The following is a 144,179-nucleotide window of genomic DNA, read 5'->3' as shown; positions in this document are numbered from 1 at the left end:
TCAGTGATATCAGAATGTGATTCCTTGAGACTAACTGGGAGAATAATATAAAAAGATGGATCTTTGTGAGGACTAAAATACCAAAAAGCTAACTTGAGTCAAGAAAGACCACAACATTTTTTTTTCTGAGAATAACTCTACTTGTTCTTCTACTCAGGTCTAATGAATTCAACCCTTAATATATTTTGGATGTGGTTGTCTGCCAAGGTCAAACAGTCATCAGCTACCAATGGGTTCATGGTACGCTGAGTTTGGTTGGGAGGTTGACTGATTGCCGTGTCCTCCGTGCCTGACCCCAGCCTGGGCTTCCCACTGTGGCATGCTCTCTGGAGGTCTGGCTGCCTCATCTGGGCTTCCCCCCACAACTGCGCCCTCTGCTGGTGCACCAGGGTAGCAAGTGAGTTGTCTTGAATACACTTAATCTTTTATGTAGTAGAATTCTCAGTTGCTGAAAACGACCGTGTCAGCCTTCAAACCAATCCGTGTACTACAGAAAGCAAAGAGATGTTTTTGAGTAGTTGACGATCTGTTCATGGTTGAGTAGGCTATTTTTATAGAATAGTAATTGCTGATATGTATCTTGCTACATTCAACTCTCATCAATATTTTCAAATAGATTATGATGCCAGTGGGGGGTGGCTGCAAAGCAATAGATGGATATATGAGGAAGCAACTGATTAGAGTAGACAGATTTTAAGGCAGCACCGTTTTGATTGAGCAGATGCATCATCAAGTCCTTAGGTGGGGGAAAATGAGGAAAGCATTATTTACACCCATAGTTGAAGATTGTAACTACCACAATGTCAACACGATGAATCAATTTCTATAAGATAATTGCTCTTTTGTTTACTCTCAGACCATCTGGAATATTTAACGGTTACAAATGGAGAGCAATATGTTCAGGTAGGACTGTCCCTTTGAGTATGGCACTTTTTTTATCACACAGCTATTAGCCTGGATCTTCTCCATCTGTGGTGGCTCTGTCCATCCAAAGCATAAATTATCCGGCACTTCATTTCTTCTTATTAGCTCAAGATGGTGGTGGCAGTGAGGAGGAATTCTCCCAGACAAATTAAATGGAGGACATCTGACACAAACAGAACAGAAAATGGCTGCTGCTTAGATCCCACCACCACTTCTCCCATTTTCCCTTTCTGGCAGGGAAAAAAAAAGAAATGTTGCACTCAAGAGAAGGTTAGAATAAGGAAGCAGAAAATCAAGTAAACACTGAAGAGCACAGCACATATATTGGTACAGGCAAGCTTTAAGATACAGAATGCAAGTTCTTAAAAGAAGAGTGAAATAGTCATTGAAAACACGTTGTGGAGGGAGAAATGGCATTTTCAGCAAAGCATTAATGAATGGAAGAGTTCTTTAATGCAGAACAAAATCCACATAATATCTTTTATTAGAACCAACCAAATGGTTATAATAGTGTGCAAACTTTTGAGTTCTCCAGAAATCTTCATCAACTTGAATGTTTAAACTAAGTTTTTAAAAAGGAAAATGCCCTAGGACATGATGCTCTTTAATCTTTCCTTCCACCCACCAATTCTCCCTTGTAAATGCCAACCTTGGGACAATTGTAAATCTCTTCCCTTCTGTTAAACTAAAAATGGGGCAGGCACAATGATACACAGGCTGGGGGATTTAGGGCAGAAATAAGAACAGGCAGATAACTGGAGAGGCGAAGCACCATGTTGATATTCTGTTAGAAAGGTAATGTTTAGATGTGCTCTAAGGGTGTATCAACAGGAGTATAGTGTCCAGATCATGCAAAGTGATGGTGTGATGGTGATGGTGTTTCTTTACTGTACTCTGGTTAGACCTCACTTGGAGTACTGTGTTCAGTTTTGGGTATCACATTTTAAGAAGCTGGAATGTGTCCAAAGGAGGGCAACAAAGATGGTGTGGGGTCTGCAGTCCAAGTCCTATGAAGAAAAACGGAAGGATCTGGGTATGTTTAGCCTGGAGAGGAGGTGACTGAGAGGTGATATGATAGCCCTCTTCAAGTATGTGAAGGGCTGTCATAGATGGAGTAGAATTGTTTTCTGTTGCTCCAGAGGGTTGGACCAGAAACAATGGGTTAAAACTAAAGCAAAAGAGTTTTTAGCTAAACATTAGGAAAAACTTCCTGACACTTAGAGCAGTTCCTCAGTGGAACAGTCTTCCTTGGGACATGGTGGGCTCTCCTTTCATGGAGGTATTCAAGAAGAGGCTAGATGACCACCTGACAGCTGTAATGATTCTTCGACTCAATATGAATGTACATGTAAATGAAGAGATAAACTGATGTTAGGCTGTTGTTGCCCTTTCTTACATGCCATGGGTAATGTCGATGTCACTTTGGGGTCAGGAAGGAATTTTCCTCCAGACCAGAGATCCTGGAGGAGTTTTTGCCTTCCACTGGACATACCAGGGCTTCAAAAATCAAATCTTGATTATAATCCAGTTTCTCATAATACAAAGTGCACAAGTTCATACTTATGTTCAGTCCGAACTGCTGCACGCCCAGGAGGAAGTGAGGAGTAACACTCACGAAACGGGTTAATGTTATTTGCCTGCAAGTCCCCGTCGGCGCATTTTTCTACATATATATTTTGACTTTATGGACTGTTAATGTATCACTGGCACAAGCTCCCACCTACCGATTCTTCTTTGCTAATTTTGGCATTTGCACTTTAACTGATTGATTTGTTCCGGACAGTGAAGATTTGCAATCATTGTATACCTGCTACTTACCTGAACCCTGTATTGATGCACTTATGATTGAGTTTGTATAATCTGTATTGTATTTATGCATGTATTTATAGCACTTTTGCACTTTGTATTATGAGAAACTGGATTATACTCAAGATTTGATTTTTGAAGCCCTGGTTTGTTGTTCTTGCCAATTTGTACTAGGGTTGCCACTGTCAGTTTTGTATTCCACTGGACATACAGCAGCGGTCACTGGGGGAGCTGAGGGAGGGGGGAGATAGCTGTGAATTTCTTGCATTGTGCAGTGGGCTAGACTAGATGACCCTTGGAAACCCTTCCAGCTTTATGTTTCTGTGTTTCTATGGCACCCCAAAAGGGGGCTGATTGCTTAAAAAAGCAATTCAGGAAGGGATGCCCTATCTGTTGTTAGCCTGCTGCCAACCCTACTCTACCTCAGCCACCAGGCTAGAATACTTATTTTTGCCCAGTAGAGGAGGGCACAGACCGGGGAAAAACCACAAACCATTGGACCATGGTTCATTGCGTTTCATAGACCACGGACCACAAACTTTTCGTGGACCTGCCCTGGTTCGTGGACCAGTTTGTCAGTCTATTGTCCACCATTTCCAGGAGCCCTAGGACCACCCACTACACACTCAGAGATGTCAAATTCACAATCAGCAGGCTCTTCTCCAGCCACCCTCCAAGTTTGGTCAAGATTGCAGTTCAGAGGTCTGCGTTACAGACCCCCAAAGCAGCCACCCCAGGAAACTTCTAGTAGATAGAACAGGAGTCACAAACGCCAATTGACTTGCATTGGCTTGCAGAACCAAAAAAGTTGCTATGAAAACATTGGAATGAGTTACAGAATCTTCCTCTAAGAATGGAATGAAAGCCCCCAGAGTGGAATGATGGTTCCTGGGAGCAGAAAACCTGTTCTGAGGCTGGAATTGGGTGGGAGAGAAGTATTGTTTGAGGGGACAGTCAAGGAAATGTTTTGGGGGAAACAGGAGGAATATTCTTTTAAAGGGCATGAAGACAGAGACAATCTATGAGAGGAGATTAAATTCGGGGGGAGGGAGTGGATGTTCTTTGGGGAAACAGAAATGTTCCTGTACAGGAAAGGATAGAGACAATCCATGAGAGGAGGTTAATGCTGGGGGGAAGGAGATTCTCCTTGGGAGAATAGAAATCTCACCAATTGGCTGGCTGAGGGGAGACTGGAAGTGCCAACTCTGAGGGGGGAGGGAACAATCATCATGAAGAAGCAGACTTGGGCATGGGGAGACTAAAAGACAGGTGGACTCTTGGGGGGCAGATATCTTGAGGGGGCAGATGTGGAAAGGAGGATGAAAGTGAGGAGTTTGTGGGGGACAGACAAAAATTGGGAGGAGGCAGATCTCCATTGCACAATGGGATTGCATTCCATAATGAGGAGCTCCACCAATGGAGGAAGCCAGACCTCTGCGAGGAGATATGGAGGCTGCACTGTTGGGGGAGGTAGCAGCTGTCTCTAGACTTTTAAGAGCGGGGGGCAACAGTGCTCAACAGTGCAGTTCAGTTTACCCTTCCCATCCCAACCCTGCAAGATGCCTACTGGTCCTCATCACCTCACAAGCAAATTACAATTGAAAGAAAAAAATGAAACAGAAGAATGAGCCCTCAAGGAGCCCAATAAGCTTCACCCCGGAGCCTGATCGCAGCCCTGACACTGGGTTGGAGCAGAGCCCTAGGCTAGCCCACCACCCCACAATCAAATAAAAAATGAAAGGGGAAAAAATGAGACAGAAGATTGAGCCCTCAAGGATACCAGTAATCTTGCACCAAGAGCCTGACTGAAGCTCTGAGACTGGGTTGGGGAAGTCTTAGGCTAGCCCACCACCCCATAAGCAAATATGAATTGAAAAGAAAAAAAATGAAACAGAAGAATGAGCCCCCAGCTGAGGAAACCCAATAAGCTTGTCCCTGAGGCTTGCTGCAGCACAAGCCCCAAGCCTCCTCACACAATCAAAAAACCCTCCCACAACAAGCAGTTCCAGCTAGATGTGAAACCACAGCTCAGCGCTGGGTGTTATATATACTGCTTGCTCTCATAGAGAAGAATGAGCTCTCTCTGATTGGCAGCCAGCTGCCTATCAAAGTTTTCAGGGCTAAGATTTGTGTGTTCAAAAGGCGGGAGAAGCTTTGCAGGTGACTCCCTTACGTTGCCTAGGAAATTGATTGCTCAGTGCTGGGATGTCTGGTTCCATGGACTGACGGACCGGCCCAAAAGTCATCATGTCCATGAAAAATGTCAATCCACATCCTGCCAGTTCGCAAATGCTGAACCGGGCTGATCCATGTCAAATTTTGGTCCATTTTTCAGTCAGTGCCCACCTCTGTTGCCCAGGTTTTTTTATTAACGCCTCATCTTTTACCATTGTTTTTATAGCCTGCTTATAATTTTAACTGGTTTAAGACTCTTTTTTAGCTGCTCAGTGCTTTATACCATCTTTATGCTTTGGCTGGTTTTTGCAATGCTGGGTTTTAAAATTACTTCCAGCTTTCATGCCGTTTTGTGTAAGTTTTGCTGCCTTAATTTGTGTTGTTTTTTTCATAGAGATTTGCTACATGTCCCAGTTGAAACTGGGACCATGGGTGGTGATTAGCTCTAGCTTATTGAACCTGTGAAGCCTCTTTAAACTGAGTCAGACCATTGATTCATCCAGCTCATAACTGTCTATTCACCATTTCCCAGTACCTGCTACTTGAGATCTCATAACTGGAAATGCTAAGGACAGAACTTGAGACCTCTTGAGTGCAAAGCACAGTCTTTACAAGAAAGCCATGGCCACTTCTGGTAATTTCCATGGATTTTTGTTCCAACTAATTAATAACCAGGAAGTCTAATGTCCTAGCCAACTCCTCAGGATCACAGCCAGCAACTGTTATAGGTTCTAATCTAACCGGGGATATGAGGTCTCCTTGGATTTCTTTTCTAAAATGAATTATGTCCCTTTTACTTCAGTTTAACTGACATCACTCCCCACAAAGAATCCTGGGAATTGTGGGCAGAGGAGGAAGTAAGGAAGATCCTGCTACCTAGCTGGCAGCAAGCTAGCAGCAACTGAATTCCATCTGGGCAGAGTTTGTTTGCCACTCCTTGCAGGTACTCTGGGTGAGCCCTTGGGCACGAGCCAGAAACAAGAGCTCATGGGTCTCTTGGACCTAGACACTTAGGCCAAACTAGTCTATTGCCAGGTAAAACTAGGGTTGCCAGGTAAAACCCAGAGTGGCATCTTTTGATGCTCTAGCATTTGCAAAAAATCTATGCCTTTTGCCATAGAATTTTGTAAAATTGTAGAGCATCCACATGTCACTTCTGGTTTTTAGCAGAAGTGCTATAAGCATGCCAGCATAATACCAATGCACCCCCTCATTTCTTCCTACCGGTGTCTGAGGTGCAGGTGAATAATGCACTGAGATGCTGGGATCCCTGTTCTTGTTCTAAGGCCTGCAGTAGGCAGCTTAGAAGACCAAACTGGTGCAGACATTTGTGCTTTTTTTTTTTTGGTCTTATCTCTTCCAACAGTTATGAAATATGGAATTTTCTGTAAATTGGGTCCCTTCTGGGAGAAAAAGAGCACGGAAAATGCTCCAATAAATAAATAGTGAGGAACATGAGAATCTGATTAGAAATCTCTTAACCCTGCTAAAAACTATAGTTCTCAAGAGTCCTTTGCGGAAAACCAGTAGAAAACTCTAGCACAAACACACACGTTACCTAATATGGTATTGCACATTTGTGTATGTGTGTGTGTGCTTCTGTAGCCAGTAATAACCAATCTGTGCCTTTGCAAGACTGATCACAGCTAGAAGATCTTGTCAAGGATTCTGACAAGACAAGTGAAAGTTCAAGGGAGGCCTGTTCAATATTAAGTAATAATACAATAAAACAACTTGGATGTTTGTATAATAAAACAGAATTCAATAAAGCCACTCAGCCAGAAATATTCAGACTTTTCCAGATGTTTGGAAAGATCAACAGATTTCAGCTGTGCAATAGTGTGGTGCAAGGTTAAGCTGATCACATTGTGATAAGTTTTATCCTTTGACCACTGAGTGGCACCAGCACCATGACACACGTCCTTGTATAAGGTGAATCATCTGCCTGTGGATGCTTTAGCACTGGAGTCCTTTATATTTCCCAATGTGTTTGTCTCTTTTCATCAGGAAGAAAGCACTTGTTTGCGGTTGCAGTAGATGCACTGGTTTGCATACCCTTCAAAATATTTATTCTCTCTTATACTCACACACAGAAGCCCAAACAGTGTGCTCTGGAGCACAACCTTTTTTGAAAAAAATGTGCAACTGCCCCACCCCATTTGCAGGTCAAAAAGGACATTTGAGCAGTAAAAAAAAAAAAATCACATGTGCAAAAGTGGGAGCCACCAGTTCCTTAAGTCAACATGAGCGAAGGCCATCATGAGAATCAGCTATAAACTTTGACAGTGCAGTCAGTCCTACACAGAATTAACTCTGCCTAGGACTGCAATGTAAGACTTTTAAAAGGTGTTGACTTTTAAAAGACTTAAAAGGTGTTGACTGCAGCCTAAAAGGCTGAAGAAACTAAGACAGAGGTCTCCAACATGGTGCCCATGGGCACCACAGTGCCTGGCAAGTGTTTTTAGAATGGGGAGGGGCCCAATGGGGCTTCTGCCCAGGAGGACTTCTGATTTGCTGGGCAGATTTGTAAAAGGGTTACTTTGGGAGCAGCTGCCAGCAAAGTAGAAAGAACTTTTCTGTGTGATTGAAGGTAAGGTGTATGTACATGTGAGAAAATACTTTAAAACTGCATGTTTGTTTCAAAAGGCATCCTCTTAAACAGAACTTCTGCCTGAAATGTTAAAAAGATACATTATAGTTATTCATAGCCCTGCTCCCTGACATTGTGCGGCCAGCGCTGCCTTCTGTGGCTGACTCCACCTCTTGTGCTGGCTATTTTGGTGTTGTGCCCACAATCCTGTGTCATATAATTCCAAAGGTGTCTGAAGACTCAAAAAGGTTGGCGACCCCTGAACTAAGAGTATGGCTAGTTTACACCTGATCCAGCTAGATGTGTAACAAGCTGTAAACACCTGAAGCCTCTTTACACTACATCTGATCACTGAGTGATCTCACTGACTACCGTCTGCTTGCAATGGCTCACCAAAGGCTCAAGCAGAGATTCTTCCCAAACCTGCTGTTCAAGGTTTTTTATCTGAATAAGCAAGACAGGTATGCTTAGAGCCCCCACAGACTAGTCTTACCAGGTCTTCCACATGGCAGGAGGTCTCCCACCTGTAAGCATTGTTGCCTGGATTGGTGGTTGAATAAAATGTTTTTTTTTAAGTGATGTCACTGATATTGTGTCAGCTATGTTACTTCTGGATACAACCCTGAAGTGACAGAGGGTAGCTCTGAGAATCATGAGAAACTCTATGGTTTTACTTGGATGTGATGTGGCGACATTGGTGACATTACTGATGTCAGACCCACCGATATTCTTACCCCCTCCCCCCAAGTCTTCTTGCAAGTTCTTCCGGTCAACCCTGCAATGGAGCCTGAGACATATTCCTTTGCCTCCCCTGAACACACATAAGCTGCTTGTTTAAAGCAACTGTACTATTACTATCCATCAGAGGCATCGTATTTATTCATTTACTTTATTTATTATCTGCCTTTATCACTGAATCTCAGGGTGGATTACAGAGTAATAAAACAATTTAATAATGACCGGAATAACATATGTTGTGAACAATGTTAAAAAAAAAACTAGAGTACACAATTAAAAACAATATAAAACATCTTATAAACTGGGTTTCATAATTAGAGGACAGTGAAATAAAGGCAATATAATATATTCAATAAACAGTGCAGTGCACAAGGGTAAGGAAAGAAAACTGCCTAATATTGTCACAGGTAATTAAAATTGGAACCCTATTACCTTTACAGAATGTATCTTTCCTGCAGAACTATGTTGTTTCCACATCACTATTCCCTTTATAAAAATACTCTCATTAACAGCTCCATTTTACGCATTCTGCAAGATAACAAAAGTGTGGGAGCCTTTCTGACCATACCACCTGGTGGGGACCACAACAGAGAATGCTCCAATACAAGCAGCTGTTAATCTTACACATTTGCAGAGTGGCACCTTCAGAAGGCTTTGCTCAGATGACTTAAGATGTCCCAGCAGAACTTAATGAGCACATAGCTGTCTTCCAGGGTAATCTAGTCTATAACAACAACATTCAATTTATATACCGCCCTTCAGGACAACTTAATGCCCACTCAGAGCAGTTTACCAAGTATGTTATTATTATCCCCACAACAATCACCCTGTGAGGTAGGTGGGGCTGAGAGAGCTCCTAGAAGCTGTGACTGACCCAAGGTCACCCAGCTGGCTTCAAGCAGAGGAATGGGGAATCAAACCAAGTTCTCCAGATTAGAGTCCCGTGCTCTTAGCCACTACACCAAACTAGTCTACTGCAACTCTATACCCCTAGTTCTCCCCTTTTACCAATTAGGGATGGAACTTGGTATCTTAGACATACAAGACTACAGGACCTTCCTAACAAAAACTGGTTCCGTTCTCCTACCCTAGAACAAGAGATCAACACTGTTGAAACAGACAACATATAGCGTATTCATTGAGGTTGCACGATTCCCAGTCCAGTGGCAGATAATTGCAAAATTGCCAACCTCCAGGTGGGACCCAGAGATCTCCCGGAATTACAACTGAATTACAGACTACAGAGATCAATTCCTTTGGAGAAAATGGCTGCTTTGGAGGGCAGAGTCTATGGCGTTATACCCCACTGAGATGCTGCTCCCTTCCGAACCTCACCCTATTCAAGTTCCACCCCCAATCTCCAAGCATTTCCTGAAGTTGGCATCCCTGGATATACAATCTCAGAAGCTATAGTTGGGCCCAGAACAACAAGACTCACTTCAGATGGACCTAACCAATAGTATATGCCTTGATTTTAGGCGCTTTTATAAGCATTTCCTGGACCTGTTTATTTTATTAATTATTATTTTATTTAAAATATTTATTAGTTGCTTGCCTACATTATGACAGTCAAGGCAGTTTACAACAAACTTACAAATATATAAAAACAAACCTTAATTTAAAATCACAATTTAAAACTTCCAATTAGAAGGAACACTACCTTTACCTTTAAAATACCATTTACTTTTATACAATTACCTGTTCACAAGATGGTATGGTTACAACTTGAGATAAATGATGGGTATCAGTTTATTTCCATTTTGAATAAGTTAAACTTCTGGAATGCCATTCTGGATTATTGCCCTCAATTTACGTATACTGTCCTCTCAGTTCTATATTTTCCAACATTGCTGCAAAGTTAAATATCTTCCAAACAACTGCTCCTTCTCCTCCTACACATAAGAGTTACTTTGGCAATCATCACTTGAAAAAGAAATATCATAATCTCTCAGCAACTGTATTAGGGAGTATGCTCTGCTTGTGAAGTGAATGTTATAAAAGCAGGTCACACTAGTAGAAAATGTAATGGAGCAGAAGTAGGAGGGTTTCTTTCGCTGACATTAAATTGTGTGAAAAAGGAGTCTGTTTTTGCTCTTCAGATAGTTTTCTTTTAATAGACTGGACAAGCATCTTATTACATGGACTCCTGAAATTTACTGTATCGTTACACCATTCACAGGCAACATCAAAAATTGTTAGCAATGTTATTGCCAGTTGTGATGGAATGTACTTTTAAATGAAAGGTGTACTAAGTGCAGCTCTTCGAGAGTGGAAAGGGTCAAAAATACTGCCTGGAGGGAGAATAATTGCTCCCCCTCTCTGTGATTGGCTAGTGAGAAGGTCACAATTGGTGCTGACAGAATTGTTGGAGGAGTTGAACTTTGGAGTCTGACAAGAAGGGTCACACTAGTAACCCTCTCTGTGAAGAAAAAGGAAAAGTTTGCCCTAACTGGGACAGCTTTAGGTTTCTGGAATACTTTTCGTTAAAGAACTAAAGTGTGAAAGCCACTGGGGTTGTGTTGTTGGCAGAGGAAGTGGGCAGTAAAAGGAGATTCCCGTTCAGCCAAGTGATTAGGGTTATTTTTTGTGTGTGGAGAAGAATAATTCCTGCTCAGTGTCTAAAAAGGCATGGTGGTGGCTCTGAGCAGGACCCTAGGTCTAGTGTAAAGGGAAAATAGTGCTATATTGAAGTCAGAACACCTAAGCTATAAAGTGAAAATCTATGAAGAAACTTTGTTAAAGTCTGAAACTACCAACCTCTCACTTTTAAGATCTGTAACTCTTAAAACTGAGCTTTAAGAAGATTATTGTGCCTAATGCTTGTGAAGTATGTCAGCACTCGCCATTGCTGCTGCTGGGCAGGGCACCAGCCGGCCCGGCCCTGATGTTGGAGGGGTGCTAGGGATGCCGCAGGACCCTGCTCAGTGGAAGGAGGGGCGGTATACCTCACCCAGACTCCCTCTCAGTCCACTCGCTGGCCTGCTCAACCTGGGCTGCTCACCCTCTGTGATCTCCACCATCCCTTCCTCCAAGCCTCTGCTCTCGCACTGCCCCACTCCAACTCCACACCATCGCTCCTCCTCAAACCCACCCCCAGTGCTCTGCTGAGCCATTCTTTATAGGGCCTTCTCTCCCCACCCCACCCTCCTTGCAGGCTCCACCTGCCAGGCCACACCCCTCCCTGGCCTCCCAGCATTGTTCTGGGCTGTCTCAAGCTGCTGCAGCTGGGGTAGCTGGCTTGGCTGCACAGGTCTGCAACAGCTGTGTCTTGTTGGCTGGCTGCTTCTCCTCCTTGGTTGGTAAGGGCTCTGGTTGGGCAGCTGCTGGGTCTCTATCCCCCGTCTTTGTCCTCTCCCTTCGTTTCGCTTAGCCCCCTGTCCTCCCCCTGGAGGGTGGGACTGGCTGGCCTCTCCCTGCACCTTCTAGCCCACTGAGGCTTTGGACCTTTGCCCCTTCCCCCTGGGATGGGCAGGTTCTGGCCCTGGCTGCCGGCTGGGGCGGCAGGGCAGCTACCCCCCCCCGGCTGCCTCCCATTGCTTCCTCCCGGCGAGGCCGGGGGCTGTGTCTCAGACCTTCGACACAGTATTTTGTTCTACAATCAAAATTTACCTTAACTTTACTTCCCTGCCTACCTATATACCAATGCTGCCTGTTTAATAAACTTGTTTCCCTGCTTGTTTAATAAACTTGCCATTTCCTTTTTGAACTTTACTCAGTCTCTAGTGCCATTTTACTTAAAGAAGTCATGGGCTATGTATTGTCAAAGGCTTTCACGGCCGGAGAACGATGGTTGTTGTGGGTTTTCCGGGCTGTATTGCCGTGGTCTTGCCATTGTAGTTCCTGACGTTTCGCCAGCAGCTGTGGCTGCCATCTTCAGAGGTGTAGCACCAAAAGACAGAGATCTCTCAGTGAGTACCTAGAGATCTCTGTCTTTTGGTGCTACACTTCTGAAGATGCCAGCTACAGCTGCTGGCGAAACGTCAGGAACTACAATGCCAAGACCACGGCAATACAGCCCGGAAAACCCACAACAACCAAGTCATGGGCTCTTGCTTCTTCCATAGCAAATATTTAGGCTGGGATATAAGCCATAAATATATATGCATTAAAGTGTGGGACAAAAAGACCTTTAAATTATTCTCAGAGACACACTACCAGAGACTGCCCAGCCACAGTAAGCAATCTTGATCATTGGGGAGGAAAAATCTGCCTTCCAGTGGGAGAGTAAGTGGGGCTTACTTCATATCTATATTGAAGGCTTTAATGTCGTTGTTATTTCCCAGACTCCTCTTCGGTGCTATTCATGAGTCTTACACAACCACCAAGTAAGGAATAGAGGCTTTGAACCAGGGATTCTGGGCAATGAGACCTAGGTACATTACTCTTACTTGAAGAGAGTTGCCTCAACACCTCCATTTTGTGCTGGCCTTCTTCTTTCCCCCTCTACCTTGGCAGTACCAGACCAACTTGTCTCTGTTACACAATCCCAAAACTGAGTTTAGGCCATCTCCAAGAACAAACAGAGAATGGCAGGGTCAAGCAAACACATTACTCTCTCAAGGAAACTTAAGGCAATTTCAAAAATAAACCAACCCTTCCCTTAGATAGCCAAAGACTGTTAAGCAGGACCTCACCAAAATTAATCAAGATGTGTTTTGATATAAAGGATCTTGCCACCAAAGATGTCTAGGCTGAGACAGATAGAACAATGAAAATTACCATAGTAACACAGGAGCCAATGGAAATGGGGTCCCAGAACATAGGTTAAGATATGAAAGTTGGGTTTTAACAGTTGGGAGTCAAGGACTGGAAGTGGTGATAGAGAAAGAAGAGTCTGGTGAAGTTTTAAATTTAACAGGTGAATGGGTTAATGATAGCATTGGGGTAACTGTTCTGAAAGTGAGAGCCAGTTTGGTGTAGTGGTTAAGAATGCAGGACTCTAATCTGGACAGTTGGGTTTGATTCCCCACTCCTCCACTTGAAGCTAGCTGGGTGACCTTGGATCAGTCACAGCTTCTAGGAGCTCTCTCAGCCCCATGCACCTCACAGGGTGTTTTGTTGTGGGGATAATAGTAACATACTTTGTAAACTGCTCTGAGTGGGTGTTAAGTCCTGAAGGGTGGTATACAAGTCAAATGTTATTATTATTGTTTATTACAAATTAACTTTTACCTCCATTTATATTTTTCTATTTCATAAATCTTGTTTGTGCTCCATATTTAAAAGAAAACCATTTTGTCACTAAAAGTTTTTCTCTACAACCTTGTGTAGGGGTTTTTATACCCTAGCCCAGAATTTCTATCACCTCAAACAATTAATTCCCCACTGAACCCCCATACAGTGGGAAGGAGGGAAAGGGACAGAAAGAGTGATAGTGTCTAGCCTCAGGAAATAGTAACATAGGGACACATCATCCTTTCTAACTAGAAAGTTTTCCATTCATATGATCGAGCGTTCGCAAGTAAGATTCTCCTCTGAAGGTCCTGGCCCAAAGAGCCTCTTAAGACTACTTCTTACAACTACTGTATGACATTCTAATTTGGGTTAGAGCTTTTGACTGGGTCATCGAATGTGTTCAATCTAAATTTCTGCAGAAAATTCTGGGCCTGCCAAAGCGTATTCCATATGTACTAATCTGCTTAGAAACTGTCTTAATTCTAGTGGAAATGAGGGCCTGGCTCATGATGTTCAAATACTGGCTTTGTATACATTATATCTGTGATCTAGGGAGCTTTATATATCAAATGCTTTCAGAGCCTAATGTGTCAGATTGGTTAGCATATATCAAGGGAAAAAATTAAGTTATGGGTATATCTAGGGACTTGTCAATGTTAACATCAACTGCTGTTTTTCAACAAATTCAGAATAGGATGTTAGATATTGAGCTACAGAAGTTATATAGCCTGGTTACCAAAACTTGCTCCCTTCTGAGCTTTGGCTCAATATCTATCCTCCCTGCAGGTTCCACACCAACGCAGAGCATTCTCCCTGGCCAGGTGTAATGCTATGCCTTCAGCCATATTATGTGGCAGATTGAATAGGACAGACACCCTACCTTACCAGATATTGCCTATGTAAACAAAATGTGTCAAGTAAATTACAGATATTCTCCTGGATTGTCATTTGTATTCTGATATACATCACACATATTTAAAATCTGTCCTAGCTAATATGATGGATTGTCCTCCTGACTTGCTCAAAGTTTATAGACAGTTGAATGATTCCTTTCCTGATGTCACCAAGATGGTGGCTAAGTTTCTCCATGCTGCTTTGAAGTTGCATCAAAATTTATTGCAGAAATAAGTTACGATTTTATTTATGTATTCAGGGCTGGCACCATCATTGAGAAGGTGAGGCGGGTGCCGCGGGTGCTGGGGCACCGGAGGGGGTGCTGGGGGTGGAGGTGCACACCCTGGAGCTGGCATGCCTGGCCTGCAGCTGCTGCAGCCAGGCAGCCCCACGCCGCCACCAGCCACCTACCAGCCAATGGCCCCGACTTTGCTGCATGATGATGTCATCATGTGATGATGTCATCATGCAGTCTGGGGCTGTGTGCGTGCACATGTGGGGGTGCCCACAGGTGGCAGAAACTCTGGCGCCAGAGGTGTATGTATTTGTAATGCAGTATCTTATTAATTTGTCTATCCCATAATAACTTGAATTGCTGATATATGCCAACTTGACTTGACTTGACTTACTTAGAATCATAGAATCATAGAAACAGAATCATAGAGTTGGAAGGGGTCATACAGACCATCTAGTCCAACCCCCTGCCCAGTGCAGGATCAGCCTAAAGCATCTCTGACAAGTATCCATCCAGCCTCTTCTTGAAAACTGCCAGCGAGGGGGAGCTCAGCACCTCCTTAGGCAGTTGATTCCACTTTTGAACTACTCTGACTGTGAAAAAGTTTTTCCTAATGTCCAGCCGGTACCTTTGTGCATGTAATTTAAGCCCATTGCTTCAGGTCCTACCCTCTGCTGCCAACTGGAACAGCCCCTTGCCCTTCTCCAAATGGCAGCCTTACAAATATTTAAAGAGAGCAATCATGTTCCCCCTCAACCTCCTCTTCTCCAAACTAAACATTCCCAAGGCCCTCAGCCTTTCCTCGTAGGGCTCAGTCTCCAGATCCCTGATCCTCCTCCTCACTCTCATCTGCACCCTCTCGATTTTGTCCACATCCTCTTTGAAGTGAGGCCTCCAGAACTGCACATAATACTCCAGGTGCGGCCTGACCAAGGCAGTATAGAGAGGGGCTATGACCTCCTGCGATTTTGACGCTATGGCCCCTTTGATACAACCCAAGATTGAATTAGCCTTTTTTGCTACCGCATCACACTGACTGCTCCTATTTAGTTGACAGTCCACTCTTACCCCAAGATCCCTTTCACATATACTATTGCCCAGAAGTGTACCCCCCATCCAGTATTTGTGCTTCCCATTTTTGTGGCCCAGATGTAATACAGTGCACTTGTCTTTGTTGAATTGCATCCTATTCACAGCTGCCCACTTCTCCAGAGAATTCAGGTCTTGTTGAATTTTAATTCTATTTTCTTGGGTGTTTGCTACTCCTCCCAATTTGTTATCATCAGCAAATTTAATGAGCAGTCCTTCCACGCCTTCATCCAGATCATTGATAAAAATATTGAAAAGTACCGGGCCCAAAACCGAGCCCTGCGGCACCCCACTGGACACCTCCCTCCAATCTGACGAAACGCCATTGACCACCACTCTTTGAGTGCGGTCCTCTAACCAGTTCCCTATCAACTGAACTGTCCTATAGTCCAGTCCACAGTCTTCCAGTTTGCCCATCAGAATGTCATGGGGGACCTTATCAAAAGCTTTACTGAAATCCAGATAAATCACATAAACAGAGTTCCCCCGATCCAGTAAGCTGGTCACTCGATCAAAGAAGGAAACCAGGTTGGGCTGGCAAGATCTTTTAGGAACAAAACTATGCTGACTTCCCCGGATCACTGAGCGGTCCTTCAGATGCTTACAGACTGATCCCTTTAAAATCTATTCTAATATCTTCCCAGCACTTCCAACATACTTGATCCTTACTCCCATCTTCCCCTTCTTTCCTTATTTGGAAATGTTCCCAGAAAGTGGGAATTATTGCTTGGGGGAAATCCTACTGTCTTCCTTTCTGCCAATCAGAGAACATATCAATAAGCTCACTCAGGTTCGATGCCCCTTCTCTTAGCCTGGGAAAAAAATTAATATTTTTTCCCCATTCATGTACCAACCCCAAACTAGAGCCGAAATTTGTCTGCAGTTTGGGAATCTATTCCAAATGTGGATGTTTGTGCAGTGGACAAAAGGTAAAGGTCTTCTTTAGCTTTTTGGACTGTTATCTATAGAGGTATTTGGAAGTCTATTTGAGATATTTGAGAGTCCTGCCTGAGAATTTGGATCTGTGTGGGAATGTAGTTGAAAAGACAGCCGATGTAACCCCTTGCTCTATTTCTTTTTTTTTTATAATATTTTTATTTTTTAATTACTAAACTCAAAAAACTACAAAAGGGAAAAAGGGAGAACAAGGGGAAAGGAAAGGAACAACATATAAAAAGCACACACTACAACGACAACTACAAGTCTTGCATTCCCTTCATAATACAGTTATTTAAAGTTAAACTTTCTAATATGCCATTAGATTGGTAGACCTTATAAAATACAAACTACAGTCAGGATCAGGTCTTCTCCCCCCCCCCCCTGCGTCTCGGTCGCAGCTCTCTCTGAACAGCTATAGTAGCTGCGCTCACTGCCTCCTCCCCCCTCCCCCCTTCAGATTCTGGATCTTCTCCTTGCTGAAACTCTTGATGATTAAATACAAAGTCCCTCAGTTGTGCATCTGATGTTATCTTGTAGGCTTGATCTTTATAACTGAACCAGACGCCTTCCGGAAATAACCATTTGTATTTTATTTCACGCTTCCTCAGAAGAGCTGCAAACCTTTTGTATTTGAATCTTCTTTTCCAAGCTAGAAATGGAATGTCCTTCAATATCTTAACCTTGTTACCCAGAAAGTCCAAGTCCACATTATACAAATTATATAAGATGGTGTCCCGAGTCTTCTTAGATGAAAAGTCAATAATAATCTCACGAGGCAGCTGACGCTTCGTTGCATATTTTGAAGATGTCCGGCGGACTTCCAAAATATCACTTTTTAACTCTTCTTTAGTTGCCTTTGTGGATGACGCCAAAAGTTCCAACACCAAATCCTTTAAATTTTCATTTTCCACCTCCTTTACATTCTGAAGACGCAATACCGTCTGAGCACGCTCCACTTGTAGCCCTATCAGTTGATTCTCCAAAAGCTCTACTTCTTTGTTTGTAGTTTTCATGAGTGCTGCGTTTTCCCAAGCAGACTGCTCTGTCCCAGACGCTACGTCTTTAATGGTTTTCACTTCATTCTCAATTGTGTCAACCCTTTGACCGATTTCATTTACCTTATGAACAAAGGGCTTCATAGCTTCAACAATCGACCATTTAACCACCTCTTCAAGAGACTCTCCTTTCCCCTGCAATGCAACCGAGACAGATTTGCCCACAGCCGGGCTCTGCTTTTTAGTCACCATCTTAGGGGGGGGGGGGGAGTCCGCCAACTAAGTTTCAAAACTCAATGAAGGGGAAGATATCCGAGCCTTCTTAGCTTCAACTCCCACCAATCCTTCGCATATGCTTGAAATAACAGAAGAGATTCACTTACTTACAGGTTTTCACCTTAAATCTGCTTGTTGCCGTTCTCCATGGCCCGGCAGCACGCGATGTGCTGCGCAAGTCTGCCAGCCTCCGTTGGAGCAAACGGGCAATTTACCCCCTGCATCGACTTCAGGGGGTTCTTCCCGCAGCACTCCAGACCCTGGCCCCCTCACTGGGAGTCCTGGGGTTTAACCCTCGCAGGTCAACCACCCGGTCAGGCTGCTCAGGCGCTTCCTCCTGGACCTGTGGAGAGGAGCGTCCGACATGGCCGGGAAAATGAAACCAAATCACCCTTTGCTCTATTTCATTGGTTGTTTCACCTCCCTTTCTTGAGTGATACACATGGCATGGTGTTTATGTGTGGGAATTTGGAATATTTGCATCTCTGCATGGGATTCTAGCACTGAACATTATATAGCCTCGATAATATCATACATTGATTACTCTCAATAAAGCCATCTCTTTTTTATCATACTCCTATTTTCTGTGCTTCTCCCAAGCGTTCACTTTGTCAAAAATCATTTGCATACCACTCACGGTGGTCTTTGTTTGACCAATCTTGGTTTATTGCACTGCTTGTTATATGAATCATTATCATTTTTGTTTTGATCTCTAATTTTGTAATCTATTTTAATGATTGTATGTATTATACTGGCTATTTTACATTATTTTTAAATTATATAATCTTTCACGTATCAGTGAGAAAAGTGGACTATGTATGAAGTAAGTAAATAAATGAATTTGCTCAGATTGGCTTTGTTCATTAAGGTGAGTGTAGAACTTAAGCCAACAGCTTTTTTGAACTGAGAAGCAATTGAAGGTACACACAGTTTGACCACACACAGTAACAAGAAGGAGCTGCTGTCCAGAGCTCTGTTATTGATCATGGCCAACTGGACAGAAGGTGGAACTGCTAGTTCAGTAGCTTCTAGATGACACCAATGGGTCAATAGTATTCCACTTGGCCTTATAAAGTGTCAGAGTATGCCAGCTTCCTCAGTCTAATTTTGTTGTTTGAATGATAGTAAAGCTGTGTTCAGCATATGCATAAATATGCATCCCCTTTGCAGCACCTATAGATTATCTGCCCTAACATCTCCATACTGTTTCCTATGGAACCTGTCCTAAGTATTGCTAGCTTCAGTACCTTTCATTTCTCCCATTTTACTACAAGACTCCTCTTTCTATTCTATTCTGCTGCTGATGTTGAGAATTGTGTAATATTGTATCCCCAGTGGCTGGAAAATAACAATGTTCTCTTTTGTCCTGCACAGAATGACTAATTGATCCAATGAACTGACTATGTTGCATTGTGAGATACTTATTTATTTTCTACTTCCCTTCAAGGGCGGCCTTGTCTCCTTTGTTGTACTTCACAGTTGTGATTGTGTTTTGCAGCATATTTTATGGAATATATCATGAGGACATGCTGGAGGCTAAGAAGAAGCTGAGAGAAAGGAACAGAAGGAAAGCTCAGGTCAGAGCTTACTTTTCCTCCAGTTTCCCTACTAAAAAGATATTGTCATGGCCCAGCCTGGGCTCAGTGAGAGCGAGGACTCCTCCTCAGGAGGAGAGGGGCTTCGTGTAGCCAGCCAGGACTCCTCAGGAGAAGAGGAGCTCCATGCAGCCAGCCCTGACTCAGCAGAGGCTGGTAATCAGGAGCCACAGCTGTTGGCTAATTGGAGCCTACAGCCAGCAGCTGAAGCAGAGCCATCAGTACTCTCCAGCCCCGGCACCACAGGGGAAGTGCAGCCAGGGACTTCCACAGGAGAAGCTCAGTCAGGGACTGCCAGCACCACAGGGGAAGCCCAGCCAGAGGCTTCCACCCCCCCCCCCCCAGGTTCACCCACACCCATAGAACGCCGCAGACAGCGCCAGAGACTGGAGCTGCAGGAGAGACGGCACAGTGCTCGTCTCCTGAGCCAACGCCAGCTGCTGGAGAGTGAGGATGAGTAGCTTCAGGATGGAGCCCCAGCAGCTGGCTGAAAACCATGCCTGGCTATAAAAGCCAGTCAGGAGCAACAGCCAGGCATGGAAGCAATGTCTCTACTGCCTGCAACCACTCCATGCTCCGTGAACCTTGCCTGTGCCTACTGTTGGACCTGATGCTACTGGTAACTGACCTTGGACTGTGCCTGACCTTGCTCTTGGACTCTGGACTCAACTCTGGCATTAGCTTGTGCTCTGACCACTGCTTTGACTTGGCTTTTGGCTCCTGAAACTCCCTCTGGACTTGGTATCAAGGTTTGGACCTGCACCACCCTGCTTGGTCTGGCCCAGCCTGTGACAGATATGATATTCAGAACATCCACAATGCGGCCCCCACCCAGCCAGCAGCCAAAAGTTTGAGGCCAGGGCCACATTTGCAACCATGGAGGATAAGCAGCAGAGTTCCCCCAGCCTCATAGGGTCACATGGGTGGGGGCAGGGCTAGGTGCCTTAAGAGACTGCCTTGCCCCCAGTCTTAGCACTTGCTGCCTCATGCTTGGTTGAAGCGGAGTTCATCTCCTTTTCTTCCAAATACTTTGAGGCCTTTGAAGGCTGCCCAAAGAGCAGCTGTTGGGTGGTGAGGCAGCAAGATGGCAGAGGCGAAGAGAGTGGAGTGGTTGGACGTGGCGTGGAGCATAGCTGTTGGAGCCTCCAGCTCCATTCCATGGCCCGAGGAACAGCTGAGGCAGCTAGAAATGGCACAGTGAGGAACTGAGCTTTGGAGAGGCTGGCTCCATTCCACGGGCTGTGCAGTGCCTGCCTTTTCTGCCCAGAGTTCTTGCTGGTTGCGGAGCGAGCCTGCTGTTACTGGCTGAGTAGGCAGGGGAGCATTGTGCCACCTATCCTCCATTGGAGCATCACATGGGAGGTGGTTCTCAATTCCCAGCGTAGGAGGATGTGCTGCCTTCTGCCTCTATCAGGTGGCATTTGAAAGACTTTTTATTAGCAACCCCCTTCAGTGGGTGATTACAAAGGGTGTGGGTGCAGGGGTAGCATATTTGGGCAGGCTTACTTGCAAGTAGGCAGCCTGCATCTATCCCATTCCTTTCTTTGGGTATTAATTATTTGGCTGGCAACTACTGTTATCTCTACCCCTTCTTAATTGAATTGCTAGGTAAGAGGTTTGCCCTATAAAGGGTGGGCAGTTCTCTGTTAAAATCTTTACAAAAGGAAAGGGCGGCCATTTTAGAGGGCTTGTTGCTGCCTCTCTGTAGGCTTAGTTGGTGGCCATTTGGGGGTATTGAGCATAAGGCATAAGCAGTGACCATTTTACACAAAAGAAAGAAAGCTGTTGGTGTCCATTTTAGGGCTTTCTGATGAATTTACATTGTGGCCTGATAGGCCTGTTTGAAGGCTTTATTTGTTATGATTGGGTGACATTAGCAGCAACAACAACAACAACTGTTATTAATATTATTAATAAAAGAGAATAAATAGAGAACCCTACCACCCAAAAAATGGTCTAGCCCATACAAGAGGGAAAAAACGGCCAAGAAGTTCCTGCATAAGAGGCTCCCTCCCACTTTGTCATTCTCAGATGAGTGAATGCTCTGGTAGGCAGGCCATTTAAAGCCATATAGCAGCCCTTTAGAGAGTGAGGGGTGTGATGGGGATGGAAAGGGGTGAAGCGCAGTAGGTCTGTTAGGCTGGCATCAGCGGCTGCTTTTCAGGCCGAGGTGCTTAACAGACTTTTTGCTCTTGAGGGGTCTTCTACTTTACCAGGTACACAGGCAACAGGGAGCCAACCCAAGGAAAGCACATCAGGTAGCACTGAACCCCCAGGTGTTGATCCAGGCTGGATGACAGATACTGAACCTGTGGCGGTGGTCATGGACCCGGTGGTGGATGGTAAGTCTCCTCTGATTCAACAGGGTGGTGGATGGTCATGGGAGCCCTTGGGGTCAGGCCACTGCCCCAGTGCTCTCAGCTCTGACACATCTGACGGGCATGCAGCAAAACATCATGCAAGGTCAAACTGCCTATGAGGCTGGGCCTGCTTGGAGTAATCAGGGATGAGGTGGACAGTATGATAGTGGAGACATGGGTGCACTGGCACAGATGGGCACAGCCTCTTGGCAAGGCTTTGATGGCCAGACATTGCTGGGTCCATCTACCACTTGGCCAGGTTACACTCCTCCTTGGAGCTCCCCCTTTGCAGGAATGACCCCTTATGGTTTGGTTCCTTTTCAGGCCCTTCCATTCAGGGACACAGCCCTCCCCTTGGGTCATCTTACTCAAGCTACTAGAGACAAGGTTTTAAAAGGAGAGTAAGTCAATGTCTTCAACCTTCTCTACAGGAAACTGGAGAAGGACAAAGAGGGCCTCAATGACAGAGACATGGAGTGTCTGAAAAGGCACCGGGTCAATCGCACCTGAGCCAATTGGCTCCCTGGGTTTTTGATGTATTCAGGAGTAATTGCAAGGGCGCAGCTGTGGAAGGCAGCATCTCTTTTCCAGTACCTTGACATAATATATAAAGGGTACATGGGCTTCATCGGTGCAGCATGGATGCAATACGATGAAGAATTCTGTATGAGGGCTGCATTGAACCCTACTTTGCCATGGGATAATATTCACCAGCAGCTTCGGCTGCAGGTGATGTCCCTGGCAAAGCCTAATCTTGGAGACTATTCAGACAGTGGTAATTTAGTTCAATGCTCCTCTGTTACTACCAGTGCCCACAGGTCTGCAGGTCAGCCAGTTCACGCACGGCTGTTGTGCTGGGATTTTGTGTATCAGGGAACGTGTGTGAGGAAGCCATGCAGGTTCAGCATGAATGCCCAACGTGCAGGGGCTCCCACTCCTTTAACTACTGCACTAGGTACTACAGAGGCAGGGGCAGGCGGGGGTAACTCACAACAGCAAGATGGTAAAGGGTCCCAGCCCAATAAAACTGAGGGAACTTAAGCGCCTTTTGGCTATTTATCCTAAGCGCGAAGACATTTTGTTCTTGTTAAATGGGTTTAAGCTTGCTTTCAGGATTCCATTCCAGGGCCCCAGGGCCCCTTTCATGTTGGCTAACCTATGATCTGTGGCTGGGATGGAAGGGGTAGGTAGGGAAAAGATTGCCAAGGAGTGTGACGAAGGTCGGGTGTGAGACCCCTTTGTGGCCCCAGTGGTCCCATGTTTACGGGTCTCCCCCTTGGGAGTGGTACCAAAAAAGGCAGAGGGTGAGTTCCAGTTTATACACCACCTTTCTTACCCCGGGGGGGATTGGTAAACAATGCTGTCCCTGAGCACCTTTGCTCAGTGAGCTACACGTCCTTTGACCAGATGGTCAAGGTTGTTAGGCATTGTGGTCAGGGCACCTAGAGGGCCAAATGTGACATTAAGTCAGCATTTCGCCTTCTCTCGGTTCATCCAGAGGACTTCGAACTGTTGGGTTTCTCTTTTGAAGGCCGAGTCAACATAGACAGAGTGTTGTCCATGGGGTGCTCTATTTCCTGTGCGGTCTTCGAATGCTTCAGCTCCTTCCTTGAATGGGCATTATGTCACTGGCTTCATTGTTGGGACACGGTGCAATATCTGGATGATTTCCTTTTTGTGGGGCCTGCTGGGACCAGCCAATGTGCCTGGCTCTTGGAAGGCTTCATTAATCTAGCAGCATAATTGGGGTCCCCTTGGCCCAATTTGTACTTCATTTTTATCTGTGACTAGGGGGTGTGGGGCAACAATGGTTGAACTGTGGGTAGCTGCTGTGGTTCGCTGTTACTGCTGTGTGTTAATATGTGAGGAGAGGTTTGCAGAAGGTGGTGGATATGAAGGGGGAGACTGGGATGGAGCTGGGGATCCCAGTACTCCAGGGTCGAGGGAGGTATGGTGGTGGGACATGGGGTGGAAATGGAAGGTCATGGAGACGTGGTAGAGCTCTGTGTCCTTCCAACTTGTGTCCCATCCCAAGGCATGCTGGTTGTGGGGCTAGGAGATATAGCCTCCCTCTGACTCTAGAGTTGTGCAATGCCAGGTCCACCAATAATAAGACCAAAACACTGCAGGATTTCCTTGCAGCAGACAGTATGGACCTGGCGTGTGTGACCGAGACCTGGCCGAGGGAAGGTGAAACAGTGACCTTGGGAGAACTGGCCACACCAGGTTTCTCAGTCCTTACCAGTCCAAGACGGATGGCTGGGGGGTGGCAATACTAATTTGAGAGTCTTTTTCCTTCAGGACACTCCCCACACCAAAGATTGCTGGCATTGACTGTTTTGGTCTGGTGTGGGATGCAGAGGAGAGTTTGGCTATGTACTTGTTGTACCGACTCCCTAGCGCACCAGTAGGTACCCTGTCAAGTCTGTTGGAGGTGGTGTTGGGATGGGCGTTGGAGTACCCTGGACTGTTGGCCTTGGGTGACTTCAGTGTCTATGTCGATGATGCCACCTCTTCTCAGGCTGCAGACCTTGTGTCATCCATGGCAGCACTGGAACTCCCAATTTGTTTCTGCTCCTACACATCAAGTGGACCACATGCTGGATCTGATATTTGGGGTAGGGGTTCAGGTGGACCTAGGTGCTATTAAAGCTGTACCTGGTCAGACCGCCATGTCCTGAAGTCTCGTCTGGGAGTGCCAATCCCCTTCTGCATAGGCAGTGAGCGGATTTATGCTCACCCATGGAGTCTCATGGATCCAATTCGTTTCTAGACTGCTCTGCGGGATCCAATGCCTTCTGGTGGTTCGTTGCATGAGCTGGTGGGAGATTAGCAGGACTGTCTCTCAAAAGCCATCAATGAGATCACTCCCTGTCGCCCTCTCCATCCCCATGTCAGACTGGATCCCTGGTATACAGAAGAGCTACATCAGATGAAACAGGAATTGAGACGGCTAGAGCAAGTGTGGTGACAGAATCGTGGTAAAGAGGCAAGATCATCTTATAGAGCATTTATGAAGGCCTATGAGGTGGCTGTGAAGGCAACAAAGAGGGAGTACTTTGCTGCCTCCATAGTGTCTGCAAGCTCACGCCCAGCGAAATTGTTTCAAGTTGTTCAGTCTTTGGTCTCCCTCTTGCAGAGAGACTGGCAAATTAGAAATTCAGACATTAACTGCGAGGCTTTTGGGAACTTTTTTGCAGATAAAATCTTGTCTCTCCACCATTACCTGCCAGCCATGGTTGATACAGTGAGGGAACTGGAGGCCCCTTGGCTGTCTTCTGGTCCAACTTTAGATCACTTCAGCCTGGTCTCCCAGGAGGAAGCGGACAGGATTCTGTGGCTGGTTAGGCACACTACATGTTCCCTGGACCCCTGCCCATCATGGCTAGTGATAGCCAGCATTGATAGGCTGGGGGACCAATTGGAGAATATTATTAATTCATCGTTAAGCTCTGGGTTTTTTCCCAGGGCATTGAAGGAAGCTGTGGTGAAGCTTCTCTTTTAAAAGCCATCTTTGGACCCCACCAACCCATCCAGTTACCAACCCAGTATCGAACCTCCCATTCCTGGGAAAGGTGATTTAGCAGGTGGTGGTGGAACAGCTGCAGACACCCAGGCCCGCCATGATCTTGTATCATTTCAGCAGGCCTGCAAGTCAGACATGTTCCACCAGGCATATGGTTGAGGCTGACACCAGGACCATCATCGAGCCTCCCACCAGCCTCCAGTATCCAATTGCATCTTGTCTGTCTGTCTCCCTCCTTCTTTGTATGCTGGGGGCAGGAATGTGTAACCAACCATCTGAGGTTTCTTTGTATATATGATTTTAATTTTATTGCAAAATCGACTGTGTAATTGTATTTTATGATTGTTGTACCCTGTCCTGAGCCCGCTTGCGGGGAGGGCAGGTTAAACACTGAATAAACTAAACTAAACTAAATGAAAAGACTGAGGGCCCTGCCCCTGCCCTAACTTTTCTGGGCATTGAGCTGGACACCATCCATCAAATCTTGCAGAGTTGTGGCACATGGACAGGTTTTCTTAAGGCATCTCTGCAACACCATGGGCAAATTAAGGCTTCCCCATCATAGGCTTAAGATAGATGCAGGGATAAGGGAGAACATTATGGTTTGGGATGAATTTTTATGGGCATTTAATAGCATCTCCTTTTGCAGGGATGATCTATTGCTGGAAGTGGAGTTGAACATGTACTCCGCTGCTTCAGACTCTCTTGGCTTCAGGGTGTTCTTTCGAGGGCACTGGTGTGCCATGTGGTGGCCTTCAGATTGGGTTGAGCAGGGCCTTAGCAGAGATCACTTTTCTTGATTTTTTTTCCTATCCTAGTTGCAGTATCCTAGTTGCCAATCACACTGTACATTTCTGGTATGACAATCTGGCAGTAGTTCATGTTGTGAACTCCCTAATATCTAAATCACGAAGGGTCATGAGGCTGGTTAGAGCTTTCACTCTTCACTGCTTGAAACTGAACATTGTGTTCATAGCCAAGCATGTCCCAGGGTTGGATAATGGTGTGGCAGATGCTTTGTCTCACCTACAGATGGAGCAATTTCATCAGCTTGCCCCAGAGGCTGACTTGATTCCTGCCCAAATGCCCCAGGAACTATGGCAGCTTGGAGGTTTGAAACCTACAGGGCCACCAAGCTAGCCATTGCCCCCACACAGAGAAGTCATATGATCGTGCGATGAGGCAGTTTTCGAGGTTTAGGAATAAGCAACAGTTATGGTCAATCCGGGTTGATCACCTTATGCAATTTTGTGTTCAACTGAGGGCTAGGGGCTTAGCGATAAAGTTAATTATGGGATAGCTGGCAGCATTAGCATTTACTAGTAAAGCTCACGATTTTGCAGAAACCACAGGGGATTTTCACTTGATGAAGACGTTAGAGAGTTGGTCCTGAGAGGCAGCCAGACCAAGGGATGATAGGGAGCCTATGTTTCCAGCCATCCTCAGTGGCCTTAGTTCGGTATGGGGTTCAGTGTGCTGCTCTGGTTACGAAGCAACTCTATTTCATGCAGCCACATTAACGGCCTTTTGGGGGGGCACTTAGAATAAATGAATTGGTGGCTCATTCTATTAAGGATGAGTCACATAGGACCTTGACAAAGAGCCCCGTGGCGCAGAGTGGTAAGCTGCAGTAATGCAGCCCAAGCTCTGCTCATGACCTGAGTTTGATCCTGGCAGAAGCCTGGTTCAAGTAGCTAGCTCAAGGTTGACTCAGCCTTCCATCCTTCCGAGGTCAGTAAAATGAGTACCCAGTTTCCTGGGGGTAAAGTGTAGATGATTGGGTAAGGCAATGGCAAACCACCCCGTAACAAAAGTCTACCAAGAAATTGTCATGATGTGACGTCTCCCCTTGGATCAATAATGATTTGGTGCTTGCACAGGGGACTACCTCTACCTTTACCACATAGGACCTTAATGGCCATGGATTTAAAGTTTGTTAGGGATAATGTTACCTTAAAGATTAGGCTTTCTAAGATGGATCAGTTACAGCAGGGGTCTGTTATCCAGTTGGGTCCTTGTGAAGACAGGCAGTTGTGCCCAGTCTTGGCTCTGAAGCAATATGTTGCACTTAGGAGAAATGACTGGGGGTTATTAGTTCATCACAGTGATGGACCCCCTTGACTAAGTACCAATTCTGAACAGTTACTGGCTGAACTCTGACTAGATTGGGTCTGCAAAATGTTAAATTAGGCACCTATCCCTTCCGGATTGGGGCAGCTTCGACAGCTGCAGCCATGGGTTACCCTGGTCAGGTTATCCAGAGGGTGACCTGGTGGAAGTCCAAGGCTTATCATTCGTACATTCGCCCACTAGGCGTTGGGAACCTCAACTGACTTGTTTTTTCCTTAGGTGCTGTGTTTTGCCATGGAAAGTTGTAGTTTCTTATATGCAGACACAGCATGTTTTTTTGGGTGGCCCACCATTCCAGGAGGATGGCGATCAGTTCCCAGCTTGGGTTAAGTGAGTGGGCCACCATTGAGTGGCAGGGCCACCAGGGCCTAAGGTGGCCAGGGCTGCTGCCATTGTTGTTTGAGGGGAGGAGTGGTCTTTCACCTGACATATTGGTCATTCACCTGGGAGGTAATGACCTTGTAGGTGCAGGCTGACTTGCAGTGGATTAGCAAGTGGTGGCCTGGCGTCTTAATTATATCGTCTGTTATCCTTCCACACTTGATGTGGCGTGAGGTTTTGGATCCCAAAAGGATAGAAGAGGCCAGGCACAAGGCAAATAGGGCCCTTCAGGTAGCTTTGAGGAACAGGTTAGGCATTTATCTTCCCCATCCTAGGATTAAGGCCCGTTTGGCTGACCTCTACTGAGGTGATGGGGTCCACCTTTTGGTGGTGGGCAACAACATATTTTTAGATGGCCTGAGGCAAGGGCTGTGGCTGACATTAAGCCACCTGTGTGGTGCAAAGGCCTAAGCTGAGGCTTGGCCTTAGTGTTGGCAGCATTTAGTTGGAGGGATGTGAGTGGGACGGTGAGTATCCTTGGCACATCCCCATTGGTGGGGATATAGGGGTCTGTCAGGATTGGTTGGCAGGCTTTATGGTGGCCAGTTGAGAGGGCAGGCTGCCTGGTGGGATCCCCTGGAAAAGTCCTGCCCTCATGCTCTATGGCAGGGGTGTTTGAAGCTTTAAGGGGGAAACCATCCACCAGGCTGGCCAGATCCCAGCCATGCATTGGATGGCTCTCATCTGGGGCAGTGGATCTTGCCCAGACAGGTCAAGGCGGGGTCCAGGAGTGACCCCAGGGCTTGACCTGTACTGCTGGTTAGGCCCTTGCCATGTTTTAGTTATTGCAGCTAATGTTGTTGCCAAAATAAACAGTGGCCCTTTATTCCAAAGCCGTGTGTCTGCCTCTTTATTCCGACGGGGGGGGGGAGGGCAATTAACAAAGCTTAATTTCATTGTTGTAGTAGGAACAGCAAAGACACTGCGCTCCATACAAGGTAAATTACTCTCATTATTGGGTTAATTTCAAGGTAGCATTCTCCTCCAGGGGAATAGCTTTGGAATGAAGAGTTCCATAGAGGTTAATAAATAAACATAAATATGAAGGAGTGTAGTTTTTGCTGTAATCAACATTTTGTTGTTCATACTAAAATTGATCCTGCATGGTTAAAGGTTATTCAAACAAAAATATATATATATTCCTTGACGATCAGGAGATAGAACTTAAATCCCCATGCAAGTATCTATTTTTTGTACCGGTTTGCAGATTCAGTGAAGAGTGAGTTGTATAAAATTACATTTGATACAATGTATTCTTATAGTATGACAATTGGGAACAGATCCCTGATGGAAAATTCTTAGGCAGAACTTATATTTAAAAAGGGCTACATTTTGTGATAGCCCCCATCTACAGTTTCTAAAAACCTACAGGGGGAAGAGAAGTCAAACAGAATATGGGCTTCTGGTATCATCAAACGCTCCCTTTTCCTTTCCTTTTCTTCCATAACTCAGATGATAACCCTCAGATCATAACTCTTATGATTCAACCTGAAGAAACAGGCATACAGAGAAACTAAGAAGCTAAAAGACTGAATGGCTGGTATTCTTGGTGCTATGATTTGGATTGAAAGAAGCATATCAAAAGTGCCACTCACAGAATGAATCTTTCCCACTTCTCCTCATCATCTTCTCTTCCAAACCACCCGACATCATGAGATAAAACACGGAGGCTGCAAACTGAAGGAATCATCTATGGGAATTATGGACTCTCCTTGCACAGAGGCTACATTGGTTCAAACTAATGATGCAAAAGAACCACCGTTTATTACCAAGGTGTGACATCATAAGTAGAGAAGCTAAGGAACCCCAAAGTTCTAAGTGGATTGTGTGTATATCTTGGCAGATATGTACAGGAGCTTCATTTACTGAGCTGACAGGAGGTAAGCAAATATCTCTTTTTCACAAGTAAATATAAATTTATGAGCATCTCCATCTGTTTAGCAAAGATATTTACTTCCTCCCTTGGTGAATAGCTTTTAGAACCAAGATTAACTTGTGGGCTTTGGGAATAGTTCTTCTACTTGTCTGCTTTCTATCGGCATTTTTTTTACAGTTGTGAAGTCATTTTATTTCAGTCCTCATGTACCTTAAATTATCATGATTTTCAAGTGAAGGTGCTGTCATCATAAGTGGTGTCAGAGCACCCCCTTATTTTTTTTTATTTTTGCACATGCTTATAGAGATAAGGACTTTTTAAAAAACAGGAAAGATCAGGCCAAACAAGCCAAAGGGAGGGAAATCTCCTGATTTCCCCTCTCTTGCCACCTCCAGGACAAGATATACTCTAAAATGGTGAACAGAGACTGGAACAGGATGAGCTGTTGAAGAAGGAAGAGGACTGAAACTGGGAATTCTCTGGCAGCTCCATGCCAAGCTTGGAGGTGGGTGGGAGTGGACAGGAAAAGCAAAACTGAAAAAAACAATATGCACATGGAAAAAAATGACTCAAAACTGGCTTCTTGAAAAAGATTGGGGTAAAAGTGGTCTCAAAAGAAGGGGAAACAAACTGGGGGGAACTCAAAAATGTGAAAACTGATAGTGAAAACTGAATGCACAAAAATGCATGCATGTGGAGATCAGGGGAAACACCAAAGCTGTATAGGGCCAAAACTAATAGAAAAACCTTATGTAGAAAAGCCCTGCTACAGAATGCCAACAACTGGATTAACATATACAATTCTGATTGGTTTTAGTCCATTTGAACTCTAGGGGAAGTTGTAATGAATGCTTTTCACTATTCAGAATTTGTTGAGCATTTCCCTTGTGTTCCTTTCTCCCTTTGCCTGTAAGTTAGATATAGCTTGATGGTTCCCTCTGCTATTAGAAGGCACACCGTTAGTTCACATTCCTTGCAATCCTGTTGTTGTAGTAAACTTTACAGAATGCATGGGGGGATTTGGTTTATTTCCTCAGGTCTGCTAACTCTATAATCATACTTAAGAGTTTTTCCGTGCTAAAAGTTGCCAGTATTTGGCTGGCCATTTTTAAAGGTTTGGGGGTGGAAAGTGCTGTCAAGTCATAGAAGACTTATGGCGACACCTGTTGGGGTTTTCAAGGCAAGAAACGAACAGAGGTAATTTACCATTGCCTGCCACTGCAACCCTGTTCCAGTGCTATTGTCTGCCACTGCAACTCTGCCAATTATTAACCAAGGCTGACCCTGCTTTAGCTTTCGAGATCTGATGAGATCATGCTTGCCTGTCTATCCAGGTCAGGGCTTTAGGAGTTTAGAAAAGACCAAACTAGAAAGCCCATTTAAGAAGAAGCAAATGGTCTTTCTAGAGAAAAGGTCTAGCTCAGTGTTTCTCAACCTTTTTCTGACCATGGCCCCCTTCCAACCTTGTTTCCTTCCTGTGGCCCTCCTGTCCTACCGGTATAAAGGTAGCTATTTTATATGCCAATAAAGGTGTTGTACTTGAAGGTAGCTATTTCAATGTCTTGTTTGTAAATTGTGCTTTTTATTCCTTATATGGAATACCCCTGCTCTTTAGCTCCCCCTAGTGGACTCAGGGTTACACTTGCATGAAGAAACAGTACCCCACACACTGTCTTTTCTGTTTTCTTTTCTCAGTCACTTCTCTGTTTTCTTCACTTCTCACTTCCCTCTGTGGCCTCCTAGTCTCGTGCCGTGGCCCCCCATTTATGCAATTTTTACCTGTAGCCCCCTTGGAATATCCTGGGCCCCCCATATGGCCCCAGGTTGAGAACCACTGGTCTAGCTTATTAAAACAGATATACAGAAGTTATGCTATTAGTAAGCATAAACTAGGATAAGCATGCTAACTCATTATTGTTTTCTACTAGGCTGCCAATGTCATTAAACTTTCTTAGTTCAGGTTAGAAAATTGGCCTATAAATATATAACTTATATTTTAAAACAAAACAAAAAAATCTATCTTAGAGACAGACTATCCTGGAACAATCACATAGTCCTTCTAAAAAATCAACTTCTTAACCTTTTGAAATGTTCATTATAAAACATTTTTTAAAAAAAAACATTCTTAACACTAAGGAGCAATTCTGTGTTCTTAAAAAGCTCAAGCACCATATTATGATGGTTGTTGTGGGTTTTCTGGGCTGTATTGCCGTGGTCTTGGCATTGTAGTTCCTGACATTTCGCCAGCAGCTGTGGCTGGCATCTTCAGAGGTGTAGCACCAAAAGACAGAGATCTCTCAGTGTCACAGTGTGGAAAAGATGTAGGCAGGTCATTTGTATCTACTCAGGAGGGGTGGGGTTGAGCTGAGTCATCCTGTAAGAGTTTCCCAGGGTGTGGAATGCTAATGGCGGGAGGCTTCACTGTATCCTGTTCTTTTGCATATGGATTGGTGCTTGATGTGCTAATCTTCTCTGCAGGGCTATTGTTGAGTATAGAGTGTTTTGTTAGCCTGGTGTTTTTCAGGACTGGAAACCATGCTCTGTTCATTCTTAAGATTTCTTCTTTCCTGTTGAAGTTTTGCTTATGCTTGTGAATTTCAATGGCTTCCCTGTGCAGTCTGACAAAGTAGTTGGAAGTGTTGTCCAGTATTTTGGTGTCCTGGAATAAGATACTGTGCCCTGTTTGAATTAGGCTATGTTCAGCCACTGCTGATTTTTCAGGTTGTCCAAGTCTGCAGTGTCTTTCATGTTCTTTTATTCTTGTCTGGATGCTACACTTTGTGGTCCCGATGTAAACTTGTCCACAGCTGCAGGGTATACGGTATACTCCTGCAGAGGTGAGGGGGTCTCTACTGTCTTTTGCTGATCGTAGCATCTGTTGTATTTTTCGGGTGGGTCTGAATACTGCTTGAAGGTTATGCTTTTTCATAAGCTTTCCCATCTGATCAGTAATTCCTTTGATATATGGCAAAAACACTTTTCCTGTAGGAGACTGTTTTTCCTTGGTTGTTTGATTCATCCTGGGTTTGATTGCTCTTCAGATTTCATTTCTGGAGTAGCCATTTGCCTGAAGTGCGTGGTTTAGATGATTAATTTCCTCATTGAGAAAGTGCGGCTCACATATCCGTCTTGCGCGATCCACTAATGTTTTCATTATGCCTCTTTTCTGTCGGGGGTGGTGATCTTTTCCACACTGTGACATCTTTTCCACACTGTGACACTGAGAGATCTCTGTCTTTTGGTGCTACACCTCTGAAGATGCCAGCCACAGCTGCTGGCGAAACGTCAGGAACTACAATGCCAAGACCACGGCAATACAGCCCGGAAAACCCACAACAACCATCGTTCTCCGGCCGTGAAAGCCTTCGACAATACACCATATTATGGGTTGGATAGAGCCAACTTTTCCTTTCTGACTTGCTCAATTATTTTTTTACTCCAGCTCTTGATCCACATGGTTTTTGTCTACGCAAGTCCTGTAATCCCCATCACTTAAAAAATATATATTATTATTAACCCAACAAAGACTTTTTGGAGACCCTCTACCTATTTTTCACTAGTGTACAAGGGATCCAGCCCCAATAATTATTTTTCCTAATGCAGGTGTTGTTTTTTACTGTACCTGTATGAATTAATATCACATGAATCAATATTGCCATTATTCTCTCTCTCTCTCTCTCTCTCTCTGTGTATGTGTTGGGGACTTTTTTCAATTAGAAAACAGTAGCAATTTAAAGTATTTAACTGGATCCAGTTCAGGTTGTAGCTGGAGTTGCTTAACAGGGCCAATTTTATCTAACTAGACATTTGATTTAAAGCAACTGTGAATTATTCTGATTGCCAATGTGGTGAAAAACTGCACTAGCAGTAGCTGAGTTCATACAGTAGGATTTAATTTAACAACAAACATGATTTTTGCATTCAATTTCAGGTTTATGTGTTCCATTTTCAATAAAAATGAGATCTGATAGCTTGCTAGCATTGCAGTGAATTCTATTTTACAGAGAAATTTATATTACCATTTTGGACAAAAAGGAAAAAAAAACACATTGAAAAAGGGTTCCACCAAGTGCCACAAAACCAAACTCTTATGATTAGGGAGTTGCGAGATGGGATGACTTACTGGTTGTGGAACAGAGCTTGCCAGTGATGTCATCACATTGTTAGTGATGCACAGATATCACTCCTATTTGCCTGGAAGTGATGTCAGCACACTGCTGGGGGATCCCAGGGATGCTCTGGAAGTTGGGTAAAACTCTATGGCTTAACCCTTGGAGACAGGCAGATATCATTTCTGGGTGCACAGGGAGTGATGTCAGTGCGCCAGTACACTGCTGGTGGCCCCCCTCCCATTCCCCCCTATCAGCCAGTTGAGTTGCAGCGGGAAATGCCTGCTGGCAGTGGGGGAACCTTCACCCAATTGAGGGGGGGCGTTGATAATCCTGTTTGTTATTACAATTAGCTCTGTCTTCACACACATCACGATATGCAAAACTAAGCTATATTGGCATACATTTGTCGGTTTAAAACACCCCTCCCCCATTTCTGTCTCTAAACACGGCAGGGGATTTTCCTTTGTATTAGAAAATAAAACTCATCCAAGTTAATGCCAGGGATAAATTTCAGGAAATCGCTCCATTTAAGTTAGTAAACATATTTTATTTTATTCCCACCAAGGGGCCATTTTAACCTTTCAGCAATCTCTTTTTCCAGAAGCCATCAATAAATAATTGAATCTACACAGTATTTAATAGCTCAGCAAAAAATAGTTAACAAAATGTATATTATTCTAGACCAGCAAGATTAAATTCTATTGAAACACTTCTTTCTGTAATTTTCAAACAGCGTGCTAGGGCACACTAGAGTGCTGCAAAAGACCCCTAGCATGCTATGGCAAATAAAATTAACAAGAGGACAAACTGCAGGGCCTTTTAGAGGGGGTCCTTTTATTTCCTCCTGTGTCCCCCACCCTCACTGTTTCCTTTTTCCCTTGTAGTCCTCATAGGGCTAAGATACAAGAGATAAATTACATGAGGACATGAATGTGAAGGGAGTCGCAATGTTAGCTGGGAAGCGGAGTTTTAAAAGAGATCAGAAGAGATTGGAAGGCTTCGTCAATTTCCACTCTCAACAGAGCCGGCAAAGGTCACTCCTCAGAGGGCTTGTTAATTTCCTCTTTGCCTCCTGAAGGCTCTGTCAGTTTCACCTCCCCTTCTAAGAGGCGAAGAGGAAATAAACAAACCCTCTGAGGAGTGATCTTTGCGGCTCTGTAGAGAAGGGAAATTGACAGAACCTTCTGACTCCACATGTGCATCCTCATGTAACTTGTCTCTTGCAGTTTAGCTCATAGTCTCTCCCCTTTTCCTGCTTCCTTTCTTCCTCCCACTCACCAGCCAACCTATCTTTATCTGCCCCTTTGTCTTCTGCTTTCCCTCCTTCCCTCCTCCAGCATCCTCTCCCCAGCAAAATCAAGCCCAGTTGTCTGATGGCCTTTGGACCTGGACCAGTTGCAAGGCAGCTTCCTGGCCTGGCCAAGTGGTGTGGATAGTGAGTCTCTGATGGTCACTGCCAGGTCTGAACCCAGTAAGCCCTTCTCCATCATGGCACATGATGGGAGGGGGGAACACCTTCCAAGACTGTTTTGGCCTCTAAGCCCCCCCTCCTCTGCTGATTTGACTTACAGAAACCAAGCCTTGGAAAGTTCAGCAATATTGTTGTAGTTGCCTAGTGACTTATACCAATGAAGAAAATTTGATTTAATTTATTGGATTTATATGCCACCTTCCCCACATCAGTGGGCTCAACTTTTTGCTGAGGACAGGTCATTTTTATTATTACACACTATGAAAGAACATCTTCTACAAGTGATAGTGGCTTTCATACTTCTTTCTGGGGATTGTGGTGCAGCTCAACAGACTAGCAGGTGTTCTTGTGCAGGAAGATCAGCAATCGTAGCGAAGATTCCTTTCAAGAATGCTTGCATACTACTACCAATCTTCACCTGTAATGTCAGAGGATGCTGGGTATTCATGTAGTTTACATAGGGCTATACCGAGGCCCAAGAATCCTGATCAGTACACTACATGTACCAAGTACACAGCCAAAACGTGTCTCGTAACTAGAGATGGGCATGACCTGGAAAAAACCTGAACCACATGGTTTGTGGTTCATCAAATTTCATGAACCGTGAACCACGAACTTTCACAAACCTGCCCCTGGTTCACGAACCAGTTCGTTTGGTTCGTGAAAACATCACATCTGGGGCAGAAAATCATCACTTCTGGGTCAGCAGAAGGTCTGCAGGAAGTCCATCCCCTGTTGCCTAGGAAACTGATTGATTGGCACCAGGCTGTCTGCAGTCACAAACCAAAAAACGAACCAAATGAACCAGCCTAAAGTTCATGGCAGTTCCTCAGAAATGGGATCTGACGAACCATGGTTCGTGAACCATGAACCAGCCTTGTTCGTGCTTAATTTTGGTTCGTATTTCGGTTTGTGCCCATCTCTACTCATAACCTGTTGCAATGTGATAAAGTTTCATGAGAAGCATATCAGGGTTCTTCAGCAGAAGTGTTGATATGGAAAAGGTATACAGTTTAGGAATATCTGTCATAAGAACTGAATGCACAATTTTAGAACCAGAAATGGTTCTGGTGACTTCTTTCCATGAACCAGCCTATATTCAAGGTTTTAAGGCAAACTGGGAAGTTTGCACCCTTATGAGTTGCCTATTATTAACTGGCAATTGGGCTGTCATAAACTGGCTTCACGTTTTTTTCTGACTTTCTCAGTGTTTTCACTATTCTCACAGAACCCCCTTTCTTGCCTTATTAGGCAGCATACGGTAAATATTAATGATGTCAGTTTTTAAAAGTTAACAGGCTCCTAATGCAGATTTTCCCTGCCTATAATATTCTTTTTTGAGTTTTCAGAAAGGGCTAGCCTAAAATTTATAATACCAAGAAGCTATTTGTAGCTCTGTACTTGTAGTGGCTTCTACAGACTCTTAAGGGCAGCCACTGTGGATGTGAATGAACCTCAAGTATTTGGGGATGTAATGAATGATAAAGTAAATGGTAGGTCTCTTGGAGAATGAGTGTTTCCCTCAAAGAATTGGAGAGATGAATTTGTAAAAGTTCAAAATCTTAAGGGTGTTTTATTTGCTGCTTTTGAGCTAAAGGACTAAAAACATCCCCAGAAAAACAGAGAAAGATTTGACATCTTATGACTCTTCAAGGAACACCATCAAAGGATCTCCTAAAGGATATTAAGTTCAATAGGCATGGGAGCCATTATGGTGGGGAAAATACTAGGGGATAAAATGACTGAAAACCAAAGCAAAGGAATTATTGCATAAAGAGCATGATGGCTAAACTACAATATTTCCTAAAGGCCCTTTCACAGTGAAAGGAATTTTTGAAAGGAAATGTAATTCATTCTGCAGCAATGAGTTACAAAAATATGTTTTGTGCTTGCTTAGAGCTGATTTCTGAGAACAGCCAGAATGGTTAATACTCGATTCACAGTTTATTGTTTAACCAAAGGACCTTCCAATAATAAAACTGATTTTAAAACAAAATCACTACAGGGCTTAACAAAGAAGCTTGGAAACTACGTCATAAATTCCAATAAAAATTTGTCACTTCAAATCAAAACAATATCCCAGCTCCCCCTGTTATTGTCTGCAAAGGCATTTTTCAACTTTTGTGCAATCACAATGAACTGAGCTACCTTACAAATAAGAATCTTGCCCCAGTCATTATCATTCATATTTGATAAGCAGTCATGAAGATAACAGTCATGAAAACTATTCTCTAAAGTCTAAAGACTGGACTGTAGTCCCTAAAAGTCTATGGCTTGGATCCTAAAAAAAGTTCTCTCTGTGTTAGACAGTCTCTACTCTTCCACTAAAACTTCTGTTTGTGTAAGGGCTCATTGAAAACCATTGATCTTGGACAAACGGAACTTTTAGCAGAAGAGGAAGTATGCTCTGTAGCGGAATTGACCAGCACTTTTGGAACTTATTCATACTGTGCCTATGTCACAGTAAATGTGTTGGTCTTTAAGATTCTGCAAGACTCCTTTTTAGTTTTGCTACAACAAAACTACAACTTGGTTGGAGATCTCCTGGAATTACTACTGATCTTCAAGCTACAGAGATCACTTTTCCAGGAGAAAATGGCTGCTTTGGAGGATGGATTCTATGACATTATACCCCACTGAGGTCCCTCCCCTTCTCAAACCCTGCCCTCTCCAGGCTCTATTCCCCAAATCTCCAGGAATTTCCCAAGCAGGAGCTGGCAACCCTAACGGTAGGGCTGGAGCAGAGTGCACTACAGTTTTCCTAGGGCCAATTTACAGTGCAATCCTAAACAGAGTTACACCTTTATAAGCCCTGTGATTTCAGTGGATTTAGAGTCTTCTTTGTACTTCACCACAAGTGTGTTCATATTTATGCCATAGGACAGAATAATCCAGTCTTAGTCTGAATTAGTAAGAATATGTAAATATGCCAAAACCAGAGTGACTTGCCATATTTGATATCTGGCAGAAAAGTGAAGATACTAAACATATACAACAACAAATTCGTCTTTTTTTGTTGTAAGTTTCTATCTAGTCATTCATGTAGTTGCCCATAGGAACTGAAAATCAACCCCAAAAAACTGAGGGCCAAGCTACACATGACGAATGACACTTGAATGGCAAGTGTATTTCTCCCTGTTCACTTGCCCTCCACTCAGTCCACTTGCAGTTCAAGTGTCATTCGTCATGTGTAGCTTGGCCCACAGGAAGAGACTTGCACTACAAAAGACTAACATAAATTGTTCAATAAGAAGGGCCAGTAAAACATTTTGTTGGCCAGAAGACTTTACGATCTTGTATGCAAAGCTGTTTTTGAAATGAATTGCAACAATTAAAACAAGGATCAAGAAATAATATGACCATATATAACCTCGGAGTGTAAATGTTATGAACTGTTACACTACTAACGTTGCTAATGTCTAGGTGCAGCCTGGAGTTCTCCTTGAATTACAACTCATCTCAGACTGTGGAAATCTGTTTCCCTGGAGGTAATGGCAGCCTCAAAGGCTAGACTTTATGACATTACAACCCTGCAGAGGTCTTTCCCCATGCAAAATCTGCCCTCCCCGGGCACCATCCCCAAATCTCCAGAAGTTCCCAAGCTGGAGATGTCAACCCAAAGTAACCTAGGTGAAAGTTAAGTGGGTGTACAAACCTGTCATGTGTTGTAAAACAATAAACATGAGACCAATATAAGTGAATGAACTTGAGATAAGATAATTAGAGAGAAGGAATAATTGTTGAGCAGAATGTTCAAAGAGTGGTTCATCTGACAAGAAAGAAAAATCTGAGTGCGAGTGCCAAATTTTTGTGAAGCTTTTTTGGTGATTCCTAAAGCTTTGTAACCCCTACCCTACCACCTGCTTTTTTTACATTTTTTTTACACCTGTTGGTAGCCTTTATTTCCTCAGCCACAGTTACAGAGCAGTTAAAGAGACACACTTTTGTGTTGGGATGTGCACTCTAGTGTTATACTTTCACAGTGAGTTATAAAATTAAAACTAAAGGATCTCGATTACAGCAGTACTCTCCAGAGAGCCAGGCGTACATGTTCGGGCTTATCCCTGGGACTTTCACCCCCAGAGGCTATTCCATCTTATTGCTATTCTTTAAAGATTCCAGCTCAACGCAGAGCCTTCACATTGGCTAGACTTAACTCCTTCCCCTCTAAAGTGCTTTCTGGTCGTTTCTCTGGACTCCCTTATTCTGAACGAGTTTGTGACTGTGGACAAGGAAAGTTAGAGACCTTGGATCATATAATAGTTTTTTGCCCTAAGTGGAGTAAGGAAAGAGAGAGATTTATTATTCCTATTATGTTAAAAGAAAAGCTTCCCTTCCTTCCTTGGGCAATCTCAGTGTTACTGTCTGATAACTTTCCTGACAATCAAACCTCTGCTATAGTGGCTTCCTTTTTAGCCACGGTGATAAAGAAACAAGATTTTCATGAGTTTAGATAGTTTAAAGAGATAATAACGAGTTATGTCTATGTGAATTGGGTATGTTCAAGTGTACAGTTCATATTTTGTTGGTGTTTGTATGGCTTATGGCTTCGGCCGGAAAAGCAATAAACAATAAACAAAAAAAACTTTCACAGTGATGCACACCCAAGAGCAAGGACATGTTGGTCCAATTGCCTCAGCAACGTAGAGACTTTCAGCTTCAGAACACTGTTTTGCCCTTTTTCTAAGTGGGGTGTACAATTGCTGAAAGAAAGAGCACTCTTTTGGTAATCATCCAACCTCAAGTTTACAGCACCCCCTGGGTGTAAGTAAAAAACAAATGTTCCCACTGTGGTTTACTTCAATTACCTGCACCGTGTTTTGGAAGCTCAATCTTTCCAAAATATAAGTTCCCTTCTTGATCTCACAGGTTAAGTCCAGAGGAGTAGCAGCCACCAAAATGTGTTGGGTCTGGCTCAGTTGCAATAGGTTGCTGTAAGATGATCACTCACTGCCCGTGGAATGCCACTCCAGTTTTATCAGAGTAAACTAAATTCTGTTCACTTTCATTTCAGTCAGATTCAGTCGCAAAGAAGCTGGGGTTTTAAATGGTCACCTTCATTCGCCATGTCACAGCACCATCATGAGATCACATAACCAGTGCCACGGATCAGGTTTTTTAAGCACCAAAGACTATGAGTTCAATCCCAGGGATTTCAAGAAGAATTTTAGAGAACAATGAGTGGACTGCAGCAGAACAATTCTTTAGGCATCAACACAAAAAACCTTAATGAAAATAAGTTATCAGACATCTGTTCAAAAGCTTAGGGACCGAAGAGAAACAGAACGAAAACTCTCCATCCTAATTTTCAAAGTACTTGAAGCCACAGTCTGTTCAACTATTGGGAGTATTAAACTAGCCAAACATCTGTTAAGGAACAAAAGCAGCCGAATATTTGTCATCAGCAAGGTGTCCAAGTTACCACTGAGATCATCTTTATGATGCAGAAAGTTTAAAATCTATTACTGACTTGACCCAAAAGCCCAGACTAGCTGGATCTTCTCAGAGTTTGGAAGCTGAGCATTGTCGGTACCTGGAAGACTGAGAGCCAAGCTACAAGTGATGCCTGACACAGGTTGGACACTTGTCAGCTTCCCTCAAGTTTTATGGGAACTGTAGGCACCCTGGTCTTGCAGCTGTAATGAAGAGCCAAGCTGTAAAACCAGGGCGCCTACATTTCCCATCAAAACTTGAGGGAAGCTGACAAGTGTCCAACCTGTGTCAGGCATCACTTGTAGCTTGGCTCTTAGGCAGCAAAGGAAGGCAATGGCAAACCCCCTCTGCTCATCTCTTGCCTTGAAAACTCCATGAGGTGCAACTTCACGGGGTTGCCATGAGACAGTTGTGACTCCATGGTGCACTTTGCCTTGATCTACCTGCCAGAAGCTGACTGGCAGACAAAAAATCATGTGGGAGTAACCAAACAGAACTGTAGTCGTCTGAGTAGCAGCAACAGAAAGGCTTGAGTGACAGGAGAATGAATAGATGGATCGCCTGGTAGAACCCTGACAAAGATCGTCACACTGAGAGTCAAGCTACAAGTGATGAAGTTCACGTGAAGCGCACTCGATTGGCACTGCAAGTTTAAATGGGAAGTGTAGTCGGAGACTCCCTCCTTCCTGTAGCAGCTGCCGCAGCAGCGAAACTTCAGCCATCCTTTATATGACTGGTGCCTGTGTGTGCAGCCTGGCTGGGGGGTGGGGGCGTGGTGGCAGCGGCAGGAGCACAGTAGCACCTTCTGGATAGGCAATGGTGAGGGAGAAGCAGCAGAAGGTGGTGCGTGCCCTTCCTTCTGTGGCCCGCTGGAGCTCCGCATGGATGGAGCACAGTTGCAGAGTGCCTCCTGACATGGGAGTGGAGTGCAGCATTGTGCCCACCCAGCTCCGTCCACTCCTGTGGTGCCGCTCTCCCCTCCTGGCAGCAGGTGCATTTGTCCACTTGTGTGCCGGGGAGCCCCAGCTCTTTCAAGTGAGGAGGGAGGCAGGCAGGCAGGAAGGAAGAAGCAGCCCCATCGCTGCTGCAGTCTGGCCACCAGCCAGCCAGGCTTCTGTGCTAGGGCTCAGCCTCCTCACAGAACCCCTCCCCAGTGCTCAGGAGCAGGCGGAGGAAGAGGAGAGGAGCTTTGCTGTTGTTGCTGCTGTTGCTATGGGAAGGAGTCTTCAACTACACTTCCCAAGTAAACTTGCGCAGACATGCCACGTGAACTTTGTCACTTGTAGCTTGACTCTCAGTGAAGAAAAGTTTTGAGATTCTTTGGGGATGTATTGTCGAAGGCTTTCACGGCCAGAGAACGATGGTTGTTGTGGGTTTTCTGGGCTGTATTGCCATGGTCTTGGCATTGTAGTTCCTGACACACTGTGACACTGAGAGATCTCTGTCTTTTGGTGCTACACCTCTGAAGATGCCAGCCACAGCTGCTGGTGAAACGTCAGGAACTACAATGCCAAGACCACAGCAATACAGCCCGGAAAACCCACAACAACCATTCTTTGGGGATGTGCCTGTTTTCTGTATCCCCAGGTCTCACAATAGCTAACAAAAGTTATTGCAAAGTCACAGACAGTTTTGGTTTATTACGCTAGAAGAGACAGAAACTAAACAAAGAGGTCCTGTAGCCACTGTGAAAGCTATTTTTGTCATTCTCTAATTTCTTCAGATAAGTGAGGAGAAAGAAAATCTTGACCAGCCTGAAAGACAATATGCTTGAGGAAGAGCTTCAGAGCTCGAAACACATTGAATCCTTCAAGAACAAAAAGTAGCATTTGAACACAGTGTTAGATTTATTTCCTCCTCATACAGGTAACTCTCTTTTCTCTGAATTAAAAAGAAGAATCATGGCAACATTGTGGTAACCCTGGTCTGCAGCTAGGTTGTAGGGGTGTTATTGAATGTTGTGAACTTGCTTTTGTTGAATGGGGAAAAAATCTTAGAGTCTGTCATGGTTTTTCCCTGCCCAAGGCAAAGCTGCAATCCTCTCTCTTTTTTTCCCTGGCTATGGCAATGGGATTGGGTAGAAATATTCATGTTAAAACTGATGGGGGGAAAGAATCTGAAGTCTTGAGAATGACAGCAGTGAAAATAGCTGAAATTAAATGGCTGACCTTGACTACATATAGAAGAAGAAGAAGAAGAAGAAAGGTAAGATATATTCTGTTAATCATATCACTCACTTACACAATGTTGAGTTCATGATGAAGTATATTCTAAACAGTAATAAACACAGTAAGTAAAATTAGTGCATACAGCTGAAGAACAAATTCAATATAATCAACTACTATGTGATTGCAGGTTCACTTGGGGGCCAGCTAAATGTGGAAGAGTTCTCTTGGCCACCACAAGGATACTGCCACCATTTTAAGATGATTTTAAAAATGCCATGAGGACTTATCCTGATTGGGCCCACCATGTGGTACTTGTTTTCCCCCACATGTTTTCAAGTGCTGAAAAAGCCACCGGGGGGGGGGGGGGTGTCAGGTGTTTCAGCACTTGATAATGCATGTGCACAGGTGAGGGGGGAACAAGAGTGCCTCAGCCTGCTGGGCTGAAGGTAGGACTGCCAGTGTGCAAACTCCTAGGCCAGCATGCAATGAACACACTTCCACTGGACATGATGACATCACTTCCTTAATTGACATCACACTAGTGGAGAGCATGCTCCCACACTCCACAGGGACCCAATCCTGCCCTTGTGAAACACGACAGCATGCCCGCCTCCGGGCGTGATGACGCCACTTTCGGAAGTGATGTCATCAAACCCTCCAGGAATATGTGCATTAGAACATCTTCTCAGTAAGTACTAGGTTCCTATCCCCCCCCCGGCCTGGCAACCCTATCTGCAGGCCTCACTGCTTTTTAAAATCATCTTAAAATGGCAGCAGCATCCCTATGGTAGCCACAAGGACACTGTCACATTTAATTGGGCACTCTGAAACATTTAAATATATAACAGGTATATTCATACATTCCAAATAGTTTGGAAAGAGGGATGCAGTTTGAGCTGAGCAAGGCCTAGGGGCCTTCTGAATTGGTTCTACCGATTGTGTCCTTAACCTGCCAATTACTTAATCCTTGTTTAGGATCATCTATCATTACAGCCAGGATATTTTTATTAGGTACAAATATTATGCTTTGATTCTTGTTTTCAACTTTGAGTATATTAGCAGGGAGGCTTGTGACTAGTGTGTCCCTGAATGAAATATGGTCCTCTCTCAAAGACTCTCCCCCACTGTTACTCATCTCCACATGAGGGAAGTTTTTCAACAAATGCCAGCCCAGAAAATGGACTGATCTTGGGAAGGAACATGAAACTGAAACAGACTGTGCTTGAAATGGAGCAGCTGCCTCTCTTCCAGGTAACATACTTCTTCCTTTCTCCCATGCCAGCTTGGCATGAAGAGACCCACATTAAAAAGCTAGCTACTGTTTCTCACAGGAGAAATGCATTTCAAAGAAGTAACTGTTCTTCAGTCAGCTTCAGCAATCAGATTCTCATGCTCATTCTAGTCAGAAAGTCAGCTGCAGGTAAGTTTTATCTGTTATTTTCATGACGGATTATGATTCTGAAGGTTTCTTCGCTTGGTGAGATAACAAATTGAGGGGATCATTTCAAAGAAATACCCACCAGGGCAGCTATGAGGTAAATGTCAACTTGTGGTTCATCATGTGAGAAACCAATGTACTGAATGGATCCAGCTGGAGTCTTTCTGTAGATTGGGGTCCCGTGATGAAGAGGAGCAAGGAACAAAAATAGATGCTTAAAGCATAACAGAAAGTAGGATAATTGGATTAGAACTGCCATCAAAATTCACACATCTGACAAGGATTTGGAAGCTGTTGTTGTCAGTCTATGGAAAGCAAGATACTCTGATTTCATCTCCCACCCCTTGCAGCAAGAAATCCAAGGTCTCTTGAGTCAAAGGTTATTTATTGAGAGAATATATATTCAGAAGGTACAAGTGTCCATAGATAATCCAAAGGCTAAAAGAAGCTTTGGCTGTACACAGAACTCTTGTTGAGAATGACGTGTTAACGGCTGGTTACAGTATATCAAACCCTCCAGTCTATCCCCCCCTTGCCTGCCCATTTAGTATAGAAGCTGGGAATGTGAAAGTAACTGCTCCAAGGTCTCTGCGGTGAGCCATCTCAGATAAGGCTGTCTTGGGAACCAAAGCTGCTCCTGTGAACCTGCACAGAAAAACAATACTGGAAAAGTACAGCAAGGGAGAAAGCAAGATGGAAGTGCTGTGGGTCACAGTCCTGACAGTTGTTTGGGTAAAAAAATCTAAGCAGTTCTGAGAGAAGTCAGAAGAGCTGCAATAAGATTAGTACGGTTTTCTTCTGACTGATTCACATAACCTCAGTCCAGATGCATGGGAAGGCAGGAAGAGGAATTTCATTGGTGCAAATTGTCATAGTGACAGTTGCACCTGCTAAGATCCTGTTCCAGTTGTCAGAGTTTGAAAACTGGATGAAGTGGTACCTACACCTTGGCATCAGAAAGCTCAAGCAATCAGGTGATCAAAATGGCCTGAATTAATGATGGGGAAAGAACTCCCTATAGAATTGAAAAACAAGCCAGGGCTAAAACTCTTTAGAGGCATCTTTAATCAAAGGCCAGGGAGTCTCATACAACTGGAAGATAAAACTTCCACACCTCAAATTTTCTGGTGGAACTTATGATTGTTCCATTCCTTGAGGCTTGAAGTACTTTACCTTTGAAGTAATGGCAGCAGATGGTTGGAACCTGTAAACATAGACCGATACTGCAATACACACTCCAGAAATTCACTCTTTGGAGATGGTCCAAGCATTATATTAAGGCATACAATATGCATCAAAAATGGACGTCATTGCTGGCACCATCAGATTCCATTACCTCATTTTTATAAAGCCAGCATTCCTAATGGGCAAAGCATCATGAAGACTGAAGCTTTTACAGTGCCTCAGTCTCTGCTGAGGACTGCACTGTTTTTCTTTCCAGATATGAACTAGTGCGGCCATCACAACAGGCAGCATAATCCTAAGAAGAATTACACCAGTTTAAGCCCATTGACTTCAATGGACTTGGAATGGTGTAAAGTCTGCTTAGGAGGATTGCACTGATGCTCCACAAACTCACTCTCACAAATATGAATTGCTATGGCTAGATCTTTTCTATTGTTGCCCTGCTGCGCAATGGAGCTAGTTAGGAGAGCTTATGAGGCAGCTTTATAGATGAAGGGTTTAGTTTCAATTTCAGGTAGGTAACCATGTTGGTCTGCAATGGAACTTGATTTGAGTCCAGTGGCACCTTAGAGACTTAGAGTGGGACCACAAGTGACGCCTGACACAGGTTGGACACTTGCCAGCTTCCCTCAAGTTTTGATGGGAAATGTAGGCAGCTTGGCAGAATGTTGGACAAGTGACAGTTGAAAAGTCCATTGGACAGCAGTCAGAGAGTCAAGCTGCAAGACCAGGATGCCTACATTTCCCATCAAAACTTGAGGGAAGCTGACTAGTGTCCAACCTGTGTCAGGCGTCACTTGTGGTCCCACTCTTAGATGATTTTTCAAGGGAATCAAAGCTCCCTTCTTCAGATATGCATTTCAAGCTAAAATTTAAAGGGACGAGCCCCAACTAACAGCCAATCATCTCCTAGCCTCTGGCAACTAAGTTTATGTGCAATGACACACAGACTTCCATTTTTAAAAAATGGAAGTGGGAAGTAGAAGTGCTGGCAGACTCCAAAAAAGTTAAGTACCAGTTCCCCGCTCCTGGTGGGAGACCTAGCAAGTTGCAACCCTAGAGGTAAGCCTGATCTCCCCCCTCACCATAGGCCTTTAAATTGAATAGCCATTTAAATTCCTGCAGTAGCGAAAATTTATGTGGTCAGGGGAGCCTGCTTGCTGGCCTAACAGCCTGGTAGCCTTTTCCCAGTTGTTATGGCTCTGCAAGCCAGAGAAGGCCCAGCACCTGCCATGTGGCCCTGGAGAGCTCCCAGTTGGGTGATGCTGGCTGGCACTGTGAGTTCTGGATCGTTTTCCATTTAAAAAATTTAAAAGACCTCCAGGAGGGAAAAAACCTGGAATCCCTTTTCAATTTCAAAAGATTAAAGGAGGAAAGCCGGGAAGTAAGTGGAAAGGAGTGAGTGCCAGTAAAAAACATGGAAGATAACATGGTGTCCAAGGGCACCATATAGGGAATCTCTGAAAGATTTGTTTTCCACGTACATGCAAGTACATGACAAGGCTGATGCTCAGTGGTAGAATGTCTGCTTGGTGAGCAGGTTCAGTCCCCAGCATCTCCAGCCCACAGGTTCAGATGTGAAAGATGTCTAGTTGACGGAAAGAGAGCGGTTTCGAATCTGGGTAGGCAATGCTGACCCTAATACACAAATGGTCTAATTCGGTAGAAGGCAGCTACGTGTGTTGAAGAGAAAGGTTTTATTCTGGAAAAAAATCTGAAAACAGCTCATGCTGGTGGTATACGAAAGTCAACATAGTGAAAGTTATTTGTCCCCATTTAAATGAGCTGAACAGCTGTTCGCCTCTGCAGGAACTGATGAGTGAAAGAACGTTGCATTTAGTAGAGTAAACAAGCAGCAGATCAGAAGGGCTCTAACCTTGAATGGAAATAATGATGAAAGTAGAGCTAGAAACAACCAGAGATTCTTTTGTTTACTCACACTGCTGTCCGGGGTTGTTTGTTTCTTCCCTTCCCCTTTCAACAAGCAAAACAACACAGTTTCCTGGTGGTTTGAATGACAATTGGCAACCTCCAATTCATCCTAATTACGCTAATTGCTAACAATTTACCAGTTAACCAGCAGACCCCCCTTTTTTTTAACCTTCCTTTTGAACTCCCGTTTGTTTTGGACTTTCAACTCTCAAAGAGACCAAATGCTAATGAGAAAGTGGCTGTGCTGCACAAACAACCAATTGTTATTGCTCTCTTATTGCTTTCCAACACTTACTGCCCAGTGCTGCTCATCAAAGGATGTAATATTGTAAAGTCCCTGAAATTGTAATTTGTAACTGAAGGATCACCATATTATAACCCTCTGCTTCCAAGCTGGTTACTCCAACTCACTTGAGGGCTTCTGGGTGTCAGTGCCTAGAAATAGAGCCAAGCTACAAGTGACGCCTGACACAGGTTGGACACTTGTCAGCTTCCCTCAAGTTTTGATGGGAAATGTAGGCACCCTGGTCTTGCAACTGTAATGGAGAGCCAAGCTGTAAAACTAGGATGCCTACATTTCCCATCAAAACTTGAGGGAAGCTGACAAGTGTCCAACCTGGGTAAGGCGTCACTTGTAGCTTGGCTCATAGTTTAAGTCACGAATTCTCAGTCCCTTCCTCTTCTCCTCTGTGAAGGAAAAGGCTTCACTTTTATTTTTATATATTTACTTCATTTATATCCTGTCTTTCTCCCCAGTGGGGTCCCAAAGCTGCCTACAGGCTTCTCATCTCTTCCATTTTATCCTCATCTCAACCCTGTGAGGCAGATTAGGCTAAGAGAGGGAGTCACCCTATGAGTTTTCATGGCAGAGCAAGGATTTGATCCTGGGTCTTCCAGATCCTAGTCTGACATTCTCACTGCTACACCACCCTGGCTCTCTGCACACACATGGTGCCTGTTGCATTGATTTATACATTTATGTTCCACCCTTCCTCCAGGGAGCGCAGGATGCCGTATGTGGCTCTCCTCTCTCCATTTTATGAAGAATCTTGTGAGTTGGGTTAGCTAGAGAGAGGATGGCAAGCCCAAGGTTAAGGCAGGGATTTCTATCTGGGTTTTCCTAATGTACAGCACACTGTCTGCCATACCACACTGGCTGGCAGGGAACTTTCCTTTGTCCATGAACCTTTTATGTCTTGAATGTCTTGAATGTATGATCTGGCCTCCAAGAGGTGAACGAAACTCCTTTCTTACTCAAAGCTATATTTGCCTAGAGAGAAATTTTTTAAAAAAATTAGCAACAAGCGGGGCTAGCTCTACCACACAAGCAACCAACACCACTTCTTGCCCGGCCTTGCCAGGGTTACCGGTAGAGGAAGCAGAGAATTTTATTTCAACAAGCTCAGCAATGTTGCAAGGTAATCTGGCACTGTTTGGGTGGCTAATCAACTGTTAAAAAATCTGGCCTCCTCCTGTGCCTTTAGCATTTGCTGTGCAGAAATCAGCAGACATGGCTTTCCATACGTATAGATTCACATAGGGATCCCGTTCTCCTGGTGGGGGTGAGGATCACTCTCCATCCCCCACCTCCATTTGCCTGGCTGGCAGCGTCATCACTAATGTCATCACACCGCCCCGAGAGCACTCCTGTGCTTTGCTGCAGGCCGATTTGGGCTCCAAATGGGCTGAATTGGGCCCTTTTGAGGCCCAAATTGAGGCCTATGTGATGACGTCACCAGAAGTGCCATCACTGGAAGTGATGTCATTGCACAGTCAAATTAAGAGAGGAAGGAAGAGGTAAGAGCCAGGGATGGTAAGGAACTTGGTCACCCTTGATTCACACAATATGAAATACAAACATTTGGTCTGGGATCCCCACCCTATGTAACAGTTAAATGTGAACTATGAATTCTCCTCAGTTCCCACATGCAGGGTATCCAATTTAAATTGGGCAGTGGGGCACATGGAGTCTTCACGGCACACCATTTTCCTAATCTGAAGCAGCCCTGGCATTGCTGTTTGGCTCATATGGGGACAAATAGACTTTCCAGGGACAGATTATCATATCATCCCTTTTTCATTCAAATCTTTTTCCTTTTATGTAATAAAGTCTGTCAGGACAAATTGTGGTGTTACCTTTCCCCATCCACACCCTTCCCTGCTCCTCTATCAGCTTGTTCAAATGCGAGAAGTTATATTTGTTGAACATAACAATTTTCACAGGACAGATTTATTATGAACCAGGGCAGTTTATCCTTTACTTATCTGTTATTGTTGACATTTATTTTACTACTTATATTATGCACTGGTGACACAGAAAATGAAACAATAAGTTTATTTAACTGTGAGCTGGGTCTGAAGGATGCACAAATTTACAGTTTCAGATTTGGTGTAATGGTTAAGAGCATGGGACTCTAATCTGGAGAACCGGGTCTGATTCCTCACTCCTCCACTTGAAGCCAGCTGGGTGACCTTGGGTCAGTCACAGCTTCTAGCTCTCTCAGCCCCACCCACCTCACAGGGTGTTTTGTTGTGGGGAGAATAATAGCATACTTTGTAAACTGCTCTGAGTGGGTGTTAAGTCATCCTGAAGGGTGGTACATAAATCAAATGTCATCATCATCATCATCATCTGAGTCCATGGGCTCCTTTAGAATTCGGATACAGGATGGTGGATGCAACTGCAAAATGTCCATTGCAGGACACAGAGCCAGCCACAAAATATCAGGGAATGAGAGTATGCAAAACTCTGATAGCACCTCTTCAACATCCCATGCAGAAGTTCTGTTTAACAGGATGCTTTTTAAAATGAACATACTGATTTAAAATATTAAAATATACATTGCTGACCTTCAGTCACTCAGTGAAGAGCCTTGTACTGTGATTGCAGCTGCTCCCAAAGCAACATTTTTAAAAAATCTGCTCAGCTGATCAGTAGCCCTTCTGGGCAAATGACCAATCTGACCCAGTCTACTTTCTAAAAACACTTGAGGGCAACTAGGGAAGATGCCAGTAGGTACCATGGTGCCCACAGGCACCATGTTGGGGATCTCTGGCTTATTGTCATGAGTACCACACTATCTATCTATCTATCTATCTATCTATCTATCTATCTATCTATCTATCTATCTATCTATCTATCTATCTATCTATCTATCTATCTATCTATCTATCTATCTATCTATCTATCTATCTATCTATCTATCTATCTATCTATCTATCTATCTATCTATCTATCTATCTATCTATCTATCTATCTATCACGTTTTTGAGAAGAACAGCAGAGAAATCCTCCCTATCTACAAATTCATTAAAATCCCTACTGGACTCCCTGCCTATTCAGTTTACCTCCCAACCTCTTCCCCTCAAAATCCATTCCTTTCCCAACTGATCAGTTACTCAGCAGTTAAACGGCTTTTTAAAAAAAACATTCCACTCTTCCTCCCTTACAGGAGGAGGCATTCTCTTCCTGGTCAATCACACAGATAGCTTGCCACAAAGGGGAAAAAGGACCCACCAGTGGTCGGAAAACAAGCACTGGTGGAGAGAAGGCTGAACTGAAGCCACTTCCCTATGCATGCTGTGATTTCAATCTAAATCAGGTATCTCACACATGGGAATTGAGGACAACCTGCAACTCACATTTACTGCGGACACCGGAAGCAGTCTGTGTACTCCATAATATGTGAATGAGCTTCATCGTCTGTGGATCAAACCCTACAGTGTTTGTAAAAAAATTCACATTCCAAGCGGATCAACACAAAACAAAATGTTATGGACCAGCCCTTCTCACAATTGTGATGTACAGTGCACTACAATGATCATTCTATATATCATCCTAAAGGGGGGGGGGATCCTTCCCTTCAGTCTGGGCCATCTTTTGGTTTCCCAAGCACCAATCCATACCATCCACACAGAAGTTGAATTTACTTCTGTAACTAAGCCTCTTATGTCAGCATTTTTGTGAAATTAAGTTGTAAATGTCAACGACTATAAAATTCATTTTTAAAAGTGAAGGTTATAATCCTGTTTTAAAGAGGCTTCTTAGCATTCAAATACCATGCACGGTTTCTGGCAAACCCTGAATAACAAGGTGTGAAGTAATAGCAATCTTTGTGCCTAAAAAGAATTGTATCAAATAATTTGGGGGAACAAACACAGAGAAGAGCGGGTATCATCATGTCTCAATTTACTGTGAAATGCTCCTTTATACAACATGTGGCGCTTTTATTATAAAGCTTAATTCTGCAGCTCTGAGCTGCGGAAATTTGAGGGAGAGTGAACTTAACTCCCCACTTAATTTAAATCAATTTTATTGCACATGGAAGCATAAGGATCTGCTGGGTTCTTTTAATCCTAACAATGCTAAATATTTAGGACATTTGCCTGGTGTGTGTGATATTTTCATTAATCTCTGTTAGAAGCTTTTATGCTATTATTTGGCTACCAGCCAGTGCACAACTGCCAAGACCTAACACTAAAGCTGGAACTAGATGGCATTGTCTTGTGTTTTTACTTTCTGGAATTATTCACGTCTATAAACACCACATCGTGTGCGAGAGAGTCTCATATTGTTTCAGGCAAGTTCTACATATCCTACTAATGAAATACCAATCTTTAGTTTGCTCAGATTTATAAAATTACACACACACACAAAAGCAGCAGCTGCTACTTGCCATTCCTTATCAAGAAGTTCCCTCCATATTTCCTCATGCTTTCCAAAACAGTTGTCAGACTCTGGTGAAAAGAAAATGTAGCGCTTTATAGTAATTTTGTTGCAGTTTTGCTGCTCAACCAGTCAACAAAATACGCATGGCTCTCCTGAGAAGCCAAGGCAAAAGGACAGGGGGAACGGTCCCAAACTCCAAGGCAAAAGGCACACTAAGGACACGCCAAGAGACCGCTGCTGCAATCCAAAGCTTTATTCACAAGTGCCGAGGGTCAAATCAAGAAGACAAGGGAGCACCCACACTCTCCGGCTGCTCCCGGCGGGAGATTGGCAACGGGTTTGCCTGGCTAAATTGTCCTGTTTCGCAAGGCTCACAGCTTCATCAAAAGCCACAAATAAATTCTTAGTGTAAAGCGTATTTCTTTTACTGAAAAATAACCTGCTAGACAAGAATCAAGTTTCTTCTTAATTTTAGTTGAACAGAATTTCCTCTCTTGTCATTGGCTCCTGAGAAGCCAACTTCTTCTTTGTCAACAAAATGAATTTGGAAGAGTTGTGGCCAAAAGGCAAGGAGAAATAAGGTGAATCTTTTATTGTTTAAGTTGGCTATCCCTGACAGCTTTTTAAAAATGTCTTTGTGAAACTCAAGGGTTTCAGCTTGTGTGCACTGTTGCAGCAACTCAAAGTTAAGTTCCCGTGCCCCTTCAGAAATTTCCGGAAATGTTTATGCCAGAATATCTCCAACCTTGTTACGCCTTGTTAAGCTTTAGAATTTTGAGAACAGTTAAGTGCCATGATCTAGGTCCAATCGCAAAATGGTGATTTTTCAGAAGTTCTACAGAAGGATTTTTTAAGCTGAGGATCCGCTTATGATGGAGGCAGCTCTTTCCAAATGGGCATTCTTTAAAGATAAAAAAGTGATTCTCACAGGAACCTCAAACCCACTTAATAACTACACTGAACTTCACTATGAAAAATAACCTAGATGATGGAGCATGTTCTGTCCAATGTTCAACACTTTAGGGCCTCTCTTACCTCTACCCCAACTGTCTGGCGGTAAAATTAGGTCATCCTCTGGCTTTTCTACTGGTCCTTTGAGGACTTGTTTGACAGGCAGAACAGTTAATTGCAAATAGTTATCACAAAGTTTTGAGGTTATCAGTCAGGTAGTGAGAGTAATTATTCTCAAAGATTGAATCTCTAGCTGCTTCCCTGGTTCCAGTTCAATTCTGTTCAACAACCTTTTATTGTTCACTTCTTCATGGTGGAAAGTATAGCAAGTTTCTAAGTTTCATTTTTTATGTCATTGTTGTGGATTGAGAGTGGGCTTGGGTCACTTTGTGTTAAAAAACTGGGAATTCTTTCTATAAAATTTGATATCTAAATATTTTGTGTGTTTTATTTTTTTTTCAGTCTAATGTGAGATTTTGAATGTATGTTTGCTAAGGTTGAAAATTCAGGCCTCTAAGGTAGAGGTTCCCAACCTTTTTGAACCTGTGGGCACCTTCAAAAGTCTGACACAGAATGGTGTACATAACTACAAAATGGCTGCCACAGGAAGTCAGCCAGAAAATGGCCACTGCAGGATGTGGAGGCACACACACTGAGGAAGCTCAAGTGTAAGGGAGAAGAGGGGTAATTATAAAAATACACTGGGAAAGAGGAGTGAGAGATAATAAAACCAACACTATATTAGCAGATGCAGCTGAAACAATGTTGTTTTAATTTACACAGCCATCAGATCTTGCAGAGCAAGCCACTTTCCAAAACACTTGGTGGGAACCATAAAAAAGGTGTATGAAGACTTGATGGTACCCACAGGCACCATATTGGGGACCTCTGGTCTAAGGTAAGACAGAGGGTGGCTGGATAGCGTGTTATGATTGTATGGTAGCAGTATCTAAGAGGGTGGAGTGAGGCACTGGGTTGAAGGGTGTGTGTGTGGCAGAGACTGAGCGAAGAAGTTTGTATTCATTATATGGAAGGTATTAGCCTGAGGGCCAAAATACAAGTGACAAATGACACAGGTTGGACACTTGCCAGCTTCCCTCAAGTTTTGATGGGAAATGTAGGCAGCTTGGCGGAATGTTGGACAAGTGACAGTTGAAAAGTCCATTGGACAGCAGTCGGAGAGACAAGCTACAAGACCAGGGCCGATTCCACACCACTTTACCTCCCACGTTTTTTTCGGAATGATTGCGTCATGTGTGAGGGCGCAATATCCAGCTGCCTGTCCACATCACCTTCTGACTCCCATTTCTCTTGCGCGATGCCACGATCACATCCCCTCAATAAAACCCGCAATGAAAGGGAGGGGGGCGTGGTTGGGCTGTGAAAAGTCTTGTGATCTTTTTTTTTTTAAAAATCTTCAATTGGTCGGTATATCGACAAGATACTATCCTGTCCTGTCAAAATGACACCCCGTTAATTGGCTGCGATTGGCTCATTATCCTCCCACCATCGACAGTTTACAGTGATTGGTCCCCTGTTTAGGTGGGCAAATTTGAACTGATTTTTAATAGTAGATCAGCGGAATTTTTCTCTCTGTTGGTAGTAGGAAGATTGTTGGATTTCTCATCATGGTTCCTCGTGAAACCATCCTGTTCCCTTTTTTTTTTTAAGTGCAGGGGGAACCTTGGAGACGAGAGGTGGGGCTTGGTGATGCTTTAGGGGCTGGATGATGGAATGAGCTCATAACGCGATGAAATCGTGGTGGTCTGCTGCGACGCCATAGCAATACCATTACGATTTTTTTTAAAAAAATGTGTGAACAGAGGAATGTGTAGCGTTGCGGCAGTGAAAAACTGGTGCTAAAACAAGGTGGTGTGGAATCGGCCCAGGATGCCTACATTTCCCATCAAAACTTGAGGGAAGCTGACAAGTGTCCAACCTGTGTCAGGCGTCACTTGTAACTTGGCCCTTATGGCAAATGAAGAAAATAAACCTTTGTGACTGAGTATATCTAAGAGAATAAAAAGGGAGAAGAAGACCTGCATGGCTGCATCTATATTGCAACCAAGACGCTAGTAGGCTAAATGAAACCATTTCATTTTTGAGCTACACTGAAACCTTTAAACTTTTATACTCACTATTAAACTATATTTCTTTTCAAGAAAAAAAGAGCAGTTGTTTTATTCAGAACAAAGATCCTCATTATCTCACAGCCACCATAACCCCTCCCACATGCTGACTGTTCTGTTATTTTACCAGATGTAACTAAGGGCCAAGCTACAAGTGACAAATGACACTTGAACAGCAAGTGGATTGAGTGGAGGGCAAGTGAACAGGGAGAAATACACTTGCCGTTCAAGTGTCATTCATCACTTGTAGCTTGGCCCTAAGCCATCCTGTACTTTGAGAGGTCAAAGACCAGAGCTTCTGGTGGCAGCAAAAATCATTTGGGAACACTACAGAAGTCAGGGAGGCAGCATAATGCAGGTCATTTCAGAGAAATATAAGGAGGCACCATTACTGATGTTACACACCAGAGGATGAATAAAAGGGGCACAATGTTATACTTGCCAACTTTGTCTTACTGAGATAATAATTAGACATGGGCACGAAGAGCATTATGAATGGAAAAATCCCATGAACAGCCCATTCTTCTGTTCATGAACAAGCCGTTCGTGAGGCCCCATTCTAAACAAAGTGGTCATTGCAAGCCTCGTTCGTTGCCTTTGTCAGCCATTCATCAAGCCAGACAATCTGGGGTCATTCAATCAATTCCCCTGGCAATGGCAGGGACTGAACTCTTTCTGAACTCCTGGCTTTCCTTCTGGCTTTACCCCTTCAAAGTACTTCCAGCAGAGAGTCCCGTTTTTGCCACTGTGAAGGGAAAATGACAACAAAGGGAGAGGGAGACCCATGCATTATGCCTTTCCCAGGGTGCAATCTCTCTGAAACTTGGGGGGTCTTCGGAGGACAGTGAGGACTATGTCCCCTGCAAATTTGGTTGGTATAGGACATTGGGAAGGTCAGTTTGTAACCCCTCAAAGTAGCTTCCAGCAGAGAGTCCCATTTTTGCCACTGTGAAGAGTAAATGACAACAAAGGGAAGGACCCATGGAAAATGCTTTTCCGGGGATGCAACCTATCTGAAACTTGGGTGGGGGGGGGTCTTCGGAAGACAGTGAGGACTATATCCCCTGCAAATTTGGTGGGTATTGGACATTGAGAAGGTCAGTTTGTGGGGTGTTTAAAGGGCCCTGCCCCTTGCACGTGGCAGGAAAGGGCCCTTTAAACGATGAAGCTGGCAGGCTGCAGGTGGGAATTTCCTCTGCCTGCTGATAGTTTAAAGGGATCTTTAAGGGGCCACGAACAACGAACAATGAACATGTTTGTGAACAGGGTCATGTTCATTACTGTTCATTGTTCGTTGTTCGTGGTTGTGGCAATGAACAATGAACAGCTTGTTTGGGGTTTTTTTTTGTTCATGCCCATGTCTAGTAATAATCAGGGTATTGTTTCTCTGCCCTTCATACAGCGCTAAAAATGCTACTCCTCCTCCACAATTGCAGCGTTGCAGAGAAAGAAAAACAATCTTGATCATGGACTCTTAAAAGAATTTGTTCCTCTTCCGATAAGATTTTTTTTAAAAGCTTGTCTGGTTTTTACACTCCAGTTTTGTTTGTTTGTTTTTGCAATGCTCAAGAGAATTTTTTTTACTTTTTATCATGAAACCCTGCATGAGCTCATGTAAAATGATGCCACTAAGTGTCTTTTGTGATTAATATGCCAGGCAGAAAAATGAGCATTCGCACAAAGATGGCAGTTCTTCAGGTTCCCTTATTTAACTCATGAACAAGAGCCTGAAGGCTTTCTGTAGCTTCCTATGGCTACCAGGCAATAGCCAAAGTTTGTGCTGGCAATCATTGGACAAATGATTCAATGTCAGAAATGAAGTATTTTGGAACGGCATTCAGACAGAATCAAATGTCTTTCTGACACCAGAAAAGTGAAGATCTAGTTGCATAGGGAGATGTAAAAGGTTCCTAAAATTTATATTCTTGGATTTAATATTGAGTATGCTTTAACGTAATAAATGTCAGGTTTTAAGACTCAAAGGACTTCTCAGCCTTGGATGGAATTAACTATGTGTCGGTGAGCCATGAGTGAAGAACGGCAGGCTGCTATATGGGAACAAGATATAAATGGCTGCCAGGAAATCTCAGGTCCCAAAGCATAGAAGAGCAGTGTTAAGTTGTGTGATTCTGTCATGCCTGTCTGTGATTAGATTGACTATTCTTATTTAACATTTATTTAGTCTGCTAGGTGCCACGCAATATGTTAAAGTGACACCATCTCTGGGAAAATGTTTTACAATTTGCATTAGACGGGGTAAGACAGGAATGAGGGCAGTGGAGCTCAGGGATCCATTGTTGTTAGCAGACAATTGGATGGTTGTGAGAAAGCAGATCATGTGTAGTAAATTTTGTTTAGGAATAGCTTTGTTGAACTCTTGGGATTACTTCATACATGAGATGACCTCTACATGCATGAAAAGCTAACCCCAAATTCATAACTTGGCCAGTATCTCACAAATAGCGTATCTGCAGGTGCCTCCAACTCCTGCTACTGTAGCTCAAAAAGATATTGTCACTGCTAATTTTATTAGGTATTTGGTAGATCAGTGAATTTGAGATGCTCTCAGTCATAGATGACTACATTGTTTGGTGAGTCATAAAACTGTTGGCTGACAAGAGTTTTTCGAAAATTGACTTTCATAATACATCATTAGGAAATATTCTGAGCTTTGTTACCATTGCTATGTCCTTTTTGTGTGTGGGTTTTACTGGATGACATGACTTGTTCTTTAATTTATGTCAATTGTGGTGTTCAGGAAATTGAGACACAAAATAAGGGGGGAAAGTGCAACCTCCAGACTCAGTCCTACATACAGTTCCTCATCTACAGTATCTTTCTCAATGTATATGAAACTGTGCTCTGTGATCTTTGGACTTGATCTCCTAGTCTTCTTGCTCTGATAAGCTGTCAGCTCTGCAGAATCTCACTCCATCATTTTCTCCAACAGTTACCCTGGAGTTGACAAACAGAACATGCTGTAACTTTGACCTTGATGTATACTCATATATGGCATAGCTAGAGGAGAGCAAGCATGCAAAATATAATATGTAGGGCCAAGGAATTTTGGTTCAAATTTCTTCTTAACCATGAATCGTATCTGGTGACTTCTGCAAGTCACTTTCTTGCATAGTGGTTGTCAGGGTAAAATGAACACACGATAATGCCTTGGACTGAAATCAGACACTTGCAATGTGCCTGATTTCAATCGGCTTAGAGTGGAGTAGCTCTGTTTAGGATTTCACTGTTTTTTTTGGAGGGGGTCACTGTTGGTCTATCAGGGTCAGTAGTACTTCTGCCCAGACTGGCAGAGGACTCCAGGGTCTCACATCTCCTGCTATCTGACTCTTCTAACTGGAGATGCCAGAGATTGAACCTGGGACCGTCTGCATACAAGATAGATGCTCTGCCACTGAGCTATGACCCCTCCCTGTTAAAAGGGAAGATGAGATACTGCTTAGCTGGTCATTAGAAAACAACAAGGGTCCCCTCTGTTTTTTAATGGTTTACACTAGAGATGGGCATGAACCGGGGGGGGGGGGGACTATGCAGTTCATGGTTCATTGCATTTCATGAACCACAAACTTTCACAAACTTGCCCTGGTTCATGAACCAGTTTGTTTGGTTCATGAAAACGTCACCTCCAGGTCAGCAAAACATCACTTCCGGGTCAGCAGAAGGTCACTTCTGGGTCAGCAGAAGGTCTGCAGAAACTCCATCCCTCATTGCCTAGGAAACTGATTGATCAGCACCAGGCTGTCTGCAGTGACAAACCAAAAAATGAACCAAAAGAACCAGTCTAAAGTTCATGGTGGTTTGTCAGAAATGGGCTCTGATGAACTGCCGGTTTGCAAACCTTGAACAGGTTCGGTTCATTACGAACTTTGGTTCATATTTTGATTCATGCCCATCTTTAGTTTACACATTTGGAAAATAGTTTTCTGTACACAAGTGAATGTGGTCAGTACATGTATAAATTAATTTTTCCTTATGAAAATTTAATTTAATAATCATGAGATTTCTTTTACTTACACCTCATAAATGCATGGTTGGATCACACCGATTCAAACGACTGAGCAGGGCATAAGACAAGTCGGCATGACAGGATTGCCATGGATTTTTTAAACACTCTTCATGATAGTTAAGAATGATGCCTCACAGAAGATATGCTAATAAGGGTGGTACAGTGGTTAGAAAGCCAGACTAGGATCTGGGAGTCCTAGGTTCAAATCCCCACTCTACCACAGAAGCTTGCTGGGTGACCTGAGGCCAGTCACACATTCTCAGATTACTTGCCTCCTCTCGGAAGAGAGAAGAACATTACAAGCCACTTTGGGTCGCCATTGGGGAGAAGGAAGGTATGGTATAAATCAAGTAAGTAAGTAAGTAAGTAAGTAAGTAAGTAAGTAAGTAAGTAAGTAAGTAATGAAGTTACACTCAGCTGCTTCATTGTCCTGTGCCATAATTTATAAACAAATTCATTAACTATTATGCCAATTAGAAGCTAAAATGTCTAGCTTTAGCTGTCTAAATCGAGACTATTGTAGTTCAGTCACATTCCACAAAGACAAGACTCACTGGAAAAGACAATAATGCTAGGAAAAGTTGAAGGCAGTAGGAAAAGAGGAAAACCCCAAATGAAATGGTTTGACTCAATGAAGGAAGCCACGGCCTCCAATTTACAAGATCTGTATAAGGCTATTAATGATAGGACATCTTGGAGGTCATTAATTCATAGGGTCAGCATAAGATAGAAGCAACTTGACAGCACATACCCCCCCCTGCTGCTGCTGCCCCCCATACACATACGTTATTCTAGTGCTAGGCACTTTTGCTGGTTTATCTAATTAAAATGGCAGAGTGCAGTGGGGCATTTGAGCTCGTCTTATTGGCTACTGTGGGAAACAGGATTCAAGGTCAGATGGATGTTTGGTCTGATCCAGCAGGGCTCTTTTTATTTTCTTATATTCAGGATCAGATAATGCTTAACCTTTTCACTGAAATCCATGAACAGCCCAATCTGACATGTTTATTCTGAGGGAAATCCTACTGGATTCTCAAGTCAGTTGCGCACCAAATGACAGCCTTAAAATGCTTTGTGTTGGCTGAAGGATGCCAGTAGCATGTGGTGTAATGCTGCAATTACTGTGACCAATTTTAAGGACTGGCCCATAAATTGATGTGCATTTTAATGATACACTTAATGACAGCTTCCTATTATTATCACAGCATAGTACCATCAGTCTTTTTTAAAAAAAACTGAACTAGTAAAATTCCATCTGGCTTATATTGTACCATCCTTGATCTTCTAAACTTTCTGTCAGCGATGAACTGTGGAAAAGACAATGGGCAATAAATTCCAAATTGGATGGTATCCAAAGGAAGAAGAGATAGGGCAAGATTATAGTGATGAGTAGTGAAAGATACCCATGAATACTGGGATGTAAAAAAGTGCTTTGGGACATATGCAGGGGGGGGGGACAGGCATGGGCTTGGTTGGCATTGCTAGACTGCAATACCAAGAAAACTTGTGGCCTGCTTAAGACCACATTTTATTCTGCTGAACCCTATAGCCTCTATATCCATCAGTGAAATTGCAGTTCAAGTAGGATTTAGCAGGCCGTTTATTTATAGATGATGATAACGCCAAACAAATCTTTACTCACAGTGCCATGCAAGCTCAGCAACAATTCCAAATGGCACAGTAAAACGGACGCTCCAGGCTCAATAAATATAGGTATTCTGTGGGTGCATTGTCATTAAATGACTGGGATAATAAGAGAGCACCTTCGATACCTTATATTATCAGTAGCACTTCTGGTTTACCAAGATGATTTGTGTCACATCTGATATTTGGTTTTGTATTGGAATGCCACATGCTGATTCATGCATCTGACAAACTTGATTATATTGCCTGCAATCAGGTTTGCAGCAATGGGCTGTCTTCCCTCCCTTCCTCCTCCAGATGATAGGCATCTTTTACATTCTTTTAGTATCATGAAATCCTTTGTATATGTCAGAAGAAGCTATTTGGGTGTTCCTCCTAGAAAGAAATTGGAAAGCAGCTTTCAAGGGGTGATACTTTCTGACAGGACCTAACTATACGTTACAAAATCCTCAAGTTGTGTCCGGGTCCATCACAAGAATTTGAAATGAGATGTGAGTTGTGAGTTCCCTCAGGCATACAGAGGCCCAGTTTAGATCAGAACCATGGGACACAGGGAAAGGGGACACGGCTTTCCCCATACCTGTCTTGAAATGGCCCCACAGGATACTATTTGCCCCCCCACTAAGTTTCTCCATGGATATTTCTTCAAGCACACATTTCTCCAATGGAACTATTAGCCCTATGTACCTGACAAAGAGAACTGTGGTTCTCAAAAGCTTATGCTACAATAAAGTTGGTTAGTCTTAAAGGTGCTACTGGATTCTTTAGTATACTGGAATAATTTAAAAGATTTAAGTAACTATGGAGAGCTTAAGATAGTCTCATTAGTCTGAAACATAAGAATGAAAGTCTGTCTATATACTGATTTTACCTCTGAGTTAGTTAAAATAAGTTACCTCAGAAATATTCAATTCCTGATTTCACCTGACCTTCCCCTTCAATGTTAAAAAATGTTCAGTTATTTTTTAATTTAAAAACACCTCTAGTGCCATAGAAGTTGTTAAAGACACCAAAAAGGCTGAAAGGGAAAGTGGAGGCACCATAAGCCCTATGCATCTGACGAAGAAAGCTGTGTTTCTTGAAAGCTTATGCTACAATAAAGTTGGTTAGTTTTAAAGGTGCTACTGGATTCTACTATTTTGCAACTACAGACTATCATGGCTGACTCCTTTTGCTCCAGTGTTTCCCCAAACACTCTAGTACACTTCCTTTGAGTATTTTCTTACTCTTTTTGTATTAAGAAGGCTGGTACTCTCTTTCCAGTACCCGAACCCCTTCATTTGAAACACCAGTACTTGTCTTGAGTTTTTAACTGACTCTTAAGGTCTCCAAAGGCAGTTTCTAACCACACCAGACCAGGGATCTCTTGACTATTCAGAGCTAACTCCCTGTTTGACTGGGTAGGGAAATTCTCTCACTAGAAGATTTGTCCCTTTACTTTGGCCTGAATGGGAGTCTGTGCCTACTTCTTAAACTTGCTTTCCAACTTTCTCCCAGTTCTCCTGTCTGTGTTAAACTGTTCTCAGTCAGGGAAGAATCTTGAAACTGTCAGTACTTGACTCCTCTCAGCTAGGGCTGAAATTAGTTTCTCTTCTTCCCAAGAACCAGTTCAAGGTTGTTGTTTTTTTCCTGCTCATGCTACCAATCAGGTTCCTTGGAGTAGACTGTCACTCAAGGCTCTCTGTTTTGGTGAAGAATTAACCCTTCACAGTCCTTCAGTTGTTTGTACAGCACTTTTAAGCTTTTAAAAAGTGCCGTCCATCATACCTCTCTTCCTGTACACCATAGTTCTGATACAAATTGGTGTCCTTTGTGTCCGTGATTTAAATTTCAAACAAGGGAATTCAACTTGTGACTGATTACAAGTCTTCATGGCACACTGAGATGTGATCCAAAGATTTTGTAACATGCAGTTAGGACTAGACATGGGCAGGAACAACATTATGAACAGAAAAAAACTCACAAACAGGCTAATCTGCTGTTCTCAAACAAGCTGTTTGTGAGGCCCCATCCTAAATGAACAGGTGGTCATTGCAAGCCTTGTTCTTGCCTTCAGCAGCTGTTCATTAAGCCAGACAGTCTGGCATCTGCAATCAATCCCCTTGGCAACCGGGAAGGACTGAACTCTGTCTGAACTCCTGGCTTTCCTTCTGGCTTTAACCCTTCAAAGTACTTCCAGCAGAGAGTCCTGTTTTTGCCACTATAAAGAGAAAATGACAGCCAACGGGGAGACCCGTGGATCATGCCTTTCCCGGGGTCCAATCTCTCTGAAACTTGGGGGGTCTTCAGAGGACAGTGAGGACTGTGTCCCCTGCAAATTTGGTGGGTATTGGACATTGAGAAGGTCAGTTTATGGGGTGTTTAAAAGGCCCTGCTCCTTGCACGTGCAGGAAAGGGCCCTTTAAACTATCAGCTGGCAGGAGGCGGGGGGGAAATCCCCCCCACCGCCTGTCAGCTGATAGTTTAAAGGTATCTTTAAAGGGCCAGGTAAGTGGGTTTGAGGGGAGGGAAACTAAGTGGGGGTGGTTGGGGGTGGGGGTGGTTCTTGCCCCCACGAACAATGAAAAATGAACATGTCCGGGAACAGTTCATGTTCATCCATGTTCATTGTTTGTTGTTCGTGGATGGCAACGAACGATGAACAGAGTGTTCGGGGGGTTTTACCCCCGTTCGTGCCCATGTCTAATGAGGACCTCATCTGCCCAAAGAATAATCTCTTATATGCAGGGCTTGAAGCCTTGGTTATATTCATAAAAGTATGACTTTACATCAAATAACATGTAGCAGTCTTTTAGAAAGGATTTATTTTGAATCACTGGAGGAGAAAGCTTTAAAAAGTGTAAACCTTTGACTTGAATGATACATTATATGACAAAACAAATGTTTGTGCTGTGAGCTACTTCGCCTTCCTTCTTAAGGGGCTTATGGCCTGAGTTCCAAACAGGAATAAAAATTAAATTTGACAGTAGACGGAAAATGAAAATAAGACATGCTCTTAAATTATATTTCCCAGAAAGGTAGAATAAATTGAAGAAAATTACAAGCAAGGAAATTTTATTTATGTGTCTGCATCGCTAGGAAAATAATAACTTATTGGAGTTTATGATTACAAATGAAAAACTATCAGAAATTTTCTACATATTTCTTAATAATAGATTAATCACAAGGGATATCATTTGGGTATGGTGAAAACGACTTCATTCAGAGGTTACATTTTGTAGAATAACACTTTTGCATGGATCTCCGTGACAATCTATTTTCCCAGGAAATGGAAATAACAATATAAGAACAGCAGGATTTGGGTCCAAAAGCATGTTAAAGACCAACAAGTTTTCCAGCATATAAGTGTATGAGAGTCAAATAATAATAATAAATAATAATAAATAATATATATACCTCTCTTTTAGACAAATTACTGCCCTAATCAGAATGGTCAAGAAAGTCAGTGTTAATATTATCCCATAAAACTGCTGGAGAGGCTTACCTAAGGTCACCTGCAGAGCTCGTGGCAGTAGTGGGAGTCAAACCAGCAGAGTGCTGATTGGCAACCCAGCCACTTAATCACTATGCTGCAGCAGCTCTCAGCTCCCAAGGGAGCATTGACTTTCAAAAGCTTAAACCTGGAAATGTTGTTGGTCATTAAAGTGCTACTGGACTCGAATCTTGTTGTCCTACTGCAGACCAACATGGCTATAATGTAGCAAGTGGACCCCTTTTCTTTATGCTAGAGGACTTCACTAGAGTGGATCATCTTGGAAGAACCAAGGATGCGGTAGAGTTCACGGCAACCCGACACAGAGCGATGATGGGGCAAACAGAGCCTACAACAGCTCCACTGGGCAAATCGAGGGCTCTTACATTCAGAGGAATGTCGCCAGTCCCCTTTCAGCTGATGGAAATGTGGTAAGAAAGACCCGATCGGGGATGGGGATGGCATAGAAGTAAGGGAGAAGCCTTTTATCTTTGCTTTCATTCCCTCAGTTTTGATGAGAAAGATAGTTTTGGCGGGAATGACAGCCAAGGCTGGCCTCACCACTTCTGCAAGCACAGGAGACACAATCTGTCAATTAGATCTGCTCCATTATCCATCCCATTGGGATGAAGGGGAAAATGCCCCTGAGGTGAATCTTACAAGTGAAGATGCCAAATCAAATCTACTGGTGTGTCTTAGGGCCAAGCTACACATGACGAATGACACTTGAACAGCAAGTGTATTTCTCCCTGTTCACTTGCCCTCCACTCAATCCACTTGCCATTCAAGTGTCATTCGTCATGTGTAGCTTGGCCCTTAGATCAGAAATTAAGAAGGAATTTAAAGAGAAGGTTCTTGAGACTGGAAGAGGGCTTGGAGGATGGTTGGATCCTCCACAGTATGTGCATCTTCTAGAGATACAGGTATACTACCATATATGCTCAGGGACTAGTGTAGATGTGTGTCTGTTGGATTATGGCTTGTTTTCCAACTGGAATTTATACTCCCAACAAAATAACCCACTGAAAGAATGTGATCTTCATATCTGTAATCCTTCATCCCTTGCCTAGTGAGCAGGTGGTCTGGATTTTAAAACTTGCCATAACCCAGAACAATGACCCACATCATTCATAAGGTATCTTACTTTCAGAGGCTAGGTTAACCATATTCTTTTCTCAGGTCTGAAGGGAACCCCCCATAGGCCCTGTCATTTGTGATAAGAATGGTGTTTATTAGGGGTGTGCAAGCCAAAAATTTTCGGCTATAGCCGAAAGTAGAAAGCCGAAAGAAGATTCTCTATCGTTAAAGCCGAAAGCCGAAACAAGAATCTCTTTCGGCTTTCGGCTTTCGGGATTCTTTCGGCATTATTTCGGCATTCTTTCGGCTTTTTTCTAAGGGAAAATGCCTCCGTCTTCCAGGACGCCTGGAGGAGGCATTTTCCCACCGAATAAGCCCAAAATTGGTGGGGACCTTCCTCTAACCCTTCTCTAACAACCACCCAAGTTTCAGACAGATTGGACTTTGGGGGGCCATGTTATGGCCCCCCAAAGCAGGTCCCCCCATCCTCCCATAAGAAAGCGAAGGAGCAGCATATTGTTAGCATGCTGCTGCTAATCTTTCTTCATTATTTCCTATGGGGAAAAAATGAAGAGGCAGGCTTCCTTTGCCAGGGGTGGCATTTTGCATGCAAAATGCCCCCTCACCCTCAGGGGCCCTTCTCCCACCCCTCCTCCCACCCCCCACCAAGGCTCAGCCTGCTCCCACTTGGGGGGGCCATTTCATGGCCTCCCCAAGTAGGTGATCTAATCTCTACCACTGACAGCTGGGGGAGGCTTGTGTTGCCAGGGGTGGCATTTTGCATGCAAAATGCCCCCCAACCCTCTGGAGCCCTTCTCCCACCCCTCCTCCCACCCCCCACCAAGGCTCAGCCTGCTCCCACTTGGGGGGGCATTTCATGGCCTCCCCAAGTAGGTGCTCTGCTCTCATCTCTACCACTGATAGCTGGGAGAGGCTTGTCTTGCCAGGGGTGGCATTTTGCATGCAAAATGCCCCCCAGCCCTCTGGGGCCCTTCTCCCACCCTTCCTCCCACCCCCCCACCAAGGCTCAGACTGCTCCCACTTGGGGGGGCCATTTCATGGCCTCCCCAAGTAGGTCCTCTCAGCCCCTAAAGTCCACCCCTTACAGCCCCACACAAACCCAATTCCCCCCCAGCTGCCACACACAGACCCAAATCCCCACATTAGCCCCTCACAGACCCAAATCCACCCCCACCTGCCCCACACCCATAACCCCAGGAACAGGCTGGCAAAGGCCAGCCCTCTCCCTTTGTTCCCTATGCTGGGAACTTCTAAACTCTCTTTCCCTGGGCAATTCTGCACAGCCCAGGGGTGCCACAATGGTGGGCACACTTCTGAGTGCCAGCTGGTCCCTGTGAAAGAGCACCTGAACCACAGACACCCTCCCTCAAATTCCCCCGCCACCTACAGAGATGGCTGGCCAGCCAGCCCCATTGTTCCCTATGATGGGAACCAACTGCACAACAAAGAATAAAACAAGAACAACACAAAATAAAGTTTTAAAAAAATTATTTTCTCCCTTCCAAAGTACAAGTAGGCAAAGCATTATGACACATTACACCAGCAGTCCCCCACACAGAAAAATTAAAACAAAACTCACTTAACATCAGAGAATCACAAAACACTATTCCTGTCAAAAACACTTTATTTCTTGAACAGCTTTAGGTTACACAGCAGGGGGGAACACCAAAGGGCATGGCAGCACTATCTTACACAAAAATAACACAACTCACTTAACATCAGAGAATCACAAAAGCACAATTCCTGTCAAAAACACTTTATTTCTTGAACAGCTTTAGGCTACACAGCAGGGGGGGAACACCAAAGGGCATGGAAGCAGTATCTTACACAAAAATAACACAACTCACTTCACATTAAAGAATCACCCCAAAAAATTGCTGTCAAAAGCACTTTATTTCTGTAACTGCTTTAGGTTACACAGTAGGAAGGCACCACAGAGCAGGAAAGCAGTGTACTACAAAAAAATAACACAACTCACTTCACATCAGAGAATCACACAAACACAATTGCTGTCAAAAACGGTGAAGTGGGTTGTATCATTTTTTGTAGTACATTGCTATCATGCCCTGTTGTGCCCTCCTACTGTGTAACCTAAAGCTGTTCAAGAAATAAAGTGTTTTTGCCAGGAATTGTGTTTTTGTGATTCTCTGATGTTAAGTGAGTTGTGTTATTTTTGTGTAAGATAGTGCTGCCATGCCCTTTGGTGTTCCCCCCTGCTGTGTAACCTAAAGCTGTTCAAGAAATAAAGTGTTTTTGACAGGAATTGTGTTTTTGTGATTCTCTGATGTTAAGTGAGTTGTGTTATTTTTGTGTAAGATAGTGCTGCCATGCCCTTTGGTGTTCCCCCCTGCTGTGTAACCTAAAGCTGTTCAAGAAATAAAGTGTTTTTGACAGGAATCATGCTTTGTGATTCTCTGATGTTAAGTGAGTTGTGTTATTTTTCTGTGTGGGGGACTGCTGGTGTAATGTGTCATAATGCTTTGCCTACTTGTACTTTGGAAGGGAGAAAATAATTTTTTAAAAACTTTATTTTGTGTTGTTCTTGTTTTATTCTTTGTTGTGCAGTTGGTTCCCATCATAGGGAACAATGGGGCTGGCTGGCCAGCCATCTCTGTAGGTGGCGGGGGAATTTGAGGGAGGGTGTCTGTGGTTCAGGTGCTCTTTCACAGGGACCAGCTGGCACTCAGAAGTGTGCCCACCATTGTGGCACCCCTGGGCTGTGCAGAATTGCCCAGGGAAAGAGAGTTTAGAAGTTCCCAGCATAGGGAACAAAGGGAGAGGGCTGGCCTTTGCCAGCCTGTTCCTGGGGTTATGGGTGTGGGGCAGGTGGGGGTGGATTTGGGTCTGTGAGGGGCTAATGTGGGGATTTGGGTCTGTGTGTGGCAGCTGGGGGGGAATTGGGTTTGTGTGGGGCTGTAAGGGGTGGACTTTAGGGGCTGAGAGGACCTACTTGGGGAGGCCATGAAATGCCCCCCCCCAAGTAGGAGCAGTCTGAGCCTTGGTGGGGGGTGGGAGGAAGGGTGAGAGAAGGGCCCCAGAGGGCTGGGGGGCATTTTGCATGCAAAATGCCACCCCTGGCAAGACAAGCCTTCCCCAGCTGTCAGTGGTAGAGAAAAGAGCACCTACTTGGGGAGGCCATGAAATGGCCCCCCCAAGTGGGAGCAGTCTGAGCCTGGGTGGGGGGTGGGGGGAAGGGTGGGAGAAGGGCCCCTGAGGGCTTGGGGGCATTTTGCATGCAAAATGCCACCCCTGGCAACACAAGCCTCCCCCAGCTGTCAGTGGTAGAGATTAGAGCACCTACTTGGGGAGGCCATGAAATGGCCCCCCCAAGTGGGAGCAGGCTGAGCCTTGGTGGGGGGTGGGAGGAGGGGTGGGAGAAGGGCCCCTGAGGGTGAGGGGGCATTTTGCATGCAAAATGCCACCCCTGGCAAAGGAAGCCTGCTTCTTCATTTTTTCCCCATAGGAAATAATGAAGAAGATTAGCAGCAGCATGCTAACAATATGCTGCTCCTTCGCTTTCTTATGGGAGGATGGGGGGACCTGCTTTGGGGGGCCATAACATGGCCCCCCAAAGTCCAATCTGTCTGAAACTTGGGTGGTTGTTAGAGAAGGGTTAGAGGAAGGTCCCCACCAATTTTGGGCTTATTCGGTGGGAAAATGCCTCCCCCAGACGTCCTGGAAGACGGAGGCATTTTCCCATTGAAAAGCCGAAAGAAAGCCGAAAGAATCCCGAAACGTTTCGGCTTTTTTCTTTCGGCTACCCGAAACGTTTCGGCATTCCCCGAAACGTTTCGGCATTCCCCGAAAGAAGCCGAAACACTTTTATTTTGGCATTCTTTCGGCATTCTGAATGCCGAAACGCACATCCCTAGTGTTTATTAAGCAAAGTTACCTACCATCAAGGCAAAGCAAAGCAGGTTTGCACCATATTTTCAGCTGCTGTGAAGCCCAGCTAAGCAGTCAATGAACTACACAGGGTACCTTTTGGGGTGCCTCTGCACAGTCTAGGCCCACCAAAGAAGTCTGACACGATGGAAACAACACTAGATTTTATACAGGCACAGATCTGCTCTCTAACTCTACAAAGCAAGCAAAAAAATCAACCAGGCCATGTCTGGTAAGAAAAATTCACACAGCAGTGTTGGTTAAAGTGGTTCTTGCATCCATATAGGCAATGGTGAGGCTGGTGCCCTGGGCAAAGAATAAATGATACACCATCTTTGGATAAAAACAGGTCACAACTTTTTTGATTAAATCCATTGGAGCATTGGTGTGGTACAGGGCAACAGATCCACTGCATCAAACGGCCCCTTGCCACTCAAAGGACGCTTCCCCAGCATGTCTGCTTGGCCCCATGGGATGACAGTGGGTACTCCCATCCAGGCATGACCCAGGTGGTCCTTGCCACCCAGGGCGAAGCCTGCAACGGCCAACCTAGGTGAGTACCCTTTGGATTCCACCAGATCCCTTATGGGGGCTCTGAAAAGGGAGGGATGAGCTGCCAAGGGAGCACGATTCATCCCACTGGATCTGGCCCTGTGCCTCAAAACCACTATAAAATTGTGGCAAGTTACCTCCAGCCACAGCTGGCACCCAAAGAGGGATGGAGACCACCTGTTGATTCAGTGACCCAACAAAGGAATGGTGGTGCTGACCGTGAGAGGCTGCTGAAGAGGAGTGAGGCCTCTCCGATGCTCCTCCACCCACTCCCTGCAGCAGGCACCCCTTGCCATGATGAGTTGTTTGCTCTCTACCCCAGCCTCGCCTCCTGGCTGCAACTTCACCCACCAGCAAGACTGCAACCCCCTTTATCTAAGGTACGTACTGACGACTTTACCAGACATCAGTCTCTCGCTAATGAGCTATAGTTTGAGAGATCACAATAACGGAGGAAGTATAATCTTGGGAAAGATCCATTTTCCCTTGCCATGCCAATGATCTTCCAGTCTGCCCCCAGTACATAAGGATCTGTGTTTCGGTGATGGAAAAAATAGTGCAAACTCAGCAACTAAAAGTCAGAAACACTGTTTATTAAAGAGGAATTATGCAATGCATCAACGAGGAGAAATCTGTTAACCGGAGACAGATAGATTCCAACTACTGAGAGTGACAGCAGAGTAATATGTGATGCTAGGTGTCCTGTGAGCAAAGCTTTCATTGAGTTCCCCCCTTTAAAATTACAGGAGGGGGGATGATTGTGTTTGGCACTGCAGTGAGTAGAGAAGAGAGTCCCTCACCCGTAGCCATTTTCCTGATCTGTAACAACCTCAGGTAACTGCTGTTTACCCTGTTGGGGCAAACAGCTAATAACCCACCCACCCCATATGAGCTGGATCCTAACAGTGCCTTCTAAGTCTATGGACTCTGTGGAGAATGGCATTATAAATTGCTGTCCCACCACCAACATAACAGCAGTTCTGCCAACAGAACAGCATTTCTGTTGCTGGAAGAGAGGAGGGGAATTTCCGCCAAGTTCCTCTCTCCCTGTAACCCTCTCATATTGTCCCCAGATGGTTCCTGGGTGCTCACTGATCTACAAGAACCCAGTTTGGAGAAGACTTGGGAAGCTGCAGTGGGAAGGAAAGGCAGGGAAGTCTCCTTCCTTTAGTGCAATTCCACTTATATGACTTACAATCCAAGCATGGTAGAGTGTTGTCAAGTCACAGCTGACTTAAGACAACCCCTGGTAGGGTTTTCATAGCAAGAGACTAAGGGCCAAGCTACAAGTGACGAATGACACTTGAACTGCAAGTGTATTTCTCCCTGTTCACTTGCCCTCCACTCAATCCACTTGCTGTTCAAGTGTCATTCGTCACTTGTAGCTTGGCCCTAACATAGGTGGTTTGCCAGTGCCTGCCTCTGCAACCCTGGTCTTCGTTGGAGGTCTCCCATCCAATTACTAACCAGGGCTGCCCCAATTTAGCTTCTAAGATTTAATGAGATCAGGCTTTCCTGGGCTATCTAGGTTGGGCACAATCCATGCCTGTAAGTGGAGGGTTTTGTGTATCCCTACTTATATGTTCTTATCATACCTGTATTTATGACGGTACCATATGACTTAATTTTTTAAAGTATATAATTTAGCTGCCATGAGAGCCTGTGGGCAGGCAGGCTGGCAGGATACAAATTTTAGAATAAAACAAGTTACTCAATTATTAACACAGCTGTTAATGTGAGAACAACAGCTACTGTTCAAGATGTTACATTGCTCCCAAACATAAGGCTAATTTTAATGCCTCTGTTTCCACTTATTCAAAAGCTTCAGGGAGAGATACAGTTCAATACAAGGAGGATATTGAATATTAAAATCTCTGCCTATTGGAGCATATTTAAATGGTGAATAAATACCTCACTAGTCAAAGGATAACAAGATTGGCTCACCAAAACTGCAATATGGAATATGACAACTGGAGAAAATTTCAGCTACTCAAGTGATAAATAATGCTTGCTCAGCCACATCTTCAAGGATATCAGAATGGCTCTTACGCTACAGATGAAATGATCCTTTTATAATTGTTTCACTTGCAAACCTCTCCTGCCAATTAAATTCACTTTACAGTCAGACCACTACAAGCAAAGTATCCTATTAGTTAACACACATGGAGAGGATCTGTGCAAAGCTGAATTCACATTTTCTCAGTCTACCAGACTTGGATGGTTGTGCAAATGAATTCTTTTGGACTTGGGGAATTAAAAGCCACGAGAGGTTCTCCTGTGAAAACAGCAGTGAATGAGAACTGTGCAAGGGTACAGTTGTGGCTTGTTCAGGGCTCATTTTGAGTGGGAACACACAGGAACGCAGTTCCAGCAGTTCCCCAAAGAGGTCACATGTCAGGTGGCCCTGCCCACCTGACTCTCGGCCATTTTGGGCCTATTTTGGCCTGGATTGGGGCCAAAATGGCCCGGCTTGGGCCTCTGACAGTTGGTGGATCACTCTCCCACTCATCAGCGGCCTGATCCTGACCATTTTGGGCCCCTTTTCAGCCTCTTTTTGCCATTTTAGGCCCAATTTCAGCCCTGAATGGTCAGGATTGGGTCCAAAACAGCCAGAATCAGTGATGTCAGGGGATGTGGCATATGCAAATCAGTTATACTAATGACACACTTCCAGTGATGGCAAGAGGCGTGGGATATGCTAATGAGTTATGCTAATGAGTTCCTCCATCTCTTTTTCTACGAAATGACCCCTGGTCTTGTTACTTTATAACTGTCAATGGGGCTGAGGGAATCATCTTCATCTCTTTTAAAGATGATGTGTGTTCTGTCAATTACAAATACTAAGGAAATAGATTGCTTAATCTGTGTTCAAATAGGCTTAGTTCCAAAGTAACTACGATTACTGCACCTGTAGCCTGGTTCGCAAGTTACAGTGAATGCACAATCTGTATATAAGACAGGCCTGTGACATGCCTGTCATATTCAGTGATTCCCAGTAGGGGATGGGGAGGGATAGATTGTAGGTCTGCTGTTCTTTTACTATTTTTCCTGTTGCTGTTCTGCACTCAGCTGTCTTATCTCAAGGTGCTTGGGGACCAGCTGAATGACATTGGTGCCTGCTTTTCTTCTCCTTCCAGCTTTCCCATGAGAAACTGCGCGCCAAGACTAATGGGCTTCTGCTTGAAAAAAAGGGGAAAGAGAAAGGAAGGTATAACTAGCCCTTTTGGCTCTCCCCTGGTATTCCTGGCAATTACCCTGTACTGTACTCTAGAATGGTAAAAATCTTTTAATAAAGACCTTTAACTCATCTGGCCTGGCCTGATGAAGTGAAGCAGTCTAGGAGATCCCCTGGCAGAGCCTGACGTACAGTGTACACTTGGTTATTTTTTAAAAAATGAGTCAGCAAGGAATAATAAGTCAGAGTGTTGAAGTAGGACCTGAAAAATCCAGGTTCAAATCCCTACTCTGCCATGGAAGTTCATGGATAACTTTGGGCCAGTCACACCACTGAGCCTAACCTACCTCACAGGGCTATCGTGAAGAAAAAATAAAGGAATTTTGTAAGTCATTTTGCGCCCTTGTTGGGGAGAAAGGTGGGCTATAAATAAATATATGCATACATACAGTAATTCACATGTTACATTCAATTCATGTACAACTGAATTGCAAAGTGAATGTGTGTTGGCTCTTTATTAGAGAAGGGCATGAACCGGAAAAAAACCGAACCATGCGGTTCATGGTTCATCAAATTTCACGAATCACGAACCATGAACTTTCATGAACCTGACCCTGGTTCGTGAACCAGTTCATTTGGTTCGTGAAAACGTCACATCCAGGTCAGAAAATCATCACATCCGGGTGAGCAGAAGGTCACTTCCAGGCCAGAAGAAGTTCACTTCCAGGTCAGTAGAAGGTCTGCAGGAAGTCCATCCCCTGTTGCCTAGGAAACAGATTGATTTGCACCAGGCTGTCTGTAGTGACGAACCAAAAAAAGAAACAAACGAGCCAGCCTAAAAGTTCGTGGGGGTTTGTTGGAAATGGGATCTGATGAACTGTGGTTCGCAAACCATGAACCGGCCTGGTTCATGTTTAATTTTGGTTCGTATTTCAGTTCGTGCCCATCTCTACTCTTTATTACAAACAGTTGTATGTTCATCCACTGTAATGTGAACAGGGCTAGTTGTGGCACCAAATGAGCCCTACCAGCTGATACATGATGTGAACTACTATTAGGTATACTAGCTAGCATTTTAATACTAGGGCCATCGTCACACGGGCATCTCTTCCATTAAATTTACAGCATATAGCATCCTACCTGTTATCGGCACAGTAACGTTTCTTTGGGTCACCTAACAGCTCTTCGCGCCACCAGCTGTCCACACCGAAGCACTCTGTTCTGTTCTCTCTAACCATGCAGAAGCAGCTCCTCTCCCATTTTTTTTTATTATTCTGGAGTTTAATTCCGCTATAACGGAATAACAGCGTATAAACATTCTGTTAGAGCAAAACATTATGACCCTTTTGTTTTTCCAACTTTGAAATTATATAAATAGCCCTTTGCCCTGGTGTGATCCCCATCGCTGAAAACTCTGCCTTGGCAATTGAGTCATTTTTACTTCAGCAGAAAGTTTGCATTGTGTTATGTCGTTATGGCGTTATAAGGACATAATAAAATTAAAAAAGGGGAGTCGCAGGAAGAAATGGATTCTGGGATTGAAGGGAGGGCATAGGACGTTGCGAGGTGAAATACATCAATGTGAGACATTCACACTGAGGCACAAAATAGCGCGACTATCAAGCACAAAGCAGAAGAGAGAAAATCGCTACAGTGTTGGAATAAGGTGGGTGTTTGCCGGGAAATAGCGCCATTTTAGCGCTAAATAAAAGCCCGTGTGATGATGGCCTAGGTTTGCCAGGAGCCAAGATGGGGAAAAAATCGTATCCTTTTAACAGAGGCTTGATGGGATGTTATTCATCAGATGATATTATTTGCTCCCATGGCATGAAAACTTCAGCGCATTAAGCCTCTGTTAAAGGGGCACAACTTTTTTCTTCTTCAGACTGTTGCCAACCTACTTAATGTGGGTTCGATGTGTCTGCTGTTTGATGTGATGGGTTCGATGTGTCTGCTCAGTGTTAGAGATTTAAATTTGCTTTAAAAGAGTCCAAGGATGCTTGAAATCTGAAGAACTGAATTTCACGGCCTTAGAATAGTGTAACTCTGCTGAAGATTGCACTGCAGTAAAGAAGATTCTGTAGCAGTTCTCTTGCTTCCATGTGAACATAACAAAGATACCTTATACTAGGCAACTATGTCTGGGGGAGGTGCTATATCCTCTGAGCTTGCTATAGCCTCCAAAGCGACTGTCTGAAGCATGTGGAAGGCTTTTTTGCCACTTTTTCTCCTGAGTCATTCTGTGGTGTGGCAATTTTGACTCCTTTAAAAAAAAAGAAGAAGAAGAAGCAGAACTGCTATTCTCTTACATTAAATTTAGTATAGCATTGTGAACTTTAGGTATGAAGACCATCTGTCTTCCTTCTCCGTGGCCCACCAAGGGCTGGAAGGGAGGAAATGTTTTTAAAAATAGCATCATACCAACAGCATCACTGCCATCACTGCCAGCAAATACCAAAAATGATGTCATGATTAGACATGGGCACGAACAGGAAAAAAAATGAACATGGTGTTTGTTGTTCATTGCCATCCACAAACAACGAACAACGAACACTAACGAACATGATCCTGTCACGAACATGTTCATTGTTTGTTGTTCGTGGGGGCCAGCAGGCTCTCCTCCAGCCAACAAGATCCCTACCGCACCATTCCCAGAAACCCTACCTGAGCAGGCAGCAGGAAAGGTACCAATAATAAATAATAGCTTGGACCAGAGCCTGGCAGCAGCCCTGGAACCTGAAGAGGTAGATCCCTATCCCACCACACATAAAGAAAATTCAAGCTCCAATGCACTCACCCTGTCTCTCTAACAGCAGTGGTCTCTCCTTGAAAGCCAGAGCTGGGAGCTCCCCTCCCCCCTGGTCTTTTCCTCTTGTAAGAAATTTGGAGCCCCAGTCCACACTTGGAAGGAAGACCTGCCTACCAAGCTAAATTGGGCTTAGATTGGGGTTTCCAGGGCAACAGCAGGAGTTCAGACAGAGTTCAGACAATCTGTGCCCAAGTTGCCGTAGGAATTGATTGCAGTTGCCAGACTGCCTGGCTTGACGAACAGCAACGAATGAGGCTTGCAATGACCACCTGTTCATTTATAATGGAGCCTCATGAACAGTTTGTTCGGGAACGGCAGATTGGGCTGTTTGAGTTTTTTTTAGTTCGCATTGCTGTTCGTGCCCATCTCTAGTCATGATGCTTACATTACACTCCAGGATTCAGGAAAAACTCAGTATTCACTGGAAGTGATATTGCACTGTCAATGCAACTTCATCCCCTTGTCAGCACTCCCACTGTCTTCCTAACCTTAGGCGTCAGTTCTGGCAGAAAGGTGGAATATAAATAAACAAATCACCAGGTTGTTCATCCATCTTGTTTAGTACTGTTTACTATGAGTGACCATGGTTCCTCAGTGTCTCATATGGAGAAAAATCTTTCACAATACCTGTAACCTGAGATGCTGTAACCGGAATTGCTAAAGATCAAGCTGGGAGTCTTTTGCATGCAAAGCATGTACTCTGTCATTAAACCACAGCCTCTACAAAAGAGAAAGGTCTCCATTCCAGCTATGATACTCTCCTAGAGACTGAAAGACACAGCTATGCACTCAGAAGGCACAGGTTTCACCCACTATGTGACACAGCTAGGACAAAAGAGCTTAAACAAACTCTTCAGCCAACAGAAAAATCATTTTGAGATTAAGGGAGCAATCCTAAACAGGCCTACTGAGAACTAAGTCCTTTGCTAATTGCTGGGCATTTCTCCCCAGAAAGTGTCCTTAGGTTGCAACCTTAACGTCACTTTATATATGTTACTAGCAACAAAGCCCATTGTGAGAAAAAATACAACAGGCTGTAGAAAGGAGAGGGTGGGCAGGTGGGCATTCCCAACTTCTCCGTCACTGAACCTGGCCATATGAAGGTGGGGAGGGGCAGGCATGGCCACCTCCTCTGTGCCTGATCCTGGCCCAGTAAAGGGAGAAGGCATTGCCTCCTTCTCCGCACCTGATCCCGGCTGGGTGAAGGGGGGGGGGGTGGACATTGTCACGTGTCCACTCCTGATCACGGCTGGGTGAAGGGGCAGGCAGGCATTGCCACTTGCTCCATGCCTGATTCTGGCTGGGAGAAGTTGGGTTGGGCATTGCCACCTTCTCCGCTCCGCATGAGGCATTCCCTGCCTCCCTTCACTTCACCTGGATCAGGTGCAGAGCAGATGGTAATGCCCCCTCTCACTTAACCCAGTTGGAATCAGGTACAGAACAGGAGGGAATGCCTGCCCCTTCTTTACCCAGCTGGGATTAGGAGTGGAGCAGGTGGCAATGCTCACCATCTGCTTCACCCAGCCAGATTGCTAGGTGCTGGATGTTCTTATGGTAGTGGGTTTAAAAGCTTTGGTTTTTCTGCTGTAAGGTAACTTTTTACTGCATAAGAAGAACTCAGAGAGTACAGAGATCTCAGGAAGTTTATAAAAATAACAAAGATTCAATTATGTAGAGATAGTTTTCAAAAAATGGATCAGCAGCCCTGGTCTTCCAACATTCAAAGGAGAAACCTTGATGAGGCACTTAAACTTGAGCAAGTTATGGCTTCAGGTTATACTTTTAATTCCCATTAATGCTTCCAAGTACAAACACACTTTTACTGACTAACCACCAGGTCGGTTCCTTTCACACATGCATAGAATTCCACCCACCCCAGCCTGCCCTTTCTGGAAAGTTAGACTAAAGGCTATGATGGCTGCTCAACACCAGGCATTCTTCACAACTCTGTCCTCTCCCAGAGTTAGAGTTACTCCACTCTGAATCTCTCTACACAAGACCTCATACACGAGGACACTTTATTAATTATTTATTTATTTTTATTTATGTCACTTATAGTCCGCCTTTCTCACTGAGACTCAAGGTGGATTACACAGTGTGATATTAGTACAGTCAGTTTCAAGAACATTTCAATAACAATGCCACAGGGTAAATAACACAATTTTACAAAAACATAGCATTAGTAAGAATCCAATAGAGAGATGAAGAAATGCTGAAACAGAACATAAGCAATTCTAGGGCTGACATTAGATCACATGAAGCACAAGTAGCTCATAGGGGCACATATTTAAGACAACAGGTAGTACGTAAGGCAACATAGTGGCGACGTCTGTGGTCCTTAACTCATTAGCGAAGCATCTGAGAGCCCCTCCTTACAATACGAAAACCTTTTTGAATAATTTGGTTTTGCATCAAGTGAAGGGAGGTGCAATGTTAACCAGGAAACATAGGAGTTTAAAAGACAAAGCCCAAGATTTTGTCACTTTCACCTCTCTACAAAGAGCCAGAGAATTTTCCTTGGAGAGTTTGTTAATTTCCTCTTCTCCTCTGGAAGGCTATGTTAATTTCACTTCCTAGTCCAGGAGGCAAAGAATAAATAAACAAACCCATCCAGGAGCAATCTCCAGCTCTTTTAATAAAGAGTCCAGTAGCACCTTTAAGATTAATCAACTTTATAGTAGCATAAGCTTTCGAGAACCACAGCTCTCTTTGTCAGATGCACGAAGAGAGGTGTGGTACTTGAAAGCTTATGCTACTTTAAAATTGGTTAGTCTTAAAGGTGCTACTAGACTCTTTACTATTTTGTAACTGCACATTAACATGGCTAACTCCTCTGGATCCAGCTCTTTTAGAGAGGTGAAAGTGAGGAAACCTTAGGCTCTGTTTTTTAAACTCCTATGTTTCCCGGCTAATATTGTGTTTCTTTTCACTTGACCGTCCTCATGTAAGAGGTTTCATGTAGAGAGGCTTCTTCCACAATGTCTGGCAGAAGAAAAGAGCAAGAGTCTAGTAGCACCTATAAGACTACCAAAATTTGTGGTCGGGTATGAGCTTTCATGAGCCACAGCTCTCTTCTTCAGATACCTGGCAGAGTTATACACACCACTGTCTGCTCTCTTACTGAGGCAACTCCCCCCTCCCCCACTGCATTGCTGGTGTGTGTGTGTTTTAACTCACAGCCATATCTGAAGAAAACTTTGATTCTTGAAAGCTCACACCCTAGGATTGCCAGCCTCCAGGTGGTAGCTGGAGATCTCCCGGAATTACAACTGATCTCCAGGTGACAGAGATTAGGTCCCCTGGAGAAAATGGCTGCTTTGGAGGGGGGACTCTATGGCATTATACCATTCTGAGGCCCCTCCCCAAACTCTGCCCTCTCTAAGCTCCACCCCCCAAATCTCCAGGAATTTCCCAACCTGGACCTGGTAACCCTATCACACCCTGAAAACCTTTTTGGTTTCTAATATGCCACTAGTCTCAAATCCTGCTTTTCTATGGCAGACCAACATGGCTACCTGCCTAAAACACACAGAGACCCCTTTTTGTGAAGGTTTTTATGAGCCTGAGCCTAGTGCAGCCTAGTGACTCTGGGGAAGCCTGCACTAAAATGACTGCAAGGCCTACATTTTCCAGGTCTCCTTTGAATCCTGTGATTGGTTAACAGGGGATTTGGAGAGAAAAATTGTACTAATAGAGAAGTAGGGGGATGGTGCATGAGAAGATGGGATAAAAGGCCTTGCCCACAGTGGGAGGGTGTTCTCTACTAGGGAGCAGAGCTGAAGAGAGGCTGCTGCAGATGGAGTGATCCCTCATCCAGAAGGGGTGAGACAGTTGGAAGTCAGTCACCAGGAGACAGTTAAGAACAGTCTAGTAAGATGCATTAAGGTTTGTTTATTCACCTACTATTCTCTTTATTTTACAAAATTTTGAACACCAGTTATTAATAAACCTTTTAAAATAAAGTTCTTTATTATTCTTCCTGGGTCATCACGCCTCATTGGTCACATAATAAATCAAAACTACTGGGAAAGAGTAAACAGAAGGGGTCATTTGGGAGCTCTGGGCCCTTCTGAGGAAACCTGTACCAGAGTGGTGGCAGACTACAGATAGCTTCCCTAGTCCTCAGCCAGCTGTGACAGAAGGTTTCAGATTTTTCCGCAATCTTGGGAAGAGAAAAAAACTCTTTCTGTCAATATGGCCCCTGCCCATGAATATATGTACCTGGAAGATTGGTCCACTATTGAGAATTAAATGTATTGATTGCTACAAGTTCCATTTTCTAGTCAGGAGGATTCAACATACAATCATAATGGAAAAAGAGCATCAAAGCTATTAAAAGAGAAGATTACACTCTTTATTGAAAAGGCCTCTCAAAATTCCCAGCAACCTGATGTTTCAATTCTCACATGACAAAGGAGATCTACTAGTATTAGAGAGATCTCATTTCCATTTTGGTCACTCTTAAACCAGTGTGTTCAGAGATGGAACATAAGGATTAAATTTATAATTCTCAGGGAAAAAATCATCTCTGAAAAACATGAAACTCTCAACAGTAACTGTAGTGACAAGTTGAGATGGACATGAACTGAAATACGAACCAAAGTTCATGACAAACTGGGCCAGCTTGTGGTTCGCGAACCAGTGGTTTATCAGAGCCCATTTCTGATGAACCACCATGAACTTTAGGCTGGTTCATTTGGTTCATTTTTTGGTTCGGCACTGCAGACAGCCTGGTGCCAATCAATCAGTTTCCTAGGCAACAGAGGATGGACTTCCTGCAGACCTTCTGCTGGTCCAGAAGTGACCTTCTGCTGACCCAGAAGTGATGATTTTCTGACCTGGATGTGACGTTTTCACAAACCAAATGGACTGGTCCGTGAACCGGGGCAGGTTTGTGAAAGTTCGTGGTTCATGATTCGTGAAAAGTGATGAACCATGAACTGCACGGTTCGGTGTTTTTCCAGTTTGTGCCCATCTCTAGTGACAAGCAGTTTTGTTTAGAAGAAACCCCATTCACAGCACCAAAGAGATGCTAAGATTTTATAGAAGGGCAAGCAGTTGAAGGGTTTTTTTTACCTTTTCAAACTGCAATAAATACTGACTTGCTGAGTTCTTAGTCCAGTGATTAATCTGTCCCAAAGCCTCATCTATTAACTCAACCTCCAATACAATAAATGCCACCTAAGCTGCTTTATCTGACTATTGATCTATAAAAGCCAGGATTGTCTGTTTTAACTAGCAGTGGATCACCAGACAGAGGACTTCCAAATCACCTGTTGTTTGACCCTTTTAACTAGAGGTGCCATGGATTGAACCAGTGCTTCCTGCATACTTCCTGCAGATGCTCTGGCACTGGCTCCGCCCCTTCCTCTTTAACAAAGATATGCCAACACTTCAAAGTTGCAGTCAGCAAGTGATAGCAAGCATGTATGAACAAGGTCTTCAACATTTTGAGCATTTAAAAGACTGCATGACCATACTGGTTATTTTCCATCTCTAAAATCAACATCACCACCTATTATTCTGCAATGTAGCTGCATGTAATAAATAGTAAAACAAGGATCTACTCTCACAAGTGCCTTTGCTCTTCATTTGTAGAGAATAGTATAAATTAACATGAGCAACTTTTCAACTCTAATTAATTCAAGTCATTGCAATTGGAACACAAGTGAGGTGAAATAAATGATCGTGTTAATAGAATTGCCTAATGGCCACTAGCATTTTTAATTGTGCTTTGTGGGTCCAATTACATCCTAATTAATCAAGAAAATTGGAAGGCTCCAGTGAAGGGGGGAAGGGTTTACAAGAATCCATTTGGCAAGGTCTAAGCTGCCTGATCTGAATTGGTGCATTAGGAAAACCAGGAAGCAGCCAAATTTACAGCTCAGCCACTTGGAGCAAAAACCACAGCAAACAGGAATTGCAACCATACACATGCAGCTGTTTTGTATTCTATTGCCAAATCTGGTTTAATCATGTATCACATTTCCACAGGTCTGTAGCAGCATGCCAGGTTTCATCCATTACAGAAGATCAGATTATAAAGACCCTTCAAGATATCTAATTTGAATCACACTAGTTGTTTAGTCTGGAATTGTCATGATATTCTGTGCAGTCTAAAGAACACTTTCTTGAAAGTAAATCCCATTGAATATACCTGACTAGAATTCTGAGTAGACCTGCTTGGGATTGCTGTCTTCCTCGCTACTTTTTTTTAAACAATTCACATGGTATTTTTTATCAATCTATTGCAATCTAGCAATTTCTGCTTCCCCCCACCCCCGGACCCAATTTATGACTGCTCCCATTCAAATGCAATCATAGCACCAGCCTGTCCCGTGTGGATAGCCAAAGCTCTATTGAGGCTTCCCAGAATGCCTACTGTTGGTTTAATCTTTCTCTTTCCAGCCTAATTAGTTACTTCCTGATGTTACTTTTTGTTATTTGGTAATGATGTTGTTACAATAATAAACAAACATTTTTAAAAAATGTGCGGTGATTTTGGCTTGCTACAAAACACAATGTTTAAGCCCCTTCTCTTGCTTTTATTAACATGAGCCATTTCTAAACTCAGCTTAATTCAAGTAATTGAAACTAGCAATTTTCAGTGAAACAGCCTCCTAGAGGAGGTGAGGGTGGCTTTCCTGGGTTTCAGGAAAGTTTACAAAACACAATTCTTCCAGAGTAATTTTGGGGTAGCCTGAGCCTTAGCAAAGAGGGAATATCCTGCTAATGGAACATACAGTGTGTTTATATTGATTTTTAATACTGTTTTAATGTAGGCTTACCTCTGCCACTACTATTATGGCTCCTGCCCTCTCTTAGTGGAGTGGTAGGAGCAAATCTAGGGGGGGGGAGCATCAAGCAATGCTGTGATGTCACAACACTGTGTAACATTGTAGGAATCCCTCAGATCTTACCAGGTACTCAGCCAGAAATAATGTTGCAGCATTGGGTGACATTGTTTCCCTCAGTCTCTGCCCCCAAATGTTCCCACCCCCAAAAGGTTGAGCAGGCAACCCTATTTGAATGTCTCTCACATCTATTGCTTAAATCTTTTGTGGTTACTTTACCTTTGGTCCTGTGATGTATGGGAGAAACACAGGATATACTGTTTTAAATAGATATAAATAAACTGGAACAAAATAAATGATAATTCATCATTTGTTCTTGAATGCATTAAGAGGAAGAGCTTGCCAGGACAGAACAGGATGTAATTCATTAGTCAAAGAGATGGAAAGCAAACCAAGTGACATTTTGTTTACATCCCTACAATGGATGCACTTTCTGGTGAATGGACCTAATAGGAGGTGAAAGACTTGATTCCTAAATTCCTTTGTCCTGTGGCAAACCACAAGGGACAAGGGGTGTTGGGTGTTCAAGCAAGTTATAACTGGGCTATGGATGAGAGGACCGAAAGCAGGGGTACCATTTTGAATTTGATGGACTTTGATATAGATCAGTCATGTCTGGTATTAAGCCTAGCCACTGTGCCCGTATCTTTCTGTGGAGTATGAAAACTAATGGGGGTGGGGAATGAAAGCATATTCATAGATGAATCCAGTACCTGCTAATTTCTGTCTAAAGACAGCAGGTGTAGCTGAGATTATCTAGAGAGATGATGACTTTGTGAATATTGAAAATAATGGGTTGGATCCAGTTAGCTTTTTTGGGGTTCAGTTTCCTCCAATTTTCCTCATTATTTTACGTGTCATACGGCCTTTGTCCCTGCAGGCCCCATAATCCCCAGCATAGTATTTTTTGGGTAGTCAAAAGGGACACCTATCCATTCTTTTTGACCAGAGAAAAGCTGACTGAATTCAACACAATATATTTAGCTGGCATAGTATAGTGGATTGTCTGTTGGCTTTGGACTGGACAGACCTGGTTTCAAACGTCTACTTAGCCTTGAAGCTTACTGGATGACTCTGGACTAGAGATGGACATGAACAGAAAAAAAACCCCAAACATGATGTTCGTATTTCATTGCCATCCACAAACAGGGACTCATAAACAACCATGAACATGGCCCTTTTCAAGAACATGTTTGTGGTTGGCTGTTTGTGGGGGCCAACAGGCTCTCCTTCAGCCATCATGCAAGTCAAGATCCCTACTGCACCACTCCCAGAAACCTGACCTGAGCAGGCACCAGGAAAGGTACCAATAATAATAGCTTGGCCCCAGAGCCTGGCAGCAGCCCTGGAACTTAAAGGGATAGATCCCTACCGCACCACTCCCAGAAACCTGACCTGAGCAGGCAGCAGGAAAGGTACCAATAATAAATAATACCTTGGACCAGAGCCTGGCAGCACCCTGGAACCTGAAGGGGTAGATCCCTATCCCACCACACACAAAGAAAATTCAAGCTCTAATGCACTCTCTCTATCAAAATGGTAACAGCAACTCTCTCTCCACTGTCTGCAAAGTCAGAGCTGGGAGCCCCCCTCCCCCTTGGTCTTTGCTCCCTTGTTGTAACAAATTTGGAGCTACACACTTGAAAGGAAGACCTGCCTATCAAGCTAAATTGGGCTTAGATTGGGGCTTCCAGGGCAACAGCAGGAGTTCAGACAGAGTTCAGACAATCCCTGCCTAAGTTGCCAAGGGAATTGATTGCAGGTGCCAGACTGTCTGGCTTGACAAACAGCAACAAATGAGGCTTGCAATGACCACCTGTTCATTTAGAATGAGGCCTCATGAACAACTTGTTCACGAACAGCAGATTGGGCTGTTCGTTGCTTTTCATCTTGCTGTTCGTGCCCATCTCTACTTTGGACCAGTCATCATCTTTCATGAAATGAAACAAACAAATAATCCAATAGATGCAGGATGCAAATGTTATAAATAAGTATAAACAACCCTTTCTGGCCCTTAGATAGAGCAGTAGTCCTTTCTCACTGACCACTCCCTGCTTTTGTGGTGCCAGTGTTAGCAGACACAGCTTTCAGTCACATAATCAGTGGTCCCAGAATGCATTTGATGGTGAAAGTACAATGTACAGGACACAAGAGATCAGCAAAAGAATGGAATCCTTTATATCTATCTGTTAACAGCTTCACAGAACCATAATATCTGCTAAGGAGGGGATAATGCATGAAAGCAAGTGGTGACATTAACATAAGGCCAAGGCAAAACTCCACAATAATTTTCTCTATCAATTTATCTCCTGTAGCACATGAACCTGCCCTGAAGGAGATTTGTTTTGTTTGTGGAAGTTGTAGGCAACAAGATTGCTGGAATTTCTTGAAGGTTGACTGTACTGCACATTACAAAAGCAAAACAACGGGCATTTTTTCATTGTTGCTCTTCATTTTGCCAACTGGAAAATTAGTCAAAAGTCATGAAAAGTCTGGCATGGCAGACTAAAACACCTTAGGGCTGTTCCCCGAACTTACAAAGAGATCACCCGAGGGCATGTGAGATGGGATGATGGAAATGAGAGACCTACAGTTCTTTAGTGGTTGAGTTTTTGTTCAACTTGAGTGGCACTGACAATTCTGACTGTAAAAGGGGAGGGGAGCAATGTGTTTTTCAATAGCCACCTGAACTGGCATTTGAGGGATAGAGCAATAAAAAAGAAGCAATGAAAAGAAAGGCTTCTCGATGACTTGAAAACTACTGCCTTTATCATCCCATTCACAGAGCTTCCTGTCACTGCTTGAAACGCTTTCAGCGTGCTTCAGTGCAAGAGAGACAGGAATCATCTTTATTTTATAGCACTTAGCAGGGAAAAAACGGAATGTAAGTAAGAATTCACAATTAGTTTATATGGAATACTCAATTGCCACGGTTTTCATTGCACACACAGGCCCCTACAATGTTTAATCATGTTTTTCTTCTTAGGCATTATGTTTGAGTAAGTAAACTATGGTTAAAGTTTGACCAAATTCTAAGAAATGAAACCAAGGTTTGCAGTAGGAACAAATTATATGTTTTGCCTTAAATGTCATAAGATGGGCACCGACCCCCTTTATTAAGGCAGTTCTTGTATCTTTCCAGCCTTGCTGCTTGCAACATGTTAAGCATATCTGTTTAGTTTCTTTCTATATATGCCCACTGGAGCAGGACTTAAAGCCAAACCAATGCTTTCTTGTACATAAGGAATGTTCACTATAGTTAAAAGAGCAAACCTTGATTGAACAGTGTGTCTAGAGAGTAATGATAGGCATAGTCAGTGGGCTTAGATTGGTGTAGCTCTGATTTGGATTGCATGGTGAATAAGTCACCAGAGCTAGCCATGGCCATCTGAGATGAAATCTGTGGTCTTTCTGGGTAGTGATATAATGATGCCTATTAGTGGTATAATGATGCCTGTAGGCTCATCTGCATTACAGGAATGGCAAGAATACTACATACCTATACACAACCACCACTAGACGAAAACATTTGTATATACTTTTAAGACATACTTTACATACTTTAAGGTGCTACTGGACTCAGATCTTCCTCTTCTACTGCAGACCAACATGGCTACCCACCTGAAACTATCTTCATGGAGGGAACGGAGTAAACTTTGTAAGAGAGAATGTTTGTATATTCATCACACCCTTACACCCATGAGAAATTAATGGATCTGGCTTATTCTAATGCTTTTAAATAATGAATATAGGTTTTGCACTTCTCTAGGGGGGGGGGGGAAACTAAGAGTGCTGAGTGTATCGGTAAAATTTTCAAGACTAAGAAATGTGCTGACACCTTTCTTTTCATGATTAAATTTTGAAATGGATTGTGGGATGTGTCTTTAGGGAGAATAGATTAAGGACAGTTAATGAGAGTGAGCAATATGCTGATTGGGGGAGGTACTTGTCTTTTGGAGGGCACTGCATGTCTCATAATCAGGGACCACATGGCCCTCATAGTCTGCACTGTAACAGTAAAGCATAATAAAATGCATTCTATATATCTCAAGTAACTTAAACGGCACGACATTCCCTAAAAGAACTTTATAAGAACTTTACAGGATTCTTGGTTTAACAGCATCTTGTGGACAATGTTCGGTCCATGGCGGTTGCACCGTTCTAGAGGCAAATGTAGGAGAGCAACACAAGGAGAGCCCTGGTGGATCATGTTATCAAAATATGGTCTGGCTCTTTCAGTGTTGCTGTGAAACATTCAAGAGTTAGTAGAATTGTGAAAGATTGTTTGCATCTCAGAGCCAAGCTACAAGTGACGCCAGACACAGGTTGGACACTTGTCAGCTTACCTCAAGTTTTGATGGGAAATGTAGGCATCCTGGGTTTACAGCTTGGCTCTCCATTACAGCTGCAAGACCAGGATGTCTACATTTCCCATCAAAACTTGAGGGAAGCTGACAAGTGTCCAACCTGTGTCAGGCATCACTTGTAGCTTGGCTCTCAGTGTCTTAATGTTAATACACTAATGCACTGAGTAATTTTTTTCTCTATGTGGAACGCTGCAAGTTTAGCTTGAAACAATAATTACTAGGGTGCATTTGCAATAGCACTTGATGCCAGTTGTCATGGGATAAACTTTGGAACCAGAGTATGAGACAACACACCGTTACCACCATTAGCATCAGAAGAGTCAGAGCCAAAAATTTAGCATCTTGAGCTGACTGGACTGAGAGTACAGTGCCAAGCCAGTTTCTCTCTGGTTACAGCTTGTTCTTTATGCCATTTTAACCTGTCTGTGTCCAGTGATTGACTCAAGCTGCTTAAAACATTTTTTGGAGAATACATGTAATAAATAATCATTGTCATCATATGTCATATATGCCCCATTACTACCTTGTGAAGTTTATATAGATAACTCTAGTTATGTTGACTCCCCTTGATGTGGTCCCATACCTCTGGAATATGTGCTGATGGAGCTGGTCTCAGAAGTACTGCTGCAGTCCCCAAATCTTCTGGAGTTGGAGTTCCCAACTTCTATCCTAAGACCTTCCTGTTCGGTCCAGCTCAGGACTCATGGCAACCATGAAACTGTCCCAGGTTGTTTTGGGCAAAACACGTGAGAAAGAAAGGGTATGTGTTGGATCTTCTTTTCTGCTCTAGGGATGATATGGTAAAGGAACTGATTCTGTGCCATGATTAAAAGGGATAGTCCTCTGTTGGTTTCAGTCTTTGCTTCCTGATAGGAAGCAAAAAGTTTCCACGGGAGAGGTGGAATCAGCTAGTTGGGACCTGAGTAATGTAGTGTTTAAGGGTCCTTTCTGTGCCCAATGCTCTTTAATCTGTATATAAAACCTTTGGTGGAGATCATCAGGAGCTTTGGGTAGGCAGTCACCAATATGCAGATTATACTCAATTTTATAACTCATGATCCAAGCCTCTAGAAGCAGCTGTGAAGAAGAACCTGGGCCACTGTATTGAGATTGTGGTCAAGTGGCCAAGAGTTAACAAAATGAAGCTTAATCCAGAGTGGACAAGATGGATGGGGAAATGGTGCATTTGGCTGATGTCAATATACCAGACCTAGATAAGGTCAAGCTTTCTTCGGTAGAACAAAATTCTTTTAGGTGTTCTTTGAACCCAGATTTGTTAATGGATAAACTGGTCCATGCTTTAGCTGAGAGTGACTTTTTTCAGTTACAATTTGTTCTCAAGCTTCCCCTTTATCTAGATTTGGTAGATTTGGTTAGCCCGCTCGAGTCCAGCGAAATAAAGTAGGATATAAATATTTTAAATAGATAAAAACACAAACAAACACAAGCACTTGAACAACTTGGGCAATGCCAGTCATGTGTGTCTTCCTCTCCCAGTCTTCTCCTTTGATCTCAGAAAGGCCAGAGGCAGGCAGGAAAGACCCATATGTTTGGGTGTACTCATCTGGTTCTTGATTTCATGCAGAAAGCACTGCAGGTGAGGGATCACAGACCTGGGAAATGCCTCCCATTCTGCTGTGTGTACATGTGAGACTGGATCTTTTATCTGAATCTTCCCTTTAGCTGTAACATCTAAGCCTTAGCTCAGCTATTAAAATGGAATGCATGGCCACCCAAATCCCTTTCTGCATTCTTCAGAAATTCCAACCATCAGCTCAGTCATTAACCATGATTACAATTTGATGTACATTTGGGTGAAATTCTTATATAAATTATGGCCCTATTAGAGACAGACAACATTTTTGCTGCTTAGCACCTGCCCAACATTTCAGTTATTTAAATTTTTATTTTAAAATTTATTCATTTAAGGGTGATAGACTATTACTACTGGTCTCATTTAATTAGTAATCTTCTCATTGTGGATTCACATCCTAAGCACCCTTGTTTGGAAATCACAGAGAATTGAATGCAATTAACCACAATTACTTTAAGCTTGCATCATTCTAATCCAATTACTTAACGTGTTTAGTCATTTAAAGCCAAATCCTGGGAGGAGGTGAATGCCTGTAACTTCCACTGAATACTCTTAACTCTGATTAACATCAACAATTCACAAAATGTGTTCAGAGGCAAAACAAAAGCTCACCCTCATAATCTCAGTCCCTGAGAGTAAATGGGTTCTGATTCCAGTTAGAATTTAATCTTATTCAAACTTCATTGATATCAGCAAATACCACATTGCTGACTAAAAGAGGTCCCAGTCTAAATGAACACATGTGCCCAACGGTCACTTTTGGTGTGATTGTCACCACTTCTTTGTGCATACCTAAACTGCACAGAATATATCTTTATTTTCAGGTATTTGCAAAATGCATCTGAATTGCCATTGTGCAGGATTGGATTCAGTTAGCTTTTCTGATGGTGAAAAAGGAAGGGAGAAGTCCCCTTTGACCACCAAATATATATATAAGGGCTCATTTCGAGGGGGAACGTGCAGGAACACAGTTCTGGCAGTTCCCCAAAGAGGTCACATGTCAGGTGGCCCTGCCCACCTGACTCTCAGCCTTTTTGGGCCTGTTTTGTCCTGGATTGGGGTCAAAATGGCCCGGATCAGGCCTCTGATGGGTGGTGGATCACTCTCCTGCTCAGCAGTGGCCTGATCCTGACCATTTGGGGCTCCTTTTCATCCATTTTCAGCCCCTTTTTGCCATTTTGGGCCCAATTTCGACCCTGAATGGCCAGGATTGGGTCCAAAAGAGCCAGGATAGGTGATGTCAGGGGGTGTGGCATATGCAAATCAGTTATGCTAATGAACCATTTCCAGTGATGTCAAGGGGCATGGCATATGCTGATGAGTTATGCTAATGAGTTATGCTAATGAGTTCCTCCAGCTCTTTTTCTACGAAATGACCCCTGTGTGTGTGTGTGTGTGTGTGTGTGTGTGTGTGTGTTTTCCTGCACATGTTGGAAATCTAGCTATTCTGTAGAGCAGTAATTGACAACTGCAAGCCACAGCCATAGTCATGTTAACAATTACCTACATCAAAGATTCTATGGGGATGCCATTTTAGACTGTTCTACATATACAAAAAGCAATTGCTAAACTGAGGCACAAACCATGTAGATTTCCTGGAGCAAATCATTTTTATCCATTAATCAAGGTACTTGAGAAAAACTTGACTCAAGACAAATATTACCTGGCAATCTGTACCTGTCTCCAACCATTGGCTGAGCTGTGGTGATGTCATGAAAAGCTGATGGGTGCAGAGGGAAGCTGAGAGGTGATAGTGGCCGTGTGTTATGTCATGGTCTAAACATATGAAGTCCCTTTATATGGAATCAGACCTTTTATCTGTGGCTACATTGGCAGCATCTATCCCAAACTGCAGGCACAGAAAGGTCTTTCCCAATACCTGCTAACAGAGATCCTTTAATGGGAGATGCAAGGGATTTAACCTGAAATCTTCTTCAGGCAAAGTATATCCTGTACCCCTTCTTGGTCATGGCCTCTGTTTGTTTGAAAGAGGAACGAGAAACACAGAAAGAAACCACAAGGGGGGAAACAGAAGACTCAGGAGACTAGTGAAATAAAAGAGCAGGAGGAGGAAAAGAGCGGGTGAAGGCAGCGTGTACAAAAGATTATGCCAAAGAATTATGCTCTAAATATTTCATATTCATTCTTCTCCTTTTAAAAAACCTTATATGAAGATAAGTAAATATATATTCCCCCTTTAATTTATGTGTTGATTTCACATACAATTTCAGCAATGTTCTACATCACCCAAAACGCTGAAAAAAAAAGCTCTCACAGTTCTCCTTTTCCATTTTCCCACCACCTTATCTTGGGAAAGAATTAAGATCTAGCTCATGTTAAAGATAGAAAATGCATGTCTTCAAAAGAAGCATGCTGCTGATTTAAGTCTGGAAAACAGACGAATAGAAGTGATCGATATCCCTGCAGAAGCCATTCTAGAATCCTGGGCTAACAAAGAACAATGGAAGACATAAGCAAGTGTGTAGTTCTTGTAGTTGATCATTCACTGTGCATACAGTTGGTTTGGCAATAGCTCTCCTGGTTTTACTCCTGTGTAAATTGATTGATTTCAGCCAAGCTCCATCTGCAATATTCGCACTGGATTTATACCTTTGAGAGTGGGAAATACGACCTGCTGACTCCTGTATATTTACCCTGCGTATTAGCCGAGTCTCTCCACTGAAAGCTTCCATTCTACCACTCTATAGCTTGACTTATAACACCCGGTTTGCATATAAACCTGACACCTTCACCATGTGGCCACTGGTTAGCTGCTGCTTTGTTCCCAGTCAATATAATCCCCATAGACTTAATTAAATCACTTCACACTGCTGAATCTATAATTTAGAGTATTGTTGCAAGTTTTAGAGAGGAAGAATTTCTTATCAAATGTCTTCGGAGCACTATTTGCTGGGCACCCTTTGCATGTGTAATATGAATGCATTTATATTTATAAAAAGTATCAGCTCCCCCCAACCCCGTACCCTGATTTCTTCCTGCTGTTGTGTGCATCTCGTGGTGAGAGTTCCTGCCTGAGAATAGGACAGTCTCTGCACTGCAAACAATGCAACTTGAAGCAGAATTATACCATTCTAAGCTCCCTGTTTCCATAGAAGTGTCTAACTCTGCTTAGGATGACATTGTGAACCACAGCAGATTCCTGCAGTGACACAGATGAGAATGGTAATAATTTCCCTAATGGTACACAAACTAATACAAACTATTTTGCAGATATCAATTCCTCTCAAACCAGAAACTTTTTTATTAAATTGTATGCCAGATATGAGCAAGGAGCAAAGACATTTGACAATTCATATAGTAACGGCGGCCAGAATTTTATTAGCGACTTACTGGAAACAACAAAGAATTCCACAACAAGAAGAGTTAATAGTGAAAGTAATGGAAACTGCAGAAATGGACAAATTAACTTTGCTAATGAAAGGGCAAATGGAAGAAGACTTTTCCGCACCATGGGATTCCTTCTACAAATGGATGACAAATAAATATAATGATTAAATGTAATATAATATTAAGGGCAATAGTATATGATACAATAGAATTCACAGTTAATGATGTAGTAGGATGAAATACAGGAGGTGAAGAACCAGATAATGGATAATTTCCTGAGTCCCAGATGGTGTAAAATATAATGTAGAGTTAAACACTCTAAAGCATGAAGAAAGCCTGTCTGAAGATGGTGTGGAGAAACCAGGGAAATAAAGGTAGGCTTGTCAACCGATGAGATCTAAGCAAAATTCTGAAGTAGACTAGAGGTTAAGCTGATGACAACTCCAAAACATTCTGAAATTATAAATATGTATGTGGGATGTCAACAACTACCAAAGGCACAGTAGGTTTTGAGGAAGAATTTTTCCCTCACATTTCAGAATCTTCTTTAGCACACATTTCCTAAATATATTATTTTAGAAACTCAGGGTGGAACCACACACGATGCACAGGTGCGTGTCGGATCCTGCAAGGATCCCTGGGAAATGTTGTCTTTAAAAAAAAAACGTCTATCTGAATACCAAACCGTGACCAACTTACTGAAAATCAGTGAAATATACTATAACTCAAATATATGAAATACACAACTTTATTAAATTTATTATATTACTCTATATGCAGCAGCTTAGCTCATACCAGCTCCAAACAAGGCTGCTCCTAGAGTAAGTAAAGTTATTTACATTACATGCAAGCAGCAAGAAATTGAAACAATCTTAGACGGCGTGAAAAATTCAAAGAGAGACCACCAAGGGTCTAACATAAGTATAATTCATTCAAGACTTGCAGAGACACAATCAGCTTTACCAAGCATCAGTTTTAACAATGAAATTTCTAAAGTACTCATGCAACCGCTGACGGGTTTGCCAGCAAGAGGTTCCCGTGTTCGGATGCCCCTTTCTCAAAGCAGTTACAGCTGTAGGATATAAAGACAATATTCTACTCTAGGAGCAGCCTTGTTTGGAGCTGGTATGAGCTAAGCTGCTGCATATAGAGTAATATAATAAATTTAATAAAGTTGTGTATTTCATATATTTGAGTTATAGTATATTTCACTGATTTTCAGTAAGTTGGTCACAGTTTGGCATTCAGATAGACAGTTTTCTCCGTGCCTCTCTCGACTGTTTGTTTTAAAAAAACCCAGCAGAAATGAGAAAACCGTAACCAACTAACTAATAAAGTCTTGTAATAACCAATTCAAAATAATAAGAAAATGTATGCAAAAGTACAAAATTATTTAATATTGAAAAATATCAAACTCTAAGCGGACCACAAGGCATAAAAGCTTCGGGAAAGCTGCGGTAAGACGAATCTCCCAAACACCCAAAAAAGGGGGAGGGGGGAACGCCCTAGCCACCAACTCAATATAGTGTCCACAGAGTATAAATCAAATGAAAAGGCTGAAAAGCTCATATAGAGTTCCAAAAGGTTACAACATTTAGGGCATGGATACAATGTATATAAGTCACATTTAACAGAAATTGCAATGTTTATCCAAGTACAGAACATCCATAGTACATTTACAGTGCCAGAATAGCTGATCAATACAAAACAAGTGAAACCCCTTGTAATGTAAAAACGCTTTATAAGGTAACTATTTACACTGTAACCGCTAATGGGTTCACTAGCAAGAGGTCCCGTTTCCAGTTGCCCCTTCTTCAAAGCAGTTACAAACACAATATCGCAGAAAAAATCACAGCCCATACATCTGCATAGTAGCGGCTCACTCATCGGCTTTAAAAAAAACCCAGCTGCTCAATGTGATTCTCAACTGGGTAGAATAGCAACTGGAGGGACTTTCTCTCACACACACTCTCTTTCTCTCTTGCAAAAATCTTCTGGGAGCTTGGGGTGTGGGTGGAGAATGACATAACAAGAGGCAGGGGAAAAAAGCCAAAGTGTTTTGTGAGAGAAACCCATTTCCTCCCATTCTTCTTCTCCTGGCAGGGAATCGCAGCGTGGATTTCCCCCATCTCCATCTCTGAGGGCCAAGCTACACATGACGAATGACACTTGAACAGCAAGTGTATTTCTCCCTGTTCACTTGCCCTCCACTCAATCCACTTGCCGTTCAAGTGTCATTCGTCATGTGTAGCTTGGCCCTGAGTCCCTGAAGGAAAACTGAAGCAAGTGAATTTTTGAAAGAGAGAATCTCTCTAGTCAAGTGGCTGTTCTTTGTAAGAAAATCCACTCAGCTCAGTTTTCCTCCAGGAGCTTGGACAGGGGGGAGGGCAAGATTACTGCTCCCAGGGAAGCTTGCGGGACCCAACCCGTGCTTTTCATGTGCAATACATCTTGTGTGTTTCCACTCTTAAGTCCAGTTGGGAGGGAAGGGGGTTAGTTGTCCTTTTGAGAAGGCTGGCTTATATTAGAGCTCACAGTAGGTCCCAGCCAGTCCTAGACAGCAGAGCCAGAAGAAGGCTAACCTCATTTACAGGTGACACAGTTTTTTTGGTCTGGGATGATGACAACCTCCACAACAATAAAGTATGTAACTGCTAGGTGCTGTACAAAAATATATTGTATAATATAATATTATAATGTAATATTATATCACCATATACAACATAAAATAAAATAGAGGCTCAGATTTTTTTTTTAATTACAGGAGAAAAAATGAAAAAGGTCACAAGTAGAAGGGGAGATGCAGAGATTAGATATCAAACACTCCAATGGAGAGAGGTGTACAAAGAAAAGGAACAGTAAAAGGAAAATGAATAGAAGATATCATTAGAGATTGTGTTAAGAAAAAAGCATTCGACTGGACTTGACATGGGCAAAGAAAGACAAATACATGATAAAAATTGTGGAGCCCTTTGAAAATAACATCATCAACAACAACACCCCCAAAACTATCTTAGGGTTGCCAAATCTAGATTGGAAAAACCCTAGAGATTTAGGGAGAGTGCCTGGGGAAAGTTGGCTTGGGGTAAGGGAGGGGACAGAACTCGGCAAGGGCATGATCCCATGGGACCTGCACTCTAAAATGGCCATTTCTTTCAGGGAAACTGATCTCTGTAGTCTGAAGATCAGTTGTAATTCCAGAATTCCAGAAGGGAGCATGATGAAGAAAAACATGAGTAAAAGAAGATGCAGAGACAACCAAATTAAAAGTTAAGAATGGATAACAAGGAATGTTTTTTTTTCCTTTTGTATGATTGTTTTCAATCATTGGCACGTTTACTTAAATTTGATAATAACTGCACTTGTATACCACTCTTCTAGGCATAGTGTCCCACTTAAAGAGGTAAACAAAATCAGTGTTATTATTATCCCCAAACACAGCAGAGGAGCTGATGCTGAGAGGAGTGGCTTACCCAAGGCCACCTGCTGAACTCATGGGAATAGAGGGATTCACATAGCAGAGTGCTGATTCGCAGTCCACCACTTAACCACTATACTTCAGCAGCTTTTGAGGTTCAATTTTTAAATGCATTAATCAATCAAATTCCATGCGGTTAATGGATTAGAATTTCATTGTGTGACAGCCCCATGTGAGGGTTCACTTCAGTCATTAAACTGGCCTAGCTATTCTGCCTAGCAACGACCACAATAGCCACTAAGATCTCAGAGGGCATCCTGCTTTTAAAGGTACAGATGCCGCTTCCATTATTTGGGTGGGGTTTAACTCTCCAATGTATTTTCTTTTTTTAGATTTCAGATTTTTCTGCAAACTTGGGACTTCTCTGTCTTTTTTGTTCATGGCTCCAGTCTCTGGATTTAAACATCCACAGATGGCGTCACTATGAAAATTAGATATATTCATAAAAAGGGATCCATGAGAACTCATGGGGAAGGGGGTCATCTCACTTACCCCACTTTTGTTTCCTTCCACCTTCTTTCAGTCTTTTTCTCTCTCTTTGTTCCTTCCTCTAGCATTGAAGACTATGGGGATGGGGTGAAGGACTGGCTTGTGCTCTCGCACCCACCCACTGACCCACCTCTCTTACTCAAGTGGCAGGGGCAGTGGTGGTAGCAAAGGCTCCTACTTCTACTCCTACACACACACACACACCTGCAGTGGAGCTACCTGGGGGGTGGCAGTGGTGGCTGCCTACTTGACTGGAGTGGCAATGGTGCCCTAGTTGGCATTTCAACTGGGTCCTGGCATGTGAGCATGGCTGACTCCCCCTTCCCTCCTATGTTATGGTGAGTGAACATTGTCGACAGAAGCACAGACAATGTTCCTCCATTTAGGAGGCATTTAAACCCTCCTACGTTTTCCACTTTTCAGATTTTTCTGCAAACCTGAGTTGTCCCCCGAGTTTGCTGAAAAATCTCCCTAGCTGGCACATGGCCCTGATTTGTGGATTTACATATTCACAGATGGGGGCATGATGACTGTTATATATATTGATACAGATTAAAATCCCTTTTTTTTACCGAGCTAGCAGTAATAACATGGAAGACTGCAAACAACAGAAGTAGAGATTACATTAAAAGGTAGACCTATTGATTGATGCCAGTTCCCAGCATTCCATCACACTTTTGTAACTGTGGCACTTTAGCTGTGACCTAGAACCAAACTTTAGGATGGTTTAGTATACATAAAGGAGTAGGCTCAATTCTTGCTGCCTGGAAACACCAGGCAGAAAGCATATTTAATCCACACCCTAGTAGGGCTTCCAAATGCCCCTTTACTTTCTCCCAAATAAGTAAATGGCAGTTATTTACACCCATGGGGGAAATCAATGTGCTTCACTTTGGGGTAATAATATAGTGAGAAAGAGGACCTTTCCTCCTTTTCTAGACCCTGGATAGCCCACATTTCACTGAAAGGAACTATCAAGTGGTGCAGCAATGATCTCAACAGGATTATAAAATATGCAAACTGTCCATGCACACCCTATCAGCCATAAGGATGAGCTCTTGACTAGATAGTGGAGAAATGAATGAATGGCCTACTTAAACTTCAAGGGAACTTGACATACTATGGAGATCCTAGCATAGCTGGATGATGTTCCAAATGAAGTAGGTTTGAGTTTGATGGAAACTGTAAGCGCTTGCTCTTTATGTTCTTATCGACAGTATCAAAAAGTATTATCTACACACAGAGGTGCTTTTCCTTTGGCTCAGGTTCAATGCCGGCCATTCTTCTCCACCTCCTTTTTTCCTGCCCTTTTTGCAAAACACATTCATCTTCTTTCCTTTCCTCATTAACCTCTACCAACCACTGAGAAGCACAGACATAATGTTATGCTTACATTTTCTCTCCTCATCACCTGATTTCCATTTCACCTTTGCAGACAGTCCTAACTGCCGAAGAGTCTGCAGGCTCACCTTTTACTAACAAGAGATCATGACTTGCATTTAAGTAGCATCCTCTTGCTTGTAAATGTAGCAGCAAGACTCTCCCTCCCTTGGCAAAAACTCAGCAATATTGGACCCAGAAGCAATCAACCTAAACAAACGGTATTAAAACACCTCCAAAGACAGCTGTTACATTAAGGAAAATGCATCAGCAACATCAGTAGCAAGAATTATGTTAGGTTTATGTAATGTAAGGAAGCAAAATACTCCAAGGTTAATTGAACATGTGCCAGTGGACCATGTCTACATTAGTATTCTCCTGCCATTGCACTTTCTTCATTTTCAGCAACTTGTCTGTGGATGAAACTTCATTGTTCTCAAGGGATTTCATTCAGTTTATTTATGCTATCCAAAATATTGATGTTGCAATGCCTCAAAAGTCCACTCTTTCTAAATGAGAAAAAAATCTCTACATGGGTCTCTCTGTCAGAAGTTCTGAAGAGTGACTAACAAACATAAGAATAAAGGAAAGGAGAAAGTCTAGGACAGGAGTCCTCAGACTTTGTGAACATGTGAGCACTTTGGAGATTTTGAGAACAGATAGTGGGCAGAACAACAAAATGGCAACCAAGAGGACTGGATCTAATTGCAAAACATTTCACAAAATGTTTAGAGGTGGCACAGGCACACCTCTAATGAAGGCCGCTGTTTCCACATGGGTGTTCCCTGAAGACACACAAAATGGCACTTCCGGTGCATGTGCAGCACGCTTACCTGTGTGCCGCCATTTGCCCTCCTGCATGGAGGGAGAGAAGGATTTCTTTCCCGGGCATCTGGGTAGTCCTGGGGGGCATGGCCTGGCCTATATAGGCCACCCCCACCTTCCTCCTCGGTACAGTCACCATTACAAGCTCGACCCACCCTCCTCACCCCTCTTTTATTGCAGTACAGGAATAGCCAGTCGCTGTTTCACAGGGCCAGGTAGGAATTTTTTCGCCCTTTGCCTGATTGGCTGTTAGTGAGGGGTGTTTTTTGCCTACTTTGTACTGCTGGTTAAGGAGTTTGATGTTAAGTTGTGGTTGTTTAAGTGCCTGGGAGGTTAGTTTGGGTAGGCAGAGTGGGCCGGTGAGCACCCGGTGGCACCTCCCCATTGGTGGGGAATGGGGGTCTGTCTCTGATTGGCTGATGGGTTTTACGGCTGTCAGCTGAGAGGGCAGACTGCCCATGGGACCCCCTAGACAAGGCCTTTCCTTGGGCTTCACGGCTGGGGTGTATGGCACTTGAAAAGGGAGAACCATTCACCTGGCTGGCTGGGTTACAGCCATGCACTGGATGGCTCACGCCTGGGGCAGGGGGTGCTCGCCCAAGCAGGTTGAGGAGTTGACCCCTTGTTTCGACCTGTACTGCTAGATATACCCTTGCCATTCTTAAGTTCATAGTTATTGTTGGTCAATAAATGGCCCTGTTTTCACCCAAGCCTTGAGTACGTCTCTTCATTCCGAATGGGAGGGCAAGGGATATTTCCTGGTTTCTTACAAGTGGAGAAAAGCTAGGATTAACTGTTTGACTTTGGGAAGAGATGTTTTGAGGAAGAAGCAAGTGGGTGCCATGAAACACATTAGTAGGTATCATGGCACTTACTGGTATCATGTTGGGGATCACTAATGTAGCAGAGAAATACCAAATGAGACGAAGAGACACCCAAGAGGAGTGGACCGACAAGGTCTGTGGCCCTCCACATTGAGAATGTTCCATGACTTCTTCATTTTAGTCATAGTCTTCAATGCAAGTAAAAATGTCAGTAGACAGCAAGAATTTGACTTCCAAGTAAACAGGATGGTGGTGGTGATATTCAAATATCATTGGTAGATCCTCCATTGGTAGATCCTTCTACATGTTGTGTGAAAGAGCGAAGAAAAATTTTGTGTCTGATCCAGAGGAAGAGTTCATGACAGCAGATCTTTCCCCAGTTTCCTCAAGCATCCAACCTTTTACTAGAAACTCCTTTCTGAGAATCAGGAGAACTTCACAAGCAAATTGTGCCACACAGCAGGGTACAACATTGATGAGTGAAAATCAGGTACAATTACTTCCCTCCCTGTCCTCTGTGGATGCAAGCTCTTGAGAGACAAATTTACCTGAATCCTTCTCATCACTGCAGAGCTCTGTCCCATTACGTGTTTTGTTTGTGAGGCTCTCCTGGTTCATAGACATGAGTTTTAGGACAAAGGTCAAGGTGAAGGGAAGGCAGGAGAACATCTGTTCCACCAACTCCTTCTGGGTACTCCTCCACTAGATCCAGGCCATTGCTCTGTATAAAAGTTAAATCTAATCTATTAAATCTAGAGGTAATGTCCAACCCTGAGCTAATAGTATGTAATAGAAGTAGGGATTGAAATTAGCAATTCAGACTGCTTCATACAATGAGTGTTACTGAAAAACAGTCAAGCATTGTAAATTGACGCTAGTCAGAATGTCCCATGACAATGAACTCCTTCAAGCATGGATGCAAGATTCTAGAATTAACACTGCTCTTGGATAGGATAAAGCCTCCTCTAGGAAGATGTCTTATACAGTTTCCAAGTGGAAATGTCTCCTACATCTTTTTCATCTGTTTTGCAATTTTAGAACCTGGCATTTGTGAAAAAACTAGGATGGCAAATCCATGCAGGTTATTAATATGTATATCCAGATATTTTAAAAGTATGGAGATGCGGTCTGTAGCGCTCCTGTGAGATCCTTGTACTAACTAATCATTCCAAAATGACGAGAGGGCACAACCTGTAATAAATTTTGTGAGCAAGTCACCAACCAATTATGTGAAGCAGAAGTACTGTATATTGTCTACAAAAGGAAAAAGAAATTGAAGTCGTCATTGTCGTATTTTAATGGCTCATAAAATTGTCATCTGAGACTGACATTTATAATTATGATAACTAATCTTCTCCATCTTAAAAAGGAATTCCATTAGCAGTCTATATCTGACTCCAAATGCTATATATTTTTGTAGGTAAAAACACACGTATAAATCAACCGCTTCATAAAAAAAAAAAGGAAGAAAAAATCAGATCAAATGAATGACTTGTTTTGACTTTGACTGCCTGGCTTATTCAAAGTGGATGTACTGATTTTTTTTATTTTAAATTCTCTCTTGCTTGGAAATAAGCTCTACTGGGACTTTGCTCACCATTAACCCCATTTGAGGAAATAATTTGGAATGGGAATGATGGTAAACGGGGCATGATTTCCACCCTTTATAAAATTTTACTAATGGCAATACATAAGGCTCCTTTACCATACAAAAATCTGATTGGAAACAGATATGGAATTCCCCCTCCAACAAATCCCATTGTTGGAACATTAAACTCCAGTTTTACAAGTTGTTGTCCAATGTCCAACTAGTATTTAGCACCACACAAATTGAGCCAGATGAACAGGTTTTTGAGCCCATTATGTTGGAGAACTTGTAAGCAAGAAGGCATGGCTCTACATATGTGGTGGGAATGCCACCTGGTTCAGGATTTTTGGAAGGTGGTTCATAAGGAGATATCCAACATGGTGGGTCTTTCATTGCCATATTCCCCGGAATTTTTGTTATTAAATTTCTGGGCCAATTCTCTACTTTATAAGAATAGTAAATCTCTGGTTTTGATATTGGTTGCCTCTGCTCATTTGGTTATCGCTAGGAATTGGAAATCGCTCACGGGATCATTGCTCAAAAATGGTCCCAGAAAATCTGGGAGCAATATTTGATGGGTAGGATTATGCATAATCCGTTCTTTCAGGTCATACGTATGGTAGTTCCTTTATTCGAGTATGATAAAATATGGAAGCCAGCACTGAATTTTATATGTGCTAAAGCTGTAATTCCTTTGATGAAACAAAGTTTAGATGTTTATCCATTGTGATTCTTGGGTTTGTAACATATTGTGAAGTGTAATTTCTTTTACTGCTTTCCATGGTTTAATTTTATGATTTTTTCCTCTCTGTATCTCATGGTTTTATGGTTCCCTTTGGTTTGTATAATTGTTTATATGATTAAATTAATTTTAAAAAATAAAGCAGCATGAAAAAATACTGGGACTTCCTTCTAGTGTGTGTAGGTTGTCAAGTCACAGTGACCTCATAGGGTTTTCAAGGCAAGAGACATTCAGAGTTGGTTTGCCATTGTCTGCCTCTGAGTAGCAACTCTGGTCATCTCTCATCCAAACACTGACCATGGCCAACCCTGCTTAGCTTTTGACATCTAATGAGATCAGGCTAACTGGACCGTTATGTATGTCTATGTGTGTGTATAAATCAGACAATCCTACTATATAAAAGGCGAACCATGTCCTAGACAAGTCACTTCCTACCCTGGAGCACCTCCAGAGGATGTTGCTGTGGAGGGAAGCCCAGAAGAGGAAGCCCATCCCTCTCAGAGTGCAGAAAGCCCAGGCCAGGATCAGGTGTGGAGCAGATGGCAATGCCCTCCTCCTGCTTTCACCTGCTAGGATCAGGAGCAGAGCAAATGGCAATGCCCACCCCCCTTCACCCAGATCAGATCAGGAGCAGAGCAGGGGGAAATACTCACACCCTCTTCACACAGCTGAGATCAGAGCAGAGCAAATGGCAACACCCACCCTCCTTCACACAGCTGGGATCAAGAGTGGAACAGGTGGCAATGCCCACCTGCCATTTCACCCAGTTGGGATCAGGCACAGAAAAAATTCCAATGCCCACCCCTGTCTTCACCCAGCTGGGATCAGAAGTGGAGCAGGTGGCAGTGCCCGCCCCCCCTTTACCCAGCTGGGATCAGACAAAGAGCAGGTGGCAATGCCCACCCCCTCCCTTCACCCAGCTGGGATCAGGAGCGGAGCAGGTGGCAATACCTGCCCCCTTTTCACTCAGCTGGGATCAGGAGCAGGGCAGGTGGCAATGCCTCCTCCCCCTTCAACCCGCTGGAATCTTGTGCAGAGCAGAAGACAATGTCCTCCCCCCCCCTTTATCCCATCAAAATCAGATGCAGAGGAGGCAGCACTGCTCACCCCCTTTCACCCAATGGAATCAGGTGCAGAGCAGGAGACAATGTCCATCCCCTCCTTCACCTGGCCAAGGTCAGGAGCGGAGCAGGTGGCAATGCTTGCCTGCCATCTTCATTTGGCCAGAAACAGGAGCAGAGGAGGAGGCAAAGCCCTCCTGCCTGCTCTCCTTTTTCTAGAGCCCATTGTTTTTTTCCCACAACAGGCTTTGTTAGTAGTGTTTACATAATTTCTACTGACGGGTGAAAAACCGAAGCTCAGCTCAAATCCACTTGTAATTGTTAATGCTTATTTTTATCTAATTGTCTTTTTTCTGAATAAAAAAAATTGAATTGTCTTTATACTGCTTTTATATGGTAGTTGGGTCCTGAGATGCTTGAGATAATGACAGATACCTAAATACTTCAAATAAATATATTTTGTGAGCATCCCTCTCAAACCTTTGGAAATGTTCCATGAACATTAGCTTGTGCATTTTGTGCATATATGTGTGCACAGTTGCACACATAGGAATCTGCCCTTTAACTATCCCTCTCTTCATACTGTATGCCTCACCTTATGGGGTAAGGTAATTTGCTGGATTCTTTGGATTCTCAAGGAGGGATTCTTTGGAGAGACCAAACTGCAATGTACTATTCATGTAAATTACCCTGCCCAATCTTTCCCTCTTGATATACTGCTCTTTCTAAATTGTGAGGGACCATTTTAAATGTGTGAGCATAGCAGCATAACTAATAATTTCTCAGCTTCCTAACCTGATTGGCTGAGACTATAAATCTTGAATTGACTTCACTGTAGAGCACAATGCTTGGGCCTAGCTAAAATTAAATGTGACGCCAGGCAGAAATAAAATATCCCCCCCCCCCAAAGTTACCTGTATCGGGTTTCACATGCTTGCCATCACATTTAAAATAAGTTTATTTATTTACTTACTTTATTTATAGTCTGTGTTAGCATACACTCAGGCCACAGATCCCCAATGAGATAATACAGTCACCATAAGTTCCCCGAAAACAATTTAAATGTGGCTCTGATCACATAAAACCCTACAGTAGAATTTTCCCCACCCACAAACCAGGGTGCAATGAAAGCAGAGGTGTTGACTGGCCATTGCTGCTGAAAGGTGTCTTTCCTCATGAGGAATGTGCTAGAGAGAAAGAGAGATTGCTGCATTTAATAACTGTATATAGTTAACAGGCATCTTTTAGCTACATTAAATGAATGTCTTTAGACTGCTAACCTGTCAGCACATTGTTCTCTCCCACGCCCAACAGAAAATGACAAAGTAGAAAAAATTTAAAGAAAGTTGTCATGCCATCTAAAAATATGTTGGAATTAAAAGATAGTAGGCAGCCATAAATCCATTAGTTAATGGACGAGTATATTGGAACAAAGTAGAAGAATAAATTCCCTGCTAGAATTTCTCTCTTTCTACATTCTTTTTACCACAGAAGAGTTTTTTTCCCCTTGTTTTGTTTTAAAAGGAGATCCTCAACATACTTGGAAGAAGCAATATTTCGCCTCCTGCTTAACACTAGGCATTAGGGTTGCCCAATGAAATAAAGTAGAGAAATTTTAGGACTGACCCAGACAAGTACTTCTTCACACAACACATCCCATTTCCCAGCAGGAAATGACGTTCCTGATCAGGCTTTCACAGTAAAGCCATTTCTAAGAATGGATATCCATGCACTTTCTCAGAGGGAAGTTTTGCTTTTTGTTTTGCTTGAGAAGGAGGTATACCGGCAGTAGCTTACCAGGTCTCCGGCTGTGGATAGAAATCATCCACCCTTTGCCAGCTGGTCCTGCCACCTCTGGCAGGGCAGCAGAGAGGAACCCGGAGAAGGGGGGGGAATAGTTGTGCCAATGGCGTGATGTCACTTCTGGCTTAAACCTGGAAGTGATGTCACTAGATTTCCATGGTGCCCCTTGTCCCTAGTGACTGTTGCCAGTCCACCCTAACTATAACAATAAAGAGGGGAACCCCCCACTAGGTCAAAAAACTTATACAAAATATTTACTCCAATTCTTTAAAGTGGCGACTGCTCACACTTCATACATATCATTAGTGTCTTAGGCTACTTTCATATTTACATAACATGTTATGTGTGAGCAGTCGCCACTTTAAAGAATTGGAGTAAATATTTTGTATAAGTTTTTTGTCCTAGTGGGGGGTTCCCCTTTTTATTGTTATAGGCTACACACCTGGTTTGCCTTGTTGGTTACACCATCAGTCAACCCTAACTGGCAAAGAGGCTGGTGAAAATGGAAGCATGGCTAAATCTCATTACAAGTCAGCAGGATATTCTGGAGGGAAGCTTTCCAACCTGAGGAGCTCATAGTATATGCTCTGCTAATTTTTAATTTGCCCCTATCTTTAGGGGAAAGGATAGGGGGAAATACAATCTTCAAGCCACATGATTTTTTAAACATGCTTTTGAAAGGATCATGATGTAGGGAAAAGACAAAAAAGAAAAGTCTTGTGTCTCTATTGGTGTATTTTTTTTTATTTTTTTATAAAAAAAACTGCTTCTTGGTACAAAATAAATGCATTTTCAAATCATGCAATTTTTGCCTCCTTTAGTTGGCACGACCATATTCTAAAAGGAAGAGAATTTTTCTCCTTTTAAAAGTGAAGACAGTGGAACAATGCTCAATTTTTTTTCCTCATTATCTCCGCATTGTGAGAGGAGATTCTTCAACCACATTCCTCAGATCTCCTTTTAAGGAGCTCAGAATGGCATTTTAGCCTCACAGCACCTTCTGTAATAGATTTAGCTGAGAAATAGACCTCAGTTCAGATAAAGCTGCAGCTTTATCTGAACATATTAACTTGGAAGTCAGTCCTATTAATTTCAATGCAGCCTAAAGACCTATTGCAATCTAAACAGCAAGTTAATAGTAACTACCTTAAGTGTCATCTATTTTTATAAGACCTTTTTTTTTTGAAAAGTTTTTTATTAGGTGAGTACAAATTACAAATAGAATTTTTATTTAAAAACTTGAATATCAATTTCCCCCCACCCTTTCCCTCCCTCCTTTTTCTCAGACTTCCAACAGCTTTCCAACCCATATCTTATTCTATTACTTACTTATCTGTTCCCTTTATATATTATTATCCCATATTTCCTTAATAAACTAAATAATATCCATTAAAATCAAATCTATTCAAAACTTAAACTTAGCAATAATTAAAACTTCATTTTAAATGGTAAAGATCCCTGTCTCTAATAATTCCCCCAATTAATAACTTTCAAATTGTCATAATTTCCCCTTCACGTCCCACTTTTTTTCTAAATACTCCTTCAATCTCCCCCAGTCATTGAAAAATTCTTCAGAATTCTGGTCTCTCAGCCTTCTTGTCATTTTGTCCATTTCTGCCATGTACAGCAACTTCTGTATCCACTCTCCAATAGATGGTGTTTCTTACACTTTCCATTTCTGCGCATATAGTATTCTTGCCGCTGTTGTCATATAAAATAACAGTGTTCTGTGTTGCATAGGAACATCTTCCATATTTAAGTTTAGTAGCAGGAGTTCTGGGTTCTTTATTATTGAAATCTGCAAAATCTCATTTATCGTTTCTAAAATATCTCCCCAGTACTGCCTAGCAACCTCACAAGTGCACCACATGTGATACAATGATCCTTCATGACTTTTACATTTCCAACACTTATCAGACATCTTAGCATTTCCATAAGCTATTTTTTTTGGCGTCAAATACCACCTATATATCATCTTAAAAACATTTTCCTTAATACTGGTACAGGTTGAAATCTTCAATGTATTTTTCCACAAATACTCCCATGCCTCCATTGTTACGTATCTTTGACAGTTTATGGCCTACTTCACCATCCGGACTTTAACAGTTTCATCTTTTGTATACCACTTCAAAAGAATTTTATAAATTTTTGAAATTTTCTTCTTACTTTCTTGTAGTATAGCTTCTTCCAGTTCTGAGTCTTTCCATTTAATTTCATCTTTTGAACGATCCGAGTTATATAAGTCCTTTATCTGCCTATATTGAAACCATCCATAACAAAAAGCTAGCTCTTCTGTTTTAATTCTTATCATATTTTGTTCCTGGATAAGAATCTTTTTATAGGACAGACATTGGTGTCTATTATAAATAACTCTTGGGTCGATAGTTTTGGATGGTACCACCCACGAGGGGATACCCTCACCCAAATGACTTTTATATTTTTTCCAGATTGTGAAGAGACTTCTTCTAACATAATGATGCAGAAACATAGAACCAGCTTTCAATTTATCATGCCACAAGTAGGCATGCCATTCAAACAATTTTTTATAGCCTTCCAAAGTTAGTAGCTTACAATTCTCCAGTGACATCCAATCTTTAAGCCAAACCAAACAAACTGCTTCATAATATAATCTGATATTCGGCAATTGCAGTCCACTTCTCTCTTTGGCATCACACAAAACTTTCATTTTTACTCGCCTGCCCATACAAAATCGGAAATCTTCCTCTGCCACTTTTCAAATTGCTTACTGTCTCTGATAATTGGAATTGTTTGTAATAAAAACATAATCCGTGGTAACACATTAATCTTGACTGCCGCTATTCTTCCCAGCCATGACAGATTTAATTTATTCCATTTAATCAAGTCTCTATCAATCTGCTGCCATAGCTTTTCATAATTATTCTTGAACAAGTCAATGTTCTTCGCTGTAAGCTCAATTCCTAAATATTTTACTTTATGCATTACTTCACAATTTGTAATTTCCATCAATTCTTGTTGCTTTTGTTTGGTCATATTCTTACATAATATCTTTGACTTTCTCTTGTTAACATAAAATCCAGCCAGATCTCTGAATTCCTTTATTTTGTCTAGCAGCTTTGGCATATTTTGTATTGGATCTTCAACAATAACCATCACATCATCCGCAAAAGCTCTAACTTTGTAGGTAAAGTCTTTAATCTTTATGCCTCTTATAGCATCATCCTCTCAAATCTGAATCAATAGCATTTCCAAAATCAAGATAAACAACAATGGAGATAATGGGCAACCCTGCCTTGTACCCTTTCTGATTTCCAGTTTTTTAGTTAAATCATTGTTGACTACAATTGCTGCACATTGGTCTTTGTAAATCACTCTTACCGCTTGAATAAAATCTTTTCCCATTTGCAGTTTTTCCATTGTGGCGAACATAAAACTCCAATTTAGATTATCAAAAGCTTTCTCTGCGTCCACAAAAAAGAAACCAACTTCTTTTTCACAGTGTTTGTCATAATATTCTATCGCATTTAAAACAGTTCTCAAATTATCTTTGATTTGCCTATTTGGAAGGAAACCTGCTTGTTCTTCTGTAATAAATTCCACAAGCCCTTCCTTTAATCTCTCCACCAAAATTTTTGCAACAATTTTATAATCATTATTCAGCAACGAAATAGGTCGATAATTTTTAACATTACATAAGTCCTGGTCTTCCTTTGGTATCAATGATATAATGGCCTCATTCCAGGATTCTGGAACCTTTTGTCCTCTTAAAATTTCATTCATTACCGCCTTCAAAAAGGGTACCAATCCATTTGCCAATGATTTATAGAATTTAGCCTATTTTTATAAGACCTAATGTGGAACTTCCATGCATACTTGGCAATAAGACCTGTTGAACTCAATTGTTATAAAATTCAGAATAACCATGTGTCGAACTGAGCCCCGTATTTCTCTGGTTTGGGACAATGATGTCTTGTTGAGAATATCTAAAGATCTGTGGATGAGCAGGAAAATGTAGCCACTGCACATGAAGAAGGAAGGAAATTGTAGCCTAGAAAAGACATGGGGGGTGGTACATAAATACCTAACTTCTTTAAATGATCAGGGCACATGAATTGCACCATAGGGTACTAAAGAAACTTGTTGATGTAATTGCAGAGCCTCTGTCTATCACTTTTGAGAATTCTTGGAGAACAAGTGAGGTGCCAGAAGATAGGAAGTGGGCAAATGTTGTCCCCATCTTCAAGGAGGAGGAGCCAGGAAATTATTAACCCATCAGCCTGATATTCATAATTTAAAAGGTCCTGAAACAAATCATCAACCAGTCAGTCCTTGAACATTTAGAAAAAATAGCTGTGATTACTAAGAGCCGGCATGGGTTCCTCAAGAACAAGTCATGTCAGACTAACCTTAACTTTTTTGAGAGAGTTAGTACTTTGGAGGATAAGGGGAATGTTGTGGACATAGTTTATCTTGATTTCAGTAAGACTTTTGATAAGGTTCCACATGATATTCTGGTTGACATCCTGATAAAATGTGGTTTGGATCCTATTACTGTTAGGTGAATGTGTAACTGGTTGAAAGCTTGCACCCAAAGTATGCTTGTAAATGATTCCTCATTCTCTTGGAGAGAAGTGACAAGTGGAGTGCTTCAGGGATCTGTCCTGGGACAGGTATTGTTCAACATCTTTATAAATGCCTTGGATGAAGGAATAAATAAAGGAATGTTCATTAAATTTGCAGATGATACTCAATTGGAGGGGCTGCAAACACAGTAGAAGACAGAAGCAAGATTCAAGGTCATCTAGACAGGCTGGAAAACTGAGCTAAAACTAACAAAATGAATGTCAACAGAGATCAATGTAATCCCGCATTTGGTGGTGGAGTGTGCACTGAAGCAATAGCTGACTTATGGGGACCCCTGCTGAGGTTTTAATGGCAAGAGACTAACAGAGGTGCTTTGCCGTTGCCTGCCTCTGCAACCCTGGTTGTCATTGAAGGTCTCCTGTCCAAGTACTAACCAAGACTGCCTCTGCTTAGGTTCTAAGAGCTGACAAGATTAGGCTCACCTTGGCTATCTAGGTCAGGGCAATTCAGCATTTAGGTACAGAAAAATCAAAGGCATGCTGATAGGATGGGGAGATTTGTCCTGGCACTAGTACATGTGAAAAGGATCTAGAAGTCTTAGTAGATCATACACTGAACATGAGTCAGCAATGTGATGCTGTATCTAAAAAGGTAACTGTGATTTTAACTTGTATCAACAGAAGTATAGTGTCCAGATCATATGAAGTGATGGCATCACTTTACTTTAGTCTGGTTAGACCTCACTTGAAGTACTGTGTTCAGTTTTGGGCACCACAGTTTAAGAAGGATGTTGACAAGGTGGAACATGTCCAAATGATGGCAACAAAGATGGTCATAGTTGTGGAGATCAAGTCTTATGAGGAAAGGTTGAAGAAGCCTGGAGAGGAGGCAACTGAGAGGTGATATGATAGCCCTCTTCAAGCATTTGAAGGGCTGTCACATAGAGGATGGAGTTGTTTTCTGTTGCCCCAGAGGGTTGGACCAGAAAAAAATGGATTAAAATTAAATCAAAAGAGTTTTCAGCTAAACATTAGGAAGAACTTCCTGACACACAGAACAGTTCCTCGGTGCAACAGATTTCCTCAGGAGGTGGTGGGCTCTCCTTCCTCGGAGGTATTTAAGAAGAGGCTAGATGGTCACCTGACAGCTATGAATATGAATGTTCACAGATCAGGAGAGGGAGTTTATGAAGAGATGAGTCAGTGCTGGGCTTTTTTTGGCCCTTTCTTACATGCCCAGGGTAATGCTCATCACCACTTTGGGATCAGCAACAAATTTTCCTCCAGGCCAGATTGGCCAGGCATCCTGGAGACTTTTTGTCTTCCTCTGGGCATAGAGCAGGGGGTACTAGAGGCGGTGAAGGGGGAGATAGCTGTGAATTTCCTACATTGAGCAGGGAGCTGGACTAGATGACACTTGGGGTCCCTTTCTGCTCTACGCTTCTTCTCTTTTTTTAAATGTGGTTGCCTTCTCCCTTGAGGCTGATATGGCCATATAACTAATAGAGCCCCCGCATTAATAGATCTGGTATGGCCATTTTCTTTATAAAGGTGGTTAATGGACTTGCTGTATTTTGTGGAACACCCATCCCTTTCAATTAGCAATGAAGAAGGGGAAGTTTCATATTAATTATATGGATTAGCATCAAGGGTGAGCATGGTGTGGCCTCATTGTAACACCTACCACTGGCTATAGATACTATACTCCTTTTGTTTCCATTTGCAATGGACTGTTTGCACATGGCCCTCTAGGTTAATCTCCTATTTCATACTGCAAGATGTGCTTGGAGCACAGAGGGATTCTTTCACACTCCTTTTAGCCTTGCTCACACCAAAAGGTGAACTGCATGCTCTGTGCCCTTTTCCAAGAGGGTGTGCTGTGCACATGTGCCCAAATGGGAAGTGTCCTTAGTGGGGCGCTGAAACAAATCATGTCAAGGGCACCCAAAATCCTGAAGTTGGCCATGTGGATTGTAACTCAGATGCTCAGCATGAGGAGTCCTGCAAGGTGACTGATGCTCTAATGTTCATGTTGAGATGACAACAGATTGATTTTCATCTGTACACAGATTCTTGCTTTTAGTTTTCTAAGTCACCTTTAAATTACCTCAAGTATCTTAACCACAGAGCTGAATGAAAAATCACTGTTATGCCCTACCTTGAATTAAAACATCTATTTTTACCATACACTCCAACGGGTGTTGGTGAATAATCTTAAACAGAAACAAGCAAAAAAAAAAAAACAGAGAAAGCAGATGGTTTGTACCTTCAAAAGATTGATCTCTCTTTCTTCCAAGAGCAATCTTTCTAATTTAACTCTTTCCTCTACTAAAGAAATGTGCAGCACTATGCTAAGAACATTTTCCTGGGAATACTCTCCATTGAATGGAGTTGGACAGGGTTTTAAGCAGACCTGCTTTAGATTGAGCTTTTAATTTCTTTTTGCTGTTGATTCTTATTTGTGCTATTCCTTTGCATTATTTTATTCATTTATTTATCTAGAGTGCATTTCCCCCCTAAAAGACTCAAGATGGCTTTTCAATCATTAGAAAAGTTCCAGTGAATTCAAAAGCTTGCTTAATGCGTTGCTTTGTCTGAGTTAGTCCTAATATAGCTATTACATTACTGCAGCTTATTTACTTCAGTCATGCAATCTTAAACAAATAATTTTCTTGTTTAACAGCCACTTGGCATTTTGGAAAATGCAGGAGTCATGCTGCTTTGCTGGGTGTAGTTTGAGGTTGACTCTTTTCCCTTTTTCTTACTCCAGTCTGACATACATATTCATAGTTGAGCAAAGAGGATTACACTCAGTAACTAGTCAGGTTTAGGCTATACTAGGGATGTGCGTTTCGGCATTCAGAATGCCGAAAGAATGCCGAAACAAAAGTGTTTCGGCATTCTTCAGGAATCCCGAAACGTTTCGGGGAATGCCGAAACGTTTCGGGAATGCCGAAAGAAAAAGCCGAAACGTTTCGGGATTCTTTCGGCATTCTTTCGGCATTAGAGAATCGCCATTTTGTTTTTGCTAGCCGTTTGCCTTAGCAAGCGGCTAGCAAAATCCTGCTGGAAGCAAAGGCTTCCTGCAGGCTCTTAGAAGAGGGGAGGGGGGGGAGAAGGAGTGAATCACTCACTCCTTCTGTCACCCCCCACCCCTCTTGCAAAGGAGGATAGGGAATCCTGCTTTGCCTTGCAAATGCAAGGTGCAAGCATTGCATTGCACTTTGCATTTGCAAAGCAGCAGAGATTCCCGCCAAAACTAACAGGTAGGGGAGGGGGAGCAGGAGGAGGGTGGCTCTTGGAGTGTGGGTGGGGAAAGGCAGGGGAGGGGGGACTTTAGGAGTCACCAATCCCACTGCTGCATTCTCATGCCAGCCAATAGATTTAAATCTTTGGCTGAGGCTGCAGCAGGGGATTTAAATTTGGAGCAAGACTGTCTGGAACACTTCTGTTGCTGCTGCTGCTGAGCTGTGACCGAGAGAGGAGAAGAAGAGAGACTGCACCTGGAGCCTGGAGGACATCTGCCTGGAGGATCAACTGTGCTGGACATCCTGAGAGGACACCTGGTAGGCCTTTTTCAAATTTTTGTAAATTTTTTTGATGCTGGGCAATGTGCTGCTGTGGCCTGCCTCTGCAAAAAGGTGTTGCAGTTTATTCTTGGCATGGCCTGGGGGACAGGTTGGGCAGACAATGTTTGATGGTGGGGTGGGGGTTTCAGCATTGGTTGTTGTGCTTGCCTTCTTTAAGCTTGATCTACTGTTTTAAGATTAAAACAAGAGTGTGCCAGCTTTGGGCCTACACAGGCCAGAAGCCTTTCTTCTGGCTGGCTCTCACAGTTGTGCTTCACAATCTGGAATGGTGTGGCTTGCTTTTCTGTGTCTGGTCCCCTGCTTGCAAGGATTCCCAACAGGCTCCGTCCTGATCAACTGTGCCAGCCTGTGGGCCTCACACAGGTATGCTGCTTTGGCCAAGGTAACCCTTTTTGGTTGCTGGCCTGGCACTCACAGTTGTGCTCCACAATCTGGAATGGTGTGGCTTGTTTTTCTGTGTCTGGTCCCCTGCTTGCAAGGATTCCCAACAGGCTCCGTCCTGATCAACTGTGCCAGCCTGTGGGCCACACACAGGTATGGCCTGGGGGACAGGTTGGGCAGACAATGTTTGATGGTGGGGGGGGGGTTCAGCATTGGTTGTTGTGCTTGCCTTCTTTAAGCTTGATCCACTGTTTTAAGATTAAAACAAGAGTGTGCCAGCTTTGGGCCTACACAGGCCAGAAGCCTTTCTTCTGGCTGGCTCTCACAGTTGTGCTTCACAATCTGGAATGGTGTGGCTTGCTTTTCTGTGTCTGGTCCCCTGCTTGCAAGGATTCCCAACAGGCTCCGTCCTGATCAACTGTGCCAGCCTGTGGGCCACACACAGGTATGGCCTGGGGGACAGGTTGGGCAGACAATGTTTGATGGTGGGGGGGGGGGTTCAGCATTGGTTGTTGTGCTTGCCTTCTTTAAGCTTGATCCACTGTTTTAAGATTAAAACAAGAGTGTGCCAGCTTTGGGCCTACACAGGCCAGAAGCCTTTCTTCTGGCTGGCTCTCACAGTTGTGCTTCACAATCTGGAATGGTGTGGCTTGCTTTTCTGTGTCTGGTCCCCTGCTTGCAAGGATTCCCAACAGGCTCCGTCCTGATCAACTGTGCCAGCCTGTGGGCCACACACAGGTATGGCCTGGGGGACAGGTTGGGCAGACAATGTTTGATGGTGGGGGGGGGGTTCAGCATTGGTTGTTGTGCTTGCCTTCTTTAAGCTTGATCCACTGTTTTAAGATTAAAACAAGAGTGTGCCAGCTTTGGGCCTACACAGGCCAGAAGCCTTTCTTCTGGCTGGCTCTCACAGTTGTGCTTCACAATCTGGAATGGTGTGGCTTGCTTTTCTGTGTCTGGTCCCCTGCTTGCAAGGATTCCCAACAGGCTCCGTCCTGATCAACTGTGCCAGCCTGTGGGCCACACACAGGTATGGCCTGGGGGACAGGTTGGGCAGACAATGTTTGATGGTGGGGGGGGGGGTTCAGCATTGGTTGTTGTGCTTGCCTTCTTTAAGCTTGATCCACTGTTTTAAGATTAAAACAAGAGTGTGCCAGCTTTGGGCCTACACAGGCCAGAAGCCTTTCTTCTGGCTGGCTCTCACAGTTGTGCTTCACAATCTGGAATGGTGTGGCTTGCTTTTCTGTGTCTGGTCCCCTGCTTGCAAGGATTCCCAACAGGCTCCGTCCTGATCAACTGTGCCAGCCTGTGGGCCACACACAGGTATGGCCTGGGGGACAGGTTGGGCAGACAATGTTTGATGGGGGGGGGGGGGGGTTCAGCATTGGTTGTTGTGCTTGCCTTCTTTAAGCTTGATCCACTGTTTTAAGATTAAAACAAGAGTGTGCCAGCTTTGGGCCTACACAGGCCAGAAGCCTTTCTTCTGGCTGGCTCTCACAGTTGTGCTTCACAATCTGGAATGGTGTGGCTTGCTTTTCTGTGTCTGGTCCCCTGCTTGCAAGGATTCCCAACAGGCTCCGTCCTGATCAACTGTGCCAGCCTGTGGGCCACACACAGGTATGCTGCTTTGGCCAAGGTAACCCTTTTTGGTTGCAGGCCTGGCACTCACAGTTGTGCTCCACAATCTGGAATGGTGTGGCTTGCTTTTCTGTGTCTGGTCCCCTGCTTGCAAGGATTCCCAACAGGCTCCGTCCTGATCAACTGTGCCAGCCTGTGGGCCACACACAGGTATGCTGCTTTGGCCAAGGTAACCCTTTTTGGTTGCAGGCCTGGCACTCACAGTTGTGCTCCACAATCTGGAATGGTGTGGCTTGTTTTTCTGTGTCTGGTCCCCTGCTTGCAAGGATTCCCAACAGGCTCCGTCCTGATCAACTGTGCCAGCCTTCGGCCCACACACAGGCCTGCTGCTCCGGCTTTGGTAACCCTTCCCGTTTGCTGGCCTGGCAGTCACTGTTTTGCTTCACATTCAGGTTGTTTATCGTTGGTGGACCTCTTCTGGACTGGACTGCACTTGGTGGACATCGGCCTGCAGATCTCTGCGTGGAGGATCAACATTGCTGGACATCTGCAGTGGTGGACTGGTAGGGTTGTTGTTAAATTTGGTTTTTGAGCTTATGTCTGCTGCTGTGCCTACCTGCGAGCATATGCTTTGGCTCTGTCTTTATGGCTTGGGCTGGGGGGGGGCATTTTCTGATTGGGCAAGAGGATATTGTTTGGGGGTTAGGGGGGCCAGCATTGATCGCAGTGCCTGCTTTCTTTCATGTTTCATTTTTCAAGTTTGAGTGTGGGGTGGGCTTGAACTACTGTTTCACAGGACTAAAAAATGAGTGTGCCAGCTTTTGGCCTGCACAGGCCAGAAGCTCTGCTGGGTGGATGTGTTTTGTTTTGCTGCTGGTTGGCCCTAGCCTTTCAGGGGGGGGGGCTGACTTGGCTTGTGCAACGGGGCCTTGAATTTTGGGGGTTGCGTGTGCGGCGTGTGGTGTTGACTCTGCTAACATTTCCAATTTTCTTGACAGCATCGTGGAGGAGAGGAGGACCAGCTGCAAGACCGCCTGAACATCGCTGGACTGCAGGACTGGTGTTAGTGTGAGCGAGTCCGGGTTCACATTTGGGTGGCCTTGGGGGTGGGTTCTTGCTAGCTTGGGAGGGGGGAGGCTCATCTTCAAAACACCACATCCACACCCCACACCGACATACCACAGATACATCGGTCCCGCTAAATAGTGTCTCTTAGGTAGGTAGGCCAGTTGGTAGGTGATCAGTGGATAATTGCCCTCAACATAATTATTAGGGAAACCGAGCCTAGTTTTTTTTAAAAAACTAAATAGGGACTCAGCAGGGAAAGCATCAGTGAGTGAGTGTTAGGTTTGAATTCTATATATATATATATATATATATATATATATAAAAAATTTGTAATAGCTGTCAATAGGCTTCCCATTAGTGCCCCCATAACTAGGGTTCCACTGCCCATCTCTGGCACCCGTGGTGGTGCCAGGCCGGCCCGGGCATACTAGTGTGTGAGTGTTTAAGGCTTTGTCACCTGTTATTGGGGTTTAGGGCCAGCTCAATTCCAGAGGAATTCAGCTGATTGGCAGGCTCAGGTTCCCTGACATAAATAGGGTTGCTTAAAAAGGCACTTGATTGTTCATCTCCAAGTCACAGAGCCACTAGAAGCACAGATTTAGAGCAGGTTAGTTAGGTCTTGAAAACAAAGTTGACCTTTGTTTTCTAAATCTTTTCTGATTAGTTAGGGTTGAATTTGGGAGGGGAAAGTATGTCAGAGAGGAAAGCAGAGAGGGGCCCCGGGGGAAAGGCTAGGGAGAAATCTAGAGGGGAGGAGGGGAGGGGGAGGGGGACTGCTGCGGCAGCCCCCCCATCTGAGCGGAGGAGGCCCTCCCCTGCGCTGCTGCCGTTCACCAGCCTGGCTTCTGGTGACAGGAAGAGGGTTCGCAAGACTCTCTTTCCTGAGGCAGCTGCTGGAGGGCCACCCCCAACCCGGGTGCGTGAGGCAGGGGCTGGCACTGGGCGGGGGCCTGCTGCTGAGGCTCCTCCTCCTCCAGTGGTTGCGAGCCAGCTGCTGGAGGAGGGGCAGCATGTGGTGTCTCCTGGGATGGGCGCGGAGCACATGACTTTCCCTGCGCTCCCGCTCACCCCAGGAACCCGGAGGATGTTGGAGGAACTGCCCGTGAGACCCCCCCTGGGGCGGTCCACCCCAGTTTCCTCTGAGGCCAGCAGCAGGCCTCTCGCGGCTGTGCAGGAGGAGAGGATGCGGGAGGAAGAGGCAGAGACTGTGGTGGAAGAGCCCACATCTCTGCCCCTTCAGCCTCGTCCATCCCCACCTGCCCGGCCGAGAGTGGGACACGGTGTGTCCGGCCAGAGCACCTCACAGGAGGTGCCTCAGGGTGATCCGGAAAGCACTTCTCCTGGGAAGCGTGGGTTGCCCTTTTCCTCCGAAATCTGGAAGCACTTCCAGGCAGCGGAGGATCCCCGAGCAGCCCTGTGCCTGCATTGTAGGCAGCGCGTCAGCCGTGGCAAAGATGTGTGGCATCTCTCCACGTCTGGGATGAGGTACCATATGAAGAGGCACCACCAGGCGGTGCTTCTTCGGGAGGAGGGTTCGAGTGGCGCCGCACGGCCGCCAGCTAGCCAGAAGGAGGCAGGCTCCTCTGGTGCTCTCCCCCTAAGGGTACCTGCAGGAAAGGGATGCCAAGCCTCTCTCCCGGAGATGCTTGGTATGCAGGGCGCTAGTGTGCCCAGAGAGGGGATCCGGAGGGCGAGCAGGCGCATCACGCGCCACATCGTCAACATGATAGCAGTGGATGGGCAACCGTATTCCATAGTTGAAGACTTCGGCTTCTCAGGGCTGCTCCAAGATTGCTTTCCCTGGTACGCCGTCCCTGCTCGCACGTCGTTGAGCAGATCGGTGGTGCCCTCGTTTTACAGGGCTGCCAGGGATCATGTGAAGGCACAGCTGTCCCGGGTTGCCGGGAGAACTGTGCACTTCACATCGGACATCTGGACCTGCCCAAGTGTGCAGTAAGCGTACCTCTCGCTTACTGCTCACTGGTGGGAACCCGAGTCGGTTCTGGGTGGGGGCCAGGGGGAGGTGCCTAGCACAGCTAGACAGGGAAGGATGCGAGACCGCCAGGCCGGCTACTGCAAGGCCTTGCTTCACGCCGAGGTGCTCGACGTGTCCCACACGGCGGAGAACATCGCTGCCACCTTAAGGAGACAGTTGGACGAGTGGATAGGCCAGGGACCCGCCACCGTGGGATGCATGGTGACGGACGGTGGCAAGAACATGAGGGCAGCGGCGCATCTAGTGAGCCGAGAGAGCGTCTACTGTGCCGCTCACAAGCTTCACCTAGTGGTGAGAGATGCGCTGGGGTTGGGCTCCTCGAAGGAACCCGTGGATACCCGGACCCGTGAACTCCAGTTACTTGTCCAGAAATGTCGGAGGCTCACGGGTCACTTCTCGCGCAGCGTGAAGGCCACGCACGAACTGCGCCAGACACAGGTCAGGACAGGTGTGCCAGAGCACGCTCTGATCACTGACGTCAGCACTCGCTGGAACTCCACCTGCGCCATGCTTGAGCGCTTGGTGGAGCAGAAGGCCGCACTCCACGCGTGGCTCTCCGAGAACCGCGGTGCGAGTCAGGTGGGTGAGTTCAGCCGGGAGGATTGGCTCACCATCACCCAGACAGTGGAGGTCCTGAAGCCCTTCAAGGACTTCACTGTGGCGGTCTCGTCAGACACGGCGACCCTCGGTCTGGTCATTCCCCTGGTGCACACGCTCCAGAGGAATCTGGCCACCCTTGCAGACCGGGTCGCGCCCCGTGCTGACCTTGTTCCAGCGGTGCGCGCATTAGTGAGAAGGCTGCAGCAGGGCATAGCTGCCAGGCTAACTCCTCTCACTAAGGAAGAGTCATACATGTTGGCGACCATGTGTGACCCGCGCATAAAGGGCACTTTCGCCGAGCGGGACGGGAACCTCACCCAAGCCAGAGACGGCCTCTGCTCTTGGGTGAGGCGCAGGCAGGCCAAGAGGGGACGCCTGTCGACAGGGGGGACGCAAGAGGGGCCCTGCCGTGCGGGTCCCTCTGACGCCCCCTCTGCGCAGGCCCCCCCCGAGGCCACCACCGGAGTGCCGATGGAGATGGAGATGCTCCGGTGGGCCCTCGTCCCCTCTGGGGTCGTGAGGACCGTGAGAGAGGATCCGGCGGAGGCGATGGTCAGGGACTACCTCGCGGAGCCCTGCGAGTCGCTCTCCACCGATCCGCTCAGCTACTGGGCCAGGAAGGAGTCGGTCTGGCCGGACCTCTCCCTCGAGGCGCAGCGGCTGCTCTCATGCCCTCCGACGAGCGTGGAGAGCGAGCGCGTCTTTTCACATGCGGGCGACATTGTCGGCCCACATCGCACTCGCCTTCTCCCATGGAGAGTCGAGCAGTTGACCTTCCTGAAGGTCAACTCTCGCCTCTTCGATTTCTCAGGACTGGACTTCCAGAGTGACTGAGGTGAGCCCAACTTGTGGCCTGCATCCTCTATGAGTCCAATCCTTTGGAATCGCGCTCTCCCCTGTATAAAACCCTGTATATACAGTTAAAACCGGCCAGTAGAGGGAGGGTGGTTAGGAACCAGTGGCAAAGGGAAAACACCCAGCAATTTGAAAGCCCCCCCCCCAGGGTATTCAAAACATCTCCCATCACTGAGACATACCCTGTGGGACCAAATTTATTATGAAAAATAATGCCCCAGAAACATGGATTGCTACTGGAGGGAGAAACAGGTTAGATAGGGATTGCTTAGGTGTTTTTATCAGATGAAATCCTTGTAAAAAAAAATTGAAGAAGAATTGTTGTACTGTTTTTTGAAAGTTGATGTTCTGTTCATGTTTAAAAAAAGGAAAAAAACCCAAAAAAATGTTGTGATTATGTTTTTTAAAAGTTGATTGAATGTTCATGTAAAAAAAAGAAAAAAACCCAAAAAAAATGTTGTGATTATGTTTTTTAAAAGTTGATTGAATGTTCATGTTTAAAAAAAAAAAAAAGCCCCCCAAAAATGTTGTGATTATGTTTTTTAAAAGTTGATTGAATGTTCATGTTTAAAAAAAAAAAAAATTTGATGTTAATGTTGGGTTTGCATGGTTGGGGGATGCGGGAAGAGTGGTGGATGGGCACCGGCCAATGATGATCTCTCGCAGATGTTCCCAGGTAAATTCTGAGGCTGGTGTGGGGGTGGGGGGAGACCTCTGCAGAACTGCTCCAGAAATACCATTGTCCAGTGCCTTGGAAGTGCCCAGTTCAGCTTTGTGTGTCTGAACTGAAAGCACAGCCACAGGAAATGACATAGGTTCTGCTGGACCCTGTTGCAGTGGTTCCCCCCCATTTAGTCGTTTTATGGAGGGAGAGTTGTATTAGGCTGGTAGTTATGATCATCTTCTGTTTCCATGCCCTGTTGTGCCCGCTCACTATGTAACCTGTTGTAATGTTCAAAACTTTACTGTTTGTTCATTTCAAAAGAAAAATTGTTTTTAAGATTCTCTGATGTGTAGTTAATTGTGTTGTGTTGTGCTGTGAGGGACAATAAGTGTAATATGTTGTGATTTGTTGACCACTTGTAATTTAAAAATGAGAAAATAAAGGTTTTTTAAACTTAATGATTGTGTGTCTGTGTTCCCTTCTTTGATGGGAGGTTGGTTCCCAGCATAGGGAACAATGGGGCAGGCTGGCCAGCCTGTTCCTGGGGTACTCGGTGTGGGGCAGCTGAGGGTGGTTTTGGTTCTGAGAGGGGCCGAGTGGAGGATTTGGGTCTGTGTGTGGCAGCTGGGGTGGGGGAATTGGTTTTGTGTGGGGCTGTAAGGAGTGGACTATGGGGGATGAGAGCACTGGTCGTCCTTTGTGCCCAAGTAGGCCCCTGCTACTGTCCTGGTGTGGGCTTCCATGCCTCTATCAGTTGCTGGCCCTCCTTTGCCATCTTTTTCAGAAATTTTCCTAGGGCTGCCAAACTCCTGGTTGGGCTTGAGTTCAGGTTAGAGAGAGTAGTTCCCTACAGAGAAACTGGCTGCTTCCAAGGGCAATCTCTTTAGAGGGCAAATGCGGACCATGGATTCTGGGGGAGATCCCTACTCAGATTTTCCTTTCCACAAGTCCCACCCCCAAATTGCCAGTAACTTCCAAGGCCAGAGTTTGCCACCCCAGAGAGATCCCGTTCCCACCCTCTTAGCCTTGGCATGAAAGTTGTAGCCCCCATGGAACACTTCCAGGTTCCTGATTCCAAGCCCAATTACACCACTGTAAGACAATCCAGACCTCCATCAAAAATGGATTTTAAGTAGCAGTGGGATTGGGCTGCATTTCAGTCATTCACATATCTGGTTGTGTTCCCAAACATTTAGCTTATGTTTTTTTAAATCAGCGTATGGCACTTAAAGACACTTTTAAATGGTTCTAAAAACATATTTTTATTATGAGGTATTTAATGTGGCATTGATCAAGGGCAGGCCTTTTGGCCAAATGAGCAGTATCAGTACAGTAAAATTTAGACAAAGCTCATAGGAAGAAAAAGCATTCACACTGTGAAGTGGGAAGAAAGTTTTAATTTACATGTACCATGGACTCCGAAAAAGACATGTAAGTGGCATCCAGACCAAATCAGGCCTGCTTTCTCCCTTGAAGATATCAATTGATGATAGTGCTTATGTCACATCATGAGAAGACAAGGTTCACTAGAAAAGACAATAATGCTAAGAAAAATTGAAGGCAGTAGGGAAAAGAAGAATACCCTAGATGTGGTAGATTGAGTTCGGTTTGCAATACATGGACAAGGTTTTTGGGATACTGTGGAGCTCAATATAATTCTAAAGTACACCACAAGTGATTTGAATGCATAAAACATACAGACACATACACATAAAATGTATATACCCCCTCCCCACCAAATTAAAGGTTTATCTTATGCCCCGGTTTTCTCCCCCATGGGAACCTAGAGTGGTTTACACATTGCTGTTCTCCCTTGATTTGTTTCACCCTCATCACAACCAGGCTAACAATAGACAGCTGCTCCATGCCTCACATTGGAGTGACTACATCCACCGATGGCCTTCTTAGTTGTATGAGGGGGTGGAGGGGGGGGAGGAAGGAAACAACGCACTCCTGCCCACTCTATCTGGGGCCTAGGTGACCAAATTGCTTGGCCTTGGCAAGGAGCCAGTGGTGGGGCGGCACTGGTTCTGGGGCCCCGTCCAGAACATTTGTCCAGGGCCCCAAAATCACCTAGACTGCCTCTGGAAAACACAACACAATTGTTTACTTAGGCTGAGCCAAGAACATCCATCAAGCCTACAAGGCACAGAATCAGAGTCTGCCAGATTCTAGACCAACTCTCTAGCCATTGCACTACAGTGGATATCTAAAAATTGTTCATACCCCCACCAGCAACTTGAACATTTTTCTCCAAAAGGCACACAACTTGGCTGGGTCTCAAAAAGGACTATGATGCATGGGCCTGTCAATGCATACTGGTACTAAGGCTCTGGCCGGGGGGAGGGGGGCATTGTGCCAATGCCACCCTGGCTTTGGAAGGGGACAGTAAAATAGAAGAAATAATCTAGGTTCAGTGCCTCCCCCCCTTCTCTGTCTCTCTCTCTCTCTATAATGTGAGTGAAAACATTACTATACCATCACTGAAGCCTACAGGATACTTAGGGTCTGTTCACACACGCATGATCATTTCATGGCAATGCTCTGGCATGATGATGTCTGTTCTAGGAAGTGATGTGATCATCACACAAGGCTGGGGAGCACGCACAATTCACAGCAGGCAGATTTGGGCCACAAGGGATCCTGCTTTGGCCTGTAGGGCCCAAATCAGCCCACTGCAAAGCACAGGAATACTCTCAGGGCAGCCAGATGACATCAGTGACATCACGGCAGCAGCCCCTGGAGCGTACCTTGAAGGCTCATTCACTGACTTTCCCCCTTCGGGGTGATAGGTGAGAGTGGGGGATCCCCCACCAAGGGGAAACGGATCCCTAATTGTGTCTGAGGTTGTGGAAATCAAATGGGTCATTACCTCCATATTGCTTCTGTCTTTGAGGGACTTACATGCACATTATATTTAACTCCAGATTTCTTGATTGTCAAGGAATGCATGTGGTGGGGGGTGGTGGGAAGGGTGGGAGAAGGGCCCCTGAGGGTAAGGGTGGCATTTGGCATGCAAAATGCCACCCCTGGCAAGACAAGCCTCCCCCAGCTGTCAGTGGTAGAGATGAGAGCAGAGCACCTACTTGGGGAGGCCATGAAATGGCCCCCCCAAGTGGGAGCAGGCTGAACCTTGGTGGGGGGGTGGGAGGAAGGGTGGGAGAAGGGCCCCAGAGGGTTGGGGGGGATTTTGTTGCAGTGGTTCCCCCCCATTAAGTCATGTTATGGAGGGAGAGTTGTATTAGGCTGGTAGTTATTATGATCATCTAGTGTGGGCTTCTGTTTCCATGCCCTGTTGTGCCCGCTTACTATGTAACCTGTTGTAATGTTCAAAACCTTACTGTTTGTCCATTTCAAAAGAAAAATTGTTTTTAAGATTCTCTGATGTGTAGTTAATTGTGTTGTGTTGTGCTGTGAGGGACAATAAGTGTAATATGTTGTGATTTGTTGACCACTTGTAATTTGAAAATGAGAAAATAAAGGTTTTTTAAACTTAATGATTGTGTGTCTGTGTTCCCTTCTTTGATGGGAGGTTGGTTCCCAGCATAGGGAACAATGGGGCAGGCTGGCCAGCCTTCTCTGCAGGTGGTGGGGGGGTCAGGGGGGTGGTTGTCTGTGTGCCAGGGCAGGTGCTCTTTCCCAGGGACGATTTGGCACTGCCACCATTGTGGCACCCCTTGTCTGTGCAGAACTGCCCTGGGAAAGAGAGTTTAGGGGTTCCCAAAAGGGGAGGGCAGGCCAGCCTGTTCCTGGGGTTATGGTGGGTGTGGGGCAGGTGGGGGTTGATTTGGGTCTGTGAGGGGCTACTGGGGGGATTTGGGTCTGTGTGTGGCAGCTGGGGGGGAATTGGGTTTGTGTGGGGCTGTGAGGGGTGGACTTTGGGGGCTGAGGGGACCTACTTGGGGAGGCCATGAAATGGCCCCCCAAGTGGGAGCAGGCTGAGCCTTGGTGGGGGGTGGGAGGAGGGGTGGGAGAAGGGCCCCTGAGGGCTGGGGGGCATTTTGCATGCAAAATGCCACCCCTGGCAACACAAGCCTCCCCCAGCTGTCAGTGGTAGAGATTAGAGCACCTACTTGGGGAGGCCATGAAATGGCCCCCCCAAGTGGGAGCAGGCTGAGCCTTGGTGGGGGGTGGGAGGAGGGGTGGGAGAAGGGCCCCTGAGGGTAGGGGGGCATTTTGCATGCAAAATGCCACCCCTGGCAAAGGAAGCCTGCCTCTTCATTTTTTCCCCATAGGAAATAATGAAGAAAGATTAGCAGCAGCATGCTAACAATATGCTGCTCCTTTGCTTTCTTATGGGGAGGATGGGGGGACCTGCTTTGGGGGGCCATAACATGGCCCCCCAAAGTCCAATCTGTCTGAAACTTGGGTGGTTGTTAGAGAAGGGTTAGAGGAAGGTCCCCACCAATTTTGGGCTTATTAGGTGGGAAAATGCCTCCTCCAGGCGTCCTGAAAGACGGAGGCATTTTCCCAAAAAAAAACCCCGAAAGAATGCCGAAAGAATGCCGAAAGAATCCCGAATCCCGAATCCCGAAAGAGATTCTTGTTTCGGCTTTCGGCTTTAACGGTAGAGAATCTTGTTTCGGGTAATCCCGAAACAAGAAAGCCGAAAGTTTTTTCCTTGCACACCCCTAGGCTATACCCTTATCTAGGCACTATCATTTTTGGAAATCAGATAGAACCTTTGGGGGAGGCGTAGAGAAATGTGTAAGCTCTGGTATGTCTTAGGAATTGAGTCTGATTAAGGAGTGAATGAAAAGAGTTTATTCAGGAACTATAACTTTAATAGAAAGCAGAGAGAAAGAATAGATACTAACTACCTCACTAAACTGAGAGAGGGAGACTTCCGGGAAGAAGCAGGAAGTAACCTAAGAATACCAATCTGGAGGACATGCAAGAAGGACAGAAGAGAGGCAAAAAGAAGGATCTTATTTTGCTATCTATCTAACTGTTAGATTTGCTGCACCCTGCAGGTATTCTGTGTCTTCTGCCTTCTCTGTACACAAGACATTGTATTTCCAACAAAATGTTCAGACTAGAATCAGTTTAAAACCCTCACTCTGTCATGGAAGCTTGCTGGTTGACTTTTGGATATCACATATTCTCAGCCTATGCTGCCTCATAGGGTAGTCGAGAAGATGAAATGGAGGAGAGGAGAAAAATGTAAACCCCTTGGGTCCCCACAGATGGGAAAGGGAGGAGGTATCAATCAATCGATCGATCGATCGATCGATCAATCAATCGATTAATCAGTTTATTTATTTATGTATTGCTTCTTAGGATTTTGCTCAGTTCTTCCAGGATAAATCAGCTGCAGCTACTTGTTGTCCAAATATCTTTTCTCCTTTTAACATCATTTTAATTTGAATATCTTCTTTAGTCTCTTCCTTTTTTTCTTGTTTTCTCTCTATTTCTTTGGGAGGTCTTTCTATTTTTTTCTTATAGAAAATGACAACTCATTGTGTTTTTAAAGCCAAATGTAAGGAAAGGATGGTTGTGTTTTTAATGCTGTGTGCTGTCATTGTATCATGCTGGCTTGCTCTTTGGAAGGATCCTTCCAAAGAGCAGGATTCAAAGCAGATGCAAACTGAAAGAGCCAAGTAATTATATAAATCCTTTAAAAAACACAATCACTTCAGAATAGCATCGCTGACAGCTTTCTCCACATTCATTCTGGCTGGCACTACCAGGGGGATGGGATAGATTTTGAAATAAATTTTACAGACACCAAGATAGCGATGTGCCAGCAATTCTTTCAAGTCATGATAAGTTATTACCTAGAGCTCTTTCAGTAAATTAATGACACTGACACTTTTACCCAAGAGATTATTTTCCAAATCTGAAAATCAAAAAGCTACAAAATGTAACAGTGCACTGGACTTTTTTCATGCTAAAGAATAATTGTCTGCTGCTCCAAGCTACAAACTGAATGGGCGTGCAATTATTGCCAAAAAAAAGAGTCCCCATTATAGGGCAGCACTATTAAATAAACATAATAGTTAAAACCTAATTTTCTGTATAATGTTGCTCATATTTTATTCTATACCATAAAATGAGCTTAGAAACTTAACCATGATGGAAACATCTATCTTGACTTTAATGAACCTGTGTGCTAGTCAGACGAAATAATTTTATGTCTCTTTTGAAGTTAAAATGAATATTGCAGAACAGTTGATGCTTTGTAGTTCATCTGAGGTGTGTTATTATCTGATTGTCATGCAAATCCTAATCTGGTGGTTAATTCTTTATTTCAAATGGCCTATAAGTATTGAAGAAAAACAGAAACAATAAGAACCATGCTGATGGTTTTCATTGTTACATTGAAGCACAATACTTGAATCAAGCACCAATGTTGTGATCTCTCATGGTACTTCAGACATCCTCCTAAAATCACAAAACTCACATCAAGAATGAATGATTGGAAGCTCTGCCATTAAGTCCAGCTTTCTACCAGCCATTTCCTCTTTTACATTTGATTGGCTGTGATGGGTAGATGTTGGCCATTTCCACACATCCTTAAAGGGACAGCCCACTCACCGAATGCTGCCAGCTTTTCCCCTTCACTCCACATATCTCTGACAGCAGGCTGTTTGGCTTCCATTTTTTCAACGCTTTTTCTGCGAACGCACTTTCTCACAGTCCCTGAAAAGGCACCGACAAAACAAAAGCCAAACAACCTGCTACCATTTTGAAATCAGAGATGTGTGGAGTAAAGGGGGAAAGTGGCTAGTGCTCAGAGAGTGGACTGTCCCTTTAAGGACGTGTGGAAATGGCTGTTGTTTGGATTAACTGGTGGGAAAGCTATTTAATAGTGAAACCTTAAGACAGGCTCTCACACATGTGCTTATATTTGACAATTTGTGATCACCACAGCATCAAGAGATGGTTTGCATGCAAGAACGATCCATTAAACATCGAACCTCATAGACAGAATTTCCCATTTTAACACATCCAGATGTGAATGAACCAGTCCACAGCTAACCATTTCCCCATGTAGTTACAAAGTAGTTACAGATGCCACATCTAGGTTTCCATATGGCATCCAGTCATCATAATCCATCCTCAGCTGACATTAGATCTTCTATCCATCAACAGTGATTGCTTTCTGGTAGAGCCTACCTTTTTCTTTTTGTGTGAAAAAATATGGAACAGGCTAATTTTAATAATAAATAATATAGCAGTTCCTTCCCTTTCTGTAAGATCATTGTATTTATCCTACTATATAAAAGGTTAAGTGAATTCAAGACAACTCACTTCCTACTCTGGTGCACCACCAGAGGGTGCTGCAGTGGAAAGAAGCCCAGGTGAGGCAGCCAGACGTCCATAGAGAACACCACAGTGAGAAGCCCACGCTGGGATCAGGCACGGAGCAGGTGGCAATGCCTGCCTCTCACCTTCACCTAGAAGGGATCAGGAGCAGAGAAAGAGGCAATACACACTCCCACCTTCAACCAGCTGGGATCAGGAGTAGAGTAGGGGCAATGCCCGCCCTCCATCTTTACCCAACTGGGATCAGGTGTGGAGCAGGTGGCAATTGCCTCCTGCTCATCACCCAGCTGGGATCAGGAGGGGAACAAGTGGCAATGCTTGCCCACCACCCTCACCTAGGTGGGATCAGGCATAGAGCAGGTTGCAATACCCACCCTCCACCTTCACCCAGCTGAGATCAAGAGTCAAGTAGGTGGCAATGTCTGACCCCCACCATCACCTAGCTGGGATAAGGAGTGGAGCAGGTGGAATGCCCATCCCTCTTCAACCAGCTCAGGTCAGGAGCAAACCAGGTGGCAATGCCTGCTTCCTTCTTCTGGAATGCCCATGCAGAATGCTTTATGTCGGGTGCACGTCCAGACCGGTCAAGGTTAGAATATTGGAACACATATCACGCATTCGCAATAACATACAGGAAGCTCCTCTCACACAACACTATAGGGAACACAGCCATCCAGAGAATGCCCTGAGGGTAATGGTCCTAGAAGTAGTGGGAAGAACTAGCGGCGACACATTCCAAACAAGGCTTCTACGTAGAGAAGCTTTTTGGATTCAAAAACTCGATACGATAAAACCAAAGGGACTGAACAATGAATTATGTTTGAATTGTTTCTTACGAGGAACTGTGGTACATAGCGTGTGAGGTTACAGCATATAGTGTGTGGTTGCTTTAAGAAAGGGTGGTACCAACAGGATACAGCTGATTCAAATAGGGGGCAGTTTACAATGACGTACAAGGAAGAGAACAAGCATACCTACTAACCAGACGATGAGAGAAATGTGGTGGTGATATTATCCTGGGGAGTGTCCGTGAGTAGGAAAGATTATGAGCTACAGGGAAGGGGCAATATGGAGAAAAGGCTTAAATAGATAGCATATTTACAGAGTGTTTCTATCACAGATGGCACGCTCCTGAAGAAGGTGGCACGAAATCTGCGTTCGTAGCCGGCCCCAGATTGAGCGTGACGGTCTCCACTCCCTCTTTTGAAATTCATTTTGGGCTTTATGCCACCATTGGGAAGAATTAGCAAGAAAACTAGTTGAAGGAAAGGAAGGAGTGAACCTGTATAGAATATTGTATTACTTGTATATTTGTATACCTGGTATTGTAGAGCTGTACTGCGCCAGAAATGGATTTGCACATGTATGATTTTGCACATGTATGAATTGTTCAAGGAGCACTGTGTTGTATGAATTGCAATATTGGCTCAACAAATAAGAGGCACTTGCACTTTGAAAATTGTATAATTATTTATTAGTGTTGTGGCGTGCACACTGAGTGCATACGTTTCTGTGGGTAATCCCTCATTAGCCACTACTATCCTTCTTCACCTGGGCAGGATCAGCCATGGAGCAGGAGGAAATGCCTACCCCTCCTTCACCCAGCCGGGATTAGAAGCATAGCAGGTGACAATGCCTTCTCCAAATCACCTAGCCAGGATCAGGCACAGATCAGGTGACAATGCTCACCCCCCTTCACCTGGCTGGAATCAGGAGCAGAGCATGGGGCAATGGCCACCCCCCTTAATGCAGCATGGATCAGGCACTGAGCGGGAGGCAATGCCCACCCTGGACTTCACCTGGCAGGGATTAGAAGTGGAGCAGGTGGCAACGCCCGCCCCTGGCTGGGATCAAGTGATGAGAAGGTGAAAAAGCCTGCCCCCTTCATCCAGCCTGGATCCAGAGTGGAACCTGAGGCAATGCCTGCCCTTGTTCACCCTGCCAGAATCAGGCATGGAGCAGGCAACAATTCCCCCCCCCACTTCACCCAGCTGGAATTGGGTGCAGAGTAGGAGGCAATGCCCATCATTCACCCAGTCAGGATCAGGAAACGGAGCAGGTGGCAATTCCCACCTCCACTTCACCAGGCCAGGATCAGGTGCAGAGCATGCGGCAAAGCCCACCCCTTCACTGTCACAGTCAGGGCAAGGGCGCCCAGCGAGGCGAGGGCTGAGCAGAGCTCCGGGCTGTGAGCAGGAGTCCAGAGCTCGCAAGGTCTCAAGCCGGTCTCAATAAACCAAGCCGAGGTCAAGGTGCCGGGAAAGCTGTCCGTCAGAGTTGCGGGTGGGTGGGAGAGGAGTCGATGAACCGAGCTGAGGTCAAGAAGCTGAGGAAGGAACCGAGGTCAGGATGCAGGAAATCCTTTGAACAAGGCAGGGCACAAGGTGAGCCGCCAGGCGCACGGAGCATGAGCAAAGTTGCTCCCATGCTGGGCTCTGCCCAGCGTTCTGCTTATAAGGTCAGGGTGGCATCAGAGGGCCAGGTGCCTCGCCTTCGCCTGATTGCTCTGCTTCGTCTTCAGCAGACAGCCCCACCCGCCGCTGTGCCTGGAGTCACGCTCCCCGCCTCCGCTCCCACAGTGCCTCGCGTGCACAAGCCTTTCGCCTTGCTGCCGGCTCGCTGGTCTTGGTCTTCAGAGGTGCTGGTTCTGCCTCCTCTCCGCGTGCCCCCTCAGCTCTGCTATCCTGCGCTGAGGGGCCGGGCCGCTGATTGCTGTCCGGGGCTTTGGGGGCTGGGGGTGCGCCCTGCACTGGCTGTTCCAGTCCCTCCTCAGAGGAGGAGGAATCATCTGCAGGCAGAGCGCCCGAAGGGGGTGGGTCTCCGACATTCACCCAGCTTGGATCAGGAGTGCTGCCCCCCCCCATTCACAATGCTGAGATCAGGTGCAGAGCAGGGGGTAGTGCCCTCCTTCACTTGGTTGGGATCAGGTGCTGAGGAGGTGGCCATGTCCGTCCCCCTGCCTTCATCTGGCCAGAATCAGGGAGGAGGGAATGCCCGCCTGCCTGCCCTTCCCTTTCTAGAGACTGTTGTATTTATTCCCACAACAAGCTTTGTTGCTATTAGAAAATAAAACTCTAACAGCTCATAGACTTGGTTTTGTTATTTACCAGGACTTGACAGGTTCTGCATGTTGGAGGAATAGGTCTGACTCATTTAATCATTTTCATGAAACTTACAGTGCAATCCTGTATTCTCAAAAATACTCTCCAGTAGAAGTGTATGTAATGAAATTTCTGAGTCAAAGATATACACAGAAATCAATGTTTGGGGTCATTACTTTGAGTTACCAGAACAGTAACACAAATCCAAGATGCCTGGGAATTATGAAACCCTCTCTCCTGAAGAATCTGTGTTATGCCAAGACCACAGCTATACAGCCCGGAAAATCCACAACAACCGTTGTTCTCCAGCCATGAAAGCCTTTGACAATAAATCTGTGTTATTGTTGGGGGCATCTTTTTCAGGGACCTGTAGAATTAGCACCTATGGTCCAATTCACTTGAAACTTGGGGGTTCATTTTGTAGACAGGCCACCCTCATTCCACAGCAATTTAGGTGTTATTTGGTTGGAAAACAACAACTTAATCCCCATCAAAAAGTATGGAAAAGCTCCTTTTCAGGAATAACAGAAGTATAATTATAATGGCTGGAGACATCTTGTTCAGGGGGCTGAAAAATTGTAACACATGGCCAATTTGCATGAAACTTGGGTGTTGCAGCCCTCACTCGGCTGCAATTTTGGTGTCATTTGGTTGGAACACAACTGCTCTAGCCTTACCCTCTCTCCCATTCAAAATAATAACAGATGGTGGGGAGGGTCTGCAAAGGAAGCCATACATAGTTTGTGAAAGGAAGGAAGGAAGGAAGGAAGGAGACCACAACGAGGAAGATGGCAAATGAAATTTTCAGCAGAAAGGTAAAAAAAAAAAAAAGTAAACCAGTGACTGTAAAAATAGGAAAATGAAATGACTGCTGCTTGACAATCATTTTAGGAATCAGTAGAGTGAGAAGTGCAGCTATGCAAAGAGAGACCTTTTGGGGGGTTATGCAAAATTGATCCTTTGTTTAATCTGCTTAAAATTTAGGAGGTCATTAGATTAGAAGGAGGACCATGTTATGTGCAAACTTGGTACCATTATAAACAGCTGCCCCAGACCCTTGTATACGTTCCCCATTCAAAATAATTGTCTTGAACTCTGGGACCGAAAAAAGCACATGGATTTGAGTCCAAAATGATAATGTCCTACTTGACAAAAAGGAATGATAGTAAAAAATCCCCCCTCCCCAAAACCCAGATCCCAATTATAACACATTTTTTCTTGGAGTACACTCTTACTCCCTAATAAGTAGCTACTGTTCTACCACTTCACTAGCGAAGTCTGAAGCTTTCGTACAATTTAAGATTTAGGTGGGTAGCCATGTTGGTCTGCAGTAGAACATCAGGATCTGAGGGCCAAGCTACACATGACGAATGACACTTGAACGGCAAGTGGATTGAGTGGAGGGCAAGTGAACAGGGAGAAATACACTTGCTGTTCAAGTGTCATTCGTCATGTGTAGCTTGGCCCTGAGTCCAGTGGCACCTTAGAGACCAACAAGATTTTAAGCGTATGAGCTTTTGAGAGTCAGAAGAACTCCTTTCTTCAGATGCAATATCTGAAGGTGTCTGAAGAAGGGAGATTTTGATTTTTGGTTACAAGTACATATGTTAATGCAGAGCATCCTAAAGGTTAATTAACAGTTTAAACCAGAGTTCTATTTGTTGGGAATTATGGACAATAAATTGGAAAAAGAGAATGGTATTTTAATTTTATATATGGTAACAACGGCACATCTCTTATAAGCTCAAAAATGAAAGTGCAAGGAGCTACCTGTATTGGAAGATTGGACTGGAAAGATGATGGACTGAGCTGAGATGGCCAAACTTACAGTGTTAATTAGAGATAAAATACTCTTTATATTCATGGCAAATTGGAAACCCTTTATGGACTATCTGCGAGAGACAAAGAAAAATGAATTAATGATTTGTGGCTTTGATTTTTAAGAATAAGATTCTGCGATATCAAGAAGATGAGACGCAGAAAAAATATATGAATGAGACTACGAGCTGATTGATAATAAAGAGGGAAGTGTTGGAGGCAAAAAACTGTAATGGATTAATAATATGCCTATTATATGTCTTACTGTTTTTACTTTGTAGATTGTTTTGTAGGCCATTCTTTGTCCTTTGTAGTTGTCTTCTTGTTATGTTTCACTTTCTTTCTCTTAGGGCCAAGCTACACATGACGAATGACACTTGAACGGCAAGTGTATTTCTCCCTGTTCACTTGCCCTCCACTCAATCCACTTGCCGTTCAAGTGTCATTCGTCATGTGTAGCTTGGCCCTCGTTCTATCTTTTAACTTTTACACACACACACACACAAAAATTAAAAAGGGAGTTCTGACTAGAGATGGGGACGATCCCAAAAAAATTAACAATCAAGCTGATTGTGGATCGGCGCCGGCGACAATCCCGATTTAACGACCCACACCGAGCATCTCCCATCCTCGATCCATGGATCATGGATTGTGTATCATGGAGGCAAAAGCAGAGGGGCGCTCCACTATTCCCAGCGATACAGGAATGGTGGGTGATGCCGGTGGCATCTGTGTTTGTGTTTGGCCGTCTGTGTTTGGACATCAGAGCTGTCTATCAGGGTTTGCAGGGATGAGATTGGAGTGCCCATGGCTACAGAACACCTCCCTCCCTCCCCTGGGTGTCTTCTCCCAACTGGTGACTGCTTTGCTGCTCCATGATTGGAAGGAAGCCCTGCTGATCAAGGAAAGCTGGGCTTCCATTCGGGTTTCCAGGGCAACAGAAGGAGGGCAAACACAGCTCAGGGATTCCCCTGGCTCCATTGCCAGGGGAATAGATTGCTGGCTCCTGAGTGACTGGATCCCCGACCTGAGCCTGATCACACTGATCCAGGCCCCTCCCGATCGCTGGATCGTTGGCCATGGATGATAATGATCCACCAGGTCACGATCGCACGATCGCCATTATCGTGGGGGTTTTTCAATCGTAACGCGGATCGTGCCCATCTCAAGTTTTGACTGTAGCAAGCTCATACCCTGAAAATCTTGTTGATCTCTTTCCCCCCAAATTCTGTTTATTGTTTTCAAAATCACCAACAATACAAATAACTTTTTCAAGAATATAAACAATTATTACATTCAGTATGTTTTCTAAATTATTATACATTCATACAATTATAAATAACATGAATTTACAATTTATATACAATCATTTACCAATTATTATATCTTACTGTATTGAAATCTTGTTGATCTCTAAGGTGCCATGGGACTCAAATCCTGCTCTTCTACAACTTAAGTGGTTCTTCTTCCAAAGGATGGAGGTAGAATGCTGCCCAACATGCTTAGAGTTGCAATCCAGGTTAGTCAAGATACAGCTAAATTTCTAATTGATTTAAATGGGCTTTCTTCATTATAGTATGTCATGCCATAGACTAGGGCTATTTTGCATTGTTTTTTTAATTCTGTAATTCTAATCCTACTGACCATTTATTGGAGGTTTTTACTGTCTGATGGAATTGCTTTTCATACTTGGTAATCACATTGGAGTTTCAGTGAGAAAGGCTGGCTATAAATGAAGACGACACCTCACTTTATCTAGATTATGTCGTACATGTAACTAACAGATAGTTCCTTTCTACTGAGGCCTACTCACTTATTTGAAAAAAGGTTCTATGAAAACCAGTGAGTTTATGTCCTGGTGAATTGCTTAGAATGGAAGGCTTGATTTTGTTTGAAAATTATTGATACTAGCTCTGGCATTTTGAACATAAAGCAAGTAAAAGCCACAGAAACCTACAAAGGTACTAAATCATTTCTATGGGTTTTTGCTTATGGAAACTAATCTTAACAATATTAATCATTGTAATTATTTGCTTAGTTTTTTAGACCTTATGTTAAACCTTTGGCTTTGACCTTGAATTCAGCTCTTCCTGACATTATTTTAAATATATACCTCAGGAGGGCTCAAGTCACAGCCAACACTCTTTAATTCCACTCACACAGAGTTTAGGTATTCTGTACTTTACCCAAGCATTTACCTCGAGAACATGTTCCCTTTTGTGTTTGTGTGACATGTATATTGTTACCTCCATGACTTCCTCAAAAGGAGTCTCTCAGGACCACAGTTTTACTGAACTTGGCAGAATAAATGTTTTCTCTCAGAAACATACAGGCAGTTCAGGACTCCACAGGTTGCCCGACTTAACTCGAATAACCTCTCTCTAAGATATAGAATGGGTGACTGAAAACCTTCCCCTCAGCACTAACTAAAAACTGCAGTCCACTCCACCCCCTAGGGTACAGCTAGCATTCAATCAGATTACACTCCACTCACCCATCCAGCCCCTAGTTCTTTCCTCAGAGACCTACATTTAAAGTCACAGCAACAACTTTGAAAACCCCACATTAGCAAGCAGAAATAAAATGCTCAAACTTAATTATATGCAAAACATTACAGTCTTCTTCTAGAATAACCCATACTTTAAAATAGTAGTTCTGGACTTTGAATAACTGGAACCCTTCATTTGCATATTCAAACACATGCACACAGCCTAACAGTAAATGAAAAAAATTGTTATTGTTAATCATAGAAAAAAAAACACCGCTGGGGGTGGGGGCATGACAGGTTGGTAAAATTATGAATGGAGTGGAGAAAAGCATTAGAGAGAACTTTTTCTTTCCATAATGCTAGTACTCGGGGGCACCTGGATGCAGGAGATACAAAACAAAATTATTTCTTCTGTGAATGTTTGAATTGTGAAATTCATTGCCACCAATACAGAGGACTTTGAAAGGGAGTTAGATAAATGCATGGGGGTGAGATCTATCAATGGCTACTAACCATGGTGACTAAAGGGAACCTCCATATCCCAAGGCAGAAAACTTCTGAATACCAGTTCTAGAAGACAGCATCGGGGAAAATCCTTGGCCTCTATGCTCTTTGTTCACCATCCAGGATAACGAGTTGGTTGCTGAGTGAGGGCCAAGCTACACATGACGAATGACACTTGAACAGCAAGTGTATTTCTCCCTGTTCACTTGCCCTCCACTCAATCCACTTGCCGTTCAAGTGTCATTCGTCATGTGTAGCTTGGCCCTGAGTCAGGAGGATTCTGGACTAGATGGACTGCTAGTCCACTCCAGCACAGCTCTTCTTGTGTTTGTATGTAAAGAGATTATGAGTTTGCCTATATACAATACATAATAGCTCAATCTGCACTTTCATCCTTTGACATGTAACTTGGGAGCGATGCTCAGTCAATTGAGAATCAATACCTTCAGTACCAGGAAAGGCTTGAAAACATAACAAGGTTTTATGAAGTATGTAGCATGCCAAGGGTAGTGAGGCATGTTCATTCAAAGGGGTGCTGGCAGCCAAATTGGTATTTAAAAGGATGTATAACCTTTTAAAGGTCAGCCATTCATTCCCCCTTTCTTTCCCTGTCCTCTGACTAAAATAAATGCCTCCATAATTCCAGCAAAGAGTGCGTGTGTGTGTGCGTGCACACACAGCAAGAACAGAAAAAAGCTTTCTCTGTAGCTCAATGGGCAAAGTTTTCAGACACCACGGGAAAATCATTTCATTTTCCCACATCCTGTGTGACTTTAATAAACTTATTAAGGGTTCTTGAGATTCTGGGCCTAGCTGTCCTTACAACTTATTACTTTATCATGGAGGGGAAGGGGGTTTACTAACAGCTACGACAATCAAATTTCAGAAAGCATTATAGGCAAGATCCAGCCAAAATCAAGGACTTCTATCCATGTTTATCCATCTGTTGTAGAATAAAATATCTACTGAGGAAAAAGAGAATCAAATAGTAATAACATGCTATATTTTCGAGTTTTTAAATCAGAAACAGTGCAAACAGTGCAACCAGTAGTATCAACCAAGGCGTAGCACACAGGAGTTACAAGGGTGTTGTAACAGCTTATATCGAAAAGCTATAAATTAGTCAAGGTTCTTTGAAATTTACTTCTAATGAGAAACAAATGCAAGGACTCTCTCTCTCTCTCTCTCTCTCTCTCTCTCTCTCTGGCCTCCAGTCAATGTCCATTATCAATAGTCTCACCTCTCTAAAGAAGCTCTGGAATAGATCACTGCAGGTAACACATTTTAAGCTTTCAGGGTTGATCCAAGGCTACTTAGGGCCCAGTTCATACATTGGGGAGGTTTCTGTTGTACATGTACCTCCCATGTTACCCTCATAACATATAAATACACCATTCAGTTGGGGAGACTTTTTTCACATTGTTCCTTCCTGTACCAGAACAATCGGTATTTTCCATCTGAGTGCTGATGCTAGTGTCAAAAGAGTCCTGTAAAGTTTCTTTAAATTCTATGGATAGTGAATGTTTGAAAAAAAGGTTCGAGATTACACTTGCTAGCCCTACCATCCCCTTCACATGTTTCCAAAACTTTGTGCACAGACTATGTGCATAGAGAACTCTGAAGAAGTTGCAGCTCCCAGCTTGCTGAAGGGCATTTACTAAGCCAGTTATTAAATTGGGGCCCTCTGGACTAGAGATAGGCACGAACCTGAATATGAACCAAAAAAACCCACAAACCAGCCCGGTTCGTGGTTTGCGAAACAGTGGTTTGTGGAAGCTCATTTCCATGAACTTCCATGAGCTGGTCTACTGGTTCATTTGGTTCATATTAAAGGGCAGTTTAAATGGCCATTTCCATTGGGAAATGGCTATTTAAACTTTTTCTGCCGCTTGCAAGCGGCAGGTCCCTTTAAACTATCAGCTGGCAGGCAGCAGGGGGGGATCCCCACCTCGCCACCTGCCAGCTGATAGTTTAACGGGACCTGCCGCTTGCAAGTGGCAGGGCCCTTTAAATGCCCAAATCCCACAAACTCCATCCCCAGCCCACCCCCAGCCCCAGTCCCACACTTACCTTGTCTTCTCCGTGGCCGCAGCCTCCTCCCCCGCCTCTCGTGAGGGGCAAGAAGGCTGTTTTCAGCCTCTTCCACTGCTGTGCAGGCCCGCAGAGCAGCGGAGGAGGCCAAAAATGGCCTTCCCACCCCTCAAATGGCTGCCACATTTGTGGAAATCCACGAACCATGAACCTCATGGTTTGGTTTTTTTGTGGTTTGTGCCCATGTCTACTCTGGGCTGCTTACTCCCATACATAATTGCCTATCACTTGTCACTTAGGATCTTTGTCTGAGACCCTGATACATCTCACTCCATTATCAGAGGTGCTACAAACTATTGTTGAATTAGTGCTTATTTGTTATTTCACATATTTTATTAGTTAATTTTTAATGCTGGGCTATTTCATTTCTGTCAGGATAAGTTCTCTAATTAAAGATGTTTATAAGATTTTAGTGCTGCTGAGATTTCACTTCTTTCATTGTTTTAAGCTGTTGAGGGATTTTTTAAAAAGATATTGAGTGATCGTTGATATATTTTTGTTTGTATTCTATAAGATGTCTTCATGTTTTTAAGCCACCTTGAGAGCCTGCATTGGCTGAGGGATACATTCTTTTTTAAAAATGAGTATAACCTGTATATATGCAAAGGCTCTCTCAGCTTGATTTGTATTCTTCAAAAATGCAAATTCTGTGAGAAAATTCAAGATACATCTCATATACAAAATCTATAACATATATTGCTTGTGTACATTTAGGCTCTATGCAGAATGCCATTTGGAGGCAATGGCAGAAGGTGCAGTTGTCACACATTCCGCTCCATGTGTTTATTTCCCATGAAAACTGATTGAGTGAATAGAGCTAAGGAAAGACATAATTGCGGCAAACTAATTGGATCTACCCATGCATTCTTACAACAACATGGGAGAATTCAACCACAGAAGAACAGAACAGATTATTGGCAGTTTCCATCCTCTCTCTCTCTCTCTCTCTCTCTCTCTCTCTCTCTCTCTCGATATGTATATGTATATTTGAAAATTGGCTTAGTGTGAGCACATGGCACATTGCAGTGCAATTCTTAGACAAATTACACCATCCAATACCCACTGATTTTCATGGGTCTAGAAGGGTATGACTCTATAAGTTGCACTGTAAATTGTTCATGTTTCAGTGCAATGATTTCACCCATGCCATATTTCAGGCTTTTTCAGGCTCCTGTGAATTGATCCTCAGTTAGGAGGACAATCTTTGATTACTAGACAGAATTTTAGGATGATTGTGGGTTGGATCCAACCAGCTTTTCTCCTGGTGAAAAAAGGAGGAGAGGATCTTCTTTGACCACCCCCAAAAAGGCTGCGGCCATGGGACCTGCATGGACAAAAGACATGTAGGGCAGGGGCTGGAGTTAGGAGGGGAATTTAGGGCCAAGCTACAAGTGACAAATGACACTTGAACAGCAAGTGTATTTCTCCCTGTTCACTTGCCCTCCGCTCAATCCACTTGCCTTTCAAGTGTCATTTGTAGCTTGGCCCTAAGTGAGGCGGAGTGGAAATGCTCACTGAATCTAAACCTATGAGCCTCGAATTATCTCTCTTCGCCCCCTGCAATCCAAATAAGAACTTCAGTTGGCTAAGTCTCAGTGATAAAGGCGGACTATAAACAACAACAACAGACAGTAACTACACTCAAATCACCAGGTTGAGTCAAAAAGCTGGTTTATATAGGCATGTGCATCATCTGAGAATTGTAACATCAAGTGATGATTTGCACGTATCCTCACGGAGTAATGATGGTAACCGGACTTTAATATCATCCAATAACAGCTCAGATGGAACATTTTTTAATAGTGAGAGAGCTCACATGTGTAAATATGCAATAAAAACATCAAGTGATGCCCATTTATGAATCTATTTGACTCAGGAGTTGAACTACCCTATGAGGCCTTCCACGTAATCCTATATACAGATGATTAATCAGCCTTCAGGCTATTGGAAACTGTGGCATTGCCCTACAGTGTGGAGCATTTATATAGTAAAAATTGAGTGATACTTCCAGATCTCTCATTCGCAAGCAATTATGTTCACTGCTATAGCATATGTACCAGCATGAGTTCTGTATGAGAATCCACATTATCCCAACAGTTTAGAGGAAAGCCATTGGAAAGCCTTGGCAGTGGCCACCTTTAATTGCAGAATTTCTTTCCCCCAAGAATTTCATTATGCCTATTCATTACAGGCCTTCCGGTGGTTTAAAAAGACATGACTTTTTCCTTTGAACGCTTTACATTACCCTTGAGTTTTAACTATATTCTGTTTACTGTATTTTATGTTTTAATTTTTGTAACCCATGTTGAGTGTGTCCTTGGAAAGGTGACACGTGTCCCCTAAATTAATGAATTAATTAGCAAAAAATTATTGATTGAAACCAATCTATAGAATCAGGCTATTCATATTCAATAATAGCTTTGGTATCTGGTGCTCATGGGGAACGGAGGTTGCCAGTTAATAAAAAGTCCTGGAACCTCAAGACTATTGATTTGCCCTACCCCCTACTGAGGGCCAAGCTACACATGACGAATGACACTTGAATGGCAAGTGTATTTCTCCCTGCTCACTTGCCCTCCACTCAATCCACTTGCCGTTCAAGTGTCATTCGTCATGTGTAGCTTGGCCCTCTGAGGAATTCATAGCAACCAATCCCTACCCACTGGGAATACCATGTTGACAGCCCCAAGTCTGAGAGGACCTTTCACTTACAACCACAGAGCTGACCTACACATCAGGCAGACTAGTGGACCAGCTGCCAAAGAGCCCTTTGGCCTAGGTGGCTCCTGAAAATAAAAAAAAAATAGGTTGAGGGAGAAGAAGGCACCTTAAGATAATGGCAGCTGGCAGCACCAGCCGTCAGAAAGTCCAGCAATGGCCAGAAGCAGGCAGGAACAGGGCATGGAGGTGCCCAAAGAGGGGTATGGTGGCTGGGTGGGAGGAGCTTACCCTCTAGGCAATGCCAGATAACTGAGCATTCTGCTCATCAAACACCAGATAACAAAACTTTCACAGTACTTTGAAAAAAATCAGAAATTATGGCCAAATGCCTCCGAAACAAGTGTATTCCAGATGACTGTGGGCCAAGCTACACATGACGAATGACACTTGAACGGCAAGTGGATTGAGTAGAGGGCAAGTGAACAGGGAGAAATACACTTGCCATTCAAGTGTCATTCGTCATGTGTAGCTTGGCCGTGAGTGACATATTGAATAATAATAATAATAACATTCAATTTATATACCATCCTTCAGGATGACTTAACACCCACTCAGAGCGGTTTACAAAGTATGTTATCATTATCCCCACAACAACAATCACTCTGTGAGGTGGGTGGGGCTGAGAGAGCTCTGAGGGCCAAGCTACACATGACGAATGACACTTGAATGGCAAGTGTATTTCTCCCTGTTCACTTGCCCTCCACTCAATCCACTTGCCATTCAAGTGTCATTCGTCATGTGTAGCTTGGCCCTCAGAGAGCTGTGACTGACCCAAGGGCACTCAGCTGGCTTCAAGTGGAGGAGTGGGAATCAAACCCAGTTCTCCAAATTAGAGTCCTGAGCTCTTAACCGCTACACCAAACTGGTTCCTTCCGATCAAGAGAAGAAGCTGGGCAGTAAGACATGAAGAGCAGGTGACTTGAGTTCCATATTACATTTTACAAAGTAAATTTGATCATCCTCTCATACCCTTGACTCATTTTTGAGACAGGATGTCTGTGTTGAGCTCCTAATGTTTTTGTAATATGTGCTTCCAAATATGTGCTTCATCTTTGACTCAGGCACACTTGCAGTCACTCTTCTTTGTTTATTCTTAGCAAACGGGATCTACTAATTTAATGCAGGAAAAGAAAATGTGTTGCAAGGTTCAGAGATACTTTAAAAGTTGTTGCCTGATGCATTGAACACAAAGAGGGTTTTTGTGCTTATTTGTGCATAGGGTTAAAGAGCTACATTTTTTTGTATATACACTGAGAATATCACAGTAAAAAAAAATTGCAATAGATTTTTGTCACTGCGGTAAAAGCAAGCTGTCAGAAATATCTATGCATACTGTCAGAAAGCAAGATTTGACTGCACTCCTGGCTATTTCTGTGACCACCTGTGACACCATATATAAGACTATAACTCCCTGAGAATTGATGTAAATAGGATCGGTGATATTTGTCATGTATTTTTTTTAACCATTCGGAGAAAGAACTATATGCTTCTAGCCATTTACTCTAACATTGTAGGGTGGGAGGGGAAACTTGCCCTTTTCCAATACGGAGGGTTTCTCATCACTTGCTAAATAGCAACATTCACCATTTGAAGAGCAGCCCTGGGCGTTTTCTCTTATTGAGCATAACTCCCATTTGCTAGTTCTGTTAAGAAAGTATATTTAAAGAATGTCACCAACAAACAAAATAAGAAAAACATTCAGAGCCTTGCTCACTTATATACCTCGCCAGCCCTCCAGTTTATGGGGTGAACCAATGAGTATGCACATAAGGATGGGTGAAATGGGTGCTGAATGTGGAAGTGTTGGGATTTTTGCAAATGTCCTACATTCAGTTATGAAAGAGTTAAATTGTTATTCTGTTTGTTTAGTCAGATAGCTAGTTAGCATAGGACCATGTAGGCCTCGAGCAAAAGTTCCATCCATAGAAAGGGAGTCTTCAGTCTTAATGAAGGAATCCAGGATTGTCCATTTGGTGAGCCAGTTGATTGAGGGTCAGTTAATTAGAAACATATACTAAGGTTTTATTGCTCTTTGTTCAGTGTTCTGAGAGCGGGACCACAAGTGACGCCTGACACAGGTTGGACACTTGCCAGCTTCCCTCAAGTTTTGATGGGAAATGTAGGCAGCTTGGCGGAATGTTGGACAAGTGACAGTTGAAAAGTCCATTGGACAGCAGTGAGAGAGTGATGCTGCGAGACCAGGACGCCTACATTTCCCATCAGAACTTGAGGGAAGCTGGCAAGTGTCCAATATGTGCCTTTTGTCACTTGTGGTTCTGCTCTCAGTTCAGTCTCTAAGTTTCTATCTCTAACCTCCTGGTCTAACCATCAAGACGTAGCTAGTTAGTTAGATATTCTTTATTTTCTTACCAAATGTACCCTTTTCCCTTGTTATGTAGTAAAGTATTTTATAGAGCTAAAACCACAGAAGTCTGCCCACTTATTTCCAATGTGCTAATATCAAACTCTGCTACTTTCTTTCCTTTGAAATTTCTCACCTGCCAACAGGAAGACTGCAGATGCTGCGATCCAGTTATGCATCCTCTTTCAAACATTTTCAGAAGAAAGGAAGTTATTAATTAGGCCTATGTTATGCACACAGAGGAGGGGGAAAGAGCCAGTTTGGTGTAGTGGTTAAGAGCAGCAGGATTCTAATATGTAGAACTGGTTTTGATTCCCCACTCCTCCACTTTAAGTCAGCTGGGTGACCTTGGGTTGGTCACAGCTTCATGGAGCTCTCTCAGCCCCACCCACCTCACAGGGTGATTGTTGTGGGGATAATAATAATACACTTTGTAAACCACTCTGAGTGGGCATTAAGTTGTCCTGAAAGGAGGTATATAAATCAAATGTTATTATTATTAATGTTATTATAGTGACCTCTTTCACCACATGAAACCATTTGCCAGTTGGGTACACACCTCAACGGGGGATGCATGATTATGTACATTTTCATTTCTGTTATGGTTCATCTATGTTCAAGAAGTCCAAATGTTTCCTGCTTAAATTATCTTTTAAAAAAAATCTTGTTCAACTGTTTTGATGGATTTTAGTAGACTAAAATGCACACATTTCATGCCTGTCATTTTTAGTACTTAGCACATTTGCAACTGATGATAATGTCTCCTAATGTGTCAATTGTGTTAACTGTAAAGAAAACAAACATTTCCAAACTGTTGACTCCTTGTGGTCAGGAGCTCTTACTACAATTTTGTAAACATCAGCTAGTCATTGGATGGGCAGGTTAGAAGGAATGCCACTTAATCCCTAAACAAGTGCCAATGTTGATGCCTGGTTTTCACTGTCCAAAATAAATATGCAAGATACATTTGCCAGCCACAATTTTGTCTCTCAGTTTGAATGGCAGCCACGATTTCATCTCTCGGCTTAAAGGAACCTATCTGAACCACAAAAAAGTTCAAGCTGAACCAGAAAATGTGAGAATTTCTTTTGAAACTGGCCCAAAGAAACAGTGATGGAGAAGAGACTCTGAGTAAAACAAGTAATGGGGCTGACTTCAATGAGTTTTTCACCTGGTGAAAATTGGAGGAGGGGGTCCCATGTGACCACCAAAAAGGCCATACAAGGAATCATGCCACCTGAATGGGCAAAAGCCAGAGGGGATGGGGCTATAGTAAAGAAAGGAATTAGGTGAGACTGAATTGAAGAAAAACCTGACTGGATCCAAGCCTTTCCTCAAGGATTCAGGATGAACGTAAAACAGATTCCAACATTTTGAGGTGTCAAGTAGACATGGGCACAAACAGAAAAAAAATGAACATGGTGTTCGTTGTTCGTTGCCATCCATGAACAATGAACAATGAACAATGAACATTGACGAACATGACCTGTTCATGAACATGTTCATTGTTCATGGGAGCCAGCAGGCTCTACTCCAGCCATCAAGATCCCTACCGCACCACTCCCAGAAACCCTACCTGAGCAGGCAGCAGGAAATGTACCAATAATAAATAATAGCTTGGCCCCAGAGCCTGGCAGCAGCCCTGGAACCTGAAGGGGTAGATCCCTTCCGCACCACTCCCAGAAACCTTACCTAAGCAGGCAGCAGGAAAGGTACCAGTAATAAATAATAGCTTGGACCGGAGCCTGGCAGCAGCCCTGGAACTTGAAGAGGTAGATCCCTATCCCACCACACACAAAGAAAATTCAAGCTCCAATGCACTCTCCCTGTCCCTCTCTCAAAATGCCAACAGCAACTGTCTCTCCCTCACTGTCTGCGAAACCAGCGCTGGGAGCCCCCCCTCCCCCCCTGCTCTTTGCTTCCTTGTAACAAATTTGAAACTCCACAGTTGAAAGGAAGACCTGCCTTTCAAGCTAAATTGGGCTTAGATTGGGGTTTCCAGGGCAACAGCAGGAGTTCAGACAGAGTTCAGGCAGTCCTTGCCACTGGTTGCCAAGAGAATTGATTGCAGGTACCATATTGTCTGGCTTGATGAACAGCAATGAACGAGGCTTGCAAAAACCACCTGTTCATTTAGAATGGGGCCTCATGAACAGCTTATTCGTGAACAGCTGATTGGGCTGTTTGTGGCTTTTTTTTGTTCGTATTGCTGTTCGTGCCCATCTCTAGTGTCAAGTCACTATTGCACCTTAAAAGTACGTGATGCCTGGAGACCATACCCCATAATTTTGCTTTTAGCTTCTTCCTGATTCTCAGTTACAACTCCT

Source organism: Eublepharis macularius, chromosome 3 (genome assembly GCF_028583425.1).
Source record: "Eublepharis macularius isolate TG4126 chromosome 3, MPM_Emac_v1.0, whole genome shotgun sequence".
NCBI lineage: Eukaryota > Metazoa > Chordata > Lepidosauria > Squamata > Eublepharidae > Eublepharis > Eublepharis macularius.
This window is presented reverse-complemented; position numbering follows the sequence as displayed.